Source organism: Schistocerca serialis, chromosome 8 (assembly GCF_023864345.2).
Source record: "Schistocerca serialis cubense isolate TAMUIC-IGC-003099 chromosome 8, iqSchSeri2.2, whole genome shotgun sequence".
NCBI classification, from domain to species: Eukaryota; Metazoa; Arthropoda; class Insecta; order Orthoptera; family Acrididae; genus Schistocerca; species Schistocerca serialis.
This window is the reverse complement of record NC_064645.1, coordinates 473,660,821-473,804,999: the sequence shown is the minus strand read 5'-3', so window position 1 is coordinate 473,804,999 and position 144,179 is coordinate 473,660,821. Positions and strand designations below refer to the sequence as shown.

The window sequence follows — 144,179 nt, the reverse complement described above, 5'->3', positions numbered from 1 at the left end:
TCCTCAGTTCTGGGATAATGTTTTGGCGGGGTAAGTGCTGGAAACATACAAACTATTTTCAAGATACAGAAAAGAGCTGTTCGAACTGTAAAAAACAGCAGTAACAGGGCACACTGTAAAGAGTTGTTCAAAAAGTTAGAAATTCTGACAGTTCCGTGTGAATATATTTATCAAAACATAATGCATATAAAGAAAAACATTCATCTGTATACCAAACAGCGCAATTCACGACCATGGAACCAAATCCAGACATTGTTTATGTCTAAACAGAAGAAACAACTCAAAAACTCAAAATAGTGTATTATATATCATGGTATTAAATTGTACAACAGATTACGACTAGAAATAAAAGATGTAAATGATCCCCACACCTTTATTCAAAGGCTAAAAAATATTTACTAGACAACAGCTATTACACTGCAGATGAATATTTAAAATAACTATATACTAATGTTCCTGAAAATTGTACTGCATAACCAATTTAACCTGTCATGATTAGAAAAGTAGAACAAAGCATAGGAGCTGTATATACTGTAAAGAGATATGTTTATTTTATAAGAAATATTGTACCAACATTTGATGACATCCGTGAAATGTATATTGTCCTACAGATGAATAAATCAGTCGATCAATCATTCAATCTAACTTTCTACAGCTTGTACATATATAAAATTCTGCTTCTTGCTTGGGATCATAAAGATAAATTCAACAAAAATGAAGATGTACATCACCACCACACCAGAAACACCAAGAAATTAAGAATACCACAGCAAAACACACTCAATATGAGAGAAGCAGTGGTTACATGGCTGTAAAGTTGTACAATTCTTTACCAAATCGAAGGATAAGTTTAAACCGTCAATCAAACAACTGCTACTACAAACCTCTATATATCCAATCAGAGAATTTCTTTCAAATGAAAATAGCTGAAGCAAACAGGCATAGTCCACTACCACTGGCACAGAGAAAAAGAAAAATGTGTTAACGTCTTAGCAGCATTGTTTTATCTAAAAAAAAATTTTTACAGTATTACTGCTGTTAAATTTTTTTTTATAAATGTAAACAAAACGGGATCTAGAATATGTATGTGCTACATAACTGTAATATACCATATACATAAAATGATGGAGCCATAGTATAGAATTATTCCAATTAAATGTTCTGTAAATCTGGTACATAGATTATGTATGCCTCATAAAATCTGTTCAGTTTACAGTATCTAAAATTTTGTAACTATGACGTTAATTTCCAGAAATGTTGTGGCTAAAATTGATTAGTTATCTTAGCAAAACTATAGTTAGAATCAGTAAAAGTAATGTATTTTATTTGAAAACTGACAAAGCAAATATGTACTTGGACTTACTCCATAGATGTACATCATAACCTCCAAAATAAATAAATAAATAGGAAAATCCAAAGTAACAAAACAATCTTATCATAAAAAGGAAGGAAAAGTTTGAAGGCCCTCTATATGTTGCTAATATGTTCAATGACTACTACATTAACACTGTTCTAAATCTTATCAAGAACTTGGAGAACTCAAAAGTTGGTAAGTCAAAAGTTCTTACAAATGATGTTTTTGTACCCAGTTGTGCACTCAGAAGTAAGAACTGCAATTAATCAGCTGAAAAATAAAATGTCTTGTGGATGTGATGGTATTCCAGATAAGATCGTAAAACATAATGTAAACAAAATAATAACTGAATTAGATGATATTAATACATCATTTAACACTGGTGAATTCCCTTCTGCACTTAAAAATCAATAACAAAGCCACTTTATAAAAAAGACTGACTGCATACCACATAAAGTTATAAACCATTGTCAGATTTTGCTTAAGTTATTGAGAGGATTATGTAGGAGAGACTTGAGTTTCCTAAACAAATGCAAAATTCTAAGCTCAGCACAGAATGGGTTCAGAAAAAAAGAGGCCTACAGAAACAGCTGTATATCACTTCTTGGAACAGATTTTAACTGCAATGAATAATGAGGACTTAATCAGTGGAATAATTTTAGTTCTATCCAAGGCATTTGACCTCATCAAACTTGATATTTTGCCAGAGAAACTGTATTGCTATGGAGTCCATGGAAAATCATACAGCTGGTTAAAATCATATCTGTGTAACAGATATCAAAGTGTTGAAATAAGAAAATGGCCCAGATCTGAAGCGTGTGTGTGTGTGTGTGTGTGTGTGTGTGTGTGTGTTTTATGCAACAATGCGTGTATAGTGTGTTGCAGTGACTTATAGTGAGATATGAGTGAACAGTGTGTCATTACGTTATTAAATAAGCTATGAGTAAAAAAAGTATTGTATACCAGGAGTAAATCTAATGAATGTCTCTAACTAGAAGTCTGTAAATGTATGTGTATACAATTTAACTTATTTTAAATTGGTCTAAACTTGTAAATATTTTGACATGTCCAATATCCTTGTAAAAAGAGGTCTACAGACACATAAAACTACTACTACTACTACTACATAATGGCACAAAATATTACTTAACATACCAGGAAGTCAACTGAGGTGTACCCCACAGATCTACTCTACGCCCTTTGCTCTTCTTAGTTTTTATTAATGATTTTCCTAACCATCTAACAAGAGCAGAATCAGTACTTTTTGCAGACGATATGAGCCTTTTTATCAAGGGGGTTAGTGAAGCTGACCTACAAGAAAAACTAACTGCAACAACAAATGAATCAGCTGAATGGTTCAACGACAATTACTTAATTATAAATGACAACAAACCACTTGGATGAATTTTAGGCACATAAGGAACAAAGTAAAAAATAACATAAGAGTAGAGATTTGGAAATGCCTAATAGAACAAACTTCTTTTACAAAATTTGTAGGTGTTTGGCTGGACAGTAACTTAAGATAGGAAACTAAAGTCTAAAAAACTTAGTAAATACTGTTATATATTAAGAAAGCTTAAAGAAAACTGGAATTTTGAAACAGTACTAAGTGCCCACTACTCTTACATACGTAGTCATCTAACATATGGTATTATATTTTGGGGGAATACAGGTATCACAAAAAGTTGCTTTAAGATCCAAAAGAGAACTATTCATATTCTGAAGGGTGTTGCCTACAGATATCCATGCATAGGACTCTTTAATGAGTTGAAAATTTTGACTCTCCCTAGTTTATTCATCTATGAATTAGTATGCTTCCTCAAGTCAAACCAAGAATTTTCTTTTCTAAGCAGAGCAGTACACAACTATCAAACCAGAAACAGGCTTGATTTTCATAGAAACATACATTCAAAAGCCCAGCAACAAAACAGTGTGACGTAACTACCCAAAATACTCTTCAACGCCTTACTAAAAGAAATAAGAAACATACAAAACTTATATATAATTAAAAAAGAAAGAGGGTACTATTAGGTCAAAGTTTCTATAATGTTGATGAATTTATTTGCTATCTAAACAGGTACAAAGTAGTTGCTCATCTTTTGATTTTTTTTGTATAAACCTTTGTCTTTTTCATCTTGCATATAAAAAGAAGACAAAATATGTAAAGTGTAATTAAGAAAATGTTACAATTTGAATTGAATTGAACTATGATCAGCAATACAATAGGCAGTTAATCCAAAGCTGACAAAATAAGATATCAGATGTTCAAGAATCAGAGTTTACTTCTGAATAGTTTCTTCAAAATCGTTTGAGAAAGAGCACAGATAAGCCAGCTTGCTGTTCATGCTGGCAAGCAGGCATGAGAAATTCTGCTCCGAGTAGGGCTAGCATTATCGTCATTTGCTGACATGCTGAGCACACACTTGCAACTGCATTTGACTCAACTCACCCTGTACTCAACTGTCAAAAGTCAAAACTAACTTTAAACACAACAGAGCCAGCAAGCTTATATGTGGAAATATGACCTCTCATGGACACCTCAAATTCTACAAGAGTTGATCTACCTTAACACTCTAAGATCTGATAAAAATAGTCACACTTGTCTACTCTTAAGAATCTCAATATGATATGATTCTTCAAATTCTCTAGGCATATTTTATGATGAAGTAAATCTCGGGTGAACAGCCTAGTATGAGTGTGGATAGGACACAATATTTCGGCAATCGACCACGTTGCCATCATCAGGTGCGCTGATGTACTGACCAGCGGTGGGCCGGCGCCATGTATATATAGGACAATCCCCCTCCCACTCCTGCCTCAGGCGCTTCCTATGAGTCGGTCGGTCCGTGCACCATGCGCAGTCCAGGTGCAGCATCCGTTCTCCCGCCATCTGGGCGCTGCGTCCTTGGTATTGTCGTTCAGTAGGGTCTGCCTTCACCGCTCTCGTTATTCTTCCCTCCTCTCCCGAAGTCGGTACACTCCGGGAGACATCCTTTTTCTTCTTAATCCGCGTGATCGCGGGATCCCACACCTTGCTAAGGATGTAATCGCTGTCACGATTTAGTTGTGGCTCCATTACTCTGATCTCTATGGCTTCTTTGATGACACAGTCCCAGTATTTGGAAGTCTGTATCAGGACTTTGGTTTGGTCATAATCCATGCTGTGGAGTTCCGACAGGCAATGCTCAGTGATTGCCGACTTGCTGGGCTGTTGCAGTCTAGTGTCCCGTTGTTCTCGGCATCGGTCCTCAATGGTACGAATGGTGTGCCCCATGTATACACTACCACACCGGCAAGGTATCTGATAAACCCCTGTTTTACGTAGACCAAGGTTGTCCTTGACACTACCAAGAAGGCTCTCGGTTTTGCTTGGAGGATGGAAGATGGTTTTCACTTGGTGTTTACGTAAAATGCGTCCAATTTTTCCGTATAAGGCCCCACAAAACGGAATAATAGCCAGGCCGCCTCCTCCTGAGGTTCATCCTCAGTTTCCGCCGGTGCTGCAGGTGTGGGACGTAGAGCCTTCCGAATTTGTCCTTCCTTGTAACTGTTCCTCCGAAACACGGTCTTCAGATAGTCCAGTTCTTGTTGGAGACAGTCCCTGTCGGAGATGGTGTGAGCTCTATGTACAAGACTTTTGGCCCAAAGTGCCATCAGCTCGTCTTCTAATCAAAACATCTAGTAAAGGGAGCATCCCATCCGTTTCGATCTCCATGGTGAACATAATACTCTCTGCTGCACCTGGACTGCGGGTGGGGCGCGGACCGCACCTACTCATAGGAAGCGCCTGAGGGAGGAGCAGGAGGGGGATTGTCCAATATATACATGGCGCCAGCCCACAGCCGGTCAATACATCACCGCGCCTGATGATGGCAACGTGGTTGATTGCTGAAATATTGTGTCCTATGCACACTCATACTAGGCTGCTCACCCGAAATTTGTTTCGTTATCTTAATACGAACCCAGCGAAGAAAGAGTAGGTGGATTTATTGTGCTTCACTTCCTGAAGCTGAATTCTTGATGATAATCTCTCACTTTGTTTCTTCTTGTGCAAGCTTGTAAAAATAGGTTCTGGTAGCAGATTTATATTTGATGTTGTCTTTAAATAAACAGTCTTGGCCATGATGTCATTTTAACAAGTGATTTAATCTCTGATTTTGATATACTTTCGCATTCATAGTCTACAGAGATGTTCATATATAATTATGATGTAATATTTATAATTATGATGTAATATATATAATTATGATGTAAAAGTCCATAGAGTGAGCTTGAAATACATCTGCTTTTAAATATAAATGTCTACATGATGACGAAGTGCCTTGTCAGCTTTGTTTAGGCAAAAACCTTGCAAAATCCCCAGGTTCAGGCTGTAGTTAGTCATCTAGCTTTTGGGGTCAACAGAAACATCCGATCTCACGCGTCGGCTTTGACCCGTGACGTAAGGGTGTTGTGGTGTGTGACGTCATTACAGTGCGGAGTTTGGTTTGTGAGTGTGGCGTGTTTGTACACTCCTGGAAATTGAAATAAGAACACCGTGAATTCATTGTCCCAGGAAGGGGAAACTTTATTGACACATTCCTGGGGTCAGATACATCACATGATCACACTGACAGAACCACAGGCACATAGACACAGGCAACAGAGCATGCACAATGTCGGCACTAGTACAGTGTATATCCACCTTTCGCAGCAATGCAGGCTGCTATTCTCCCATGGAGACGATCGTAGAGATGCTGGATGTAGTCCTGTGGAATGGCTTGCCATGCCATTTCCACCTGGCGCCTCAGTTGGACCAGCGTTCGTGCTGGACGTGCAGACCGCGTGAGACGACGCTTCATCCAGTCCCAAACATGCTCAATGGGGGACAGATCCAGAGATCTTGCTGGCCAGGGTAGTTGACTTACACCTTCTAGAGCACGTTGGGTGGCACGGGATACATGCGGACGTGCATTGTCCTGTTGGAACAGCAAGTTCCCTTGCCGGTCTAGGAATGGTAGAACGATGGGTTCGATGACGGTTTGGATGTACCGTGCACTATTCAATGTCCCCTCGACGATCACCAGTGGTGTACAGCCAGTGTAGGAGATCGCTCCCCACACCATGATGCCGGGTGTTGGCCCTGTGTGCCTCGGTCGTATGCAGTCCTGATTGTGGCGCTCACCTGCACGGCGCCACACACGCATACGACCATCATTGGCACCAAGGCAGAAGCGACTCTCATCACTGAAGACAACACGTCTCCATTCGTCCCTCCATTCACGCCTGTCGCGACACCACTGGAGGCGGGCTGCACGATGTTGGGGCGTGAGCGGAAGACGGCCTAACGGTGTGTGGGACCGTAGCCCAGCTTCATGGAGGCGGTTGCGAATGGTCCTCGCCGATACCCCAGAAGCAACAGTGTCCCTAATTTGCTGGGAAGTGGCGGTGCGGTCCCCTACGGCACTGCGTAGGATCCTACGGTCTTGGCGTGCATCCGTGCGTCGCTGCGGTCCGGTCCCAGGTCGACGGGCACGTGCACTTTCCCCCGACCACTGGCGACAACATCGATGTACTGTGGAGACCTCACGCCCCACGTGTTGAGCAATTCGGCGGTACGTCCACCCGGCCTCCCGCATGCCCACTATACGCCCTCGCTCAAAGTCCGTCAACTGCACATACGGTTCACGTCCACGCTGTCGCGGCATGCTACCAGTGTTAAAGACTGCGATGGAGCTCCGTATGCCACGGCAAACTGGCTGACACTGACGGCGGCGGTGCACAAATGCTGCGCAGCTAGCGCCATTCGACGGCCAACACCGCGGTTCCTGGTGTGTCCGCTGTGCCGTGCATGTGATCATTGCTTGTACAGCGCTCTCGCAGTGTCCGGAGCAAGTATGGTGGGTCTGACACACCGGTGTCAATGTGTTCTTTTTTCCATTTCCAGGAGTGTAGATGTTGCCTCGTTGACGTTACCTTAGTAGGAGTTTTAGGGCCTGTAATATATAGTTTACCTTTTTACTGTACTTTTTGTTTTAACGTCGTCTATGAGGCTTTTATCAGTTTGCCATTAGATTGTTCAATCTTTATGGTCTATATGTTTTGTCGCTACTCGTTATGTCTAATGAATCAATATTGTTTCTTTCTTTTTTTTTTATTTGTTTCTTTTTTTTATCTTTTGATTGACCTACACATTGATCTGCAGCGTAGCCCTGAATACGAGGTTAGGTTGGGAGTTTTTTTTTGGTGGGGGGGGGGGATCAGGGGGGGCGCAGCCCCCCCCCCCCTGCCTGGCCTTGAGTACCACTTGTTTATTATTATCTTTGTTTGCTATCAATGTTAGCAGATTGTTCTTGTGAAACCTTTGTGTGTGTTGTTTTTCTATGTGTTTTCGTCTTTGTGATACGTATGCAACGTTTCTATATCCGCCATATTGGAATTGTCGTTTCTGCTATATTTGTGACGTCATGGGTCAAAGCTGACGGGTTAGATCGGACGCTTCCGTATTTCCAGCCTTTGTTTACATGCTTTTGTATTAAGTTAATAACATAATTAAAGGTATAAAGTACATTAAAGGTATACTGTATAGGTAGTGAATGAAGCTTACAGTCATTATTGGTACTCATTTATGAGAATGTGAATATCTATGTTGTGTTGACAATATTAAGCTTAATTTTGGCTACAGCTTATTTTTCAATCTCTTGCAACCCATTGTTTAGAAGTTTTGTAATTTTATTGAATAAGTTACATAAGTTTTGTGTCCAGTTTCAGAAATATGGATCTGTAAAAGGAATTTTGGTGTGAATAGTTTCGTGAAATAGATGTTTCTGAAACCAAAATTACAATGCAATTTCCACATTTGAAATTTGAATATTTTCTGTTTGGGATAGATTTGATGAAAACTAGAAAGTGGGTCAGCACATCTGTCTGCTACGTTTTTTGATATGATATAAAGTCCAAATGGTGGTAATTTAATTTATAATTTAATATAATTGGGTAGAAATTTTATATATCAGTAACACACTATCATGCACTGTAGCACAACAAACCGAGAAAAAAAGCCCATCACTAGGTTGGATCTATAATGCACTGTAGCATTGAAACTACATATTTGTACAATAAGTAAGTATAAATACGAAATCCACCAAATACTGCACAATAGCTTTGGAAACTGTGAAATCGAGATTGCACTGTATGATGAGCTTAACATTTACACAGCTAATCCACAAAATGTTTTGCCCTTCTGCCATATTGTGAGATGGCACCACTGATGTCCTACCACATTCTCTCCACGTTCTGTGTGAAAGGAAAGCTTTTGTGTACCTACAAAGTTCAAACAACTAGCTCCCAATAGCATACCTTTTTATTTTATTTTTTCTCGTTATTAATTTATATGAATGTTATCTTTTCCTCATTAGTAATAAGAAATTTGTACATTCCCATAGGAGATGGCAAAAATAGGTTTTTAAAATTATCTTTGTAACAGAAGAGCAATGTCAGGAGAATATTCAATTTCTTTAACAACTTTTGTTTCAGTCTCACTTGAGAGTACTTACTTATTAGATCTCACACAAAAAGGGCGAGTAATTTTTACTTATGCGTCAACAATGTGTGTAGTAAATGTTTTGTTTGTATAAAAATGCAATGACATATACATACTAAAAGTTATCATAGCCACAATAATATTTTTATTTATTATGCCAATATTTGTTCACAACCATGACTTTTGCCTGCAGTCATAAGAAGAGGCAGTAATTTCTTCCATCCTGCAAGACATTAAGCACCAAGTTCGCCGCTAAATCACACACTCTAAAAGTCTATTCACCGAGAGCTGGGACGAAACATAAACAGTGTCATGTGAGCGACTACGCTCGTTGCCAGAGAAACCATTCGGTGTTCACGTGATACGTAAGGGTGTCGAAAATCCTTGGCGCACGCTTTGCAGCTGGCGGCGTTCGGCTGGCTGCCGAGCTGTCACAGCGGACCGTGAGAAACCTGAGCAACAATGTACGAAAAAAATTTAACAATCATGTTACAATAATGTTAAACTTAGTTCATTCTGTCGAAGCATATTTATTTTCATTCAGATTGCTAACAAAACGCTCCATTCAAACATAATTATTTGTTAATATTAAGAACAATACCAGTAATAATAATGATAAAGGACGATATAAGGTTCACTCAGTTGAACTAGAACTGCTTTCATTGAGGTTTATAAGAAACTGCTCCTCTCTCTCCTCTATAATGCAGTCTAATTTTCACATTTGAGTTTCCACTTTTTCTACGACATGGGGGATGCACTTGTTCCAATCCTCTGCAGTCACTGTTCTTCCTGCTTCTTCTAGCAGTACTTTAACTTCTGGCATTTTGTATGTTTTGTTTTTCGCTGCAACATAGCCTTTGATTCTCGCCCATACTAACTCGATGGCGTTTAATTGACGGTGGTATGGAGGAATTCTGAGAACAGCTTTCCCTGCATTCTTCGCCATTTCATCAATTGCGTATTCGTTGTGTGCTGTTCTGTGGTTTTTAACTATATCGAAAAGTTCTTTCTTCAAAATACCGTCTTCGAAATCGATGTTTTTAGATTTTAGCCACTCTGATATTTCGTGCTTATTGGAATTCGCATTGGGAACTTTGCCGGTCGTGGTGGCCGAGCGGTTCTAGGCGTTTCAGTCCGGAACTGCACGACTACTACGGTCACAGGTTCGAATCCTGCCTCGGGCATGAATGTGTGTGATGTCCTTAGGTTAGTTAGGATTAAGTACTTCTAAGTTCTAGGGGACTGATGACCACAGATGTTAAGTCCCATAGTGCTCAGAGCCATTTGAACCATTTTTGAACCATTGGGAACGTTTTCTCCGAGAATGGTACGGCGCGTTATCAAGAACAATAACTGCATTTTCATGAAACCACTTCTCGAAGGTTTCGGCGCATATCTCCTCATGATAATCTTCACTTTTCTTGGATTCGAAAGTCCACAAACTTCCTTCAACGAACCCTGCTTTGCTGCCAATGTGTGCGATAATCAGACGTTTCCCTTTACCTGATGGGCCCTTGCTTCCGGTGGATAATCAGGACAGAAACGCTTCTTTTGAGGAATTTATAGTGTCATCTACCCAGACGTAACTTCGAGTATGTCCTGCGTTCACCCACGTCCCGTCCAAATAGTAAATGGGTCTGCCTTCATCTCACAACCATTTAATGGTTCGAAGATAACGCTGCCTCCATAAAATGATGTCATCCCTGTCTATTAGCATGCTATCGCGTCCTCGCCGGACATATTTGAAATTCATTTCTCTCAATAACTTATAAAATGGAGTTCTCCGAAAATTGCCCAGATCTGCATCTTCGTTCACGACTGTAAGCACTTTGTCAATTGTTGGCAATTCGTTACGAAAAAAATTCTTGTACTTTCCTTCGTATCGCATTTCTATCGAAGTCATCAACACTTCCAGAAAGTTTCTGTCGTAATTTTCCTTTCTTGGGAGACTTCAAAGATACACTGGAGAACGTCCAACACCTGTAGCTGCAGCTGTTTTCGAAACAATGTCACTCATCGACTGCTCTGGATGTAACAGTTCCGTTTTATACACGTTAAGCACCATACCTTAATGATTTCTTCTTTGCTCGCTTCTTTGGTGGACTCAAAACTGACACGTCGACCTCGCTTGCTGAATCCGTGGATGACATAATGAGGACAGCCGTATGTGATGTTATTGCAATAAGTGAATATGTAAAATAAGAAACCATGCGATGCTATTGGATGCGCACATAAACAGTGAATGCTCAATGTGACTACAAACACATATACTTACTCTAAAAATCAACAACTAGTCTTTCAAGCGTCTTTACAGATGAACTTAAGATATCCTGAAATCGCTGCTGTACAACACCCATTAATGCTCGGTTTACAATAGCAAGTTATTGCAGCAATTTACTTGCGCAGAGGAACTTGTCGCGCGATTTGCGAGACAAAATATATCGCCAAGTCGACTTGCAACTGTAGCAATTTATTGCGGAAGTGACTAGCTGCACGTTTTCCGCTTCCAGTGTGAACACCACGCAAGAAGTATCTGCAAGTAACTTGCAGCTTTTAGGATTTATTTCTATTTACTGCAAGTAGGAAGTGCAAGTTATAGTAAGTATGTCGTATGCATAACACTCATATTTAACATTTTTAATGTGGTGACTTAATTTTATGCAACCATCTTACGTATTATATGCAAACAAATTTCAGAAATGGAGGAGAAACGGGAATGGATAAAGCAGGGTACAGAACATTTTATTGAAGCCGTAGAGAGCTACCCCGAAATACGGAACGTCCATAACAAGACTTTAAGGATAGAGTGAAGAAGATGAGCGCATTAAATGAAATCTTGTTGCTATTTGACACATCTATAAAAGAAGTACATAGGAAGTAGCATAACTTGAAGACACAACCCCTTTGCCACCTGCATCCACTCGCTTGTTGTTTTAGAAGTTTAGAAAAAGACGATGTGTAATTATTACAAGTTCTATTTACGAAACTTGTCACTTTCCATTTTATGAGCATTAGAAAAAAACATTTTTATAAGCATATCATTCTGTAAAATGCAGTTTATTTCAATAAAAGTTTAATTTCATTGTTGTGTTTTCACATACCTTCAAATAACTTTCCATTTTCAAGACGTTAAAAAAGGCTCTACATACATCGGGTACGATCAGAGAAACCGTGGTGACGGGAATATGAAACAAGTACATTAGGGACTTGTATGAGTCTCCTACAAAGAAAATATTCAAAAGTCAAACTTTTTTTGGTTGTATGTTTCACATAAATAAATGAAATGCCTATTTTATTCGTAGCTCACCGGTAGCTATAAATCATAGAGTGACTAGCAAACGTTCCTTTGCTAAAATAGTAGTACCGAAGTTTATATCTCGTTTTGATATGACGGGCGCTATTAACATCAACAAATACTCAGTATCATTTGAGGACATTCTGCAAAAGTTTTCAAAAGTATCCATGCTCTCGATACTAAGTTCTTGCAAAAGGTTATTACAGGCACCATTTTGCGATCTTCTCATTATCTACTCTCTAACACGAATACTTCTCTTTTTCTTTTTCACGTTTTGCATTACAATTACAAGAGCTGCAGCATATCTCACCCGCCTACTTGTCATTTTACACTTCGGCTGACACTCGTGGTACTGAAAGCATATGTAAACAGTATCAGCAAGTTGTTGACGAAAGTTTCTTGCCAAAGAACTTGCGGAAGACTCTTCTTAATTCTTGTGCTGCTGTGTAAATACAGCTGCAAGCGGCCAGCAATAACTTGCAGCAATAACTTCTGCAAGCGACTTGCTAGTGTAAACCCAGCTTAACGAGCTCACACCTGCAACTGACACGGCCACACTGACTGAGCGCCGCGCCTGCGAACCGCACAATGCATCGCTCATAAAGGACAAACGGTTGCACCCATCGCATTCGAACAAACTACAAAATCAAATTCAAACCTTTCTGAAACTTTTCTCGCTTATGCCCCCACAAAAAAATTAATGCGGGAAAAGTTTGTCGCTTACTATATTTCGGATGATGATTTGGTAAAAGTTCAGCATCAGACGTGTGATTTTAATTTATTACTTCACTATTGATGGCTCTATTCGGCAGAAAATTTGCAGACGTCATCACCATATAGTACTGAAGGCAATTATAAAATTATTTTGCTGTGCGACACACAGTTTAGGAGATATGGCGGGATAAATATAGAGTAACGCGAAAAAGCAACTTTTCCTGACAGCTTAAATATTTCTCTTTTTCAGTGAGAATAAATTTTAATGTAATATAAAAAAAGGTGTCGGAAGGTAGTTCTCGGATCACTTTATCATGTTCAGGTGCCAAATTATAAAAAACACTACTTTCATCTTTTAATTTCTGACGCCCCTGCCTTGTACACCCCTCGACGGCAGCGCTGTGGTTACACGCCTTGCTGTGTTTAAAGTTTGTCTCTTGTTTCGATGAATGGAGTATAAAAATCTATGTCAATAAAATAAGAGAAATTATCCTAGACACAATATTAATTTTTGCACCTTCAGTATTTGTACATTGCATTGTATTTTTCTTACGCTGTGAGGAAGACTGTTCAGTGCACAAATTTAGTTTCAACAAGATTTCACACTCTAATTCCAGTATTGCAAGTAGTAATTATCTCTCATTACGTAAATTTCATGCTGATTCATACTCTTTGTGTTAGCTGTTAGGCTGACTCCCAGTGTGGTTATTCCAAAATCGACCAACAGACGAGCACACATTCCAACCTAAGCTCTGGCTATGCTAAAGATCAATCTGTCACCTCAAGCAGATATCTCGCTTTCAAATTAGTTGGCTATGCCAGTTCACAACCAAGCTGTTTGATTCCAAACTAACCTAGACCTCTGGCTACGCTATAGATAAGTCTGTCACCACAACCAGGCTTTTTTGCTTTAACATTTATTGGCTTCATCAAATCACTATCAAACTGTTGCATTTCAACCTAACTTGGATCTCTGGCTACACTATAGATCAGTCTGTCTTCGCAACCAGGTTTACTGCTTTCACATTCATTGGCTTCGCTAATTCACAACCAATCTTTTGCATTCCAACATAACCTAGACTCCTGGCTATGCTAGAGATCAGTCTGTCACCACAACCAGGTTTTTGGCTTCATATTCATTGGGTTTGCCAACTCACAACCAAACTGTTGTGTTCCAATCTGACCTAGACCTCTGGCTATGCTTCACGTCAGTTTGTCATCTCAAGCAGTTTTTTTTCTGCTAATTCAAGCTGTGGTCTAATGTCAGAACCGAACAGCAGTATAAAAATTGTGAGAAATACAGCCAAAACAGCCTAACTACACTACTGAAAATCGTGATGTATCCATAGAATAGCAGCCAGGCATTTGTAACAACAAAAAATGTAAAATCCACTGCTTCACTCCCAGCAGTTTAACCCTACATCACTGATCTCACCTAGAATTAACAATTGCAGCTGGAACCATTTTGTGGTTCCTGCCAACATTTTGAGCAGTACAGTTGTCAGTATAGGGTGCAAACCCAGGACACTTTGTTTTTTATGTGACATACTAGTTTAGACTTTGTAAATGTAATTAACTAGTGCATAAACTATAAATTGTGACTTCCTTGGAATTAAAGTTCTACGATTAAATTCTGTTATGTATAAGCCATCCCATATCTTCGGAAATCACTATATGGAAACCACGACATATTCGGAAAAAAGGGACTATATATTAATGGCAAACAAGAGTAGCAATGTAATTTTTGCATTTGAATCAAGTTAAAATGTCCTCTTACATCTCAGCTAACCAAATCTCTGATGAAAAAAACGAGAACCAAAATTATATATTAATTCACAATTCCGCTTATTTCTATACTGCAAAATTCCTACATAGTCCATACTGTCTGTATATTAATTTGTGTGTGTGAGTGCTCGACGAAATAGTCGCTTTGCCATTGGCTGACCAGATCATGTCTGCTATGTTTGCTGTAATTGGGTAACTAGATCACGTGTCCTGTGCTCACCTTGTGTAACAAAAGCACATCATACAGCACAATTTCGATTTCTCACTTTCTGAAGTTACCATTTGGTGGACTTCATATTTATACTTTCTTATCGCACAAGTAATCAGTTTCAGTGTAATATGTCCTTGTTTGTTTCATAATTCAGGTTTTCTGAATAGCTGCATATTTTAAAATATGGTTTTAAGCTCACATTGTTGACAATATCCGATGTGGCAAGATTTATATTCACTCGAGACCTAAGGTTCGACCATAAATTTTCCATGAATCTGTCGGTACCATGTCTATAATGTTATAACATGCCTTGACGTTAGCTCGTCCAGTCAAGACAGCTCACTTGTCAATTACATCTAAAATGAGCGAGACCATGATCAGAGCAGTTCTTCAACAGATGCTAGCAGATGAATGATGACCATTACGATTCTTCTTTCAGAAGCTAACAATCTACTACGTGATCAGCTTATGGTAGTCAGCTGCTTGCGCTGCACAAATTGGTGCAGCATTCCACTGATGATACTGAGAGCAAACCAGCTACAATTTACTCTGATCACTGACCACTGGTGGATTCCGTAGATAATCCATGAAAAAGCTGCTCCCCACGCCGTTTCTGAATTGTTGAATACATTACACAGTTTACGACTATGTGCTCAGCACCTCAAGGGCCATGCATACAGTCACAGCTGACTATCTCAAGTACAAGCAGTTTTAGATGACATTAATTATGACGAGGTAGCGAAGACACAACAATACGATACACAAATATGCAACTTCCTGCAAAATACCATGTCTTGTTTGAAGCTCGACAGTGGTCCTCCGCATAAGTCTTGTGCGATGAGTTGCAAAATTGACAGTATGCATACCTATTTTTTACGTCTTGCACAGACTGTCACTCCCAGGAATTCCCCCCCTCCTCCCCCCCCCCAAACTGGTCACTGTCTGGCTTGTCTGGCTGAATGTGAAACAAGACTGTAAATAGTGGACTCAAGCTTGCACTGCTTGTCAACACTGCAATGTCAGATGGCTGATGGGAAACACCTAAAGGATCGTCACAACATGTACATCTTGATCTGCTCAGCCCTCTCCCAGAGTCTGAAGGCTTCTGATACACTCTTTCCATAACTGATCATGTCACCTGCTGTGTTGAAGCCAAACCTTTGGCAGATATAATGGCGCAAATGACAGTGACAGCATTTGTTCACTTTGGATATCATCTTTTGGCTGTTCCAACTCCATTGTGTCTCTTCAGAAGAAATTCCGTATGGCGAACTACTCACTCTGCCAGTAGATTTCACTTCTTCACTGCAACCTCCAGCAACTTAGAGCTACCTGCTCTTGTCAAGACAGTGAAACAACACATTGTATGGCTCAGACTATCCCCATCACAGCCACACAGTTTGAGAAAAATGTTTATACACCAAAGCCATAGCAGACTGTGAATATGATATGTTACGAGTTTATACCTGTTCTGTATCAATCACACTTAAGTCCTCACACAGTACTAATGCAACAAACTACAGTTTTATTTCCTGACAGTTCAATTGCAGCTACAATCTTCCCACTGACGTCATACTGGACCTTGATTGGCTCAACATTATTTATTGTCAAGTTCCTATCTATCAGTTTTCCAAAGCCACAATACTTACCTTCAACCATTCAAGTGGAGACAAGTGTCACCGCATCTACTCCCCCATCACCTTCTCAACCCAGCACTACCACACTGCAAGTCTATGAGCTCCATGCAGACCAACATTGCCGCTACAGCTGCCCTTGCTGCTCTACACCCTATCTCAGCCAATCTCACTTGTATTGAGACAGGTTGAGGATTACAACTTCACGTTCTTTTTCTTCTTTTTCACCAAGAAATGGCCCAGCCAGGCCCTGTGTAGCAGCCTGCCACAGCATGGTTGGTCATGTGCACACTTAAGAAGATTGCGTTGACAGCTACAACCTACCGATGACGCCTGCCCCAGTACTCCACACTCCCGGAAGGCGGTGGGACAGAGGCAAGGGGGTCTGTGGAGAATACAGTATTGATAATGCAAGTGCAACTGAATAAGACACATTGCACAGTGGGTTCTGCTCCCACACAGTATAACTGACGCTTTCAGTTTGCTGTGAACAACTGTGTAGCACACACACACATTCAAGTTATATCTCTTTGTGGTTAAGAAAGTGTATCATAGCAGCATCAGTCTGTTCTTTCATTTTACTATGTGCACAAGCAAACTCCACAACTGAGATTATGCGGTAGCCAAAAGATGCGAAGCTATTTATGGTGGGCAGGAGGAAGATTTCATTATGATGAGAAGTACATTGATTCTGTATTATATCAGTTGTGATATGCTACAAATAATACTTTTACATTTTTTGTAAATTCTCTGAAATTCCGTAGATTCTAATAAATCATGAGTGTGGCCAATCAGCGATTGTTCAGATTGTTTCAGAGTGTCTCAGGATTTTTAATTCCCTGTCAGAAGTAAGTATATCATTCACGTGTTATAGAGTTTTTACTCTGGCACTGCTACTCTAACTTCATCTCATGTGTAATGAGGGGAAAAGCCTAGTTACTAATAAATGAGAGTATTATGGCTGTGTACTTCTATAAATCACATGTTTAATCATACTATACTTTTACATCCATGTAAAATGTGTACATCCCATACTCATAATGTGAAAGTGAAAGAAAATGTGTGTACTTCCATAATTAATATGCAGATACTTATTCATATATGATTGTGTAGATACATAATGAGATATATCAGAGTCCTAACCGTGTAATGAGACTCTGTTGGGAACATCCATATTTTATTCTTTGATGTGTTATATGTATGGTAGTTTATGTGTTCTCCTTGATCTTCATTATGTACATCGTTGAATAAATAGTCTCTAAAAATGTGTGTTCCTGGCAATATGGTGTATTGCGTATTTGATTAAAAGGTCAACTTTATAATCTCACAGAGGACTAATTAGAGTCAATATCTAATAGGTTACGGGCCCAGGAGAAATTAGTGAACTTCCCATACCAAAGAAATAAACTGATAAATCGAGGTTACATTGACAATCACTGTTTAATTTTGAAAAGTTGACCGGTATGACAAACTACAACGAGTGGAAATTCACGATGGAAATGTACCTGAAACATGAGGGACTATGGGACACAATTGCTGGCACTGACGAAGATGAGAAGAATGTACAGAAAGCAAGATCGAAATTATGTTTATCTGTAAATTCATCTGTGTACCCAAAACTTCGTGGAGCAACGACTGCTAAAGACGCATAGCAAAATTTACAATCTGCATTTGAAGATAAGAGTTTATCTAGTTATATTGGGCTGTTAGAATGCTTACTGAACGTACGATTGGCTTCTGAGAAAAATATGGAGACGTATTTGCCGAAAATTATGTCACTTGCTCCACAAATTCGAAGCATTGGTAAGAAAATGTACAATGATTTCGTAGCTTCAATTATGCTAAGTGGACTCCCACCAGATTTCCAACCCTTGATTATGGCAATTGAGAATTCGGGTGTCAAGATTACTAGTGATTTAGTTAGTCAGCGAATAAATCAAGAATCGACGAAAAGTTAGTTTGCATCCACAAATGAGACCACACATGCGCCGCTGGTAGCTAGTAAGCAAGACAGTAAACACGAATAGACAAATATCCAACGTGATGTTCGAAATATCAAGCCTTTTAAGTGTTATAAATCTCAGAAACCTGGTCACAAGGCGAATGAGTGTAGAAAGAAGAGGAAACCAAATAAATTTTCAAATTCTGCGAATGCAGTGAGTACTGGAAACGAAACTGTGTTAATGGCTCTAACTGCATCTTCGCATCATAGTGATGGCTGGTATGTGGATTCCGGGTGTTCACGACACATGACGAATCAAAGAGACTCGTTCAACACTTTCCAATCGACCACAGCTGCTAAAATGACAGTAGCAGATAATACCGATCTTCAGGCTATTGGAGAAAGCGATGTTCATCTTCGAGTTACTTGTGACGAGAAGAATAAACAGGTAACTGCTAATGATGTTGCGTATGTTCCAAGCCTTGCTTGCAACCTATTGTCGGTTAGTCAGATGACAATACGTGGATTGTGTGTATTGTTTGACAAATGCAGTGCGGTGAATACAATAAATGTGATGTAATTGTTTCTGGAATACCAGTAGCAACTGCAACTCAAATAAATGGTATGTATCGATTAGATGAAGTGCATCATTACGCAAATGTTGTAGAAATTGACAATTATGAATTGTGGCATCGAAGATTGGGACATTTGAATCGTGTAAGCATGCATTTATTAAAAGAAAAAATGGCTGATGGACTGAATTGGATGAACGTCAATTTAGATCCGTGTATTCCCTGCATAAAAGGTAAACAATCTCCATAACCTTTTCCTAAAAAATCAGGTAGATGAGCAAAAGATCTACTTGACATCGTGCATTCTGATGTTTATGGACCAATGAGCATGGCTTCATGGGGAGGATCACGATATCCTCTCACTTTTACAGATGATCTGTCAAGAAAATCTTTTTGTTATAAGTTAAAATCAACAACAGAAATCTGTGACACTTTTATCGAATTCAAAGCACGAGTAGAAAATGAAACTGGCCGAAAAATCAAAATACTTCGAACAGACAATGGAAAAGAGTTCGTCAATCGGCGCATGAAGTTATTTTTAAAGACAAATGGAATTAAACATGGAACAACAACTCCTTACACGCCAGAACAGAATGGTGTTGCAGAACGCTTAAATCGGGCAATCATTGAAAAAGCAAGATCAATGTTTACAGATGCGGGTCTAAGTAGACAATTTTGGGCTGAAGCTGTAAACACAGCAATTTATTTGAAGAATCTATCTCCAACAAAATCTGTTAAGAATGTCACTCCAGAGGAATTATGGAGTGGTCGTCGGATAAATTTGAGTCATTTACGAATCTTTGGATGTCGAGCATTTGTACATATACCAAAAGAAAAAAGGACGAAATTAGAAGACAAATCTAAGGAACTTATCTTTGTTGGATATTGCGAAGATTCTAAAGCATATCGTCTGATTGATCCAAATTCACCAAAGACAATTGTGAAAGCCCGTGATGTGCAATTCATCGAAAACTCAAAGTGCACTTGTGGAAACAGCATTCCAAACAGTAACGCAATTGACGATAATCGTATAGACAGTCGTCAACTAGCGCCAGCACCTAACATCATTGAAGAGGCAACTGAACTGACACAACCTGCTGAAGCTGACAGAAATGCAGTTTATCTTGCATTAGCACAAAGTGACACTGAGAAAACAGTAAATAGCATCGTACATAGTCACACGGAAGTTGCGCAGCCAGAAATGCAACCAGAAATTAGAAAATCATCAAGTGAAAGAAAACCAAATACCAAATATTTTAATGATGATTTTGCTTGTCTTGCTTGTATTTCTGAACCAAATTCGTATGAAGAAGCAATGAATTGTGATGACTGTGAAAAATGGAAGTAAGCCTTAGATAATGAATATAAATCTTTACTTGAAAATGACTTATTTACCACCAGGAAGGAAGGTAATTATTTCGAAATGGGTGTTCAAGGTGAAAGAAACGTCAAGTGGTGAAGTTGAACGTTATAAGACTCGTTTTGTAGGGAAAGGTTATTCCCAAATACCAGGAATAGACTTTGATGAAACGTTCTCGCCCGTTGTTCGTCATTATTCACTTCGCATCCTGTTAGCTTTATCAGCTGAATTTGACCTTGACATTGAACATAATGGATGTTCAAACTACGTTCCTATATGGTGATCTCGATCAAGAGGTTTACATTCGTCAACCTGAAGGCTACGTAAAGAAGGGGGAGGAGATGAAGGTTTGCAAGCTGAAGAAAGCAATTTATGGTCTAAAACAGGCATCACGCGTTTGGAACATGAAAATAGATGTGACATTACAAAAAATGAACCTAAAGAAGTCAGAATATGATTCTTGCATTTACTTCAGATGTGAGAAACAAAACATACTCATTATAGCCGTTTATGTAGACGACTTGATCATTTTCTCTAATAGAAATAATAAGTGGAAGAAAGAATTGAAGAAAGGATTAATGAATCAGTTTAAGATGAGAGATCTTGGTGAACTTAGTTTGTGTCTTGGCATGAGAATAAAACGAAACAGGAAACAAGGGACGATTAGTATTGATCAAAGCAAATATGCAGCAAACATACTCAAGAAATTTGGCATGGAACATTGTAATCCGTGTAAGTAGGCTGTTTATGTTTTCTCTATGTAAGTAGGCTGTTTATGTTTTCTCTATGTAAGTAGGCTGTTTAGGTTTTTTTATGGTAACGCCACCTCAATATGAAAATCACTGGCTGTGCTGTGTGGAGTCTGTGGCTGCTTTGCATTGTTGTAATACTCGCCATTGTAGTGTTAGGCAGCTGGCTGCGAACAGCGCAGCATTGCTAGTTCTAAGGACAATTCCAAACACTTTGTGAGTGCACAAGTGGTGGTTTATGGACTTGCTATATTCTCCGCAAGACTCTTCGATGGTGAATGTGCACCTGCACAATCGCAACAGATGGCTGCTGGCCATCTCTACAAGGACTACAGTGGGGCTGCATCTTTGATGGCCCACCATTACCATTATCTCTACAAGGACTACAGTGGGTCTGCACCTCTGGTGGCCCACCAATACCGTAATCTCTACCAGGACTACAGTGGGTCTGCTCTGTGATGACCTACCTACCAATATTCTTCCAAACTTCGAATGACTCTGCTGTGGGTTTGCTCTGTTGTGGCCCATTACCTGTATGTATGTCAAGAGTTAGCACTGTCTTTCCGTTGGAAGGACAACACTACTTCTTCAAGACTGCATGGAAATCCACTACTTCCGTGTGCATTTTCTTCTACTGCTCAGACTTTGAGAAAAACAATATATTTTACCGTAATGAACGATTAGGACTGTCTTTATGGACTGTGAGACAATTTTAGCTTTTGACCAATGTTGTATCAATAAGTGTGTGCATTTGATATCTTTGTTATTGTAATTATGAAAAATTTTTTCAAATCTGTATTGGGCACTGCCCAAACCAATTTGTAAATTTTTTTGTGGGGAGCGTGGGGGCTATGTAAGTAGGCTGTTTATGTTTTCTCTATGTAAGTAGGCTGTTTATGTTTTCTCTATGTAAGTAGGCTGTTTAGGTTTTTTTATGGTAACGCCACCTCTGTATGAAAATCACTGGCTGTCCTGTGTCTGCAGTCTGTGGCTGCTTTGCATTGTTGTAATACTCGCCATTGTATTGTTAGGCAGCTGGCTGTGAGCAGCGCGTAGCGTTGCGCAGTTGGAGGTGAGCCGCCAGCAGTGGTGGATGTAGGGAGAGAGATGGCGGAGTTTTGTAATTTGTCATGAACTGCTATATTTATATATGATGATATCAAGGTAAATACATTGTTTGTTCTCTATTAATATCTTTCATTTGCTAACTATCCCTATCAGTAGTTAGTGCCTTCCATAGTTTGAATCTTTTATTTAGCTGGCAGTAGTGGCGCTCGCTGTATTGCAGTAGCTTGAGCAGCGAAGATTTTTGTGAGGTAAGTGATTTGTGAAAGGTATAGTTTAATGTTAGTCAGGGCCATTCTTTTGTAGGGAATTTTGAAAGTCAGATTGCGTTGCGCTAACAAAATATTGTGTGTCAGTTTAAGCACAGTTCTGTATAAATGTTCAAAGGGGACGTTTCATCCGGTTGCATATCCATTTGAACTGGTTCAAAGCTGCAAATATGCGAAAATAAATTAACAGATGAGGAAAACCTTGTGTTACATTGCATTCCTTATCAGCAAGCCGTAGGATCACTACTGTATTTAGCTCAAAGCACAACACCAGACATTGCATATGCTGTGGGGGTTCTAAGCAGATTCAATTCAAATTATCGGAAAATCCACTGGGAAGCAGACAAACGAATTATGCGATACATTAAAGGCACAGTCAATGTAGGACTAACTTTCCGAAAAAGTGGAACAAATGAAATTGAAGGTTTCTGTGATGCTGATTATGCTTCAGACCTCCATCAGTGGTTATCAACGACCGGCTATATCTTCAAGTTAGCTGGGACAACAGTTTCCTGGACTTCAAAACGACAACAAACCGTCGCTCTATCAACTACAGAAGCTGAGTATATGGCTCTATCAGCAGCAGCGCAAGAAGCGGTATACCTTCAAGGATTGCTTCGTGAATTGTGTGTTACGCATAGTGAAAAACCAGGAAGTGTATGCTGTGATAATAGAGGTGCCATTGCACTGAGTCACAATGCTGTGCATCACTCTCGAACAAAACACATTGACGCGAGGCACCACTATATTCGTGATTTAATTAAAACAGGAAAATTCAGTGTGAGACCTGTAAGTACCGATAAGCAGCAAGGTGATTTTTTGACAAAGGCAGTGCCTAAAGGTAAACATCAGTGGTGCTGTCAAGCTGTGGGACTTTCAGAGTTCACGAATTGACATCTTGAGGACTTGTGGGGGTGTTGGGTACATTCATATTTTATTCTTTGATGTATGGTAGTTTATGTTTTCTCCTTGATCTTCGTTATGTACATCGTTGAATTAATGGTCTCTAAAAATGCGTGTTCCTGGCAATATGGTGTATTGCGTATTTGATTAAAAGGTCAACTTCATAATCTCACAGAGGACTAATTAGAGTCAATATCTAATAGACTCATCGATCTTAACATGCATTAGAAACTGTAAGTATGCAACTGAAAAGTACATGAACATGTATAGCTTCAACTGACAATGCCAGTCATGGGGTGAGCATGCTAAGAGGCTAAATATTAGTCGTATTCCTGTTGGATCTTAGTATTTCTTTATCATTCAGAGAGCAGAGGAGATAAAAATACCATAAATTTGGTTTGCATATTTCGCTGTCATAGACGCCAGATCGAATAGATTTTGTGGCAACATCACACAATTAACAAACAATCGTGCCATTAAATTCTTTGCAGCAGTCACCAGAGTCACTGTGTTATATATATATATATATATATATATATATATATATATATATATATATATATATATATATATATATATATATATATATATCTGTTATTTTTTATTCTTTGATTATGGTTTTTATATTTTTGTGTCTTTCATGCCCAGGGTTAGTTTGTGCACAGTTATGAGATAACTCTGATGTTTGTTCCCTGCATGCTAACTTATTATCAATTGCAAGCTCGGAATGGTCAAACAAACTGTCAACTGTGGTTGTGATAAATAAGGCTAACAATTGTTCGAGGGAGTTTTTGTGTAGTCTGGTTCCATCGTATTAAGTAAACGCAGGACCTAATGGTCGAATGATACTCTGCACAGCCTGTACCAACAGATTTCATTGCTTTGATTAGACCTTTTGAGTAAACAGCCCACAATGATTTTTCCATTACTGTTCACCTTTTTGCCATAGGGGCAAATGCTCATATTTTCTTTATTGTTGTTGTTGTTGTTCTTGTTGTTGTAGTCTTCAGTCCTGGGACTGGTTTGATGCAGCTCTTCATGCTACTCTATCCTGTCCAAGCTTCTTCATCTCCCAGTACCTACTGCAACCTACATCCTTCTGAATCTGTTTAGTGTATTCATCTCTTGGTCTCCCTCTACGAATTTTACCCTCCACACCGCCCTCCAATACTAAATAGTGATCACTTGATGCCTCAGAATATGCCCTACCAACCGATCCCTTCTTCTAGAAAAGTTGTGCCACAAATTTCTCTTTTCACCAATTCTATTCAGTACCACCTCATCAGTTATGTGATCTACCCATCTAATCTTCAGCATTCTTCTGTAGCATCACATTTCGAAAGCTTCTATTCTCTTCTTGTCCAAACTATTTTTCGTCCAAGTTTCACTTCCATACGTGGCTAGACTCCATACAAATACTTTCAGAAACGGCTTCCTGACACTTAAATCTATACTCGATGTTAACAAATTTCTCTTCTTCAGAAACGCTTTCCTTGCCATTGCCAGTCTACATTTTATGTCCTCTCTACTTCGAGCATCTTCAGTTATTTTGCTCCCCGAATAGCAAAACTCATTTACTACTATAAGCTCTCCTTTCCTAATCTAATTCTCGCCGCATCACCCGATTTAATTCGGCTACATTCCATTATCCTTGTTTTGCTTTTGTTGATGTTCATCTTATATCCTCCTGCCCTCCAATACTTTTTCTTTATTGAGGAATTGTAAACAGCTGCCATCTTACCTTGAGTGCGTATTCCTTGCCTTTATTTTTCTACAAACTCGTGTGACACCTACACACTGATCAGCCAGATCTTTATGACCACCTACATAATAGCCGGTGTGTCCATCTTTGGCGTGAACAACAATTCTGACAGTTCGTGGCAATGGAAGCAATGAGGCCTTGGTAGGTCAATGCAGGGAGTTGGCACCACATCTGGACACACAGGTCTCCCAATTGCTGTACATTCCGGGTAGGAGCATGATGAGCTTTGATGCCACATGCAATCACATCTCCGCTGGTTTGATTGTGTTCAGATCTGGCAAGTTGGAGGCCCACTGTGTTCCTTGAACCACTCCATCACGCTCTTGCCCTTGTGACATGATGCATTATTTGGTTGAAAAATGCCACTGCCATTGGGAAACATGACCATCATGAAGGGGTGTGAAAGGTCTGCAACAAATGTAAGATACTTGTTGGCCATCATGGTGCCTTGCATGAGCTCCATTGGACCCAATGATGCCCACGTGAATGTTCCCCACAGACATAACGGAGCTGTGCAAGCTTGTCTCCATCCTGCAGTGCAAGTGTCAGGGAGCTGTTTCCTGGAAGACGACAGATTCGTGCCCTCCCATCGGCATGATGAATAAGGCATCAGGATTCATCAGAGCATGCAACGCTCTGCCATTGCGCCAACATCCAGTCCTTACCAGGTGTCACTGCTATTGCCTGTACGAGTTTGTATCGATAGTAGGTCGATGGTCACAATGTTCTGGCTGACCAGTGTAATTTCAATAAATTCAACGGCTGACTCTGTACCACTACGGCGGACATGCCGCCACCGTCACCCCCCGTCCACCTTCTCCAGTTTGCCGATGACACCGCCTTCCTTGCCCTTACCTCCACCCTGCAGCGCTCCCAACACCTTCTCCAATCCCATCTTGACCGGTTCACCGCTTGGTGCAACCAGTGGTTGCTCAAGGTCAATCCCTCCAAAACCCAGGCGATCATTGTAGGCAAAACCACCCCTACCTTCCGCCTCCTTGATTTCTATCTCACCATCTATGGCCGTCCTATCGCCCTCACCCCCACCCTTAAGTACCTTGGCGTCACCCTCGACCGTCGACTCTCCTGGACCCCCCATCTCCGGACAATCCAAGCCAAGGCACGCTCCCGACTCCATCTCCTCAAGCTCCTTTCCGGTCGTACGTGGGGTCTGGAGCCCTCCACCATACTCCACACCTACAAATCCCTCATCCGCCCTATCCTTTGTTACGCCCATCCAGCCTGGATCTCTGCGCCCCCTACCTTTTATAATTCCCTTCAAATCCTTGAATGCCATGCTCTCCGCCTTGCATATCGCATCCTTCTCCCTTCTCCCACGCGGATCCTGTATGATCTCATTCCGTTCCCCCACCTCCTCCTTTTCCTTGAAAGGATACAGATCCTGTACACGTCTCGTAAACTCAATCCTCCTCACCCGCTTGTCTCGCCCATCCTCTTCCACCCCCGCCCACTGCCGCACCTGTATTTCCACGCCCCACCCGGTCTCCATCTCTCCACCCTCCTTACCCTCTCCCAAGGTGGCTTCCGCCAGCTCCCTCTCCCTGATGATGCCCTCCTCCCCTCCATCTACCCCTCCTACCAACTTTGATCCTCCCACCCTCTTCCTGTGTTTGCTCCTTTGGGCACCCTCCCTCCCTTCTCTCCTTCTTCCCTCCCTCCTCCATGTCTTCCCACTCCTCCCCCGGGCTTCCCCTCCCCTGTCCCTCTCCTCCTCCCCCCATCTCCTCAGCCATTGGCATCCTTGTTCTCCCCTCGCCCCCACCTCACCCTTATTCCCCTCTTGGCAGGTCCCTGGACTCGCACACGCTAAGTGGACATTCGCCCGCCGGAGATCATCGATCATCGCCATCAGTGTCTCGTGTGTGCCGTCGTGTTTAGTGTTCAGTGTTCACCGTCACACTCCATCGTTCACCAGTGCCATCGACATCTTCAGTGTTTGTGCTTCGTGTCAACAGTTTGTGGTGTGGATTGTCATCGAGTGTGAACGGCTTCATGTTTTTTATGTTCATGTGTCAACTGTTTTTTCCCCGCCGTTTTGTTACAACTCATGTGTCTTCTCTGTTTTTATCATTGTACTATCTTTGGCTGAAGAGCGGCGAATTGTGCTGCTGCCAGCGTACCTGTTCTACGGGTTTTAAAATCACAATAAAGAAAAAAAAAAATCTTTAGCGCTCTGACACGTACCAGCCATTTTAGAGTTCACTGAGCACCTGCAGACGGGAAACACCTGATTGAACAAAAAGCTGAGTCAAACCTGTTTTGCACACCAGATTTGCGACGAGCTGCTGTCCTCATGCTACGATTTGTCTGCGCAGATATTGGTTGCGCACATGTAATATCTGCGCTGCACTCCATAGACCTGCTAAGTGCGTTTAATAACTTTGATATTGGAGACAGAACACAAAAGTAAACAGACTAAGATGAGTTTTGTGACGTATGTGTCAAAGTGTGTGACGGTAGATTCTGACAGCATTGGCGTAAGTGTTTGAATGACACTGTCTCGTAATGGAAATTTGCGTATTGTGCCAGAAATAGGATAAATGTTGTCTATGTTTACGGCGCATTTATGTGTTCTCAATGTTGCCAATGACATATTACGTGCATTAGGACAAATGCAATGTTGTACAGTTTACTAAACATTGGACTTTCAGAATGAAAGAGTAGAGTGAAATATTTGTAAACCGTGTTGGAAGCTTATGCGACGCTGCTCCTCGGTTTCAATCTCTTTAGAGCCGTAAAACGGTTGCAAGCGAAATGGAGCCAAGTGGTGATTTTAGAGAAGTATTTATTGAATTGAGAGAGAAGTATGAAAAAGCTTGTTTGTTAATAGAAGAAGAATCAAAATCTGATCCCGAGAATGCTCCATACCGCTCTAAATATGCTGCCAGTAAAATTTTAACTGAAATGAAATCGAAACTAGTGAACATTCTCGACGATATTAACGCAGAAAACTCGGATTATGTGACAGTGAAAGCAATGCTTGGAATTGTGTGGTTGTTGTTGGGAACGGTATCGTTAGATACAGAGGAGCTATCAACTGGGGAAGAGCAACTAATGAAATGTGTTGAATGTCTTTCTGATGATGCTGTAAGGCCAGAATACATTATTTCTCAGATAACAGCATTAAATCAACTTGGACTATTGTGGTCCCAACGAGACCAACCAAAGAAATCTCAGGAATTTTTAGAACAAGCAGAAACTCTGTATAAGACTTACTCTAAAGAAATTAATCTACCTGCCATTGATGCACCCAGTATATTTAAAGCCACTGTTCCCGAGACCTATAGTTCAGGGCCAGGTACATCATTGGAAAAAACACACACATTGACATTATATTACTTGGCACAAATATACGGCGCATTGAGTGACAATAGGAAGTCTGCTATATATTGCCACACAACGCTTAAAAGACAACTGGAGACAAAAGATTTTGATCCTATTGATTGGGCATTGAATGCAGCCACATTATCACAGTACTTAATGGAAAAAGTTGGTTTTAAAGAAGCAAGGCATCATCTCGCTGCTGCTTCATTCATTCTTGATCAATATGAAGGTGAAATGGGTCATATGAATTGCAATGAGGAGGAGTTAGCTGCACGGTAAGTACTAAAATTCTAAATTTGTTATAACTTGATTACTAGTTTCTGCAAATGGCTAGAGTGATTGGAGAAATCATCATGTAACCAAAGTCATTGCTGCTTTGTGACCACAACTGCTGACGTAGGAAAATATTCTCAGTTGCCATGTCAGACAGTATCAATATTTTGGTTGGACATAAAAATACAGAGCCGTTTTTTCGGGGCAGAGCAATTAAGATTTAGTAAGGTCAACATTAGAATGTTTAGAACTGTTAAAAAATGATGGAAGCATAAAGTGGAAGACTGACAGTTTAGATTAGTCTTTAGTAGTGAGGCAGCATTTTAAACGTACAGTGGACTGCAGCATTTGATGTTATTACTAGCAGCAGCTCCTAAACAGCTGTTATTAACAACTCATATAAACTTGTGACCTTTGTGTGTGTTTATGTAATAGTATGACGATGTTACTAGTTTCACCTTATGATATTTAATTTTTAGTTGATGTTTGGTATGTATTATGAAAGTGCACCATCATAGCTTGTATTCATTATTTAAGTACAAAAGACTATTTGTGATTTGCTATGACACACTAAACAAAATTTTAAAATCTGAATCAGTGGATATATTTAGTGGAACAAGTAATGAGTCATAGCTAAAAGAAATTGCACCAATTCACTCATGAATGAAAGAGACAAGAGAGTTTAGCGGGGACGCCAAAAAATGTGCTATAGAATGTAAGACAAACGTAAGTCTACCAGGAGTGCAAGGGAAGAAGTGTAAGAAGAGAGTAAGTGACATGGAAGTATACAAGGAAAATGTGATCAGATGGCTCCTAATTTTCAGGTTCTGTGGAGTGCTGTTCTGGTCTTGTTAAACATTTTAGTATGGCATATATCACTGAGTGAGCTGGTGCAGTAGTTATGATACTGAGCTTGTGTTTGAAATACAGGTCATCAGTTTATTTGCCCTCACCACTATAAAGTGTTTGTTGCAGAGTGTGTGCAAATCAAATTAACATTGTACGACAGGCACCAACTGAATTAAGCAGGGCAGTTGTTGACACTCTGATCTCATATTTAGAAGGATGGAGTTTTCCCTGTTTGGCCATCCTTATTTAGATTTTCTGTGATTTTCTAAATCATTTCAGGCAAATGCTAGGATGGTTCCTTCAGAAAGTTCATGCCCAGCATACCACATATTGTGTATATTCTGCGAATGTGTATATTTGGATCAATTTATTGTCATTGATTATGATGACAAATTCTATATCATTGTGAGGTGCTCCCAGGGTTGATAAATATGTCAAATTAAAATCCAGAGTTAGGCTTCTGTTTGTTTTCCTGAATCACTAAATGCAAATGATGGCACAATTTCTTTGAGAATGCTGTGGCCATTTCATACTCCATCCTGTGCAGTCCTAGCATGTATTTAATTTCTAATTGCCTCCTTATCAACAAGTCGCTTGACCTTAATTTTCATTCTTTTCCAGTGTGTTATTTGACAAAAATTATACTTGTTTTCAAAAATATCTCAGTATTAGGCCACTCCCTAGCTATTTACAGATAATTAGACATTTATTTCTTGTAGGGGCCTTATTTGTGATACGGAACGGATTGTAAAGATTGAACAACTTCATTCGCCAGTTAGTTGCGGTTTTCTCTGGGTTATAAGTTTACTTATTGTAACATGATATGAAGAGCAAAAACAGAAACATTTGACATTCAAGAGTAACTTTTATTTACTCACTAAATAGCTTCTTGTCTGCCATCAGATGACGACTCAGCTGTCAGGTTGAAAGATTTATTGTGAAAGCTTTCTGTAGGCTATAGCTAAGCCATTCCTCCACATATAATTTTATACAGGACTGTGAGTCCACTATTATAAGCAGGAGTGCTTTTGGGAAGTAAGAGATAAGTGTAGCAGATTTGAAGCTGTGAAGGGAGGTTGGGAGTTGTGCCTGTAATGTCATTTGGTAAGATGCCTGTAAAAATCCAGGTTGCAAATTTGAGCATTGGAGTGGCAGCCTGCCGTATCTGCCAGAACTTAAAAAAACAGTACATACTCCAACGCAGAATGAAAAATTCATTCTGAAAATGGCAACTCATTAAAAGATCACAAGAAGGACAGAAAATTTGTGAATCTTGTGAAAAAAATCTTATAAATTTCTTTTTATGTAAGTGATATGGTATCTCACTATGAATTTTTTGAATTACTTATTTTAACTTTCCGTATGCATTTTTCTAAAATAGAAAGTAAACAAGCCATGCGTAGCCATTAATTCCATAAAAAATCTAACTTCTGAAATAGAATATTTTAATTGCCACTATAATATGCCTTGGATAAGTTGTATAAGGTTGAAACTGACAATATCCCCCCCCCCCCCCCCCCCCACACACACACACACACACACACACACCTACCTCTGTCTACTGTAGTTTGTTGTTCCCATTGCCATCACTTTTGTTTGCCATTCTCATCAATCGTTTGCATTTCATAGCTTCTCTTTAACTTTTCCTTGTGAATTGATCCTTTTTGTTAACTTATGTTCTACTTTTTCCTCTGCAGCCGATTTTTGTCTTACATTTTGGTGTCTCTTTTTTTGTCTCTCTTTTTTTTCAGTGTGACAATCTTTTCTCTGAGTTATGAAGCAAGATACTTAAGCCACTAGTGTTAAGCTTTACACCTGCTTTCTGCATTGCCCACAGGAACTGTAAAGACTATAATCGAGTGTCAGGTGGAGTTTGCATTTACTCAGTCTGTAGTGCAACTGTGCCCCATCAAACCCCTCTTGAAGCTGTGGCTGTCGGAATAAGGAATACACAGGAAATAACTGTCTCCAATGTATATCTTCCTCCAGATGGTGCAGTACCCCTGAATGTATTAGCTGCACTGATTGATCAACTCCCTAAACCTTTCCTACTTTTGGGAGATTTTAACGCCCATAACCCCTTGTGGGGTGGCACTGTGCTTACTGGCCAAGGCAGAGATGTTGAAACTTCACTGCCTCAGTTCGACCTCTGCCTCTTAAATACTGGGACCGCGACAGATTTCAGTGTGGCTCGTGATAGTTACTCGGCCATTGATTTAGCCATTTGCAGCCCAGGACTACTCCTATTTATCCACAGAAGAGCACATGACGACCTGTGTGGTAGTGACCACTTCCCCATCTTCCTGTCACTGCCCCGGCATCAGGCCCACAGGTGCTTGCCCAGATGGGCGCTTTAAACAAGGAAGACTGGGAAACTTTACCTCTGTGGTCACTGTTGACTGTCCTCCACATGGTAACATCGATGTGCTGGTTGAGCAGGTGACTACAACAATCATTAATGCGGTGAAAAACACGATCCCTCATTCTTTAGGGTGCCCCCCAGTGAAAGGCAGTCCCTTGGTGGTTGCCAGAAGTTGCAGAGGCAATTAAGGAGCATCGGCGGGCTCTACAGCGGCATAAGTGGCACCCTTCCCTGTAGCACCTCATAGCCTTTAAGCGGCTCGATGCCCACATTCACCAGCTTATCAAAAGACGGAAGTAGGAATGTTGGGAGATTTATGTCTCGACCATTGGGTGCCATACGTCACCTACCCAAGTCTGGATGAAGATCAGACGTCTTTCTGGGTACCAGACCCGAACATTTGTCCCTGGCATTAACAGCAATGGCATGTTGTCTACTGACACAAATGTGATTGCTGAGCTCTATGCCTGAGCCTCTGTGTCGGAGAACTACCCCCCAGCCTTTCACACCCTCAAACGGCAGATGGAAAGGAAAGTTCACTCGTTCGCTACATGCCACAGTGAACCCTATAACGCCCCATTTACAGAGTGGGAGCTCCTCAGTGCCCTTGCACATTGCCATGACACAGCTCCTGGGCCAGATCGGGTCCATGGTCAGCTGATTGAACATCTCTCATCTGACTTCAAGCAACATCTCCTCGTGATCTTCAACTGGATCTGGTGCGATGGCATCTTTCCATCGCAATTGTGGGAGAGCACCATCATTCCGGTGCTGAAACCCAGTAAAAACCCACTTGATGTGGATAGCTATTGGCCCATCAGCCCCTCCAGTGTTCTTTATAAGCTGCTGGAATGTGTGGTGTGTCGGCGTTTGGGTTGGGTCCTGGAGTCACATGGCCTACTGGATCCAATGCCGGGGCGGCTTCTGCCATGGACGCTCTACCACTGATAATCTTGTGTCTCTCGAGTCTGCCATCCGAACAACCTTTTCCAGACACCAACATCTGGTTGCCATCTTTTTTTGATTTACGAAAGTGTATGACACGACCTGGCGACATCATATCCTTGGCACATTATACGAGTGGGGTCTCTGAGGCCCACACTCGATTTTTATCTAAAATTTCCTGTCACTTTGTACTTTCCATGTCCAAGCTGGTGCCTTGCATAGTTTGCCCCATATCCAGGAGAATGGGCTCCCGCAGGGCTTGGTATTGAGTGTATCTCAATTTTTAGTGGCCATTAATGGTCTAGCAGCAGCTGTAGGGTCGTCTCTCTCACCTTCTCTGTATGCAGATGACTTCTGCATTTCGTACTTGTCCACCAGTACTGATTTTGCTGATGGTGCCTACAGGGAGCCATCTGAAAGGTGCAGTTTCCAGTTTTTGGCCGCAAAGTCATGTGTTATGCACTACTGTTGGCATCGTACCATTCATCCAGAACCAGAACTTTATCTTGATGACAATCCACTCACTGTCGTGGAGACATACCAATCCTTAGGGCTGGTTTTCGATGCCCGATTGACTTGGCTTCCTCACCTTCATCAGCTTAAGCGAAAGTGCTGGCAGCATCTCAAAGCCCTCCACTGCCTGTGCAACATCAACTGGGGTGCAGATCACTCTATGCTGTTGTAGCTGTACAGAGCCCTTGTTCAGTTCCGCCTCGACTATGGGAGTCTGGTTTATGGTTTGGTGGCACTCTCAGCATTGCATTTACTTGACCCAGTGCACCACTGCGGGGTTTGGGTAGTGACAGGAGCTCTTAGGCCAGGCCGGTGACCAGCGTCCTGGTGGAGGCCGGAGTCCCTCCATTGCAGGTTAGTTGTGCACAGTTGCTCTCTAGTTATGTTGTGCACGTTCGTAGTTCTCCTGTGCATCCGAAATACCGTCTCCTTTTCCCGCCCATGGGGTTCTCTCCCTCATCAGCGGCCCAGGTCAGGGTTTATGATTGCAGTTCGTGTGCGATCCCTTCTCTCCGAACTGAAGTCCTTGCCTTTACCACTTATACTTGTGGTTCATTCACGTACACCTCCATGGTGTACACCTAGGCCGCGGCTTTGCTAGACCTTTCGCATGGCTCTAATCACTCAGTTAACCCTGTGACTCCCCGCTGTCACTTCCTCTCGATTCTCGACATGTACTTGGGTCGTGAAGTGGTTTACACTGATGGCTCAATGGCTGATGGTCACATTGGCTTTGCCTATGTTCATGGAGGACATATAGAACAGCACTCCTTGCCAGATGGCTGCAGTGTTTCCACTGCAGAGCTGGCGGCCATATCTCACACTCTTGAGCACATCTGCTCATGCCCAGGCAAGTCATTTCTCCTGTGTACTCTCTCCTTGGGCAGCTTACAAGCTCTCGACCAGTGCTACCCTAGTCATCCTTTGGTAGCGACCATCCAGGAGTCCATCTATGCCCTGGAATGGTCCAGTCATGTAGTGGTATTTGTCTGGGCCCCAGGTCACACCAGAATCCCAGGCAACAAACTTGCCGACAGGCTGGCCAAACAGGCCACGCAGAAACCCCTTATGGAGATCGGCTTCTCTGAAACTGACCTGCGTTCAGTATTACGCTGCAAGGTTTTGCGGCTTTGGGAGACGGAATGGCATAACCTCAGTATGCATAACAAACTGCGTGCCATTAAGGAAACTAAGAATGTGTGGAAGACCTCCGTGCGTGCGTCAGGCAGGGACTCTTTGGTTCTCTGTCGGCTCCGCATTAGCGATACGTGGCTGATGCATAGTTTCCTCCTCCGTCGCGAGGACCCACCTCAGTGTCACTGTGGCTCATGAATGATGGTTGTTCTGTAGCTGGACTGCCCACTTTTATCTTTCCCAGCACCCTACCTTCGGTGTTGGGCGACAATGCCTCAACAGCAGCTTTAGTTTTATGTTGTATTTGTGAGGATGAGTTTTATATTTTGCTCTAAGATATAGCACATGTCCTTTGTCCCTGTGTGTCCTCCACCCTAGTGCTTTCAGGGTGGGGATTTAATGTGTTGCTGAGTGGCTGGCTTTTTCTTTTTATCCTCATGGTCAGACAGCCATGGTAACATGCTTTCTTGTTTTAACCTCTTCTGCCTGTTTCTTGTGTCTTTGTAGTTTTCTTGTCCCCTTTTGTCCATTTAAGTGTTTGTTACCCTTCAGTCGTTGTTGTGGTTTTTCCTTTCATTCTGTTTTTTGTTGTCTTATTGTCACCCTTGTGGCATTGTTTCCTTCAGAACAAGGGACTGATGACATCATAGTTTGGTCCCTTCCCCCCTCTTTTAAACCATCCAAGCAATAACTAATATGTTGTCGAAGTCACAGTTCAGATTTCTAAATGGTTCCGATGTTGAGAATGCTATCTGCACAAACAGTGAAAATGTACTTACTTCATTAGACAAATTACAGGCTTCTAGTACATTTTGTGATTTGTCAAACACGTTTGACTGAGTGAATCACATTAGCCTTTTTTGTAAATTAGAATATTATTGTGTGGCAGGAAATCCTGCAGAATGTCATTAGGAAAGAGATGTGTATTAAGCTACCAGGCATCATCCAGCTGGGAACTAATTACATGTGGTGTCCTTCAAAGTTCCATCTTGTGGCCCTTATACAGCCATTGCAATAAATAGCAAATCAAATATAGTCTTAGAAAAATCAGTTAATAAAGTCTCCATGGACATTAATAAATGGTTCCTAGCCAAACCAGTATGTGTCTAAAATATGACAACAAGCAGATAGAAGAAGTTGACAGTATTAATTTCTTGGAATTACGGCTTGATAATAAATTCAACTGGGAGAAACTTATCACAGAACCGATAAAGTGCCTAAATGGGTCTCTGTTTGCACAGTGATATAAAATAAGGAAGCTGGCATCCTTCACTTGATTTCATTCCATGATGTCATATAGGATTATTTCTTGGGGTAACTCATCAAGCCAAGCTCAAATTTTCTGAGCCAGGGATGGGTGGTAAGAATTATTTGTGATGTGCACTCAAGAACATCCTGCAGAGGTCTGTCTGGAGAACTAGGGACACTGACTACTGCTTCCCAATATATTTATTCTTCATCGAAAACATCTCTTAAAAAAAAAAACAAAAAAAAACAAAAAAAAAGTGGCTCAGTCCATGGAGTCAGTACTAGGAATAAGAATAATCTTCACAAAGATTGAAAGTCACATACTTTGTTACAGAAGGATGTTAATTATTCAGAAACACACATTTTCAGTATATATATTGTCCAATTGCTGACCCATTGATAGATTTCTTAGCAGGTCTGATTGATGTGTATATGTTACTAATAATATCAAATAATGGGAGTATTGTATACAATCAGACTCCTGTACAAATTCATTACATTAATGTAATCATTGTATCACCAGATTAGTGATGCTAAACAGATACAGTATGAACTGAAAGAGCTGAAAATAACATTCTGTGGGAATGGATACAACAACAAAGACATATAACGAGCTATGGGGTATGATGAAGACAAAATGGACAAATTTATAGAAGAAACTCTTCCTGTTGATTGCCTACCTTGTGCTAGAAGCATCAGTGGCCATGTAGGCAAGGCTCTGCATTATGGACGGATCAAACCCATATTACAGAGTGGCTGTAAGCTCGGAGATCTGTTGAGATCCGCTAAGGATGCTGTGGATGTACTCCACACTACAGGCACTTAAGAATTTCAGTGTGAATGCAGTGAAGTGTATTTTGGTGAAACTGGGAGACCCATTAGCACTCACTTGTTGGAGCATGAACATTACTAAAGACTGGTAAAGAACAAGAAGTCAGCTGCAGCTGAACACCACCAGGAATGTGGCATTTCCATCAGTTTTCTAGAACCTCACATCATTTCTCAGCAGTTGCGGATACAGCAGTGAAATATAAGAGAGACTATTGAAATAAACAAGTGCCCTAATAGCACAGACACGGAGGATGGTTAAGAGTTGCCTGCAACCTGGCTGCCAGCGATTCCAGTCTGGCGGATTGCATGTCATCGCCAGCCAGCAACACCACTTGACCCAGGTTTAACAGCATAAACAGTAGACACAAGAGACCTGCTATATGACCTTAACACTTCACTGCTTGTAAACACAACCCCTTCACCAATGAGAGTCGCCAACAGTCACTTACTAGAGTGGCATAAGCATTAACCTGCCGATACTCTCTTTCCTACCAATCATCTACTAGAGTTGCCTTCTAATCAGCCACCAGAATAGCATAGCCTGTCATACAGACATTCCCCTGTATAGCAGCGGCTCTTCTAATTGTCCAGTGACACCCCACGTATGTGAAGTCAGTTGCCACCGATATGCTTCACTCTGAAGAGGACTGCAGCAGGTCGGTCTTATTGTCAGCAGTTTACTTTAGCATTGTAAAATATTTGTATTTCATGATACATGGCTACAGTAGCCTACAAATTATCAAGTGCACCTCAGTGTATTGAATATTTACATATTTTATGATGCACTTGTTACTAACTTTTAAATGAAAATATGTTTAGATTTTTTGACTTATTCGATATCCATGAGGACCAACTCAGGATCTGTGGAAGGTACATTAGTGCAGTATACCTATTTTTCTTTGTAAATATTTGTTGTATATTTCCATATTATGAGAAGGAAATGGCTACTCACCATGTAGCGTAGATGTTGAGTCGCAGATAGGCACAACAAAAAGATTTCCACACCTAAAACTTTTGGCCAGAGGCCTTTGTCAACACCACACACACACACACACACACACATACGCACAGCCCCCCCCCCCCCCCCCCCCCCACACGCACAAACCCAACTCACACACACGACTGCAGTTTCAGGCAACTGAAACCACACTGTACATTTCTGTTTTTTAATATGTTCTACATCCTGGAGAATCTCCTTCTTGTGGATATGTTGTAACAAATAGTACGAGTACATCTAATTTAATCTAATATGGGTGCCCATCATTACAGGGAGTTAACGAGATGTTGTACAGAAACTGTTTCTAGTAGCCGCAATCCTCTAACCATGTATCCAGGCATGGTGCTGCTGGGACAGTGAGACACCGTAATTATATTGAGGAAGTGGGGAATTAAAGTCCCTATCATTTTACTCTATGAATTAAAGTTTCTTTTTTTTATTTTTTTATTTATTTTTTATTTACAAATCATATCTGACATATTATCTAATGATTTCTCCATCTCTGTGAATGTGCAGTAGTGCTATGTCTCAAATGAGCTTAATTTGATTGTGTGTAAAGCTCTCCTTCTGTTGTTTTAAAATACGCATTGCCACTCTGTGTATTCCTGATTGAATGCATTACTGAGGGTATATGAGTATGTAATTGAAAATAACAAACTGTTTGAGGGTGTACACTGTCATGTGTTCCTTAAATATTTTCATGTACTTGTAAAAATACTGCAAGGTAGGAAAGGGTGGAAATATATAACATTCGTGTCACCATCTTCAGCCAGTAATGGAACAAAAAGAACCAATCCAGTTATGCATGCTCTCTGTACAGTGCTTGTGTATCCCCAGTCAAGGGAATTAATGATAGAGCTGAGGAAGAAAGAGAAAAAAGGGCAAAAAGATTTGGTTGCTTTCACACTTTAGTCTAAGAACCAAGACTGTTCATTGCATCGAACGTACCCCTCATTTCTGCAACTCTACTGGTTTCACCGAGTGGGGTGGTGCAGTGGTTAGCACACTGGACACACATTTGGGAGAACAGTGAGTCAGATCTGTGTCTGGCCAGATTTAGGTCTTCCATGATTTCCCTAAATCACTCCAGGCAAATGCTAGGGTGGTTCCTTTGGAATGGCACAGTTGATATCCTTCCCCATTTGTGAAACAATCCGAGCTTGTACTCTGTGTCTAATGACCTCGATGTTGGTGGGACATTAAGCTCTAATCTTCCTTCAACTGATTTCAGTGTGTGGTATATTTTCACTCCTTTCTCACCCCATTCTACCTTTCTGCCACTGGTGCTTTTCTAACTCCTTAATTTCTTAATCAAATTGTACAACTTTGAATCTTCGCCCTCTTCAGATTTCTTAACATTTTTTGTAGCAGTCCCCTATCCTCACCACCCCCCCCCCCCCTCCCCCCACCCCCCAAAATCCCACCCCCAACAATCTCAATCACCTCCTTGCAGCCAGTTCTTCTATGCAATCATATTAATAATAAAATGATTAAATCATGCAGTAGTCATTTGCAGCTTTTGTAATTTGAAATTTTATGGACAGTGATCTATTTCATATAGATTTTTAAATGTATTAATTATTTCATGCACATGTTGAGTGAATCACATTCTGTACAGAATATCACATTTCTGTGAATTTTGTTAATAACCTGCATGATTTCATGTTGCAATATACTTTTATTTTACTGCTATATGCTGGAACTCACTGCATTTGCATTTACTCTTTCCTCAATTTAAGGATCTGTAACTCCACCACTTTTTTAGCAGTTGGATTGCAGAGTAGGAGTTTTGGATTAACTGAAGTATTTGACACTACTTTCTCCTCTCAGACAGAATGCCACCTTTGAATGTAAACCTAGATCTCAGGCTAGGCTACAGATCAGTATGTCACTATAGCTAAGATTTCATACTCACATTTGTTGCCTTCACCACCTCACAACCAAACTGTCACTTTCCAACTTAACGTAGATCTTGGGCTATGCTACAGGTCATTCTGTCACCACGTAATATTATATAGGCACAAAAGAAATATTGTGTCTTCCGTTCTCTTTCTGTTTGCACACATAATAATGTCACATGCCATATCACAACTACATTTTGGTATGAAGCCAACATCCACTATTAGTGGGTTCAGTTAACCTGAATTTTTCAAAAAAATTAACTGCTTTAGTGTAGACTTAATTAGTGAATAAAGTCATGTCAAGCTGAAGTTTGAGCTTTTGCATATGTTTATTTAGTTGCTTATTCTTAAGCTAGATCGTATGGTTTTACTGAATTATAATAACTGTTTTCATTTATTAACTTAGGGGAGAACGTCTTGCCCATAGGAGAGCTGATGTTACAAGATGTTGGGCTAAATATGGTCTTTTGCTTCTGTCAAATTCCAAAGAGAGATTAATGGAACAAGGAGAAACCACAAATCAATCTGAAGAAGTTGAACAAATGAATGAAAATGGTATACTGGAAATATTTATTTATTTCTCTCTCTCTCTCTCTCTCTCTCTCTCTCTCTCTCTCTCTCTCTCTCTCTGAACTTACAGAACATATTATTCAAACATACAACAGTAAAATAGGTTATATGGATGTAGGACAAAACATTTAATTTCTACATTATAATTCATTTTCTATATCTCTTCATGGTACATTAACCGTGGGGAACAGCCAGAAATGAAATGTACCAAAATACAAAAGGAAACTCTTTCCTACATTTAATGTTCAAGTTGTCTTTCAATAGTATTTATAAGTCTGTGAAAATGCCATGAGAGTTAATCTCAAGTGACCTAATGTATCTTTCTAATGTTGCGCATGGATTTACAGACTTCAGTAATATGAGAATGAAGACACTCTGCATCATGTAACAGGTTTCGATACATGAGAGTTTTATATTACCCCACAAATAAACACATAGGTTGTTTCAGGCCCAGAGCATATGGATGTCAGAGAATTGGTACCTCTTCCTCTCCTTCGGTTATGGAATCATTTGTTTAGATTCCAATGGACAACACTGAAATGACAAGCTGCTCCATTATGCATGAAGTGCATATGTTGGCACACTGATAAAGGCACATCTTCTAGTGTGTAAGATAGAATATTCTCTAAGAAATTATTGTGTGTTCGTCTGTTAACTTCTGGTGGAAGAACATGAGCCCCTAACAGTCACCAACTATGCCAACCCAAACATTGATAGCAAATTTTATTTGATGACATGCTTCAACAGTTATGTGAATGCTCTTGCCATCCCAGCTACGCTAACTGTGAAACTACTATGTCATAAAGTTGAAATGATGCTTCATCTGCGAGCAGCACAGTTGCCCTAAAATGTGGTTTTGACACAGTGTTGAATAAACTATTCACAGAAGTGTACCTGTGCAGAAAAATCAGGTGCTCAAACTGTCTGCGTGTGCAGTACATCAGGCTGTTCCAGATCATGTACTCACCTGTGGGCAGCCAGTTGTCCACGGGCTCAGGTGTGTGTGGGTGGGCAAGCAGCCTATGCGACTATACTGCACTGGCCAAGCATCTACAGACAGGAGTGTTTGAGTAACTCACGCTTATGCAGAATACTTGCAGTAGGGCTACCTGATGGGTTTTCTGTACTGAATCTGTCCACTGGTGAGCTGACAAGTGCTTATAGGTGTTCGTGCCTCTTGAGACAACATTAAAAGAGCCTGTTGTACATGGCGTGGATACAGCAGGTTATCATATAACACTCACTATTCAGTCTTGTCATTGACATTACTTCTTCTAACTTCTTGTCTTTTGCTGACACTACTATCATCATGGCATGAAGAATTGCCTCCTTCATTTCCAGTGCTCTTGTCCTCACAGGCCTCCTCCAGTCACAAGTAGCAGGCTTAAGTATCCCATACTGCCTTAAACAGTGAGTGATCACTTGCTTCTAATGTTGTCCTACTATGGCACTCTTCCTTTTTGGAAATCTCTCTTGATACAAACACTTACTTTATTGTGATGTCTAATGGACACCTCTCATCTCAGCATTTGTGTACACTTACATTGCATTCTACTGGAAGCTAAGTGTGTGACAAATGCTAGTAAAAAATTCTCTTCTCACCAAGACTATAATAATCATGTTATTGGTTGGCGATGCATATAAGTAAGGTAGTAAAGTAAGTTAGTGAGTGGGAGAGTGAGTGACAACACAAGCAGTGACATGAATTATATAATAATAATAATAATAATAATAATAAAGATTTTATTGTCTTTAGGCCATTACAGCAGTTGACAACGTTAGATGAAGTTACAATTTATAATACAGTGTGATAAGGTATTGACTACTGAAATATTTTAGCTTATATTACAATAAATGTACAGTGGGTCATCTGTTGGATTACTGCATTTTACAGTTGAAGAATTCATTGATATCATAGAACGGGTGGGCAATAAACCATTCATGCAGTCTTTCTTTGAACGTATGTTCAGGAAGATCCTGCATGGCATGTGGCAGCTTATTAAATAGCTTGTGCCCTGTGACTTCATAGCTATTTATTGATTTTGATAGTCTGTGGTAAGGCGTGTATATGTGTTTGATGCTTCTTGTGTTGTAACAATGTACATTTTCTCTACGTTTCACATCTTGTAGGTTCTTCTTCGTAAAGATTAATACATTGTATATATAGAGGTTTATTACAGTCATAATTTTTTGTTTAGTAAATAAGGGTTTGCAGTGAGCCTTATGTGAAGAATTTGTAATTGTCCTAATGGCTTTCTTCTGCGATAATAGGATGTCATGTATATGACTACAGTTACCCCACAAGATAATGCCATAGGATATTATACTCTGGAAAAATGCAAAATAAGATGATCTGATGTATGTTTCAGGTACACAATTTCTGAGTTGTCTTAATAAATAAATTACTCTAGATAGTTTACTACTAATATAGTTTACATGTTGGCCCCAGGATAACTTTTCGTCTAAATAAACTCCCAGGAATTTAACAGAACTAGGGGTCATCAGATAGTGGCTTGTCTCTTAGAGTGAAGATTATCTGCTGAGTTTTATTTTCATTTAGCAGGAAACTATTTGCTCTGAACCAATATGCTGCATGAGTGAGTGTATTTTCAGCACAGGTTTTAAGATCATTAAGACTGTTACTGCTATGGAGAAAAGTCGTATCATCTGCATACAATACAGTGGTGGATCTAATAAACGAGGGGAGGTCCTTGATCATTATCAGAAACAGGAAGGGCCCCAGTACAGATCCCTGAGGCACACCTACTTTAACATTTTCTATGTTTGACATTTCCTTACCAACACAAACTACCTGTTTGCGGTTGTTGAGATAAGCTTTTAATAGTCTGAGACTGTTTTCTTTGATGCCGTAGAATTCTAGTTTCTCTAGTAGTGGCATGTGCTCAACACAGTCGAAGGCCTCGCTTAGGTCACAGAATGAGACCTGAGCAAAGCCTTTGTTCTCAAAAACTTTGAGGATGTAACTGACTACCGTGTTGATTGCATCAATGGTCGACAGATTCTTCCTAAACCCGTATTGTGTAGCATTAATTATTCCTAGATTCTCAAAGTGAGATGATAATTGTTGGTACATGATGCATTCTATTACCTTGGAGAATGTGGGTACTATTGAAATAGGCCTGTAGCTAGATGGAGAGTCTTTATCTCCCTTTTTGTATACTGGGACGATCCTAGACAGTTTTAACTCATCAGGAAAATATCCCTCAAGTAAGCACTTGTTTATGCAATGGGTTAAGGGGTAGAGAATGCAGTCACACACTTTTTTTAGCAGGTTGGATGATATGCCATATATATCTAAGCTATCAGATGATTCAGTTGTTTTATGATCCCTTGTACATGTCTAGGCGATACTTCGGAGAAGGTTACCATGCTTGTATTTAGTGACTGTCTACCCCAATTTTGGGAGAGTAACTCTGATGGACTAATGTCTGGTTTGATAATTGCGTCTCCTATTCCTTTCACTGAATTAATAAAAAACTCATTGAGTGTTTGTGGTGGGATATTAATTTTGTCTTTTTTAGTATCTCTGGCAGCACCGTTAATTACTTTCCAAGCGGTTTTGCATTTCTTGGTGGAATTATGTATGCTGTTGGCATTGTAGGTTTTTTTGGCTTGCAGGATGGCTTTTTTGTATTCATTCCTGCATTCCACATAGGCTGATTTGGCACAGTCAACATTACCGTATTTACTCAAATCTAAGCCGCACCTGAAAAATGAGACTCGAAATAAAGGAAAAAAAAAATTCCCGAATGTAAGCCGCACCTGAAATTTGAGACTCGAAATTCAAGGAGAGAAAAGTGTTTTAGGCCGCACCTCCAATCGAAATAAAGTTGGTCCATTGTAATATGAGACACAATTTAGGTCGAATGAATGATGATACACCTACAGTAGTTTGGTTCGAGTTGTAAGCTTAGCAGTTATGCTTTGCCAGGTAGCCCTTGCATATGCGTCAGGTGCTCCGTCCATATTTATACGGGTACCCTTCCTTTTTCACGTGCTTCGTCTGGTTTGAATGGATTGCATATTTTTCTTTGATCTGATAAGTGCCGTTTTCTTTGTTATAGGTGTTTACGTCACTCTAAGCTGAAAATGCATTACTGTACTGTGTCATGCATTGTTTGTCGCATTCTGATAGTGTGTGCTTACGGCCTGTCGCCGCTCACGGCATGGCTTGCTTTTGTGCGCACTACCACCACTTACAATTTAAAAAAAAAGAGAGAGGAATCGTCTCATTAGCGAAACAGTGGCAAGAGACTGCTATTTGTTGTTACTTACACTGCTGCTTTCTTTGATAATGATCAACAAGAACCAAATAATAGACTACGTATGATAGAATATGTTCTGAACGAGAGTTAGGCGAAAATTTTTCTCCGTTTGAAAATCTTTGCGGCCGCTTTTTTAGTACATCAAATTCTGCACAGAAATTAGTCATCTTAAGATTTAAAAATCTAGTCAGTTGCCGTGCTTCATTTCTGACTGTATCACTGTGAGGCATAAGAATAATACGAATATAAACATGACACGATACGTATATTCTTCCGCGTTTACTGTTGTCTCACTCTAGTTTCGTAGTTTATTAGGCAGACAGGATTTAAATGAGATAGCAGCAAACATGAAAGAATACATGGCAAAATGTTTATATTCGTATTATTCTTATGGTGAAGAGAATACTGTATGTGATTCACATTTCATCAGGTTCCTATTAGCAACCATCTCTTCTCACAGGTAGGAAAAAATTCAGAACGTAGAGTTGGCCATATTCACAAACATCCCAAACAGTCTTGCCAGTCGGATTTTCGTAGTACATTGAAATTCTGCTACATTAGAAGATGAACAATACGGAATTTGTATTTACTTCGTTGGATAATGTATGAAAATGTAGTGACTGAAACTCGGGGTGGAGAAAAAAAGCTCGTCTTCTACCTTTTTTTAAATTTATTTACTGACGAAGAGGTTTTGGCGCCAGTATTTATCTTTGTGCCTACAAACCATGCCTGTGTAGCGCTACATATATTCGGCGGCAGAAGTTAGTTGTGGCGGCACCTACCAACATTTTTCAGAACTTCCGCTTGCTTTGCACTCGATTCTAAGCCGCAGGCGGTTTTTTGGATTACAAAAACCGGAAAAAAAGTGCGGCTTAGATTCGAGTAAATACGGTACCTTTGGTGAAATGGAGGACAATACTCTAGTAGTGAAACTAAAAATTACAGCTTAACCAGGTACAACCAAGATGGCTTCAGAACATTTTCTATGAGAAAGGGTTTCAGGTAATATGATGGTACCCTCTACTCCTAAACGTTTCCAATAGTTAATTTTGTGGAAATAAGGAGTTTATGAACTCATTCCAAGTCACATATTTCGTTCTCCTGTGTGTATGAGGGGTGTCCTCAATGTTTGGCCATAGCTTTGTGTTGTGGGCTGTATAAATGGCCTGGTAGATAACCATGGAAGCTCTATAAGACTGTTCATGGACAAGTGATGTTGTATAAGGCGCATTTAAAAGGAAATGAGCAAGAGGCTGTAAAATGAAAACAGCTGAATGGATCGTAATGCTGTTGACTACAGAAGAAAGTATGGTTTCTATAAGGCTATGTTCACATGATGGAAAACAACCAATCACGTGAGGGAGTGTTGACACACATTAACACAGCTTTTACAGAAAAAGTTTCTAGATGCGGACAAATGCACATTCATACGCAATTAGAAAAATAGATAGCACCTATGTGCTATTCAGTTGACCATGCGTTTGTCATGTCCAGATGTATTTTCTGCGTGTTTCTGTTGCTTTTGTTTGTTGGATGTTTTGAAAAATGAGTGAAAGCAAAGTCTAGAATATTGCCATTGAGATACTAATTGATGAAACAGACAAAAGGGCTGGCAATTTGGAATAGTGCATCAGAATCATTTTAAAATGAAATTGCTAGACAGCAACCTTCAGAAGAATTGGTTTTGATATTCTGTAAGCGAAATGACTCTGAGGAAAAAAAGAAGAGAATAACTAAGAACAACTTTGTTGTTATGAAGTACACTTTTGTTCATATCGTATGATGTGTGCATGTTTAAGTGTACCTTCATTAACAAAATAGTTGGTAAATTTGGCCTGAATGTTATCAGCTGGTGAAATGGATCACCCACTGTGGGTAGTTTTTAAGCTTCTGAGATTTCCTTCTAAAGTATCATCAAGTTTAAATCCATTTCTCATTCAAACACAGTTGCAAAGTGCAGTAATCACTTTTACAATGTGTTTTGCACAATCCACACTGATATCTAATGGGTGATGTAGTATTCTCCACTTATTACACACTATACCAAAAGTACAATCAAAATATCAACAGGGGTTGAACAAAAGTATGGAAAACACCACAAGAAAGTGTGCTTGAACATAAGTGCAGATTTTAGCCAAGCCTGCAGATGGTGCTGTTGTATTTGAGCACGAACAGCATCTGCAAGTGTTGGCCATGTTGGAGCTAAATGAATATGAACGTGTACAAACTTTAAGTGCTCATTTGGGGGGTACTTCTGTAACCAACATAGTTGAAGTGTATGGTGTTTCAATAGGCACCATATTGAAGATTTATCCACATACAGGGAAAGCAAAAAACTTCATATGCTAATTCACACTGTGGATGAAAATGTGTTTTGAGAAATTGTGGCAGATGGTCATCAAAGAGAATTCCCCCCTGCGGGTTCGGGGGTTAGAATAGGCCCGCGGTATTCCTGCCTGTCGTAAGAGGCGACTAAAAGGAGTCTTCAAACGTTTCGGCCTTATGTGATGGTCCCCTCATCTATCTAAATTATTCCGAAGAGCGAGCCAATTGGGGAAGGGCACCTTACATGGTGCACTGTATCCTTCGTGCAATTAGACCTATAGCCGTCTTTCTCGTCGTTGCAATGGTGTCCCGCTCGTTTTCGATCTCTTGGGCGATTACCACGCTGCACTCTGCAGTGTTTCTTTTAACTGTGACGACGACCTTGGCCATTTTTGCACCTAAGATCCAGCACGGTAGCCAGTCCGTTGTGGTGGGGTCGCCATGTACCCTCTTGGTTGTAGCCCCCTGACAACACAGGGATCGCTCTACTGATGCTTGCGCCGTTCACTTCCCACGTATGCCAAGGAGTAGATGCCCATCTCCCTGGGGCATCGGGACTCCCGGCAACGGCCATCCTGCCAGGTGGCCTTTGCTGTGGCTGGGTGGCGCCCTTGGGGAGGGCCCTTGGTCGGAGTAGGTGGCATCAGGGCGGATGACCCGCAATGAAGCGTGGTACATCATCTATCGCTGGTGGGCCTCCACCAGCAGTCTCTAAGCGATCGAGGTCTAACCTCAACGGGAAGAAATTGGATCAGAGATCGTTTCCCTCCCTAGCTACTCCATGGGAGGAACGTCTTGCTAAAGAAGGCAGTGGCGAATATTCACCCCGGTACCTTGTGTGTACGCGGGTTGATGGAGAATCGTTCGTGTCGACCAAGCCCCAGTTTTTTGTGGAGCATTTAGAGGACAAGTTCGGGGAGGTGGAGGGCTTGTCCAAGATGCGCTCTGGCTCTGTGCTCATCAAAACGGCATCCTCTGCCCAGTCACGGAGGTTGCTCAATTGTGACAAGTTGGGGAATGTTTCAGTTACCATCACGCCGCATAAGAGTCTCAACATGGTCCAGGGTATTATATTCCATAGGGATCTTCTTCTGCAGTCCGATGATGAATTACGCGCCAACCTCGAACGACGAGGTGTTCACTTCGTCCGGCGCGTCCATCGGGGTCCGAGGGATAATCAGGTAGCCACCGGTGCCTTCATCTTGGCCTTTGAGGGTGATGTCTTACCCGAAAAGGTTAAGGTGATGGTTTACCGTTGTGATGTGAAACCATATATCCCTCCTCCGATGCGGTGTTTTAAATGCTGGAAGTTCGGGCACATGTCATCTCGCTGTACTTCCAGCATCACGTGTCGGGATTGCGGACGTCCTTCGCATCCTGATACTCCATGTGCTCCGCCTCCCGTCTGTGTTAACTGTGGAGAACACCATTCCCCCTGCTCACCGGACTGTCGGATCTTCCAGAAGGAAAGGAAGATAATGGAATATAAGACCCTGGACCGCCTGACCTACACAGAGGCACGGCGGAAATATGAGCGGCTACATCCTGTGCCCATGACATCCACCTATGCCGCTGCTGCAACAGCGGTCCGATCCTCTCCCGTGTCGTCACGTACTGTTGCCTCTCAGCTATGTCAAAATGACCCGGCCCCCTTGGTTGTGGGGAGCACTTCGCCCTCTGTTGCTCCATCTACTCCAGGAGCGACACCACCCCAACCATCGGGGACATTCGTCCCCCCTTCCCAGCCGGAGAAGCGTAGGGCTTCTTCGGCTACTCTAGCCAGGAAGGGGTCCCTTGGGGCCCTCCCTTCCCAGGCTTTGCCCAGTGTCAAAGCGGATACCCGCAAAGTTTTGAAGCAACAACCGGTCGCTGGTCATAGGGCTTCACGGTCGTCGTCCGTCCCTGAGACTGACCCAGTGGGGCCCTCCCAGCCAGACCCTCCCAAGGCACAGCGTGCGAAGCCGTTGAAGAAAAAGGCTCCCAAGCATCCTGACATTGCGGTGGCACCTGTCCCACCGCAACCTTCAACCTCTGCGTCTGAGGACGAGGTGGAGATCCTGGCGTCCGCTGAGGACCTCGATCTCGCCAGTCCCTCCGACGCCATGGAAAGCACTGGCACAGGTGCTCACTTGGAGGCAGCAGGTGACCCAGTGGCGTAATCTGCCTTCCCCATCCCGTCACGCCTTTCCCAGCAATGGCCAGTACCATCCTCCAGTGGAACTGCAGCGGTTTCTTCCACCATTTAGCTGAGCTCCGCCAACTTATCAGCCGTCATCCTTTCCTTTGCATTGCTCTGCAGGAAACTTGGTTTCCAGCAATGCGAACCCCCGCCCTCCGTGGCTATCGGGGTTATTTTAAGAACCGGGCAACTTACGAAAGGGTGTCTGGTGGCGTCTGCATATATGTCCTGAACTCTCTTCACAGCGAGTTTGTACCTCTACAAACAGCTTTAGAGGCTGTCGCTGTTCGGGTGTGGACGCCACAGGCTATCACCGTCTGCAGTATTTACCTTCCACCTGATGGTACTGTCGCGCAGCATGTCCTGGCTGCTCTGATAGCACAACTGCCGCCACCTTTCTTGCTGCTGGGCGATTTCAATGCCCACAACCCTCTATGGGGTGGGACTGTCTCCGATGATCGTGGTCGGGCCGTGGAGCATGTGTTGGCTCAGCTCGACCTTAGCCTCTTAATCACCGGTGCTCCCACGCATTTCAGTGTGGCCCATGGCTCATTCCGGCCATCGATCTTTCTATTTGCAGCCCTGGACTTGTCCCATCCCTCCACTGGAGGGTGCATCCTGACCTGTGTGGTAGTGACCATTTTCCCATCTATTTGTCACTGCCACAGTGTCATTCTTCTGGGCGCTTGCCCCGCTGGGCTTTCCACAGGGCTGACTGGCCAGCTTTTACTTCCGCTGTACCCATTGCGTCTCCCCCACAGGGTGACATTGACGAGGTGGTCCGTGTTTTAACCACGTCCATCATTTCAACGGCCGAGGCTACCATCCCCCGTTCCTCTGGCCTCCCTCGGCGGAAGGCTGTGCCCTGGTGGTCGCCGGAGATTGCTGAGGCTATTCGCGACCGTGGGCGGGCTCTCCAGCGTCATAGGCGGCACCCGTCTCTGGAGACCCTCATCGCCTTTAAGAGGCTCCGTGCCTTCGCCCGTCGTCTTATTGCACGGCGTAAGCAGGAGTGCTGGGAGAGGTACGTCTCTTCCCTGGGCTCCCGTGTCTCGTCCTCGCACGTGTGGTCCCGGATCCGGCGGATTTATGGCTCCCAGACCCCTGTGGGTGTCCCTGGGCTCTCCTTGGACGGCGCTGTCTGCACGGACGCTGCCGCCATTGCTGAACGGCTAGCCGCGCACTTTGCTCAGAGCTCTGCGACTGCATCCTATCCCCCCGCCTTTCGCTCTCTAAAGGAGCGAGCCGAGCGGACGCCGTTCTCATTCCACACGCGTCATTATGAAACATACAATGCTCCTTTCAGCGAGAGGGAACTCCTCGCTGCCCTCGCCGATTGCCCTGATACAGCACCAGGACCGGACTGCATCCACGCGCAGATGCTGAAGCATCTCTCCAGGGACTGCCAGAGACACATCCTCACCATCTTTAACCGCATTTGGAGCGAGGGCGTGTTCCCGTCGCAATGGCGAGAGGGTCTTATTGTCCCCATCGTGAAGCCCGGTGCGGACCCACTGGCGGTGGACAGCTATCGTCCCATTACCCTCACCAACGTTTTGTGCAAATTGCTCGAACGTATGGTGGGGCGGCGTTTGTGTTGGGTCCTTGAGTCGCGCGGTCTCCTCGCTCCATCCCAGGGTGGCTTCCGTCGGGGCCGGTCTGCAGTGGACAATTTGGTGCGGCTGGAATCTGCTGTCCGTACGGCTTTTGCCCGACGTCAGCACCTTGTTGCTGTATTTTTCGATCTGCGGAAGGCGTATGACACCACATGGAGGCATCACATCCTCGCCACGTTGCATGGGTGGGGTCTTCGTGGTCGGCTCCCGGCTTTTCTTCAAAGCTTTTTATTGCGCCGCTCTTTCCGGGTGCAAGTCGGTGCCACCTCTAGTTCCTCTTATATACAGGAAAATGGGGTCCCGCAGGGCTCGGTGTTGAGTGTCTCCTTATTTCTAGTGGCCATTAATGGTCTGGCTGCAGCAGTGGGGTCGTCGGTGTCTCCTTCTTTGTATGCCGACGACTTCTGCATCTCATTTAGCTCCACGACTACGGGAGTCGCCGAACGCAGGTTGCAAGTCGCCGTTCGCAAGGCAGCATCATGGGCTCTGGCTCATGGTTTTCAGTTCTCTGCTGCCAAGACTCGGGTTATGCACTTCTGCAGGTGTCGGACGGTCCACCCTCATCCTGACCTTTACCTCGACGGCCACCTGCTTGAAGTGGTGGACACTTGCCGCTTCTTGGGACTCGTGTTTGATGCCCGGCTCACATGGGTTCCTCATGTTACTCGGCTGAAGCAAAAATGCTGGCGGCACCTCAACGCCCTCCGCTGCCTTAGCCACACGTCTTGGGGTGCAGATCGCTGCACGCTACTGCAATTGTATAGAGCCCTTGTGCAGTCCCGGCTTGATTATGGGAGCCTGGCCTATGGGTCTGCGTCACCCTCAGTGTTGAAGTTGTTAGACCCCATACATCACTGTGGGGTTCGGCTTGCAACTGGCGCTTTTCGCACCAGCCCCGTGGATAGTCTACTGGTGGAGGCCGGGGTTCCCCCGCTGCGGATTCGCCGCCATCGTCTGCTCGCCGACTATGCTGTCCACGTACATTGCTCGCCAGGCCATCCCAATCGTCGCCTGCTTTTCCCTGCCTTGGTCCACCACCTGCCCGAACGGCGACCTCGGTCTGGGCTTTCCGTAGCTGTCCGTGTCCAGTCCCTGCTGTCAGAACTGGGGTCATTCCCTCTTCTGCCTCCCTTCCGGGTCCATACACCTACGCCTCCCTGGTGTTTGTCCCGGCCGTCCGTCCATCTGGATTTGGCACAGGGACCTAAGGACTCGGTTCCGCCTGTGGCCCTCCGTCGCCGTTTTCTTGCGCTCCTTGACTCATTTCCGGGCTGTGAGCCTGTCTACACTGATGGTTCCCTGGTTGATGGTCGCACTGCCTACGCTTTTGCTCACGCTGCCCATGTTGAGCAACGCTCCTTGCCGGCTGGCTGCAGTATTTTTACTGCAGAGCTGGTGGCCATCTTGCGAGCTCTTGAGCATATGCGTTCCTGCTCAGATGCGTCCGTCGTCATCTGCAGTGACTCCCTGAGCAGCCTCCAGGCCATCGACCGCTGCTATCCCTCTTCTCCTCTGGTGTCCTCTATTCGGGAGTCTGTTTCCACCATTACCCACTCTGGTCGTTCGGTGGTTTTTGTTTGGACGCCAGGTCACGTTGGCATCCCAGGGAACGAACGTGTTGACAGGCTGGCCAAAGGGGCGATAGACGCCCCAGCTTTGGAGATCGGCCTTACGGCTCGCGACCAGCAGCTGGTGTTGCGCCGTAAGGTACTTGGGATGTGGGCTGCTGAGTTGCATGGCGTGACAGCCCCGAATAAACTACGGGCTGTCAAGGGGACGACCGATGTGTGGCGTTCCTCCCTGCGAGCTTCTCGCAGGGACTCGGTAGTCCTGTGTCGGTTGCGCATCGGCCATACCTACCTGACGCACGGCCATCTGTTACGTCAGGAGGATCCCCCCTTGTGTCAGTGTGGGTCCCGGCTGACGGTCGGCCACATTTTGCTGGAGTGTCCTCGACTGCACACACTCCGGCAATCTTTTAATCTCCCGGGCACTTTGGCTTTGGTTTTATCCGACGATGGCTCCATGGCTGACAATGTTTTACATTTTATCCGTAGTAGTCGTTTTTATGGTTCGATTTAGGGAGGTCCTGCGCCTTTCCCTTTCTGTGTCTTTTGTCCTTGTGTCTGTTGCTGTTCTGGTGTGCCGTGAGATGGTTGACTCTTTCCTTTTTTTTTCTCATGGTCAGTCAACCAGTCTCCGGCCATCCTCCTTTCTTCTGTTTCTTTCTGTCTGGTGTTCCTCTGTCCTGTTTTTGTCTGTAGTGTTTGTTGCTGCATTTGTGTTCTTTTAGCGCCTGGGGGGACGTCTCCTCCCCCTTTGGTTTTTATCTGCTCCGTAGATTTTCGGCTCGCCTGATTTTGGAATGGGGGACTGATGACCTTCGCTGTTTAGTCCCCCTTAAACATACCAACAACCACCACCACCAAAGAGAATTGTGACGAAAAATAAGGGGCTGACAAAACTGGAAAATGTGATGCTGAAGCCATAAAACCTGGACTGTGGAGCGAGAAGAAATTCATTTGGTTGAATGAGTCTTATCTCACACTGTTCCCAATTTCTGGCCAAGTTTATATCTGGCATATGCTGTCCCAAGCGTACAGTGCAGCTTACGTGCTGCCAAGAGTGAATCATGGTCACGATTTGATGATGATATGGGCAGCCATGTTGTGATATTCCATGGGCCCATAGCTACTCCACAAGGTTGTAGTACTGCCAAGGATTATGTGACAATTTTGGTTGATCAAGTCTATTCCATAGTACATATACATTCCCCAGCAGTGATGTGTTCCAGACTACAGGGTTTCTGTTCTCACAGCTCGCATAACCCAGGACTGGTTTTGTGAGCACAAGGGTAAATTGTCAAATCCCCTCTGCTCACCACAATCAACAGATCTTAATATTATTGAGCCTTTGTATTCTATTTTGGAGCAAAGGGTGCATGATTGCTATCCACCTCCATCAACGTTACCTGAACTTGCTACTATTTTGCAGGAATAATGGTATAACATTCCCTTGAAAACCTTACAGGACTTGTACTTATCTGTTCTGAGTCAACTGGAAGTAGTTTTGAATGCTAACAGGTTTTCTACGCCATGTTGCAAATGGTAATGTGTTGTTATTTTTGTTTTTCTGTGATTTTGTCCCCCACCTGTACTTATTAAAGTTAGGCAATAGTTGATTTTTTCTTTTTAAATCAACTGTGTTCTGCATTAGGATCTCAATGGCTTGTGTGTATCTATTTAGATTTTAGTGAGTTTTTGATATAGATTGGAATATCTGAGAATTCCTAAATCACTCTCTCTTCGTAAGTATCAGTGTCAACCCTGATAAAGTAATAGTGTCACATAGCGCCATAAGCACTAGAGAAAAAAGTTTAAAAATTTTAAGATTGAAGTATAAGGAACCTGAATGTTCCGGGTATTGTATTCTTATTTGTTTACCATTGACAACGCTGATGCAGTGAAGAAACTTTGTATACTGTTTAAATTCTTTAGATATTTCAATCCATTTTTCTTCATCCGGTTTTGGCATTGCAGTCTCTTTTAATTTCATGCAGGTAATTTTGTGTACTTGACAAAAAATGATACCATATGTAGTCAATTTTCCAATTTTAAATTACTGGTGTGGCTCCACTTGAAATATTCCTGTAATGATTAATATACATAACTATTACTTTTTACTGGTGCTTTGATACAGGCAAAATGGAAAAACTTAATGGATAATTTCATTTTAGTGATGAAGATCAGGGTCTGATGCTTGCTAGAATGGTTGCTTTCACTTTAAAAGACCCCTGTTCCTAAAGTCTTGCATACCTGCTAGAGAAAGGCATAGTAATTTGAGCATCAACATAGATGAAGCTGAGGCAGGAGGAAGTAATAGTGTGAAGGCTAATAACGATCCACTTAGCACCACCACCTTCCAAACCAGCAAAGAAATTCAAACCCATTGATAGTGATGACAAGCTCACTAAATTTCTAGAAAGGGGTTACAGAACACAGGTATCCTGAGTTCACCAAATTAACAAAGAACAAAGATGATGTGACAGATGAAGACAGATGAAGACAGTTCGTATTGCTTATCTTTAGTGAATGAAATAAAGAAAATCCCTGAACATAGTCGGCTCAGAGCTAACAAGAGAAACTCGTCATCGCATCCCCATCAGATTTAGTGGTAAGAGGACCCAGTGGACAGCTCATTAAAAACTGAACACAGATCAACCACGAAAACAGGAAGGTGGTGTACTGAACTGTAAAAAAAGGTGGGGGGCACAGTAGAAACATAAAGTGCAAGGTAGGGCAAGCTAAAAGAGCAACAGTGTCGTGGATAAGTGGTCACAGTGTTCGACTGCCACACGGCCAAACCGTGTTCAAATCTCTCTTGAGCCAACTTTTTTTTTCCGGCAACTTTTTTTCCCGCTGTTCACTGTATTCAAATTTGTGCTTGTGTCATAGTGTAATGTCCATTTGCAACAGCGAGGTGTAACCTATAATGACAGTTGATTCTGCACAACTACTCTATTAGCAGTGGAAAGGAAGTGACTTTCCAATGGGAATCACAAACGCTTGATGACAAGGTGACAAGTCAGCCGAATCCTCCACTGGAAAACACATCAGGTGTGTCATAAGTGGCATCAGTGACGGTATGTGTGTCATATGACAGGAATCTATTATCGACGCACCTAATTTGTACACCTGGTAATTGAATGAGATATGTCTCTTTGCCCAATTTAGGTGTTCATGTGAATGTGATACTCCCAAGGAAATGATGAAAACATAATAGTTTGTCATGTAAGATGCAATAAGTGAATGCAGTAGTTTCACAACCACACAGTTTCCCTGTGAAAACATATGATTTTAACATTTTTGAAGTTACGTTCTGTTTTGTAAGTTTTTACTCTTGAATTCCTTTGTTGTAACGAAGTTCACATCCATTTATTTGTTGTTTTCATTTCTGTGAGACATCTATGTGGTACCTCACCTGCTGTCACTATTCATCACATTTACTTGTGACTGTAACGTATTCTTCCCACATGACTCATATTCCATAACCAGTATACAGTATGACAACTGCCAAGACTACAGGACTGGATAGACAGTTCATAATGTTGTGAAAAAAAAAAATGGCATGAGGCAGTTTTGAACAAGGATTGTCCTTATCACAGTCAAATATGGTGGCCACTTAACCATGATGTTGTGACTGTTCATCTCCTTTCCATATTGCACTTGTTAGCTTGGACTAATCACACTTTTTGTTTTGCTTCTTTTCATAGTTCAGTACACTTTCTTTCTGTTTTTATGCTTGATCTGTGTTCTGTTTTTGATGGGCTGTCCATTGGGCCATCTTACCATTAAATCTGAAGGGTGTGCAATAGGGAGTTTCCTTTGTAAGATAGATACATACAATATAATGACATAGCACCAAAGCATGCACAATGACATCACCTGTCCATCAACATCAGAGTATTCGCATGAAAACAGTTTGCCTGCACAACAGTTTTTTTTTAAATTGTGCTTATATAACACATGGGAGCATTTAGCACCAAGGACAACTTCATCAGTTGTCTCCATTGATGGTTCACAATGTCATTTGTTTTCTGATTGTTACATTGTTGAATGTTAACACCGATAAAACTAAATGAATACTTACTGTAAAATACTTACAAGTCTTCCTTTTCATGAAATGCGATATCTGATGGACTTCTGGTCTGCTTTAATATCATCTTAGATGAGAGGGAGCAAGTCGTCAAATGATTTTATAAACATTCTGAAGTAATTAAAAATTTAGATTCATTGTCCATCAGTTGTGGGGACAACGTAATACATAACGTCACACAGAGCCTTTCATTTAAAATTTAATATGCCCAGTGTGTGAATTTCCACCTTTTCTTACAATACAACCACACAATTATAGCTTCCTCCAAGTCCATATTCTGGGCTACACCAAAACAGTCTGCAAGAGAATAACTTCAGCAACTAATGTGCTCCATCGCTCTCCATCTGTACTGCCATGAAATTCAATTGCACGTTAGTAGAGTCAACACGCTATACATCTGAACGTAGCCTAAGAGTGATGAGGCTCCAAGCTCACCGTTAGTGGGACAGAAGCACAAACCCCCTTGTGACAGAGCAAGCATGTACATGTGTCAACCATTCACTACATTCATTAGTGCTGAAAACAAAGGAGTGGAGGCTTGCAAAGAAGATCAAAATGGTGTAGTACTGTTTCCTTACAGCAGGAAGAGTTCGGGGAATGGAAAGTGATTGGAGGAATGACACAAGTGTACAGAGAGAGCACTGCATGTGTGTTGCGTTGCTGGTGCTCATACCAACCTGTGAGGCAATGGCTCCCACCATAATTCACCTACCTTCAGTAGTGAGGACATCCACCCACTGGACAATGGTATCGGCAAACATCCATCCATCCTTCCTTGAATTGCTTGTGACACGCCTTGATCTTTGCAATGGACATGCAGTGCTGTTTGTACAGTTGTCCTGTTTTTTGATGAATTTCCATTCCCTATAGTCCTTCCACTGTCAGGTAACATATTACACCATTTTGCTCTTCTTTTCAAGCTTCCGTTTTCAGCATGGCTGAGTCCAGTGGATGGTCAACACGTGCACGTGCTCACTCTATCATCAAGTGTGTATGTGCCCTTGTCCACCGAGCAAGGTGGCGCAGTGGTTAGCACACTGGACTCGTATTCAGGAGGACGACAGTTCAATCCCGTCTCCAGCCATCCTGATTTAGGTTTTCCGTGATTTCCCTAAATCGTTTCAGGCAAATGCCGGGATGGTTCCTTTGAAAGGGCACAGGCGATTTCCTTCCCCATCCTTCCCTAACCCGAGCTTGCGCTCCGTCTCTAATGATCTCGTTGTCGACGGGACGTTAAACACTAACCTCCTCCTCCTCCAGTGCCCTTGTCCCTCTAGTGACAAGTCTGGGGCGTCAGTATTCTTATAGGGACCTCATCTTCTTCCGTAGGCAATCACACTATGATCTGTCATCAGTTTTAATTTTACATCCCCAGACTTGTTTAATTTTGAATGCATCACATACATAAGAAAATTACAATGCCAGAAAAATTCTAGTAAATTTAGGAAGTGTTGCAGAATATCTACTCTAAGTGCAGGAAATGGGTGTTGACTTCAATAAATAAATAACTCTGATTTGCGGTAAATAGTTGAAAAAGCCTAGTTATTATTTAATTATACCGTTGACCGTGAATATCTGGAAACAGTAATTACTGTAAAATATCTGGGAGGAATTCTCCAGAATGACTTAAAATTGAATGGCTATGTAAAACTAGCTGTAGGTAAACCTGGTGCCAGGCTGAAATTCATTGGAAGAATCCTAAGGAAAAACAATACAATCCTGAAAGAATGAAACTATATTGTTCGGAGGCCTTTCCAAGTTTCAATCATTTGTAATGTATTAATAATGTTAGAGAAAGTGTAGATTGCTGCTCGCTGTAAAGATAACCCTTTGAGATGCAGAAAAGGCAACGAAAAGACTGTTACACATTATAATTTTCGCCCAAAGTCTGTGCTAGCAGTCACGTGCACAGGAGGTGTGTGGGGGTTTTCTTCACTGAAAAAGACTATGGCCAAAAGCTATAATGTGTGACAGACTTTTCATTGTGCCTGTCTGTGACTCAACAGTTCACCTTTACAGTTATTAGCAATCTATCCTTTTCCTAACGTTGCTGATATTCCAATGTGAAGTTTACGTCTATGGTGTAGATATGCTGACTGAAATGACGAATGAAAATAGTACAAATTTTCATTTGTCATTCAGTCTGCACATATATATCAACCTTGAAGGAGAGAACTTACAAAACACTCGTTTGACATTTTTTTAGTATTGCTTATCATTGTAGAACACTTCATTAATTGAGGAGGTAAAGAAGATCCAAAGAGGAGTGGCATGTTTCATCAAGAATTTCTTCAATAAACATGAAGAGAATCACAGATTCTCAACGACGTCCAGTGGCAGACGCCACGGAAGTGTTACGTATCACAGGGAAGTTTACTGCTCAAATTCTGAGAGCATTTGTTCTTATAAGTCAGGCAACATATTACTTTCTTCCAAGTACATGGTGCCAAGTGATGGGAAAGTCAAAGGAATTGCATTAGATATGGTGGCTTACCCACATTAATCCTTACCATCCACCCTGCGGGTTCGGGGATAAGATTAGGCCCGCGGTATTTCTGCCTGTCTTAAGAGGCGACTAAAAGGAGTCTCAAACGTTTCGGCCTTATGTGATGGTCCCCTCTCGGGTTTGACCTCCATCTTTCTAAATTCTTCCGAAGAGCAAGCCAATTGGGGAAGGGCACCTTACATGGTGCGTTTTGTCCATCGTGCATTCAGACCTCTAGCCAGCTTTACCGTCGTCGCATTGCCGTCCCGTCCATTCTCCATCTCTTGGGCGAGGATGCATTCCTGGGTGCAATTTCTATTATGCACTGTGCAGTGTTGCTTTTTGCGGAGGCGACGACCATGGACTTTATTGCACTAATATCGAGCACAGTAGCCAGTCCATTGTGGTTGGGCTGCCATGTACCCTGTTGGTTGTAGCCCCCTGACAACACAGGGATCGCTCTGCTGATGCCTGCGCTGTTTACTCCCCATGTATGCCAAGGAGTAGATGCCCATCTCCCTGGGGCATCAGGACTCCCAGTAATAGCCATCCTGCCAGGTGGCCCTTGCTGTGGCTGGGTGGCGCCCATGGGGAGGGCCCTTGGTTGGAGTAGGTGACATCAGGGTGGATGACACGCAATGAAGTGTGGCACATCTTCTATTGCTGGTGGCCAGCCACCAGCAGTCTCTTAAGCGTTAGAGGGCTCATTTTAAAGCTAATGTCTACGACCCCAAATCGTTCCCCTCCCTGGCCACACCATGGGAGGAACGAAAGGCAATGAATGCCACCTACCTCGGGAGCAACATCCCCCAACACATCGAGGACATCTGTCCCCGCTTCTAAGCCGGAGAAGTGTCCAACTTCTTCAGCTTCTCACACTCGCAAGGGCACCCTCGGGTACCTCCCATCCTAGGTTTCCACAAGCGGAAAGGCTGACGACCGACAGTGGTGTAAGTACCCACAATCAGCTGGTCGTAGGGCTTCGCGATCCTCCTCTGTCCCGGAGACTGAATTGGTGAAGCCCTCCCAGCTAGTGAAACCCAAGGAGCAGTGTGAGAAATCCAAGAAGAAGAGCTCTAAGCCTAAGGAACTCGCAGTGGCACCCACCCCACCACAGCCCTCCAGCTCTGCGTCTGAGGACGAGGTGGAGATTCTGGCGTCCGCTGAGGACCTCAATCTCACCGGTCCCTCAGACACCATGGATAGCACTGGCACAGGTGCTCATTCGGAGGCAGCAGGTGACCCAGCAGCATAATCTGCCTTCCCAGTCCCTTCACGCCTTTCTGAGTCATGGACAATATCATCCTCCAGTGGAACTGCAGCAGTTTCTTCCATCATCTAGCTGAGCTCCGACAACTTATCAGCCTTCACCCTTTCTTGTGCATGGCCCTTCAGGAAACTTGGTTTCCAGCGATGCGAACCCCCGCCCTCCATGGCTATCGGGTCGTTATAAGAACCAGGCAGCTTATGAAAGGGTGTCTGGTGGCGTCTGCATCTTGTGTCCTTCACTCTCTTCACAGCGAGTCTGTCCCTCTACAAACACCTTTAGAGGCTGTCGCTGTTCGGGTGTGGATGCCACAGGCTGTTACTGTCTGGAGTCTGTATCTTCCACCGGATGGTGATGTCCCACAGCCTGTCTTGGCTGCGCTGATCGCCCAATTGCCACCACCTTTCTTGTTACTGGGCGACTTCAACGCCCATAACCCTCTGTGGGGTGGGTCAGTGGCAACAGGTCGAGGTGCCATCGTTGAGAATGTATTGGCACAGCTCGACCTCTCTCTTTTAAACGATGGTGCCTTCACACATTTCAGTGTGGCGCATGGCACATACTCCGCCATTGACCTTTCGATCTGCAGCCCTAGTCTCTTACCTTCTGTCCAATGGAGTGTGCATGACGACCTGTGTGGTAGTGACCACTTTCCGATCTTTCTGTCACTGCCACAGCGTCACTCTTCTGGGCACCCTTGCAGATGGGCTATGAATAAGGCTGACTGGGACTTGTTTTCCTCCACTGTCACTATTGACCCTGTTTCTCATGAAGCCAGTGATACGGTGGTTCACTCTGTCACCACCAGCATCGTTACTGCCACAGAATCTGCCATTCCCCGTTCTTCTGGGTCCCCTCGGTGGAGGACTGTGCCTTGGTGGTCGCCTAACATCGCTGAAGTGATTCAAGATCGCCAGCGGGCGCTCCAGCATCACAAGTGACATCCCTCCATAGAACACCTCATCGACTTCAAACGGCTGCGTGCGCGAGCCCGCCGCCTTATCCGCCAATGCAAGCAGGAGTGCTGGGAGTGGTATGTGTCCACCATTGGCCTCCATGTCACTCCATCACAGGTCTGGGCCAAGATTCGACGCCCCTGTCAGCGTCCCTGCACTCTCACTGAATGGAGCAGTTTGTACTGACTACAACGTAATTGCCACCCACTTGGCAGAGCATTTTGCTCTGAGTTCTGCTTCTTCAAATTACCCACCCACCATCCTGAATCCTACAAAGTTCCATTCAGTGAGTGGGAATTTCACAGTGCCCTCACCGCTTGCCCTGATACCGCTCCTGGGCCAGATCGCATCCACTGTTAGATGCTGAAACTCCTTTCAGTGGACTGCCAGCGATGGCTCCTCGACCTTTACAACCATCTGCAATGGCGGGAAAGCATTGTTATCCCCGTTTTGAAACCTGACAAGAACCCTTTGGAGGTGGACAGCTACCGCCCCATTAGCCTCACCAACATTCTTTGCAAGTTGCTCGAACGGATGGTGAGCCGGCGATTGAGTTGGGTACTCGAGTCACGGGGCCTCCTGGCTCCGTCTCAGGGTGGGTTCCGTAAAGGCCTCTCCTCCGCTGACAATCTGGTGAGCCTGGAGTCAGCCATCCGTACGGCCTTTGCTCGCTGTCAGCACCTGGTCGCTGTCTTTTTCGACATGCGGAGGGCGTATGATACTACTTGGCGCCATCACATCCTCTCTACACTTCATGATTGGGGTCTTCGGTGTCCGCTGACGATTTTCGTACGCAATTTTCTGGCACATCATACCTTCTGTGTTCAAGTTGCGGCCTCTCTTAGTTCCTCCCAAGTTCAGGAGAACGGGGTGCTACAGGGATCTGTTTTTAAGTGTCTGCCTGTTTTTAATAGCAATTAACTCGCTGCGACTGTGGGGAATGTCTGTCTCGGCGTCCTTGTATGCTGACGATTTCTGCCTTTACTATAGCTCTACTGGCATTGCAGCTGCGCTATCGGCAAGGCGCAGTCTTGGGCTGTAGTGCATGGCTTTCAGTTTTCGGCAGCCAAGACCTGCGTTCTGCATTTCTGCCAGCGACGCACTGTTCATCTGGAGCCACGGCTTTACCTTGATGGCGAACTTCTTGCTGTGGTGGAGTCACATAGGTTTTTGGGTGTGGTTTTTTATGCCCAGTTGACTTGGCTGCCTCGTATTCTGCAGCTTAAACAGATGTGTTGGCGGCATCTAAATGCTCTGCGATGCTTGAGCCACACCAGCTGGGGCGCCAACCGCTCTACCCTCTTACGGCTCTACCAGGCGTTAATCCAATCCCATCTGGATTATGGGAGCCTGGCTTATGGCTCAGCATTCCTATCTGCATTGCGGGTGCTTGACCCACTCCTACACAGCGGTATACGACTTGCTACTGGTGCCTTCTGGACCAGCCCTGTGGACAGCATACTTGTGTAGGCAGGTCTCCCTCCACTGCGGTTACGGCGCCAACATTTACTGGCCGCGTATGCTGCCCATGTTTGTAGCTTGCCCAGGCATCCAAATTATCGTCTTCTGTTCCTGCTGTCGGTCGTCTGTCTCCCAGATCGTCAGCCCCGGGCGGGTTGTATGATTGCGGTCCGCGTCAGAGAGCTCCTCTCCGGGCTTGGGGTTTTCCCTCATCTGACTCCTTTCCGGGCCCCTCTGCGCACACCCCTGTGGTGTGTGCACTGCCTTTGCCTTCGGCTCGAATTGGCACAGTGCCCGAAGGACTCAGTCCCTCCAGAGGCCTTCTGCCGCTGCTTTTATTCCATCCTAGCCATGTGTCAGGGCTCTGGCGTTGTTTACGCTGACGGTTCAATGGTTGCTGGTCATGTTGGTTATGCTCTAACTTTAGGGGACCACTACGAACAACATTCCTTGCCAGCTAGCTGCAGCATTTGCACTGCTGAGCTGGTCGTTATCTTTCGTGCCCTAGAGTGTATCCGCTCCTGCTCAGGTGGGTCCTTCGTTATCTGTAGAGATTCCCTGAGTGGTTTACGAGCTCTCGACCAGTGTTTCCCTCGTTCTCGTCTGGTGATGGCTATCCAGGAGTCCCTGCATACTCTTGCCCGTTGCGGCCACTCTGTGGTCTTTGTGTGGACCCCCGGCCATGTTGGCATACCCGGCGATGAAAATGTTGACCGCCTAGTGAAAGAGGCCACCAGTAAACCATCTCTGGACGTTGGCCCCCCCGGAGACTGATTTGCGAGCCTTCTTACGCTGCAAAGTTTTTGTGCTATGGGACGCTGACTGGCGCAATCTGACCGCACCCAATAAACTCCATGCTATCAAGGAGACGACGACTGTGTGGCGGTCATCCATGCGAGCCAATCGCAGAGACTCAGTTGTCCTTTGTCGGCTCCGCATTGACCACTCCCGGCTGACGCACAGTTATTTACTGTGTTGGGAGGACCCTCCTCTATGGTGCTGCGGGGCGGCTTTGACAGTGGCCCACATTTTGTTGGCCTGCCCCCGTTTAGCTGTGGTCAGGCAGACATTTGCGCTGCCTGATACGCTCCCTGCCTTTTCAACTGATGACACTGCTATGGCAGGCTTAGTTTTGCATTTTATTCAGGCAGGGGGCTTTTATCATATAATCTGAGTGTTTTTTATGTTCCTTTGTGTTGATTCTGGCCTTTGGCCTACGGTTTCAGACTGAGTTTTTAATATGTTTCTCGGTGGTTGGCTTTTCCTTTTTTTCTGTATGGTCGGCCAACCACCGTCACACTCTGTGTGACTTTGTTTTGTCTGATCTCTGTCTGAGTCTCTCTTGTCCTGTGCCATCTGCCGTCTTTTCTGTTGTTCGTTTTTTATTCTCTGTGGGTGATTTTAGTTTTTTGGAAAAAGGGACCGATGACCATCACAGTCTGGTCCCTTTCACCCCCCACCAACCAACCAACCAATCCTTACCATGCATCTCTTTCCAATTGGAACATTAAAGAAACTAAATCTTATTGCTACCAGACGTACCCTGTGCCACACGTTGAATGTTGGATTGTGTAGGTTGAAGATGGAGTTTATCAAGCAAAGAATTTACATTATCTGGTAGAATATCTTTGAAATGTACAAAATCCATGTATCCGTTACGTAACACCAGTGTGGAATGTGATTGTCACTCACGTTTAGTGAAGACTGCTGCTGTTAATGGTGATGTCTATGAACATAGAGAGCGAATGTCACTCTTGCAAAGGTGCTCCAAGAGCTGAGGAGGAGTGCTGAAAGAAGACACAGACCTCCTAACAACACTCAATTCTGCATTACGGGTTTTCGGTCTAAAGATCTAGTTTGCCACTTGATGCACTGAATTTGCACTGTTTAAGATATTAACCCATAAGATAAGCCCTGTGTGATCACATCCAACACCACAGAGCAATACTAAAGAGGGGGCAGACAAGTGTGGTGTAGATCTGTTCCACATTCTAAGTGTTGTGCCAATAATTCACAATCTTTGGTAATAAACATAATGGATGTTGTCTCTGGAGATGTGTACAATTGCATTTCTTTGGTGTGCTGTCCAACACTCAGATTATGCTTAGTTCAAAAGTACTTCTTTGTTGGATACTACTGGATGATATGTTCTGGTTTCTCATCAAGCTGAAATGTGGAAGGTAAGTGACGTGTAGCAATGAAAATAACTGTCTGCCAGTGATCTGCACTCCAGTGTACAAGTTGTTGGCACTATCATTCAGAATGTTCTGTCCTTAGAGAGTGGTGGAGAGATGAGTTTTGTGTGTGTGGTTGCATTGCATTCATGTCAAGCTTGGTTAAATTGTACAGTCTGTTGCCAAAATAAGAGGACAACTTGCTGCGCGCACACACACACACACACACACACACACACACACACACACACACACTCACACACTCCATGGACAAAATAAAAGTGGTTTGGAATGTCATTAAACAAGTAACAAACAAAAGTAATTGTGGGAATGAAATTGAAGCCCCAGATAGTTGTCATGGCAGAATGATATAATGACACACTGAATCATTGGCCACCAAGTTTGGTAATTATGTCCTCTCACGGAAAGCAGATGTTGCATCTGTTTACTAACAACCAAATGTTCATATATTAGATTTACTCCAGCATACAGAGTTTACATCACCAGCATCCATTAATCTGAAAAGAACTATGCCAGAGGAATTTACATAAATCATCGTAGCACTGAAAAGTAGCAGTTCTGGCTAAGATGGTGTTTTTTGAAGAACTCTACTGTGGAAGCTATACAGTACCTCATGAAGAACATCCTAATAGAGGTAAACAGTAAACCTATCCCACTAGCATATTCTGTGACCTTCACAAGGGCTTTGATTGTATAGTAATTTGAATTTAATTTGTCTGATGAATTCTGCCATTTGACTTGTGGTTGCTTGTGAAAGCTAACCTGGCTTATGTGCCATTTGACTTGTGGTTGCTTGTGAAAGCTAACCTGGCTTATGTGCTGTTTGTCTTACAAAAAAAAAAAAAAAAAAAAATGGTCATCACCTCAACAATAGGACAACAAAGATAATAAATGTATCAGAAAATGAAACCAAAATTGTGGTGTTGTACACATTATTAAGAAAATGCTATACAGTATTCATAAAGATTTTCAGTTTCACAGCTACAGACTGGAGTGCCACCAAAAAAGGCAGAGAAGAGGTGACGAAAATCAGGTTGGTCGTCTTACAAATGCCATTAGATCAAGTTGGCTATTACAGTATCTCCCTTCAGTCACTCTAAAAGCAACAAATGCTTTTCCAGCCTCAAACATTGACTTGGTTATTATGTGCAATGACACAAACAGCCTCAGTGCCTCACTGATGTGTCTGTCATAGTTAGATGAAGTACGACTTTCTCCACACATTTTTTGCCAATTGTTTCAGATTTTATTCACACTATTGCAAATTTTCCCATGCCGTGGAAACCAGTGTGCACAGTAATGTTGAAATTAATGGTATATTTATTAATTTTGTATTAGATAGTAGAGGAGTTCAGGGTGGTGGAAAACATTCTGATAATTTCAGAGCAGTATTGGGGACATCATCAGCTGAAGCAAAATTTTCCAGTATTGTACACGCTTGACATTCTTCAACTATGTGGGCAATATAGATTAATATTAAATTAGAAATAAAACCTTTAAACAGCCATCATTATAGTGCAGCATTTATTTTCATTATTAATTTCAGTAAACTAAGTTGCCATCTTCAGATCTTATGCAGTACACTTCAGTGAATCTCACCCATGTGCAGATTGCACCATGTTGTGTCATAAAATGACATTTCAAGAACATCAAAACCATAGTATATCAGCATGTCAGCTATAAAACAATGATTAAATAAAATGCTGCATATTGCACTGACTGTACGTGCTCATACTCATACAGTTGCATTTATAGTCGGTGCAATATGCGTGGCATTTTATGTAATGATTATTTTATACTTGACATGCCAGTGTACTAATTTTCATGTTCTAGTGATGTCTTTTTATGCTGTGATAAGGTATAATGTGTGCATAGCTGAGTTTCATTGAAGTGTATTGATAACATACAAAGATGTAACAGAGTTTTACTGAAGCCGGTAATCAGAATAAATGCTGCGCTACAATAGTCTTGGCTGTTTAATGTTTTTACTTCTAATTTCAGAATTTTCCCAATAACCACAAATAAGAAATGCACCATTGTGAAGCAGTGACTATAAAACGACAGCCACTCAATAAGTGCACAGAAGTTTATCTGGTTTGGGAGAGTCTAGCCTTGCTGTTTTATCTGACTAAGCTCCTTAGTTCACACACACTACTCTACTGTACTTATTAGGATAAAAGTTCATTCATACTCTCTGTATAAGTTTATAACATGTGGTCTTTTGATTTCATTATTAATAACACTGCAGTTAATGTATTTCCAACACAAACTGCACTTTGCGAACACATCTACATTGTGAAGTTGGTCTGACATTCCATCTGACTATGTATAATGTGTATATTACCTATATGCAAATTGACCATCAAGAAACCAAGCACCATCAGTGCTGTTTTAAATAGCCTGGTGTGAAAACGACGTTTGTAGTTCAAAACTAGTCACCAGCATAATTAAATGTGACTGTGATGGAAATTCAATAAAGAATTTACATTGTGCGTTGGTGTACCATATGTTGACCATCTTACTGCAACATCTTAAAAAGTCAATGGTATTGTAGTACTTTAAGTATGATTGATTTAATAGTCAAGCTTTATTCAGAAAACATCCCAGAAAATTCATGTCAAATGTAATTTGCCACAGATAGGAATTTCAGGTTTGCCAACATTTGACTATTCAACTGAAACCATTATCTTCAGATAATTTAATTAGTAACTGCACTCCTTAGCATAACAGATACTATCTGGCGGAGATTCATTGAAATGCACACCCTTCCACTCACTTGGCTATCATTTTACAGATATAGCTCAGTATTGGTACGTTTCTGACCTGTGATTATCTGGAAAGTTTAGCTCAATTCAATGTTTCTACTGTGCTGTGCTTGTTTTTCTCCACTGTGTCTTTTTTTATGTCCTACTTTTAGAATTCTTTAAATGATTTCCATCTCTTAAGCTACTACATAGCATTTCTTGAAAGACTATTTGTGAAAGGCACATGTGATTTGCAGGGAGTGAATATATCTTTGTTCATATTTACTAATAAAAGACAACCCTGAATTGATTATGATTGTATTTCACATACTCTCTTTTGTATTTTTAATTGATTTTTGTGCTATCATGTTACATTTACTGCAAAAGAAGCCAGCAATAAATATTGTGATTGGTTTTGTAAGTGAGGATTAGCAAATAAATTGTGTTGGTTGCTCCCAATGTTTTGACTATCCTGACACTATTCTGATATTTCAGACAGGATTTTCATTTCTGCTGGAATGCAATAGATCCAAAATACAAATTATTTTAATGTATTTCATTATTTGCACTCCTACATTGTTTTATGGCCTCTTTATCTTAATTATTTGCATAAAACAGTGTGTGTCATATAGTCTATATTGCTATTTGGTAATTTAATATAGTGATGTGGTTGGTTTTTGTAGGTGATGTACTGTTTGCTTTTTCATCACTAGAAGTGAATAGTTACGAAGATCAAATTACTGACAAATACATTCTCACATTTGATGATGCGAGGAAAGTTTTCCTGAAAACACAGGAATGGTTAAATGAAGCTAAACAGTATTACACTCTTGATAGCCACGCCTCTGATTATGTTCAAATTGTACAAGATCACAGCCAGTTATTCAGCCACCTTGCTTTCTTTGAAGATGATGAGGAAAGGTAAGCATGTATTTCAGGGAGAGTCACTTTGATATTGTAAAAATCCTTGTACATATTCTGAAGATGTCCATATCAAGACTAAAAGTAAGATAAAGATACTTAATCAACAATGACCTTTATTCTTCATGTTATGTACAATTTTTCTGTTTGTGCAACTTTCTCTTTCACCTAATAGTCAGATTAAATCATCAATGCAAATATTACAATGTGTAGATTGAAATCCTCACACATTTTTGATGGCCTGAATTTTATGAACAAAATGAGGTTTGAACCCTCTTGCAGTTTACACTACATCCTAAACTGAAACATGTGTGCTTATCCCTAAGCTCTGTAGAGCAGAACCAGATGTGCCCCATTTTAATTCATAGTTTTTCTGTAATTTTCTCCATTTTCTGTAACCTGCCATTTTTCACCTTACATTACTATTTTAGCGCCCTTTAGAGATTGTATGTTTCCTTCTGCTGTGTATTGTAAGATGAAAAATCTCACACATGTTTGTTATATGAATTGAAAGACTGTTATGTCATTACATCTACATCGGTATGTATGTATGTACATACATATATATAAAAAACAAAGATGCTTTAACTTACCAAACGAGAAAGCGCTGGTATGTTGATAGACACAATAAAATAAAAAACACACAAACACACACAGCCTGAATATTTGTGTGTTTTTCATTTTATTGTGTCTACCAACATACCAGCACTTTCTCGTTTGTTAAGTTAAAGCATCTTTGTTTTTTATATATATTTTTCCCACGTGGAATGTTTCCCTCTATTATATGTACATACATACAAATACATACATGCATACTCTGCAAGCCACCGTATGGTGTATGGCAGAGGGTGTCATTTCCTTTCCTGTTCCGCTCACAAATGGAGCAAGGGAAGGAGGACTGTCTGTACGCCTCCATATGAGCCCTAATTCCTCTTGGCTTTGTGGTACTTATGCAAAGTGCACATTGGCAGCAGTAGAATCATCCTACAGTCAGCTATAAATCCTTTTTCTCTTAATTTTCTCAATAATATTTCATGAAAAGAATGTTTTATATTCTCATTTCACTTCACAAAGCATCTCCACAACACTTGCTTGTTGATTGAAACTACTGGTAACAAATCTACCAATGTGTCTCTGAATTACTTTGATGTCTTCCTTTAATCCAACCAAGTGGGGATCCCAAACATTCAGTAATGAGTTGCACGGGAGTTGTGCATGTGGTCTCCTTTGCAGAAGAGCTACACTTTCGTAAAATTCTCCCAGTTAACTGAACCTGACGATTGACCTTCCTATTACTATCCTTATGGGTTCATTTGTGCTCATACCATTTTACATGGGTTTGCTAGGTTATGCATAGCTACTGATCTGAATTAACTTAGATTTTTGTGCATTTAGAGCAAGCTGCCATTCATCACTTGAAATAGAAATTTTGTCTAAGTCATCCAGTATCCTTCTACAGTCATGTAACACTGATACTTTCCTGTATGCTGTCTTGTATCCATCAGCAAACAGTAGAAGATTGCTGCTCACTGTAGCCACACTAAGAAAGTAGAACCCATTTTTAATCACAAATTTATTTTTAACTATTATCCCAAACAACTACACTTCACAAAAATCAAAAAATCATATTTGTGTGAGGTTCTGATTTGCAGCCTTTAAATACCTTTAAAAATCATGTTTTGGCACAGTAGTTGTTGGTCACTTTGTTACTGAAGCACTACCAAATTGTCGAACTAAGAAAAACTTTAATTACACATCATGGCTACTAACATGGTCATTTGAATTAAAATCACTCTTGTTCGTGCTGTATCAAAACTGCAAAATGCACAAAAGTAACAAAGTTACCATGAGGCAATATGTTGTCAGGGCAAAGGATAAGACAAGTCATTTTTATTGTCGAGGATGGCTTGTTTGGCCCAAACTGGTAATGTTTCAGAAAAGAAGTAACACACAGCTATGTTTCCAAATCGTGATTTTTGAAATCTCAAAAGCAGTATATTAGCATTGTCTAACTATACAGGGTGTTACAAAAAGGTATGGCCAAACTTTCAGGAAAAATTCCTCACACACAAAGAAAGAAAATATGTTATGTGGACATGTGTCCGGAAATGCTTACTATCCATGTTAGAGCTCATTTTATTACTTCTCTTCAAATCACATTAATCATGGAATGGAAACACACAGCAACAGAACGTACCAGCGTGACTTCAAACACTTTGTTACAGGAAATGTTCAAAATGTCCTCCATTAGCGAGGATACATGCATCCACCCTCCGTCACATGGAATCCCTGATGCGCTGATGCAGCCCCGGAGAATGGCGTGTTGTATCACAGCCATCCACAATACGAGCACGAAGAGTCTCTACATTTGGCACCGGGGCTGCGTAGACAAGAGCTTTCAAATGCCCCCATAAATGTAAGTCAAGAGGGTTGAGGTCAGGAGAGCGTGGAGGCCATGGAATTGGTCCACCTTTACCAATCCATCGGTCATCGAATCTGTTGTTGGGAAGCGTACGAACACTTCGACTGAAATGTGCAGGAGCTCCATTGTGCATGAACCACATGTTGTCGTACTTGTAAAGGCACATGTTCTAGCAGCACAGGTAGAGTATCCCGTATGAAATCATGATAACGTTCTCCATTGAGCGTAGGTTGAAGATCATGGGGCCCAATCAAGACATCACCAACAATGCCTGCCCAAACGTTCACAGAAAATCTGTGTTGATGACGTGATTGCACAATTGCGTGCGGATTCTCGTCAGCCCACACATGTTGATTGTGAAAATTTATAACTTGATCACGGTGGAATGAAGCCTCATCTGTAAAGAGAACATTTGCACTGAAATGAGGATTGACACATTGTTGGATGAACCATTTGCAGAAGTGTACCCGTGGAGGCCAATCAGCTGCTGATATTGCCTGCACACGCTGTACATAGTACGGAAACAACTGGTTCTCCCGTAGCACTCTCCATACAGTGACGTGGTCAACGTTACCCTGTACAGCAGCAACTTCTCTGACACTGACATTAAGGTTATCGTCAACTGCATGAAGAATTGCCTCATCCATTGCAGGTGTCCTCGTCGTTCTAGGTCTTCCCCAGTCGTGAGTCATAGGCTGGAATGTTCCGTGCTCCCTAAGACGCCGATCAATTGCTTCGAACGTCTTCCTGTCGGGACACTTTCGTTCTGGAAATCTGTCTTGATACAAACATACCGCGCCACGGCTATTGCCCAGTGCTAATCCATACATCAAATGGGCATCTGCCAACTCCACATTTGTAAACATTGTACTGACTGCAAAACCACATTCGTGATGAACACTAACCTGTTGATGCTACGTACTGATGTGCTTGATGCTAGTACTGTAGAGCAATGAGTCGCATGTTAACACAAGCACCGAAGTCAACATTACCTTCCTTCAATTGGGCTAACTGGTGGTGAATTGAAGAAGTACAGTACATACTGACGAAACTAAAATGAGCTCTAACATGGAAATTAAGTGTTTCCGGACACATGTCCACATAACATCTTTTCTTTATTTGTGTGTGAGGAATGTTTCCTGAAAGTTTGGCCATACCTTTTTGTAACACCCTGTATAAATGAACAATGTGACATGCTTGGGGCAGTGTTCATTGATCCAAATAAATTTCTTAATGAAAACTGTTTAGGAAAGGATGGCTTGCATCTAAATAGACTGGGGTCTCAAACACTCAGTAGAATGTTCACAGATGTTTGCAAGGTAATAAGAAGCAAGGGAAACTAAAAAGGCTTGGTAGGAGTGAAAAACTGGACAAAGTAGCTAAAATGTTCAAAAATAAGCATCATCCAAGGAATGTGGAAGGACAGAATACAGACCTAAAAATTGGTTTTCTAAATACTCATGGACTGAACGACAAGGAACTGGCACTAAATGATTTTTCATCAGTGAATAAATTTGACTTGTTGTATTTAAGTGAACATTGGGCCACTGAAGCCGAACTTTCATTCTGTAAATTAGAAAATTATAGTCTATTAAACAGTTATTGCAGAAGAGTCCACAAGAGAGGTGGTGTAGCAATCTATGCTGACTCATCAATGGACTGCTTAATTGATACCTTAGATTTAGATTATCTATGTGAAGAACAGAATTTTGAGTCCACTAGTATAGTTATTAGTAGTATGAAACTAATAGTAGTATCATTGTACAGGTCTCCCAGTGGTATTATTAGTGTTTTCTTAGAAAAATTGGACATCCTCTTATGTACACTTACTGAGAACAAATTTACCAACTATGACATTGTAATAGGTGGTGGTCTTCATTCGGATTTTAACATGTTGACTGATAAAGGTAGTGTTAGTGACCTGAAAAACCTATTGTGGCAGGTCAACCTACAGTATACTAACTATAAACCTACCAGGGAACTAGCATGTTTAGACAATATATTTGTTAACTTTAAATATGCCCAAGATCAATGTGGTGTAACAGTGTTCCCTTTTTCAGACCACAAATCAGTGTACTTAATATATGCAAATAGGATCAGCCCTGTCACTCCTAGTGATGCATCATCCAAATCAAAAATGGTGACCACTAGGCCAATGAGTGAAAGAAAAATTGATAAGTTTAAGAAATCTCTTGCAGATACGGCTTGGTTTTTCCAGAAATATGATAGTAATATTTGTGCACCAAAAAATGCAACAGCTAAGATGTGACTTTTTGTGACCTGAGTAAAGCATTTGACTGTGTAGGACACGATACACTACTAGCAAAACTCCATTTATATGGCATCACGGAAAACAACTTAAAACTACTAACATCGTATCTCCAAGACTGTAGGAAATTTGTGTGTATTGGTTCAGAAAAGTCTACTGAGAAACATACTAAGATGGGAGTTCCACAGGGTTCTGTCTTGGGACCATTTTTGTTTTTGGTTATGATAAATGACTTACTCTCCTTTATAAGTTCCAGTACGGTCCTGTTTGCAGACGACACAACCTTCCTAAACTTCAATTTTGACCTTAATAAGCTAAATGATTCTGTGGACAATACACTTGCCCAAGCAAAATATTGGTTTAAGTCAAATGGTTTTCTCCTGAATGAGAACAAGACACAAAAAATGTTATTTAGCCTAAGGGACTAAAGCCCTGTTAATGATGTACAGTTCTTTGGGATATACTTAGACAATAACTTATCCTGGGAACAACACATAAAATATATTAGTATCAATCTGTCTAGAGTAATTTATTTGTTAAGATGTCTTATAAAATATGTACCAGCAGCCTATGTTAAGATTTCGTATTTTGCATTCTTCCAAAGTATTGTGTCATCTACATCTACATCTATACTCCGCGAGCCACCTTACTTATTGTACCACTATCTGATCCCCCCTTCCCTGTTCCATTCAAGAATTGTGCGTGGGAAGAACGACTGCTTGTAAGTCTCCGTATTTGCTCTAATTTCTCGGATCTTTTCGTTGTGATCATTACGCGAGATATATGTGGGCGGTAGTAATATGTTGCCCATCTCTTCCCGGAATGTGCTCTCTCGTAATTTCGATAATAAACCTCTCCGTATTGCGTAACGCCTTTCTTGAAGTGTCCGCCACTGGAGCTTGTTCAGCATCTCCGTAACGCTCTCGCGCTGACTAAATGTCCCCATGACGAATCGCGCTGCTTTTCGCTGGATCATGTCTATCTCTTCTATTAATCCAACCTGGTAAGGGTCCCATACTGATGAGCAATACTCAAGAATCAGACGAACAAGCGTTTTGTAAGCTACTTCTTTCGTCGATGAGTCACATTTTCTTAGAATTCTTCCTATGAATCTCAACCTGGCGCCTGCTTTTCCCACTATTTGTTTTATGTGATCATTCCACTTCAGATCGCTCCGGATAGTAACTCCTAAGTATTTTACGGTCGTTACCGCTTCCAATGATTTACCACCTATGGCATAATCGTACTGGAATGGATTTCTGCCCCTATGTATGCGCATTATATTACATTTATCTACGTTTAGGGAAAGCTGCCAGCTGTCGCACCATGCATTAATCCTCTGCAGGTCCTCCTGGAGTACGTACGAGTCTTCTGATGTTGCTACTTTCTTGTAGACATCCGTGTCATCTGCAAATAGCCTCACGGAGCTACCGATGTTGTCAACTAAGTCATTTATGTATATTGTAAACAATAAAGGTCCTATCACGCTTCCCTGCGGTACTCCCGAAATTACCTCTACATCTGCAGATTTTGAACCGTTAAGAATGACATGTTGTGTTCTTTCTTCTAGGAAATCCTGAATCCAATCACAAACCTGGTCCGATATTCCGTAAGCTCGTATTTTTTTCACTAAACGTAAGTGCGGAACCGTATCAAATGCCTTCCTGAAGTCCAGGAATACGGCATCAATCTGCTCGCCAGTGTCTACGGCACTGTGAATTTCTTGGGCAAATAGGGCGAGCTGAGTTTCACATGATCTCTGTTTGCGGAATCCATGTTGGTTATGATGAAGGAGATTTGTATTATCTAAGAACGTCATAATACGAGAACACAAAACATGTTCCATTATTCTACAACAGATTGACGTAAGGGAAATAGGCCTATAATTATTCGCATCTGATTTATGACCCTTCTTGAAAATGGGAACGACCTGCGCTTTCTTCCAGTCGCTAGGTACTTTACATTCTTCCAGCGATCTACGATAAATTGCTGATAGAAAGGGGGCAAGTTCTTTAGCATAATCACTGTAGAATCTTAAGGGTATCTCGTCTGGTCCGGATGCTTTCCGCTACTAAGTGATAGCAGTTGTTTTTCAATTCCAATATCGTTTATTTCAATATTTTCCATTTTGGCGTCCGTGCGACGGCTGAAGTCAGGGACCGTGTTACGATTTTCCGCAGTGAAACAGTTTCGGAACACTGAATTCAGTATTTCTGCCTTTCTTCGGTCGTCCTCTGTTTCGGTGCCATCGTGGTCAACGAGTGACTGAATAGGGGATTTAGATCCGCTTACCGATTTTACATATGACCAAAACTTTTTAGGGTTCTTGTTTAGATTGTTTGCCAATGTTTTATGTTCGAATTCGTTGAATGCTTCTCTCATTGCTCTCTTTACGCTCTTTTTCGCTTCGTTCAGCTTTTCCTTATCAGCTATGATTCGACTACTCTTAAACCTATGATGAAGCTTTCTTTGTTTCCGTAGTACCTTTCGTACATGATTGTTATACCACGGTGGATCTTTCCCCTCGCTTTGGACCTTAGTCGGTACGAACTTATCTAAGGCGTACTGGACGATGTTTCTGAATTTTTTCCATTTTTGTTCCACATCCTCTTCCTCAGAAATGAACGTTTGATGGTGGTCACTCAGATATTCTGCGATTTGTGCCCTATCACTCTTGTTAAGCAAATATATTTTCCTTCCTTTCTTGGCATTTCTTATTACACTTGTAGTCATTGATGCAACCACTGACTTATGATCACTGATACCCTCTTCTACATTCACGGAGTCGAAAAGTTCCGGTCTATTTGTTGCTATGAGGTCTAAAACGTTAGCTTCACGAGTTGGTTCTCTAACTATCTGCTCGAAGTAATTCTCGGACAAGGCAGTCAGGATAATGTCACAAGAGTCTCTGTCCCTGGCTCCAGTTCTGATTGTGTGACTATCCCATTCTATACCTGGTAGATTGAAGTCTCCCCCTATTACAATAGTATGATCACGAAACTTCTTCACGACGTTCTGCAGGTTCTCTCTGAGGCGCTCAACTACTACGGTTGCTGATGCAGGTGGTCTATAGGAGCATCCGACTATCATATCTGACCCACCTTTGATACTTAACTTAACCCAGATTATTTCACATTCGCATTCGCTAATAACTTCACTGGATATTATTGAATTCTTTACTGCTATAAATACTCCTCCACCATTGGCGTTTATCCTATCCTTGCGGTATATATTCCATTCTGTGTCTAGGATTTCGTTACTGTTCACTTCCGGTTTTAACCAACTTTCCGTTCCTAATACTATATGCGCACTATTTCCTTCAATAAGAGATACTAATTCAGGAACCTTGCCCTGGATACTCCTGCAGTTTACCAATATTACGTTAACTTTTCCTGTTTTTGGTCTCTGAGGACGGACGTTCTTTATCAACGATGATAATGTCCTCTCTGGTAAGCCGTCAGGTATTTTATCGTTTCGCCCAAGGGGGGGTCCCTCTAACCTAAAAAAACCCCCGTGTGCACGCCACACGTACTCTGCTACCCTAGTAGCTGCTTCCGGTGTGTAGTGCACGCCTGACCTGTCTAGGGGGGCCCTACAGTTCTCCACCCAATAACGGAGGTCGATGAATTTGCAACCATTATAGTCATATGGACTTATTCTCTGGGGAAACTCAAGCCATGTTCAAAATATATTACTTCTGCAGAAGAAAGCAATCAGAGTCATTACATGTTCCCACCACAAAGCACATTGTAAGCCCTTGTTCGCTGAACTCAAAATAATGACTGTTATAAATCTGTACATATACTAAGTGTTAATTTATGCAAAAAATAACCTACATGAAGTAAAACGTAGAAATAATATCCGTGGTCACAACACAAGGAAAAACAAGTCCACATATAGACCATACTCTAGACTAGTAAATACAGTCAATAGCTATGAGCTAGTTGGCTATAAACTATTTAATAAGAGTCTGCAGACAGTTCAAGATCTTCCAGAGTGTGAATTTAGGAAAACATTAAATAAGTGGCTTGTTGCGAACCCCTTTTATGAATTAAAAGAATTCTTTGACCGGGACATCGAATTGTAAGACAATAATGCTTTATTATTCTGTTTATTAATGTAACGATTGTGCTGTACAAAAATTTGTCTATTGTTGTAATGGCCTAACTACAATAAAATTATCTTATCTTATATAACTATTGACTCATATAACAATAAATATTTTTCTCTAGAAGTTAATAATATTTGAGCTTTTGTGCCTCTGCATAAAACAAAATTCTCAGATATTTTATAAATTCAGTTGCAGATATTAATTTTATAGTTGTTTCTGAGTAGTCACTGACGCTGTGTCAACCAACAAATAAATGCAGCAGCGTTACTAATACTTATATAAAACAGTGAAACATCTGGGATATAATAAAGGATAGATTGCTGTCCTTCATCACATGAATGTGCACCCCCCCCCCCCCCCCCCCCCCCCCACACACACACACACATTGCCAATGTCATCTCTGGGTGCTAAAGCTAGATTCTGCCTCTGCATTCTTACAGACTGTGGCTGCATCTGAGGTAAGTAGTGGTCTTTGCTGGAGTGGGTAGGAACCTTAATGGAGGTGAAGAAAATTCTAGTGCTGCCTGTGATGGTGTGAAAGGAAGTAGTGGGTACAGGATAGGGCTGGCAGTGCAGCACTGGGAAGCAGTGCTGTAGATGGTGGGGGAGAGGATGTGGGGAAAGGAGAGAGGAAAGAAGTACAGAAGGGAAATGGACTATGTAGATGCATTGAAGGCCTGAGTAATAATGGGGTGGGAGCAGGGAAGAGGATAGGCAGGTAGAGGACAGAGACTTGGAATGGTTGAGGCCAAGTGGATTACAAGAAGGAAAGATAAGTTTCAGGGAGAGTTCTCACCTGCAGATCATGAAAGCTGGTGTTGGTGGGAATAATGCAGATGGCACAGGCTGTGAAGCAGATGTTAATGTGAAGCACAGTGTGATGGGCACATGCTTAGCAACTGGGTGGTCCAGCTGTCTCTCTGCCACAGTTTGGTGGTGACTATTCGTGCAGAGACAGGGTGATAGTTGTCATGCCCACGTAGAATGCAGCAGAGTGGTTACAGCTATGTTGGTATATCATATGTTTGCCTTTACGGGTGGCCTTGCCTTTGATGGGGTAGGAGATGTCTGTGTCAAGACTGGGGTAGGTGACAGTGGGAGGCTTTATGGGACAGATCTTCATCTAGGTCTACTGCAGGGACACAACCCATGAGGCAAAGTGTTGGGAGCAGGGGTGGAGTAGGGGTGAACAAGGATATTGCGTAAATTGGGTGAGCAGCAGAATACCACTTTGGGAGGTGTGGGGAGGCTATTTCTCATTTCAGGGCACGAGGAGAGGCAGACAACATGGATCAGTTCCACCAGTCCTGGGTGATACTGAGTCAAGAGGGGCTGTTCCTATGTGCCTAGACACTGGGTATGTGGGAAATAATAGATAACTGGGGAGACAAGGCATAGTAATTCTTTTTGTAGACAAGGTGGGGAGAGTAATTTTGGTCTGTGAAGTGCTTAGACCCTTGGCATATTTGGTTAGGAACTGCTCATCACTACGGATGTGATGACCCAGGGCAGCTAGGCTGTATGGAAGGGCTTCTTAGTGTGGAATGGGTGGTAGCTGTTGAAGTGGAGGTATTGTTGGTGGTTCGTAGGTCTGATGTGGCTGGAGGACTGATTTAGCCATCCTTGAAATGGAAGTTGATATTAAGGAAAGTGTCATGCTGGGCTGAAGAGGACCAGTTCAAACAAATGGGGAGGGTGTTGAGGTTCTGGAGGAACGTGAAAACAATATCCTCGCCCTTAGTCCATATCATGAAGATGTCGTCATTGAACTGAACCCAGGTGAGGAGTTTGGGATTCTGGGTGCCAAGGAAGGATTCTTTGTAGATGACCCATGAAGAGATTAGCCTAGGGTAGTGCCACATTGATGACTAATGCTGTACCAGAGATTTCTTTGTAGGCAATGCCTTCAAAGGAAAATGAATTTTGAGTGAAGACATAGAGTTAGTCATGAAGATGAGGAAGGAGGTTGTAGGTTTAGAGTCATTCGAGTTTTGGGGATGTTAGTGATCAGTATCAGCAAGGCCGTGGGTATTTCGGATTTTAGGGTAGAAGAAGGTGGCATCAGCAGTGACAAGCAGGGTGCAGGGTGTTAAAAGAAACAGGAACCGAGGAGAGTTGCTAAAGAAATTGGTTGTTGTTTTTTTGTAGGCTTATATACTTTTGGAAGCATGTAGGATGTAGGAGTGCACCTTTAACACACCCACACCACTCTCAACACTACATTTTCACCACCACCCTACCAGTCAAACTCAATTCAAAACCTGACTCAGTTACTTCTCCATCTAATTGTGATCCATCTCTACTACCACCAAATCATCCCTTGTTAACTTTTCAGAATTTCCTAACCTCGAGCCTTGCCTCACCATCATTCCCAAATTCCATCAGTGTGGAAATCAACCTCACAGTCTCAGAAAGGACCACAATCCTCCACCCGCAAACCGATACCGACCTTATAATTTCAACTGATGTCAAAGGCTCCACCACTGTCATTATGAACTGCGGGGATTATCTCACAGAGAGACTCTACCAGCTGTAGGATACATCTGCGTAAAATCTCTGCCACAGTCACCCCATTTCAGAAATCTAGCAGGATCTCCAGTTCCTCCTCTAATCCTTAGATCCGTCTCAGAATGTCTCCACTGAGTCCATCCCTCTCCTCCGATCTAGATGCAGGTTTGATTTCTGCCGGGTATTAACCAAGTGAAAGCTGCTTATTCTCGGGAATAAGTGAATATTGTTAACAAGAAATGACAGTAAGGAATATGTATATTGAGAGGCGAATGTCAGAATACCAGACTTGTGAACTTACACCACTTATTGCCGGAACTGCTCATTTCTGAGTCAAAAATATCCTTTTAGAATAGAAAGTGTTACCCCAAAATATAATACCATACAACATAAGTGAATGAAAATAAGCAAAGTAGACTAATTTTCGTGTTGAATGATCACTCACTTCAGATACCATTTGAATAGTAAAAATGGCAGCATTAAGTCTTTGTACAAGATCCTGAATGTGGGTTTTCCACGACTATCTGTCTGAACACCTAGAAATTTGAACTGTTCAGTTTCACTAATCATATGCCCATTCTGTGAAATTAAAATGTCAGGTTTTGTTGAATTGTATGTTAGAAACTGTAAAAACTGAGTCTTGCTGTGATTTAGTGTTAGTTCATTTTCTACAAGCCATGAACTTATGTCATGAACTGCACTATTTGAAACCAAGCCAGTGTTGCACACAACATCCTTTACTACCAAGCTAGTGTCACCAGCAAACAGAAATATTTTAGAGTTACCTGTAATACTAGAGGGCTTATCATGTATATAAATAAGGAACAGGAGTGTCCCCCACACTGATCCCTGGGGCACCACCCACTTGACTGTATCCCACTCAGACCCCACATCACAGCCGTTATCAACATTGTGAATAAAGACCTTTTGCTGTCTGTTGCTAAAGTAAGAGGTGAAACAATAAACAATTGTGAGCTACTCCCCGTACTCCATAATGGTCCAACTTCTGGAACTATATTTTGTGATCAACACAATCGAATGCCTTAGTTAAATCAAAAATATGCCTAGCGTTTGAAACTTCGTGTTTAACCCATCCCGTACCTCACAAAATAAGACAATATTGCATTTTCAGTTGTTAAGTGACTTCTGAAGCTGAACTATACATTTGTTATCAAATTGTGTGATATAAAATGATCAATTATCCTTACATACACAGCCTTTTCAGTAACTTTAGCAAACACTGATGGCATAGAAATAGGTGTAAAATTATCTACATTATCCCTTTCTCCCCTTTTATAAAGCAGCTTTACTACTGAGTACTTTAATCGTTCAGGAAACTGACCATTCCTAAAGGAAGAATTACAAATATGGCTAAATACAGGGCTAACATGTGCAGCACAGTACTTTAATATTCTGCTAGGCACTCCATCAAACCATGAGAGTCCTTAGTCTTCAGTGATTTAATTATTGACTCAAGAGGGAGACTGTCTGTATCACAGAGTATTTCAGACATCAGTCTCGGAAAGGCATTTGCCAAGGAAGTTATGATTCCCTGTGGAAACTAAAATTTTTATTTTATTCACCAGCAATGCTCAGAAAATGATTGTTAAATACTGTACATATATCTGATTTATCAGTAACAGAAAGCCGGCCGGAGTGGCCGAGAGGTTCTAGGCGCTACAGTCTGGAACCGCTCTGCTGCGACGGTCGCAGGTTCGAATCCTGCCTCATGTATGGATGTGTGTGATGTCCTTAGGTTAGTTAGGTTTAAGTAGTTCTAATTTCTAGGGGACTGATGACCTCAGAAGTGAAGTCCCATAGTGCTCAGAGCCATTTTAGAGCCTAACAGAAATATTTTTACTGCGAACTGACTTTATGGTGTCGACCCTGTGCTGCTGACCGGACACTTCTTCACAACTGACAATATGGTTTTAATTTTATACTGTGAATTAGCGATTCTATTTGGACGCCACATAACTCTTTGCCTTCCTAATAACATTTTTAAGCGCCTTACAATACTGTTTGTAATGGGCTACTGTAGCTTGATTGTGACTACTTCTAACATTTTGATATAATTCCCGCTTTGTTCTACATGATATCCTTATCCCACTAGTCGGCCGCCCTAATGGAAAGCAACTCTCAAAGAGCATGAGAAATGTGTTAAGGAAAGCATTATATTTATCATCTGTTATCGGCACTATAAACATCCTACTACTCTTGTTCCTCTCTATTTTTGTTGGATTAACTTTCCTACATAGTTTGTAATTAAATGTGACATTTGTTTTGAGTACCAAAACCTTTTTAGTGTTAAAATTTGTGCATAATGGTCTGAAAGGCCATTCACCCTTTTACTTACAGAATGCCCATCTTGTAATGAAGAATGAATAAAAATATTGTCTGTGGCTGTGCAACTGTTCCCCTGCACCCTAGTTGGAAAAAGCACAGTCTGCATCAGATCATATGAATTTATGAGATCTACCAACATCCTTTCTCTTGCACCATCGTATACAAAATTTGTATTGAAGACACCACATATAACTAATTTCTGGTACTTCCTACAAATTGTTTCAAGAACCCTCTCTAGCTTGAACAGAAATGCTCTGAAGTCAGAGTTAGGGGACCTATAAACAACAACAATTAGAAGTTTAGTTTCACTAATTTCAACTGCCCGTGCACAACATTCGAATATCTGTTTAGTGCAGTGTTGTGATACATCTATCGACTCAAATGGAATACTGTTTTTTTTACATACATAACCACTCCACCACCCTGCAAGGAACTCTTTGAAAAACAGCCAACTAATATGTATTCTAGTAAAGGAAGCCTCTGAATTGTCAAATTATTTAAGTGGTGCTCTGATATACCAATAATTTCAGAGTCAACATCTATAAGCAGTTCACTAACTTTATCTTTAATACCTCTTATATTTTGATGAAATAAGCTAATTCCTTCTCTACTTGGAAACATTACATCCTCTGAAGGCGAGCCCTTAGTTAGAGGGACTTCCTTTTAGCAGGTATACCTATCAGCTGATTTCAGTCTAAAAGAGGTGCAGCTCTAACACCAACTACTACAGGAATTTTTCCATGAGTGATACCACCACCACCACCACCCACTACACGTATAAGCTTTGCCAGCCTCTCCTTCCCATACCTATTGAGGTGGAGGTCATGCCTAGTGAATCCCAATTTACTGATAGACCCAACTGACACCACTGAGATGTGACCCACACCCTCTGCCATCAGCACCCTCCCCAGCCCCATGTTAATGCACCTAAGAGCCGCATTAAGATGAGGCCAATCATGACACAGAAACAGTTGCACGAAATGCTATTAGTGCCACCAGTTTGAGTGGCTTTCTTTACCAGGTCACCACCTACATCATATTCCCCGTCCCTATCAAGACTGTTCCCTGCTCCACGCACTATCACTACCTGACCCTCCTTCATAAAATTCCTACATAACGCCCCTATGCTGTCTGTCACTTGAGCGAACCCTGCACTAGGCTTCACAATGCTGGTGAAATGGTACTCGCTCCCCAACACTTCTTGCAGCTGCTGGCCCACACCTCTACTGTGCGAACTACCTAGCAGCAGAACCTTCTTCCTTCTGTTAGACTTTGCAGCTGACCTAGGCCTCCTAACTGCTGAGGACTGCTGCATGTTCCCTGCATCTACAGCTACACGAGGCTCCTCTCCACTCAACTCTGACAGTTGGTCAGATCCATTGCATATACACAAAGTGTAACTGTCTAAATACCTCCTTTTCCTAGCTGCCTTCTTGCCAACTGCCAGTTCCCATTCCCCACCACCCTTCACCCTCCTCAACCTATCTAGTTCCTCCTTTGCGTGATGTAACTGCACCTGAAGAGCACAGATCTTATGCTCCTGCTCCTCTATCAACTTATTTCTACTACAGATTCTGCATTCCCAGGGGAGGATCTTGCTAGAATGCCCAGTGGCTTCCCCACTGCATTCCTCCCAATGAAAATACTTTAACAGATCCCACACTATAACCCACTACTCACAAACCTACAACAGAGCCCACACTTCTCACTCATGGTAAAACTTTACAGTTACTGGGGGGGGGGGGGGGGGGGGGGAAACTGTACTTCTACAAAACCAAAGTTTAGTTACACCAGTAGAACTATTTACAGAACTAACAATAGCGGTCTCAAAATTCTGCGTCAACCAAGAAAGCAACTACTTGTACGATCTGGATCAATGACAAGGACTCTCTATCCACATTCCTCCAGAATCTCAGCACCTTCTCCCCCATTCACTTTGCCCGGTCCCCCTTAGTCTAACAAACCACCTTCCTATATGTCAACCTCCGCAAGCATGGATACATCAGTACCTCTGCTACCAACCACCAACAATACCTCCACTTTGGCAGCTGCCACCATTTCCACTGTAAGAAATCCCTTCCATAGCCAGCCATAGTCGTCACATCTGTAGTGGCAAGCAGTGCCTCTCCAAATAGCCAAGAGTGTCACTGAGACCTTCAGAGATCAAGATATCCTCCCCACCTTATCTGGAAACAGGTCTCCCATGCCTCACCGCCCCAGACATCTACCATACCCACATATCTACTGTTGGACCACAAAGGAGCGTCACTCTCGTGGTCCAGTACCACCCTAGACTGGAGCAAATGAATAAAATTTAATAAAATAAGTTAAGTTGATATTAATGGACTATGTGAACCATACAGGTTAGTTGTGTGTCAGAAAAGGGTATTGTGGAGACTGGGTAGGGCTGCTAGATGCAGCAGCAGGAGGCTGTGCTGAATTGGACTACTGTTATACATCAACACCACAAGAGCCTCCATGAAACCTATCCCACAACCCCTCATCGCCGTCAAAACCTGCATTGGAGATATGAAACCTACCCCGCAACTGCTCATAGCTGTCAGACCCTGCCTTGCAGACATGCTACATTTACCAAACCCTCAGAAACTCCATCCCAACACCCTGCAGATTCCAGTGTCTAAACAGACCTTTAGCATAGTCATGAACCTGTCCTCCAAAAAACTCTGTTCCACAGAAGTTACAGTCCTTTCCAAAGGCCTTATGTTTTGTCCCACTCCCAGATTCAGTCATGCTGGGTTTGTTAAAGGCCTCTCCTCCTGGTCCCTACAGTGGAAACACTTTTTCACCGCTAATCCTAACAATCAGTCCTATTCTAATACCAATATTGAACCCTGCCTAATTCAGTTCACTCCTCCATCCCTGCCACCAAATCATTACCTGGTAACTTTATAGAATTTCCTAACCTCAAACTCTGCCTCACTATCATTCTCCAAGCCCTAGCATGGAAACCAACCTCACATCTTCAGGAAGAATTCCTTACAAACCCTGCCACAGTGACACCATTCCAGAAATCCAGCAGGATTTCCATTCCCTCCTCAAATCTCTAGGCCCATACCAGGACCCCTCCCTCCCCCTCTCGCTCTCCCTCTCCCTTTTCACCTGCACCTTTCTCTGCACTCCTACAGTTTACATGCTTTCTAAAGTATCTAAATCCAACCATTGTGGCTGGTTACTGTCCAACCTCAGAGAGAATCTCTACCCCTGTGGACCAATACTTGCAAACTATCACCCATAGCCTAACCTTGTTTATTCAAGGTGTTACGATGCGGGAGATCCGGTAAAAACCTGGGAATTTTTTCATCCGGGAGAAAACCGGGAAAAACCTGGGATATTTTTAGAATTCCGGGAATTTCTCATTGTTTTAGTTTTCAGTTAATTTTTTGTAATTTTGGCTGGTAAGAACTGATACTCTAACAATGGATGTTACTGTATTCCGCTACTTCAGAATAATACTTCAACAATAAAACATAAACGAGAGAAAAAAAAACGAAAATAACTTAAATTGAAAAGGAAATATGCCATATACAACAACGACACACAGTGCTCATGCAAGCGTCTGTCAATTGAAAATGTATCTAAGGCTTTAGGAAGAGTATGCAGTGCTTCATAACAACAAATTGCCTCCAATGAGCATGAAGTCGCAACTGTTTACATTCGATTTGTTTTAGTAGTTACGCGCAGTCTCATGTGCATGCGCAGTTGAGTCACGTTTGAGTAGTAGATTCTCGTGCTTCTGACTGTTGGCTTTGCAAGCAGTCGCAGCAAGCAGCTAGGTGCTACCGGGAAAAGGGGGCGCCAAATTCATATTCTTGAGGAAAAAAAACTTGTTTCACAAAGCACCGAGCATCCAGCGCACGTTTGCCTATCGATTATTCATATGATTTTGAAACGCTTCCCTGTTGGTTGTTGAACATTTTTGAACGCATTTTGATTTCTGAATGAATCATAAGTTGACTTTTGAATGCATGCACAGTGTACGTGATGTCTCTGTCAGGAGAATCCTCGTTGTATCTAGAAATAAACTTTCCGCAGACAGAAGGGGACGGGGCTATACGAGCTGAGGGAGTAAAGACGAACGGATGAATGACAATCGCTGTCTGATTATGTGGTTGATTTGGATTTGCGAATGATCAGCATTGTTATAACAACTAGTGAAATCCACAGATTCAGACTATCAGAATGGAAATAAACGACTCACAGGAATAACAGGTGAGAAAGATTACGTATTATCTTCTCGGTGTATCCAAGAAAATGAAATTTTGACAGAAAATTTTTGGCCAGATCGCTATACTAGTAAGGACCAGTAGTATAGTCCCCAGCTAACAGCCACGTAAGTTCTATTCTGGAAGTAACGTGGAAAACATGTTCGAACACGTAATAATGCCTAACCGGAAAATAATCGCGGGATAACTAAACCTGTGATTCTGTCAGGGTTAGTGAAGTTAATCGGCGAACAAATTTTGAGAGTGGAAGCAATAGCTACAGAATTGGTGATGACAAGATTGTTTGTTAGGACGAGGAAGGAGAAGAAACGGGGACATCACACAAATTGTGGAAAAATAAGACGATTCCAGATTTATTAAAAATTTCGTAATACTACTTTTCGATATCATGCTTGAGAATCTGGTGCTTATGAATGAAGGGTGAAACTATTTCCTAACATAAAGCTTCTTGCTTGTAGTAGACCTAATAGGCATTTGATATTTGTACTTGTTGGATTATATTCTGTCGTGTTATAAAAATGGCCATTTGTGCAAAAACTGTCTCGTTTATTTGGTGTGTTACAAAATTGCTGCCATATTAGAAAGGCCTATTTTGTTTTATCTAGCAGATAGTGACAAAATAGACGTAATCAGATCGAGAAACCACACCAGTCTTGGGTATTATTTGTATTAACAGCTTTTTCAGTATTAGATAACGACATTTTGATTTTTCATGTAGCAAAACGTTTGACAAACTTTGATGAGGTAATAGATTCTTTCGCAGAAAGGAAAGCATGCCATGTAAAGCTGTAGCCAAATTAGAGAGAGAAATGCTAGGTGCTAGGGTTTGAGGAAATGTGTAATTTCTTGTTTATCTCTTGTCAGTATTGGTTTTATATATCCTATATTTAATTTTATGTTACACAAAACAGCAAGTTATTAACTAAAAGGCAATAAACTCTTCAGATTTTCTGAAGAGTTCTTGTTCTCTTGATTACAAATAATCCCATCCATTATTAATTGCTAGATTTTTTTAAAAAGGGGCAGGCTGTCAAACCGGCCGTCTGGGAGCAGGAGACGCACCACAGGACATTTAGATTTCCACTCTCCTGAATATAGTTTGGACGTGCAGTAGAAAAATGCTTTATGAAGAGGTGTGGCACTGCACTTTGGCATACTTAAGACCAAATAATATCTCTTACATTTCCTCGAATACATATGTTTTATGTTTCAGACTTATCAGAAAGATGTGCGCTAAAAGATGAACATATTTTGAAAATTCAATTTTTTTTTAAGTATTGACCTGGGTCGCAAATGTCGTAGATCCGGGGCTGTTGCGCAGAGTTATTGTGGGTAGTCTCCATGTGACCCGTGTTTACATTTAGTGATTTTGTTTTTTCCCCTTCGTTTACTCTCACGTCAAATGAAAACAAAGCGGATATCTGTGGCCGGGAGCTATCAAGTGAATTAAAACACATTCACATAATTACGGAAGGCTGAAATGTGTCATTAGTTTCAGATTTTATTTTATTTCCACCTTTCTGAAAGTCAAGAATTAATCGCCTTGCGGAACAATGAAGTTATTTTTGTCTGTTTGCTAAAGAAATTTGTCTTATGTTGACCTTTTCCGCAGAGGCAGTCAATGTATTTGAAACGAAATGTTTAATTCCACAGTACTGGCTAGTTTCAACTGTTCGCTGCATTTCAAGTGCACGCTTTCATTTTCTAGCACATATGGCATTATGCCATAATAAAGAACCAAACTGATATAATACAGTACTGGTGCTCCAAGAAAATTTACATCCCGAAAACCACACTGAAAAGCTTAATATCAGGTCGAGGCCTACTTCATTGGGAATCTGGACATACGAATGTGCCCTTCAGTATGCACTTTAAATGTGCACATTTTAATATGGTTCACGAAATTCTGATGCTCTTGCAGTATCCTCTGATGTCTTGTTTCTTTTATGACGTAATGCATGATCTTTCAATGTTTTACATGTGCGTACATAAGGGCTTCCTACATCATGATAGATACCCAAGCGCGGTGCCGCCTGTTATCCACGTGTTCTGGCAACTGCTGAAACGAACCTATTTCGCGGGAAAATATTGCTAATAGTGGTTTGAAAAGCGTTACTTTCAAAGTAAATATCCTTTTACATAAGTTGAACTATGTGCAAGAATGTACCATGAATTTATTAAATCACAGAGCGTTTGACTCTCATTTAAAAATCAACTCTTTGATGATGAGCCATTTAGAAGAATTTCGAACACTGAATATCACACATTTATGTCATTATTAAAAATTTTACTGGCACATTTGTGTGATATATCTTAAAGTGTAACACGCGAAAAGAGGGTCAACAGTATATGCGAAAGCTTAGCTTCTCTTGTAGCTTGAGACCAATATTATATGTGAAACATATGCAACACTATGTATATTAATTTAAACTATTAACTTTCCCTGTTTGTGTGTTCTTGCTACTTAACAGCGATGTTGCTGTTGGCTGACTACATCACGTGCCCTATGCTCTAAATATCCGCTGTCATCGGCTGGCGAAATCACGTGACATGAGCTACGAACGGCATACAAAAGCGCATCGAAATCTCGATTTCAATGATTCAGAAAGTAACATGCAGTGTTTGGTGGAATTCCAATGTATGCTTTCGTAATACAAAAATACGCAGCATACATGTTGCTGCACATCAAAGATATTTCCAAAACGTGTTTTTTTTTTCTCTGAGTTTCGTTTTCTAAAGTGCCGGGAAATTCTACGCCTGTGTGTAAAACCATAACCATTCAAAGGATTGATAAGGGAAAACATACTATCACCCGGGAGAAAGTGTATTTTTAACAGAAAAATCCTGGAACTTTTTTCCTTGTCCACATATACACCTTGTTATTAAAAACATGAACCATTTCCTTCTGTGACTCTCCACAGTTCCTGCTTCTTTACAACTAGGCACCCCACTCATCATTGTCAATGCCACCTCCCTCTACACAAATATCCACGATCCCCATGGCCTACAACCTCCTTCCTGGCCATTGTGAGCAACTATATCACCACCAACAGTTATTTCTCCTTAATAGGTATCACCTATAAACAAATCTGTGGTACAGCAGTGGGCAGCTGCGGTACCATCCTGTGTTAACCTTTTCGTGGGCTGCTTAGAGAATTCCTTTCTGATCATCCAGAATCCCAACCCCTCACCTGGTTCAGATTCATTGATTACATCTTCACGATCTGGACCAAGGGTGAGCATACCATATCTGCATTCTTTGAGAACCTGAAAACCTCCCCCATTCACTTCACCTGGCCCTTTTCAGCTCAACCAGCCATTTTCCTCTATGTCAACCGCCCACTCAAAAATGGCCACATCAGTATCTCTGGCCGCATCAAACCTACCAGCTACATCCCTGCATGATCCTGCAGGCAGAATCAGCAATTTCCGCCAACCCTACCCTGCCATCGCTCCCCAACATCACCCTACCTCTTCCATACCCCCACTATCCAAGCCAGCAGAGGTTTCTGTTTTTTTGCAGACACAGTTGTAGTCAGGCTTTGTCACCTAGAGATGACAGTGGCCATGTGTTTGTGGGTTGTGCTTGTGCGATTTTTTTTTTTTTTTTTTTTTTTTTTTTTTTTTTAACATCCGGTGAAGAACTTTGTCTGTAATCTGAAATATTTCTAGCACGGACCAGATACATGAATGATATCCTTTGTTTAATTTATGCATCTTCAGCAGAAATTGATCTGTTGCATGCAGATATGAACACAATACACAAAAACATAAGATTCACAATTGAAGAAGACCATGACAACCAAACAAACTTCTTAGATATAACTATCAAAAAAGAAAACAGTCAGCATAACTTTGAATATTACCTCAAAAAACCTACTGCAATAGACACTATCATATATCAGACTTCAAATTGCCCATGTTCACAGAAGCAATCAGCACTCAGATACATGCTTCATAGACTCAGCACAGTACCACTCAGCACAGAAAACCACCAGAAAGAACTAGCCATCATCACACAACTAGCAACAAACAATGGGTACAATAGTGGTCTAGTCACAAAGCTAAACAAAAAAATTAAACAACAAATGCAGTCAATAAATGTGATACATATTCAGCCAAAACAGCAGCACAACAAAACACCACACAAACAAGCACACACAGCAACAGAACAACAGTGGCTCAAAGGATATCTGAGGACAAGAAAAAAGGTTCAGGATAATACACTGTGACCTACAAGCACAAACTCACACATAAAATAACAAACATTTTCAAAAGACAAGGCATAAACGTGGCATTCAAAACAGACAGTTCAATCCAAAAGTACATTAAAAAAAAAAAAAACAAAAAAAAAAAAAGAAAAGAAAGACACAGACATCTACCAAAAAGCAGGAATATAACAGTTACAATGCAACTCGTGATAAAAGATAAGGAGGACAAACCAGCAGAACATTCGACACCCGGTGGAAAGAATATATCAGAGCATGGAAATATGGGACAAGTCACTCAACGTTTGCAATACATTTAAGAGTAATTAATCACAAACCTACAACAGCAGAGAAAGACACAAAAATAGTTAGCAGAAATTACGAAAGACACCGTGTAACCTTACAAGAAAGTTCCCTCATGTACTGAACAAAGGCGGAATGCAAAATGACCAAGTGAATACGACTAACTCCTCATTGTTCACATTGATAGATCATATAATAGACAGTAATCCCAATATTTGCTGAAACATTTTTGTATGTTAAACAATGGAAAGTTCAGAATGGAATAACATGAAAAGGATAAATTTCTACTTAGCACACAGAGGATGTTTTGAGCTGCAGACAGTCACAGAGGTGACAAGAGACCTGTACTGTGAGACTCTTTGCCCTGATCACTGGTTCAGTATTTTCTTATTGGTACAGTGGTGTCCAGTACCGGAAGTGTGGCTGTTTAAAATTTCCCACTTACAGCACGTACACATGATGATTGTGTACCACAAATGTAAGACAGGTAGTGGACCCTACCATGGTCAAAATGTTCAAATGTGTGTGAAATCTTATGGGACTTAACTGCTAAGGTCATCAGTCCCTAAGCTTACACACTACTTAACCTAAGGACAAACACACACACCCATGCCTGAGGGACGACTCGAACCTCCGCCGGGCCAGCCGCACAGTCCATGACTCCAGCACCTACCATGGTCAGATAGGCATGGTTTTATTATAGGGTTATAACTGAGTTTTAAATATTAGTGCTGTTCTAATTTCCTACAAGCTGCAACATGGTCACGAATCGAACAGTGACCCAAATATAGACTAAATTTCCTTTACTTCACATCTATGGTCACAAATTTTTTGTCAGCATACTAGACCGAAACCAGTAGTCTGATGACAAAAAATTTGTGACCACAGATGTGAAGTAAAGGAAATTTATCTTATTTTATAGTTCCACATAATTTTTAACCGTCATAAAGAGTTTGTATGTGACAAAAATGTCGTTCAATCAGAATGAATTTTTCTCTCTGCAGCAAAGTAGGCACTGATACGAAACTTCCTGGCAGATTAAAATTGTGCACTGGACAGGGATTCAAACCCAGGACCTTTCACTTCTGCAAGCAAGTGGTGTAGCAATTGAGCTACCCAAACACCACTCACAACCCATCCTCGCAGCTTTACTGCGACTACTACCTATCTGGTACGGGTCCCACACACTTGAGCAGTATTATAGAACCGGTTGTACAAATGATGTGTTAGTAATCTCCTTTGTGGTATTCTACTAATAAACTGAAGTGTACCACCTGCTTTACCCACAGCTGAGCCTATAAGATCATTCCATTTCATGTCTCTACAAAGTGATACACCTAGGTATTTGTATGAGTTTGCAGATTCCAACAGTGACTCATTGATATTATAGTCATAGGATATTACTCCCCCCCCCCCCCTTTTTTTTTGTGCATGGTCGTTAATAATCAATATGAACACCAAGGGCTCAACAAACTTCCTTGGGGCACACCCAAAGCTTCTTCTACACCTGATGATGATTCTCCATTGAAGATAGCATGTTGTGTGCTCTCTACCAAACAGTCCCCAATCCAGTCACAAATTTCACTTGATACCCCATATGGTTATATTTTTGATAATGAGCATAGTTGTGGTACTGAGACAAATGCTCTTTGGAACTCAAAAATACTGCATCTACCTGCTTGCCTTAATCCAAAACTTTTAGTATGTCATGTGAGAAAAGTGTGAATTGGGTTTCACATGATCGATGTTTTCAGAATCCATGCTGGTTGGCACGGAGGAGGTAATTCTGTTCGAAATTCCTCATTATCTTTGAGGACGGACAGAATATGCTCAGAGATTCTACGACAAATAGATGTCAAGGATATTGGACGGCAGTTTTTGTGGATCACTTCTACTATCCTTTTTGTAGGTGGGTGTGACCTGTGCTTTTTTCCAAGAACTGGGTATGATTTTTTGTTCGAGGGATCTACAATAGATTATAGATGTAAGAGGGGCTAACTCAGCCACAAATTCGGTATAGAATCTGATGGGGATTCAATCAGGTCCTGGAGCTTTGTTCAGTTTTAAGGATTTCAGCTGTTTCTCAACACCACTGACTTTAGTTCTTATTTAATTCATCTTTTTGGTGGTACAAGGATTAAATTGGAGCAATTCTTCTGGGTTTTTCTTTGTAAAGGAACATTTGAAAATGGAGTTAAGCGTTTCAACTTTTGCTTTGCAATCGTTAATTTTGGTTCTTATCTCATTTGCCAGGGACTGGACACTAACTTTGATGCCATTAACAACCTCTACATACAATCAGAATTTCTTTTGATTTTGTGAAAGATCAGTTGACAAGATTCTGCTACGGTGGTCATTAAAGGCTTTATGCATTGCTCTCTTGACAGGCAAATGCATTTCATCCAGCATCTACCAAGTGAGGCAGTGCACTGGTTAGCACACTGGACTTCCATTCAGGAGGATGACGGTTCAGACCGCATCCAGCCATCCTTATTTAGATTTTCTGTGATTTCCCTAAATTGCTGAAGGCAAATGCTGGGATAATTCCTTCAACAAAGGGCACGCCCACTTTCCTTCTCATCCTTCTCTAATCTGAGCTTGTGTTCTGTCTGTAATTACCTCGCTGTCAATGGGATGTTAAAAAACTAATCCCCTTGTCCTCCCTCTCTCATTTAGAATCTCTCTATCTGTAGTCCTATGCCTTTTTTTTACAGCTGTCATGCAATAATCTCTGTTTCTTTAAAAGTTTCTTTACAGTGACTGTATGCAACGGAGGCCCCACCCATTATGAACTGTTCTACCGGGTACGTATCAATCCAGTGCATGGTCAACTATTCTTTTAAACATGAGCATTAGTTGCTCTTCATGTTCCTGACCTGTGCTAAAAATTTCAAGTTCCCCATTGTGATATGACACTACTGTTTTTTATCTTTCTGCTTGTCTTAATTGTTCTTTCTAATTTTACAATCACTGTTTTCATAACCGTGCCATGGTCACTGATACCAGTTTCAATGTGGATGTCCTTAAAGAGGTCAGGTCTATTTGTTGCCATTAGATCAATATATTTTCATCGTGAGTGGGGTTCTGAAGTACCTGTTCTGTCATTTTCAGAGAAGGCATTTAGTAGTGTTTCACAGGATGTATTATCATGCTCACCACTAACAAAATTGTAATTTTCCCAATTGATTGATGGATGGTTAAAGTCACCACCAATGATAACAGTATGATTGGAGAATTTACGTGTGTGTGTGTGTGTGTGTGTGTGTGTGTGTGTGTGTGTGTGTGTGTGTGTGTTTGTTTGTTTTGTTACATCAGGAGATGAGTCTCCTGGGCAATAGGATCCAATTATCATTTTACGCCCACACCTGATACTGAGTCTACTGAGTCTTACCCAAACATTCTCACATGCAGCTTCAATTTCTCTCTCAGTGGATTTGAGTTTCTTGTCTACTGCAACAAATATATCACCTCCATTTCCCATTTGCCAATCCTTTCAATATACGCTTAAATTTTCCCCAAAAATATCACTGCTATTAGTTTCAGGTCTCCACCAGCTTTGTGTACCTAATATTATGAGAGTTTCACTGCTTTTCAGGAGCGCTACAAACTCTGACACTTTATTGTGAATGCTTCGGCAGTTTACCTATAGGATTTTAATACTCGCACCTGTGGGAGGCATTTCCTTTGGTCCTACACTGATACTTCTGAGTTTCCTATGGCTATCATTATCTGGATTGGATGGAGAGTCACCTAATGTAAAAAATTCTTGTGTGCACCCCACACACAGTCAGCAACCTGAGTAGCAGCCTCTGATGTGCAGTGCACACCTGACCCATTTAGGGAGACCCTACAGTTCTTTGGTGCAAGTCCAGGAAGTCGCAGCCTATCTTTTCACAGAACCTTCGAAGTCTCTGGTTCAGTCCTTCCACTCAACTCGGAACCAAAGGGCCACGATCAGTTCTGGGGACAATGCTGCAAATTCTGAGTTTCTTTGAAATTCCATCGACAAGGCTGGTCTTGTCAACCTTCTCTGCCAGTCGCTAGAATTATTTTGATTTGATTTGATTTGATTTATTACTCATTTAGAGACCTGTTGCCTTACATTTTATAACAGGTTGTTCATTTTACAGATTTTCAAGTAATTACAAAACATATTCCATATTTCAAACAGTGATTATTGTTTTCAGCAGTTACAATGAAACTAATAATAATTTAAAAATACATTAGAAATTGAAAGAAAAAACACAAAAAAATTGAAATTTCAAGCAGGTATGATGACAGATGAGAGGAAAGACGGATAGAAAGAGGGAGAGCAATGTTACCCTATATGAGCCAGCCTGGTGTGAAAGCCTTGGAACTACTTTGAGCCTTGCAGTCCCGGTTTGCTAAAGTTTAGTTTACGGATTAATATTTCTGAACTCTATTTACAAAAACACTAACTATTATGTACATTGTGGAAAGCACAGTGGTGTGTGAGTGTAAAGTATGTTATTTCTTGGGATTATTAATTACCCTGCAGTTTCCTATATTATGTGTCTTGAATTTTACCTTTTATGTTACTTTTATACTAAGTGTTCAGTTGCAAATGTTACAGCGCAACAGAGGTGTAATGACCTCGGGATGGATATGCCTGCTGTTTATACTTAAGTTAGAACATGTTTACAGGGTTGACTGCATTACACCATTTATTCTGATGCAGTTCAATTATTTTAGATGTTTTCACTAGAATTACCCAAGTATGACCTCAGAGCCCAGGTGACGGGCATCATTTGTTCCAACGTGTGCCACAGTCTGCAGCTGGTTACACTCTGTTTCCTGTGGCTTTTGGACCTGATGTCCTTTCCTGTCCCTTGCTGCCATTTCCCTAAGCGGTACCATCATTTGACATACGTTCAAACTGCTGATGATTAGTGACTAAGTTTCAGCGAAAGACAACACCTCAAACTTGTTGGTTAGGATGACTGGTACAACACCTTGAGCCCTGTACAGGACACCTAGCTCTGCCACTGAAACACCACTCACAGTCAAGTGGATGAACAATAACAGATCCCATGTTTTCTGCAGAGAAGGCAGTATCTGCAGGAGCAGATAGTACTCGAGTTATCTTTGATACTGGTATCGCAGATACACGATTCTCAGGAGCTCTTCCAACATTGTGACTTGCAGCAGCTGCCAATTGTTTGACAATAGGCAGGGCAATTTCCAGCAGCCTGTAAATCTCAACCAAGTCATCTCGTATTTGAGAAAAAGATTCACAGTAGGGTTGCATTTTAGCTGGTGTGATGTATTACAGGCAAATGAACAAATAACTTTAAATTAAGCCTGCTGATTATCTTTTAATTTGTTGACCTAAAAAGTGCTAATTTCCTATAAGAATTGAAGCAAATACACAAAATAAGATGTCTATTAATGCAACAGAAAAACCTGTGGTAAAAATTTCTAGTTACCTAAAACTTTTTGAGGTTAATTATAGCTGTTAACAAACTTGAAAACAGAGTGAATTTATGATGAATGTAGACAATGTATAAGGAAAACTAGATGTAACACAATGTGTTAGTTAGAATACTGCTACAGTAACTAAATCACAAACACCGATTTAATACGAATTATATTGCGTACAGGACAATGGAAGCTTCTGAAAATTCTCGAAAATGCTCATTTATTTGTGCTGGTATACAACTAAATTCATAGGTGGTCTATTCCTTGACAGTAATGATCAACCACAAACACTGATTTGCCATGAAATAAGTTACATATCCAAGACGCTCATACTGTCAACTTACAAAAATATAGTTTTGTAAGTGTCCTAAAATTCTCAAAAACAGAATATTTCTCAAGTAGTTACAAAATGAAATTAGAGAATGATTGTTTTGAAAAAAGCTAGGTGTACTGTTCTCAAAAATTTTAAAAGAGCGCAAGTAAGTTTAAACCTACAGTTGATAATAGTACGATTTTATGACAGCACTCATGAATGTTTTAAATTTCACAAGATACCACGATACAAATGGATATTGATACAATCGGTGAAAGATTATACATAAGCAATGTGAACAGTCAAATATGCAAATCTAGAACTTCAAATTGGTGCACGAACATTGTACATGCGATCTCACACAAAGGAAAATTCTGAACTTTACTTTTATATATAAATAAATATATGAATTGTACGAATTTTGCACTTAGCTGTTTCTGTGGTGACTTCCACACAGGCATGCCGAAGAAGAAACTGTAGCCTTAGTTTATCTCAATCAGTATCACTAAAATGTGCAGCTAACAATATTTCATTGATTAATCACCAGGATAATTTAAAAATGTGGGAAGACACTATTAAATCAGTGCAGGTTTTTAAAACCTTCCAGGAAAGACTGAATTACTGACTTTCAGTGACACAAAATTAAAGTATTGAACTGGTATTTGAAAATTAGGGTATATGTTAACCTTCAGCTTGTGGATGAGCAAGTGATTGCATCTGAACACGAAGAAAACACAAATTACATATGTAGAAAATTAGTGGAGGAATCCAAAGAGAGAGATATGGAGATAAGTGTTGAAAAAAAAGGGTAAAGCTATTCACTCACACAAGAAAGCACACCTCACACTGACAAGACTACCAACTCTGCTCTGGCCAGAGCTGCCCAAGTTGGCAGTCATGTGTGTGTGAGTGGATGGTATGTGTTTGTTTTTCTGGCAAAGACTGTAACAAAAAGCTTGTGTGTAAGTGTCTTTTAATTTAAGGTCTCATCTGTACAGTAAGTAGCAATCTATCTTTTCATATATTGTTGATATTCCTACGTGGAGCTTCCATTGTTCAAAAAAAGGATATATATTGTCATGAGTAAGGAAGGACATGATTCAAAGACATACAAGTGAATTACTAAGAACGGATACACCTTTGGTGTGGCACTTAGGAATGAAACAACTATAATGGTATGGCCATACAAGATGTAGGGGGAATACCTCTGAAAGTAGGAGTATGGTGATCTCTAAGAAGGCAGAAAGAAGGTAGACCTAGTAAAGGCTAGAATGCAGTAATGGTAGAGGCCATGCAAGAAAGACAACTGACAGAAGTTACTTATATAGATCATGATTTGTGGAGACTGGATTATGGTAGATTGCAGAGGACCTTGTGATACAACCACTGCAATATTATGTAATTTATTTAGTGCTTGTGTTTTCAAACTGATGTATATTTCTGCATATGCAGCACTTTATTTTTCAGTATAATTTGTAATTTTTTTTTCTTTTTTAATAACAAGAAGGAGCATTTTAGTTTATAGTGCGGTCCATAATGTGCACTTAGCTATTTATTAGATCATGTTTTCTGCCACTCTCTTCTTTGTCTTGTCCTGCTGTCAGTCTTAACTCAAGGACCAGGAAAACCTTCTTATTTAATAACAATGACTGAACTCTCCATCTGTGTTTGGCAGAACATGATAATATTAAATAGGAAACTCTTATCAATGTTCTGCAAAATAATATTTAGTTGGTCACAAACCAGGTTTCAGCTTCTTGGGCCATAGTGTGGAGATAGCTGAATGTCACGGACAAAGATAAAATGACGTGTGACTTACACAGATATTATTTATACAGAAGACATGAAGTCTTGACATGTAGCGTGTTTACTTAGAAAGTATTAGATATAATTTATTTTTTGTGTCATTCAGAAATAGCTAAGGCCTCCATTAACAATAAAGGAAACATAAAGTTTTTCGTGTGGAGATACATTCTACAACTGATAAATAAATAAAGCTGAATTTACAGGTTTAATCCAATATTTGTATAACTTAAATTTAATTTAAATTCAGAATTATTTTTCATCAGTTATTAAAGGTAGCTCCACATAAAAAACTTTGTTTCCTTTTTTAGTTAATGAGGCTATTTCTGCATGTCTAAATAAATAAATAAATAAATATGTAATTCTTTCTTACGTGAATACTCTACATATCCTCATATTTGTATATTTCATATCTTCTGTATAAATAATATCTATGTAAGTATAGTAAGGAAAGTTCTGCCAGGATGTAAATAATTTAGGGATAAAGGAGACCACTCACAGACTAGCCAAAACATTGAGTCATCAACATGTGCACACACAAAAGAATGCACATAATTTTATCTGTGCACGTAATTTTATCTGTGTTCACAACATTCAGTTGTCACACAACAATGGCATAAGAAGAGGAAAGCTGGTTTGTGACCAAATAAATATCATTTTGAAGTACAGTAAGAAATGTCTCCTATTTAATATTATTATTTTTCTTATTTTTTTATGTATATATATATATATATATATATATATATATATATATATATATATATATATATATATATATATATATATACCAGTTTCTTCCAACTCTGTACTCTATTTTGATAGATAAAGGGACCACTGTCCTTAAATCTCTCCCTCCCTCCCACCTGCCCTCCCTTCCTATATAGATTAAGAAAAGTGTGAAGTAAAGACAACTATAATTGTATGAATAAATTTCATAGTTACAGTTAATATTTTGTTATATTTTCTTAGGAATGAAAGTATCTAAAACATTCATTATTTAACTGGTACCTTATCTTTTTGTTCAGACAGAGTCGTATGCATAAACGACGTGTGGATCTTTTGGAATCAGTCTTACAACAGCTAAATCCACAGTACTATATGCTTGTATGTAGACAGCTGTGGTATGAATTGGCACTTACTTACTCTGATATACTTGACATAAAACTGGAACGATTACAAGCAAGTGATAGTCGACCAACACCACATGCTCTGCGCAAGATCAATCATTTGGCTTCTAGCAGTATTGCCAACTTTACTCATTTCCTGGACTCACTTAAGGATCCTAGGCAAGTATCTTAGAAATTTACATTCTGTCTTCCTATTTATATATTATTTTGTTAAGCAGGAAAAAATGTCAGCCTGTCAGGTTTACATTAGGTAAATATTGTATGTGGTACTTTGTTTTAGACTACAACAGGCTAGATGCCAATAAAAATTAGATGTTTGAGACTGCAACAGGCTAGATGCCAATAAAATTGCATGTGGACTAATGGTAGCAAAGAGAAAAGTTGTGAAAAGGTGGTTTTCAGCAGTGAAAAAGAAAAGTAATCATGGATATAAATAAAAATACATTAAACGAAAAGGAATAATTTCTCATCAATTTTTTGCGTTATTAGTTATGAAAGACATACAAACTTCCAAAAAGAATGGAGAAACCACGCAAATTAAAATTGCTTTTTAAAGCATAGATAATAAAAGAAAAATGTATGTCACCTGGTTGAGGAAGATCAGCTATGGAAAATTTGAAGGTGTTGGGGAGGAAAACAGAGAGAAGTAAAAGGATCTGTAGTGTCTAGACAGTTTGAAGAGTGGTAATAATGATTTTAATAGATGGCATGAGAGAAGGATGATGCAGAAAATTTGGTTCACATACTTACATTTGCAGTATTTATACTGGTTTTAAATAATCCAAATTTACAGAATGTATTAAGCAGGAACTTAACACTACATCCTATGCCCTTTATGGTGTTTTAAATGCCAGGATTTCTCTCTCTCACACTCAAACACTACAGTGCCATGTAAATGTCAGACAACATCCCATTGCATCCTTGGTGATTTTTGTTTATTGGGCACCAGGCCATGGTCCAAGACACCTTTCTGTGCCTAATGTTCCATCTCTTAATGCTATCATTGTCTGGGAAATGTGGAAATGGCAGTAGCAGGTCATGCACTAGGACCACAGTACTTCCAAATCTGTTTCTCCAATACTGTTGTTCTATCAGGGTCATATCATTACAGTGCTAAGATGTACAGAGAAAACATAAGAAATTCAAAACAAAAACCAATTTTAACAAAAGAGGACAAGGATTGATATTAGACAGTTTGTGGACCTTAGTGTTAAGTAAAGCAAATAGTGTCAATCCTTCCTCTCAAGCGTCGGCATGACTGTGATCTTAAGCAGCCATCTAATAACTTCACGATACAACTGTTGTGTGGTTACATATAAACAGTTTGACTTTGTTGGCTTATTTAAGTTTGAACCTGCTGTCTGAGTCTTTATAGCCTTTGATGATGTCTGTAACATTAGTAGATGAAGTGTTAGGGGCAGAAACATGCCCTGGACCACAGTACAATGCCCATAAAACAGAAATCACCTAGGATTCAAATAATGCCTGTAAGCCTACATTGTATGATTATGTAGATGATGCCATTGTGTGTTAATTGTGGTGAGAGCCTTGCTGTCTGTAAGCAAGACCATTTGGTTACATGGAGGAGGAAAGAGGATTCAGGAAATTAATCAGATGTATACCATCTGGTGAAGGGAGTTTGTTGTTTAAGGCACGAGTGCCTGCCTTTTCAACATCACTTACTGTTACAGTGAAGAAATTGGTACACACAATGTGTGTGTAAAAATCTGTACCTAGAAATGTGCATATGAAAGTACACCAACCACAACAGAGGCCAGCTCCAGTGAGCAGCTGGAAAATCCTGTACTTGTCATAGGTGCATAGCAATCTACATATGTCTACACAGCAGTCAGAGAAGCATGAATCTCGTAGTATATCTGCAACAGACTGCATCAAATCTTCAACAGTTGCCACTACAGTTCTCACTTTCTACTGTGTAACAGTTTGCTTCCTCTACCTACTGCCACATGAGGCTTTGATGCTGGTGCTCGTCTTGAGTCACAATTCCCTTGTACAATACTAATTATTTCTGCCATATATTTCACTGTAGATATTGTATTTGATGGTGTTTCATGAATGTTGTTTTCTGATTTTGCTTTAACACTAAATTCTCTCATGATTTTACTCCCTCTGTCAGAAAAATTCCAGGACAGATTTTTTTTTTTTTAATTTCTGAGTTTACACTACTAAGGGGGAACAAATGGTGTTTTTATGTTACCTGATATGTATGCATCCTTGAAATGACCTTCTCCATGTTTCTGTGCAAACTCACTAGGTGGCAGGGCTGTGCTTAGGATCACATTTGTTTGGGTTTTTGACACATTAGTTATCATGACACAGTGGATGCTGATTGTATGCAATGGCAAACATTAAGTAAGTTCTGCATTTAGCTTGGAAAGACATTAAGCAAGTATATGCAAGTGAGGCACTTTCAAGAAGCCGCATTTTCAAGTGGCTCAGAAGGTTTCATGGAGGCAGAGATTCAGGGTAAAACAATCCCGGAGCTGGTCACTCGTCTACAGAACTTACAGATGCAGACGTGGAGTGTGCAAGGCAGTTATTGCAAGAAGACCATCATGCAGCTGTCTGTGCGATACCAGAAGAATGTAATTGATGTGTGTCTTAAGATTTTACGTGAAGATTTAGGTAAACAGAAACTTAATGCAAAACTCATCCCTCAGACACCAACAAATGAACAGAAAGAGGAAAGATGGAGAATTTCTGCTGAACTACTGGATGGAGCCAGGCATGATCCCACATTTCTATCAAAGATTATTGCTGGTATGGAGGTGGTGCTACCAGTAAGACCCTCACACCAAGCATCAGAGTGTTGAATGGCAGAGTCCTGGATCACCAATCTCAAAAAAAGTAAGATGACAGCCTTGGAGAACAAAGACAATGTTGGTCGCAATCTTTGATAGTAAAGGATTAGTTCACCATCTTTCTCCAGTTTAAACAGTGAACGAAACTCTTTACATCAAAGTCTTGAAATGTTTGTGACAAGCAATTTGTTGTTGCTGCCCTGATTTGTGGCATTCTCAGGATAGGTTCTTACTGCAGTACAATGCAAGACCACGTAATGCTTTATCTGTTACTCGGTATCTGGCCAGACATTCTGTCATTGCCATTCCTCATCCACCATATTCACCTGACCTCTCGCCTTGCAATTTTTTCTTGTTTCTGTGAGTGGAAAGGCAACTGAAAGGAAAACTTCATCAAGATATCACATACATCCCACAGGCTGTGACAAATGAGCTTAGAAGCATCGTGTTTAAAAATTTCTGTTCTTGCTTCCAAGACCTCCAGAAACAAAAGCAAGTGTGTGTATCCTATAATCATTGGTTCTGAACATTTCAATAATTGTTCTGTATAGATAGTCTTCATCACTAACTTTTTCGTTGTTGTTGAGTGTGTTGGTGGCTTCATGAATTTCTAGCACTATTGGCAGGAAATGCTCCTCAGAATATTCAGGTGCTGCTAAAAATTGTAATTTAACTGTTGGAACTAGACAGTTCAAGAGCCTGTCAAAACATTTTGCTGATATTTCACAATTTTCCTGGTTATTTAACCAAATTTTGCTATTTTCAACTTTGAAACAAATACTTGGTACTTGACATATTTTAAGCATGTGTTTGAAAGTATGGTAAAAACTTCTGGTATTACTTTTGGTGGAATTTTTCTTGGATTTTTATAAACTGAGATTTTTGAAATTTTGTTTCATTTTTTATTTTTTGGATTACTTTCAATGTTTTTTTATTTGCTGTCTGAAATGTTCAAGGTGTTTTTATCTTTATTTTTTTTAAAAAAAGCCTTCCCTCTTTCCATTTTTGAGCCCGTTTTTATAGAGCTTCTTCACACTCTTCATTTCATTATGTCATTTTGTTCTTAGTCAGTCTTAAGGTATCTCTGCCACTTTGGTAATTTGTACATGGAGTTCATGCCAGTCACCTTTCTTAGCTGACTAAATTTCTTCTTTAAATTTTTCTCCGTTTTCTTTTGCATACTGCTCTACTGGAGTTGTATTTGATAACTTTCTGGGTCTTCTTTTTTATTTCATATGGGAGAAAATGTATTTTAACCATAGCCAGATAAAGACAGGAAATAAATTCTGTTTCTGATTGCTTTAACACTGATAATTTCCTTGAAATTCCTTACGAATATTGATGTGGGGTCCAGCTGAAATTCTCGTAGATTTGTAGTTTCTTGGTAGTTTGCAAAAATTCATGGACATTACTTCTAACTGGAGCATATTACTCATGTTGATCAGTCTTTTACCATTTCTGTTTGTTCTTAAGGGTGCTGTATATTTGCCTACAATATCCTTAAATTTATTTTACTTCCCAACATGTGGACTGCCAAGAAGTATATTATTGTTGTTTTTATATATGGTGGGGACTTCAGATTTTAGAAAATCCCAAAACTAGTTTACTTTCTGCAAATTTCATCTGTTATCTTCATTTGTATGTTCATTCAGTTTATAACGGTATAGCTTTTATTCTTGCCATATGTTGTGATTTTGACTTAATATTTGTTGCTCTGTCTACAGATTTTTTGTTTTGTTTGCAGAAAATGTTGATTCAACCATTTGCATGTTTTCCATTATTTGCACTGCTGGCTTCCTTTTATAAATTCTGTAAAGTTGTGTATCAACTACATTCTTATCTAAGAGTCTAAAATTTGTAAATGATTCTTCTACAGAAATGATTCCATTTCCTATTGTTTTACAGTTTTCAGAAGAGAACTTATACTTAATGTTCCAAACCTATCCCCCCCTGCGGGTTCGGGGGTAGGAATAGGCCCGCGGTATTCCTGCCTGTCGTAAGAGGCGACTAAAAGGAGTCTCAAACGTTTCGGCCTTCTGTGATGGTCCCCTCTTGGGTTTGACCTCCTTTTTTCTTCCAAATTTCCGTCGTCAGTGCGTGCCATTTGGGGAAGGACACCTTACGTGGTGTTTTTGTATTGGTCCATCATGCTCCACCATCTTGCATGTTACCTATTGTCGTGTGGGGGGGACTACGCCCAACATCTTCTGGGTTGTCTCCTTCTCGCCTTGTGCGCACTCTTCTTCTTCGCGCCTACGACAACTGTGGACCCTTTAAACACCTAAAATCCAGCACGGTAGCCAGTCCGTTGTGGTGGGGTCGTCATGTACCCTCTTGGTGGTAGCCCCCTGACCACGCAGGGATCGCACTACAGATGCCAGAGCTGTTTCCTCCCCATGCATGCCAAGGAGTATGTGCCCATCTTGTCTGGGGCACGGGGACTCCGGGCAACGGGATATCGGCCAGGTACCCGTTGCTTTGGCTGGGTGGCGCCCTTGGGGAGAGCCCTCGTTCGGAGTAGGTGGCATCTGGGCGGATGTGGCGCAATGAAGCGCAATAAATCACACCAAGCTGGTGGTCGCACGGCCACCAGCGTCTCTAAGCGAGGTAGAGTCGACTTCGATGCTGTGCAATATGACCCTCAGACGTTCCCCTCGTTGGCTGCGCCATGGGAGGGACGCCGATCTAGTGCCAAGCGGGAGCCTTATGTACCGCAATACCTTGTTTGCAGCAGGACTGATGGTGACTCCTTTCTTCCGACGAAGGCTATGTTTTTTGTGGAACACCTGGAGAATAAGTTTGGGGAAGTGGCAGGGTTGTCAAAAATGAGGAATGGGTCCATCCTCCTCAAGACGTCCTCCCCAGCCCAGTCACGAGCGTTGCTCTTGTGTGATAAGCTGGGTGACGTCCCTGTTACCGTCACTCCCCACAGTAGCTTAAATATGGTCCAGGGGATTATTTACCATCGTGACCTCTTGTTACAATCCGATGACGAGCTGAGAGCCGACTTGGAACGGCGTGGTGTGCATTTTGTCCGTCGTGTCCATCGAGGACCCAAGACAAACAGGGTGGCCACCGGTGCCTTTATCTTGGCCTTCGAGGGTGATGTCTTGCCCGAGAAGGTCAAGGTAATGGTTTACCGTTGCGACGTGAAGCCATACGTCCCTCCCCCGATGCGGTGCTTCCAGTGCTGGAAGTTTGGGCATATGTCCTCCCGTTGCCCATCCAGCGCTACATGTCGAGATTGCGGACGCCCCTCTCATCCCGATTCTCCATGTGCGCCCCCGCCTGTATGTGTCAACTGTGGGGAGCACCACTCTCCATGCTCGCCGGATTGCCCCGTTCTTCATAAGGAGCGGAAGATAATGGAATTTAAGACCCTGGACCGGCTTACTTATCGAGAGGCTAAACAGAAATATGAAAGGTTGTATCCTGCTTCCCTTCGAACATCTTATGCTGCAGCCACGTTATCGTCGCCCACGCGAGCGACGGTTGTCGCTTCATCTGTGCCGCCTTCAGTGGGCCCTCGGGGCCATGTATCTCTGTCTGCCCCCCTCGTGCCTGGGGGCAAGCCTTCCTCTATTGCCCCCTTAGCAGTTGGGGGCAAACCCTCTTCTGTCGCTCCCCCCAAGCTTACTTCGGGAGTGACATCTGCTCCACAACTGGGAGGCTCGATTCCTCCCCCTCCTTCTCCGGCGGCGTTGCCTCCGCCGGTTCCTCTCTCGCGGAAGGGGTCCCTCGGGGCTCTCCCTTCCTCCGTTTCTTCTCCTTCCCCGCCAGATGTCAGCCAGTGGCTGAAGGTTCCGCCACCTGCTGATCGTAGGGCTTCTGCGTCGTCGTCAGCCTCCGACACTCCTTCAGAGAAGCTCTCCTAGCCCTCTCACCCTAAGGGCAGACGCGAGAAGAAGGAACGGAATGTGTCCAAGAAGAAGGATGTTCCGGCGGTTTCAGCACCGCCTGCTGTACATAGTCCTGGCTCCGGGGATGAGGTGGAGATCCTCGGCTCTGCCGCGGATCTCGCCCTCACGGAACCCTTGGGGGCCTCTCCTATGGACTCAGCTGACTCTCCCCCAGTGGTGGCAGTTGGCTCTGAAGCGCTGTCTGCCTCTTAGTCGCATTCACGCCCTCCCAGTCCCTTCCTGCTCCCATTCTCCAATGGAACTGCGGCGGTTATTTCCGCCACCTGCCTGAGCTCCGGATGCTTCTGAGTGATTCCCCTGTTCTCTGCATTGCTCTGCAGGAAACTTGGTTTCCTGCACTACGGACCCCCGCGCTTCGCGGTTATCAGGGATACTATAAGAACCGTGCTGTCTGTCATCGAGCGTCAGGTGGGGTTTGCCTCTTTGTTCACCACTCTGTCTGTAGTTCGCCAGTACCCCTTCAGACGCCTTTAGAGGCAGTTGCTGCCAGGGTTGAGCTCTCGCCGGCTATTACTATTTGCTCTGTTTACATTCCTCCGGATGGGGAGCTCCCCCGACATGTCTTGGCTGCGCTGCTGGCTCAACTCCCGCCACCATTGCTGCTTCTGGGCGATTTCAATGCCCACAACCCTCTATGGGGTGGGACTGTCTCTGATGACCGCGGTCGGGCCGTGGAGCATTTGTTGGCTCAGCTCGACCTTAGCCTCTTGAACACTGGTGCTCCCACGCATTTCAGTGTGACCCATGGCTCGTTCTCGGCCATCGATCTCTCTATTTGCAGCCCTGGACTTGTCCCATCCCTCCACTGGAGGGTGCATCCTGACCTGTGTGGTAGTGACCATTTTCCCATCTATTTGTCGCTGCCACAGTGTCATTCTTCTGGGCGCTTGCCCCGCTGGGCTCTCCACAGGGCTGACTGGCCAGCTTTTACTTCCGCTGTAACCATTGCGTCTCCACCACAGGGTGACATTGACGAGGTGGTCCGTGTTTTCACCACGTCCATCATTTCAGCGGCCGAGGCTGCCATCCCCCGTTCCTCTGGCCTCCCTCGGCGGAAGGCTGTCCCCTGGTGGTCGCCGGAGATTGCTGAGGCTATTCGCGACCGTAGGCGGGCTCTCCAGCGTCATAGGCGGCACCCGTCTCTGGAGACCCTCATCGCCTTTAAGAGGCTCCGTGCCTTCGCCCGTCGTCTTATTGCACGGCGTAAGCAGGAGTGCTGGGAGAGGTACGTCTCCTCCCTGGGCTCCCGTGTCTCGTCCTCGCACGTGTGGTCCCGGATCCGGCGGATTTATGGCTCCCAGACCCCTATGGGTATCCCTGGGCTCTCCTTGGACGGCGCTGTCTGCACGGACGCTGCCGCCATTGCTGAACGGCTAGCCGCGCACTTTGCTCAGAGCTCTGCGACTGCATCCTATCCCCCCGCCTTTCGCTCTCTAAAGGAGCGAGCCGAGCGGACGCCGTTCTCATTCCACACGCGTCATTATGAAACATACAATGCTCCTTTCAGCGAGAGGGAACTCCTCGCTGCCCTCACCGATTGCCCTGATACAGCACCAGGACCGGACTGCATCCACGCGCAGATGCTGAAGCATCTCTCCAGGGACTGCCAGAGACACATCCTCACCATCTTTAACCGCATTTGGAGCGAGGGCGTGTTGCCGTCGCAATGGCGAGAGGGTCTTATTGTCCCCATCGTGAAGCCCGGTGCGGACCCACTGGCGGTGGACAGCTATCGTCCCATTACCCTCACCAACGTTTTGTGCAAATTGCTCGAACGTATGGTGGGGCGGCGTTTGTGTTGGGTCCTTGAGTCGCGCGGTCTCCTCGCTCCATCCCAGGGTGGCTTCCGTCGGGGCCGGTCTGCAGTGGACAATTTGGTGCGGCTGGAATCTGCTGTCCGTATGGCTTTTGCCCAACGTCAGCATCTTGTTGCTGTATTTTTCGATCTGCGGAAGGCGTATGACACCACATGGAGGCATCACATCCTCGCCACGTTGCATGGGTGGGGTCTTCGTGGTCGGCTCCCGGCTTTTCTTCAAAGCTTTTTATTGCGCCGCTCTTTCCGGGTGCAAGTCGGTGCCACCTCTAGTTCCTCTTATATACAGGAAAATGGGGTCCTGCAGGGCTCGGTGTTGAGTGTCTCCTTATTTTTAGTGGCCATTAATGGTTTGGCTGCAGCAGTGGGGTCGTCGGTGTCTCCTTCTTTGTATGCCGACGACTTCTGCATCTCATTTAGCTCCACGACTACGGGAGTTGCCGAACGCAGGCTGCAAGTCGCCGTTCGCAAGGCAGCATCATGGGCTCTGACTAATGGTTTTCAGTTCTCTGCTGCCAAGACTCGGGTTATGCACTTCTGCAGGCGTCGGACGGTCCACCCTCATCCTGAACTTTACCTCGACGGCCACCTGCTTGAAGTGGTGGACACTTGCCGCTTCTTGGGACTCGTGTTTGATGCCCGGCTCACATGGGTTCCTCATATTACTCAGCTGAAGCAAAAATGCTGGCGGCACCTCAACGCCCTCCGCTGCCTTAGCCACACGTCTTGGGGTCGGATCGCTGCACGCTGCTGCGATTGTACAGAGCCCTTGTGCAGTCTCGGCTTGATTACGGGAGCCTGGCCTATGGGTCTGCATCACCCTCAGTGTTGAAGTTGTTAGACCCCATACACCACTGTGGGGTCCGGCTTGCAACTGGCGCTTTTCGTACGAGCCCCGTGGATAGTCTACTGGTGGAGGCCGGGGTTCCCCCGCTGCGGATTCGCCGCCATCGTCTGCTCGCCGACTATGCTGCTCACGTTCATTGCTCGCCAGGCCATCCCAATCGTCGCCTGCTTTTCCCTGCCATGGTCCTCCATCTGCCCGAACGGCGACCTAGGTCTGGGCTTTCCGTAGCTGTCCGTGTCCAGTCCCTGCTGTCAGAACTGGGGTCATTCCCTCTTCTGCCTCCCTTCCGGGTCCGTACACCTACGCCTCCCTGGTGTTTGTACCGGCCATCTGTCCGTCTGGATTTGGCACAGGGCCCTAAGGACTCGGTTCCGCCTGTGGCCCTCCGTCGCCGTTTTCGTGAGCTCCTCGAATCATTTCCGGGCTGTGAGCCTGTCTACACTGATGGTTCCCTGGTTGATGGTCGCACTGCCTACGCCTTTGCTCACTCTGCCCATGTTGAGCAACGCTCCTTGCCGGCTGGCTGCAGTATTTTTACTGCAGAGCTGGTAGCCATCTTGCGCGCTCTTGAGCATATGCGTTTCTGCTCAGGTAGGTCCATCGTGATCTGCAGTGACTCCCTGAGCAGCCTTCAGGCCATCGACCGCTGCTATCCCTCCTCTCCTCTGGTGTCCTCCATTCAGGAGACTGTTTCCGCCATTGCCCGTTCTGGTCGTTCGGTGGTCTTGGTTTGGACGCCTGGTCATGTTGGCATCCCAGGGAACGAACGTGTAGACAGGCTGGCCAAAGGGGCGATCGACGCCCCGGCTTTGGAGGTCGGCCTTACGGCTCGCGACCAGCAGATGGTGTTGCGCCGTAAGCTGATTGGGATGTGGGCTGCTGAGTGGCGTGGCATGACAGCCCCGAATAAACTGCGGGCTGTCAAGGGGACGACCGATGTGTGGCGTTCCTCCCTGCGGGCCTCTCGCAGGGACTCGGTAGTCCTGTGTCGGCTGCGCATCGGCCATACATACCTGACGCACGGCCATCTGTTGCGTCAGGAGGATCCCCCCTTGTGTCAGTGTGGGTCCCGGCTGACGGTGGGCCACATTTTGCTGGAGTGTCCTCGACTGCGCACACTCCGGCAATCTTTTAATCTCCCGGGCACTTTGGCTTTGGTTTTATCCGACGATGCCTCCATGGCTGACAATGTTTTACATTTTATCCGTAGTAGTCGTTTTTATGGTTCGATTTAGGGAGGTCCTGCGCCTTTCCCTTTCTGTGTCTTCTGTCCTTGTGTCTGTTGCTGTTCTGGTGTGCCGTCAGATGGTTGACTCTTTCCCTTTTTTTTTCTCATGGTCAGTCAACCAGTCTCCGGCCATCCTCCTCTCTTCTGTTTCTTTCTGTCTGGTGTTCCTCTGTCCTGTTCTTGTCTGTAGTGTTTGTTGCTGCATTTGTGTTCTTTTAGCGCCTGGGGGGACGTCTCCTCCCCCTTTGGTTTTTATCTGCTCCGTAGATTTTCGGCTCGCCTGATTTTGGAATGGGGGACTGATGACTTTCGCTGTTTAGTCCCCCTTAAACATCCCAACAACCACCACCATCCAAACCTATCTTTGAACTTAAAGGCATTTCAATACACTCCACTTCTTATTTGCTGCGAATGTTGAGGCTGCCCAGAACCCTAGATCCCAATGCATTACAAATGTAGTAGTGGATTCATCATTTGTGGCAGTGCATCCCTGATATAAACTTTACATTTTGTAAATTGTGAATTCCCATAATAAGACCAGGTTGCGAGCCTGGAATTTTATTGATTTAGCCACCATTGACACATGGAATAGTTGCTGTTGAGGTACCACCACTAACGTGTGGCACTGTCATGCCCTCTGTCTAAATAGCCTTGGACAACAGGATACATTTTTCAACAGATTTGCCATTTCAGAGTTCATATTCTCCACCTTTGCTACCATTGAAGTCTTTACTGCAACCATTGGAAGGTGCCGTTACCTGGTACTATAAGCCAGGCCTAATGAATCAGCATTTTTTAAAAGACATGTTACTGTTTTTCTTTTGCCTTCTAACAAGCAACTTTGAAGCCCTTAGGATCTAGGTCTATGGAGACAGTGTTAAATAGAAATATAATTTGGTGCAGAGAATTCAGGTCCTTGGAGAGAGTGTTAAATAGAAATGTTTTTTGGTGCAGAAAAGGTGTGCGACTTTAACTTGGAGGCACAATATACTGGACAGCCCCATCGATGTAGGTTGGTTGGGCCTTCCTATCACAACCCTTTTTTCAACATTGAGTTCATTAAGCTCTGTCATTCGTTCCATAGCCATTGAAGGTGCAGCACTCTCCATAGCAAGAACTCCGATTCAGTGCCATTCATTTTAGGACTTTTCAGACTTTTTTGTTCCTCCTCTAACCACTATCCACTGCAGTGGTATGCACATTAGAAGATGGCTGTGTGATGCTTTTGCAGCATCGCCAGTGTGCTCTCTGTCCAACCTCTCACTCTTGTCCCGTTGTCTACCCTGGTCACTGGCAATGCTGGGGTGAGCGCTACGCTCGGCCACTGTTTCTGCTTTTGACCATCCCTAGTAGAAAACTGCTCCTGTTGCTTCTTAACATAATACTGGTTGTGTTTGCATTATACCATCCATGATGATCATTCAGCTGCATCCACCAGCAGCATGTACTCTGGGATGTGTGTTTAACATTGAGGTTGATTTTCATGTAAGGCTGGGTATGGTGAGCTTATTTTGACACTAAGGAGACAACTTCAGATACTAATTTATCCCAGAGAAAAATGTTCTATAGAAAGTTAATAAGGTCATTGGCATCAACAAAGTATTACTTATGATGTGGACAACAAAATTTACATGAATTACTTAGAGAAATAACAATCTGGCCATCTTCTGTACACTGGGTATATACAGGGTGTTTTTTCCACTGTGTGCAAACTCTAGGGACTGATCAATGAGAGGATACAGAACACAAAAGGTCTAGTGAACTTATGTCCAGAGATCCATGGTTTCCATGCTAGAGACCATTCATTCACTCATACTTCATTACAGAGACTGCGGTCCAATACACACTGTACTATGCAATGACAGTTACAGTATGTATGGTTTCCTCCTAAAGGGTGGCACTGTTCCTCATACGTCGTGCCCGAGTGCCCTCTCCTGTCATAGTAATTGGTAATGTTGTGTCTGATTAAATTCTCTTGCTGACTACCTTGTAGTGGATGTGATACAGTGTTGTACATAATGGTTCCATATTTAAATCGAGAGCTTGCCAACATAGTTTTTACTTACAGAAAGCCAAATGGCAATGGGCAGCGGCCACCAAGGTTATATTAGGAGACCTATCCCCACTAACAACAATCACAGCATTCAATGTTTGCAACAGTCTTTTGCCATTTGTCTGAGATAGGTTCGTTTCAGGAAGCAGGAAATGTTCGGACCCCAGACTCGGAGGAAAATGTTATTAGCTCTGTGGAAGGAGACCTCTGTGTCAGTACTAGGCAGTTGGCCTGCCATTACAGGGTAAGCCAGACGACCGAGTGAGACATTCTCCATGTCAATTGCTACTATCTTTATCACTTAGAGCATGTGCAGGACTTATTAGCAATAGACTTTTCACATCGGGGAGCAGTTTTCTCACTGGTTTCTTCAGGCAACCATGAGTCCAGGATTTGTCCATCCTATGCACAGATGAGGCCACTTTATGCAGAATGGTATCTTCAACTTTCACAAGTCATCTGTGGGATAGTATACAGAACCCCCATGGTATGGTGACAGCGAATCATCAGCGTCGGTGCAGCCATAATGTGTAGGCAGGGATAATTGGTGACCATATTTTGGGACTAGTTTACCTTCATGTCACCTAACGGGCCGCAACTATTGGCGTTTCTTGTGGGTGACTTTTCCTCGCTTGCTGGAAGAAATGCCACTGATAATTCAAAGTGTTATGTGGCTGTTACATAATGGTGCTCCAGCCCACTTAATGTCCAGATGCATCTCTATCATGTCTTCCCTGGTCCACAGACTGGATGAGGGCGTCCAGCTACATGTTCTGTTTGTTCACCAGATCTAATCCCGTGCTATTTCTGGTTTTGGCACCATCTCAAAAGTATCATGTGTGCAAAGCACATTCCAGAAATGGAGAAACTGGAGCAGCATATTCATGCAGCCTTTGACACTCTTCGGATCCAGCCTGCCCATTATGAATGTGAAATAGTACACCCTACGGCATGAACGCACATATGTTGAGGTACATGGAAACCATTTTCAACACATACTGTAACTGTTGCTGCATGGTACAGCATGTATTAAACCACAATCTCTGTAACAAAGTATGACTGACTAAATGGCCTCTAGCATGAAAACCATTCATTTCTGGGCATAAGTTCACTAGTCCTTTTTTGTTTCTTATCCTCTCATCAATCAATTTCTAGAAGTTTGTACACAGTGGAAAAAAATCACCCCATAGAATATTCAGCTGATAAACTAAAGGGAAAAAAAAAAGAAAATAAATAAATTAGTTAAAGGAGCAGAATAAAAAGTGGGATGCTATGTTTAAAGGTCCTTGTGGAATCTAAAGCTATTTGACTGCTCCAGAATTTTCAGCGTTTCAGACTGTGGCTTATCCTACCAATAAACTGATTTTTACAATTCGCATGTGAACTTGCTATCATTTGTGATTTATGCAAAGTGTGACATAGTCACACTTGATGTGGGGCACATACCAACCATAACCCGTTGTTCAACCAGACTGTTGCACTGGTTACTGAGTAGGCCCAGGATTATTTTTTGTTTATTGGGTTATGTCACTATTGTGTACATTTTTGAATAGCTTATTCATAAAATTTTAAATCGCACAAAAGTATGCACAGATTTCCCAAACAGGGGTTCCACTTGGCTGATCTTTGATGTTCCCTGAATGTGTCCTCAAGATCCATTTACCAAGTGAATACACTGCATTTGATGTGGACTTACATGCAAACTTCTGGACAGTGGAGACGAAGAATCTTAATTGTGCTGAGAAATTCTTGTTCCAACTCCCAGAGCAACCTTCTGCCCAGCACTACCCAGGACAGCTTTGTATGCCTAAAATGTCTGGGGAAGGTTGTGGTAGCCTACTGGGTATCAGAAAACATGAACAGTCCGGGAAACAAATTATCAGGTGCAGTAGCCATGAAAAAGTGTACTGAAAATCCCAATGTACTTTGTGCTACTACATCATCCCCTACCACCTAACTGTTGATGTACAGAGTCGTGTGCTGGTAGGAAGAAGAGCAATTGCCACTGACTGAAAATAAACTGTACCTTGTAAAACCACCTATTTTGTTGAACTGTATATCCTTGAAGCCACTTGGACAAAATGAAATCCATCTCTCCTGTCTATAAGTGAGACATTGACCCATTGGGGCTCCAGTGAGAGGACCCTCTAGTGTGTGATACTTCATTGTGAACAGACTTCCACGTGCCTTATTTCGACAAGTAGTATTTTAGGTTCATAGAGAAGGGCAGAGCTACTTTACGTGATGAGCTGCCATCTATTTTAGCAGGTGATGAAACAAATGTTATAGAGAATTTTAAGATTATTTGAAATCTCTGACTTGTTCCCTAAATTATTAGGGATGAAATTTTATTGGGACAGTTCACACACAGAATTCCCCCCACCCCAAAAAAAGAAAACAAAATCTTGAGCTGTTACTTTGCTCTTTTATTGCATCGAAGCTTTAAGAAGGTTTTTGGGCGGTGACTGTGTTTCTAATTGGAAAGGTAGTACAATTGTGTGGGTGACTATAAGTGGATATGGGAAAGAGTGAGCAAGATTTTTCAGTTTCTGTTCTATGATGATTTAACTTTTATGAATGTCAACTGTGTTTGCCTCAGACTACTTTAAATAACATCACCATTCATTGCCCTAAAATCTCTCTCTCTCTCTCCCTCCCTCCCTCCCTCTCTCCCTCTCTCCCTCCCTCCCTCCCCTTCCCTCTCCCCCCCCCCCTCTTTCTCTCCCTCTCCACTGTAGATTATTGCATTAGTTGCATAACTGTAGCAATTATTTGTAGGTGTTCTTTGGGAAACCTTTTGCCCTGTAGGAAATATTTGTAGGTGTTGTTGTGGTCTTCAGTCCTGAGACTTGTTTGATGCAGCTCTCCATGCTACTCTATCCTGTGCAAGCTTCTACATCTCCCAGTACCTACTGCAGCCTACATCCTTCTGAATCTGCTTAATGTATTCATTTCTTGGTCTCCCTCTACGATTTTTACCCTCCATGCTGCCCTCCAGTACTAAATTGGTGATCCCTTGATGCCTCAGAACATGTCCTACCAACTGATATGTTCTGTGCTAAATCAGATGCCCTTTTACAGCTCATTTTTATTATTACTCGTTTTTGCCTGCATGTATTAATTTGTTATTCTCTTATGTCTTTGCTTCCACAACATTTTATGAAAGCATTATGCAGTCAGTCATTTACAAAACCAGGCAGCATACCTAAATTTACATTATGTGTGGAATTAACTGATTAGTATTGATAATTTTTGAGCACGCATTAAACTATATTATTCACACACTTGTTGGAGCAATTTGGCTTGGTGGCTGATGGGGGCTAGCTGAATTGATACAAATCAAAGGTTCGTGACAGCACTGACACTGACAATTTTCCATTGCTTCCAACCTCATTTTACTTTATTAGCAGACAGCGCATAGTCTAGCATGTCTGCTTTTGTTTATGAAAGCAGATGTGACACACACAGTGAATGACACAGGAAACAAAACTGAGCTTGCGGACACAAAATATGATGGGGACAACAATGCCAGTGTCACTGTATTGTATGCTGGCCTAAGATCAGTAGCAACTTGAAGCAACTTAATATTGGTTGAAAGCTGTACACCCTCTTTTTATTGATTCTGCTATACTCATCAGGTACCACACAAAGTGTGCTCACAAAATGTGTGATGAATAGAGGTTTCACCTGTTAAAATTTAAATAATTATGTTTCCTACATATTTTTGACACCATATTTTCCATTTGTTTTATGTATTAGTTTTCTGTCTGCTAAGTGACATGTTTCATTTTTTTTACAGCACCAAAGAATTTCCTGACACAATAAGTGAGGATCTTGAACGTCCTGCATTGAATGCACATTGTCACATTGGTCGTTTGTACAGCAAGTTAGTTACTCCAGACAAGAAAGTAAATCGTGAGAATATTAAAAAGAGCATTGATGCTTACCAGGTAAGTTTCTGTAGCTGCTTGCAATTGTAAACACCAGGTGGTTATAATTAAAGTGCAGCTAGTCACCGAGATCCAATGCGGGCTGCAGTTATTAGACGGCATTGTAATTTGGTACATCTGTTAATGCATTAATGCAGAACTGATGTGTGCTGGAAAAAAGTTAGTTCCAGTTTTGGCCAGCAAGTGCAAATATGGCACTATACAGCATCTCATCGACATCCCAGTGCTCCTATTGGACAAATTGCATAACCAGTGGTTAATAATAAAATCAGTATCGTGCATTTCTTGCTTGTTTGACCTTTTATGCCCACATCCCATTCCTAATCCACTACATATGGAAACATATCTGTATGTCCTTGTTCCCGAGTTGCACCTGGTGGCCAGAATTGCAAGTAATTTTTTTCCAGTGTAAATTAGTTCTGCATTAAAATGTTTACCAACTTTTGCTGCCATACAATAATTACAGGCCGCATTTTACCTCTGTGAGTAGCTGCACTTCAATTATAAATACCCGGTAGTTGCATTTGGTAGTCAATATATGCATCTTACCTTCTACTGAATTACGCAGACCCTCATCTCAGGTAATGAGGCATTTTGAGGACATATAATTTATTAACTGGTGTTAAAAACCATCGCAAGACTAGCAGAAAAAACTAAAGTAAGAAATGCTAATTCAGAAGCAATTTTCACTGTATTATGAGTTGTCAGAAGCATAAAAGAATGTGTTAAAATTCAATCATGGAAATTCAAGAGTGGAAATAATAAATGAAATATAACTATGGCAGTGACTCTCCTACAGATGAGTGATAGGTGATGCAAAAGCATGATTGAAGCAACAGAACACCCCTTGTTATGATGTGGTGCTCATAACATTTATTCTCCCCAGGGGGGTTCACCGCTCTTTGGCAGGTTTGTGCTTGGCTACCACGGGGCCCCAGCCTTTCCAGCATTTTTCTCCTTCAATGCTGCATATCTTTCCTCTTGGTATTCCTTTTTCTCTAAGAACAGTCTCACCATTGTTTTTGTTCCTTTTTTCCTTTCTTCATTCACCTTCTCCTATCCTTTCGAAAGGTGTTCGACTCAGTTCCATACTGTTGCTTGCTCCAAAAAGTGTGTGCTTACGGTCTATCTGATGACATATGCGGTTGGATAGAAAGTTTTCTAACAGACAGGGAGCAGTATGTCATCCTGAACGGGGTGACTTCAGCAGAAACAAGTGTAACTTCAGGTGTGCCCCAGGGCAGCGTAATAGGTCCACTGCTTTTTACGATTTACATAAACGATCTGGTTGATGGTATTAACAGCAGTATTAGACTGTTTGCTGATGATGCTGTTGTCTACAGGAAAGTAGCATCACACTAAAGTTGTGAACAAATCAATGAGGATTTGCAGAAAATAAATGTGTGGTGTAATGACTGGCAGTTATTTCTCAGTATTAGTAAGTGTAACATACTGCATATAACAAGGTGAAAATTCCCATTAATGTAAGAGTACAAAATAAATGCCCAGTCTTTGGAAGCAGTAACATCCATCAAGTATCTGGGTGTGACTGTTCGAAATGATCTCAAATGGAATGATCAGATTACACAAGTAGCAGGCAAGGCGAACTCTAGGTTGCAGTTTATTGGTAGAATCCTGAAGCAGTGCAGTCCTTCAACAAAGGAAATTGCTTTCTATACGTTAGTTCATCCAGTCTTAGAGTATTGTTCGTCTGTATGGGACCCTTACCAGTTGGATCTGATTCAGGAGACTGAGAAGGTCCAAAGAAGAGCAGCAAGATTCGTGACTGGTACATTTAGCCATCGCGAGAGCGTTACAAATCTGATAGAAAGTTTGAAGGGGGATGCATTTGCAGATAGACAGTGCGCTAAACGGAAGGGGCAGCTTGCTAAATTCCGAAATCCGATCTTCACCAAGTATGTAGAGCATATATTATTACCACCAACTTTCAAATCGTGCAATGATCACCATCCAAAGATAAGGAAAATTATAGCTCGTACTGAGGCGTTCAGACAGTCGCTTTTCCCTCGCGCATTCCACAAGTGGAGTAGAGTGGGGAATATGACTTTGGCGCAAATTGTGCCCTCCGGCACACACTGCTTGGTGGCTGGCGGAGTATATATGTAGATATAGATATAGATCCTTCCTCCACTTTGACGTTTCAGGCTCCTCTTTTTCTTCTTCCCCCCTGTGCGCTCCTGAAGGCCAGCCCACACCTCTGACACGTAACAGGTGACTGGGTAATATGTAATCCCAGCCCTGGGTGGACAGGTATGGTTCACATGTACCCCCTCGTACAGGCCAGACCCAGAAAGGGCTGAGTGCCTGAGCTGCTGCCTTCCCAAATTGTTGATTGATCCCTCTGTCAGGTATTCGTGTGGTGTGAACAGTCACCTAAGGTGAGTGAGCCCACCTCTGCCCCCCCACCCGTTGGAACGAGTGTGCCATCGGAGATGCTCACAGTCTCACAATGAGCTAATCATCATCTACACAGTCCACATCTACCAAACATAAATGGAATGAAGCTCCTGATTCAAAAACCCTCCCAGCTGCACTGGTTTCTCGTGGTTTCACGTACTGAAGACAGTCAGTCCTTTGCAACAATAAATCCATTTATTATTCAGAAAGGTGTTGATGCAGTTGCTGGCCGTGTGAAATCCTGCTCTCATTTATGCAATGGCACTTTGCTTTTGAAGACTACTTTTGATTCTCAAGCACAACTGCTTGCCGCTTCACTTCTCCACAGCTATCCTGTTCGTGTCGAGGCCCATAAAACTCTGAATTCTTCCCGTGATGTTATTTACACTAGGCTGCTCGATGGTCTGACTGAGACAGAAATCTGAGTGTACCTCTCTGATCAAGGTGGTGTTGCCATCCATCATGTGATGAAAAAGGTAGATGTATCCTTAGTGTCCACATGCACTCTCTCTCACCTTTGACAGAGTGGTGCTTCTGTCCAAGATCAAAGGAGGCTATTAATTTATTACAGTCCGACCGTACATTCCAAACTGGATGCGCTGCATCCCTTGTCACTGTTTCAACCACACTTGAATATCTTGTCGACACCTGGCCAAATGTGCAACCTGTGGTAGGGATGCACACGAGGATGATTATGCGCCTCTTTCTTCGAGATTGTACCATGTATCTCGATGAGTGGACTGTCCAGGTGATCTGGGTGAAGGAAAAAGTGCCTTACCCAGTCGCTCACAAGTATTGACTAATCGCAAATGGTGCATTCTACCATCTGGCACTTAGTATACTGTTCTTGCTACACCTTGCTCCATGAAGGACATGGACAAGCAGACATGTGACCTCAAATACAGCACTGCACTTTTGAAATCGCCCAGTGTCATGGTAGCATCGCCATCTACTCATCCTGCTGTGCAACAAGCCACCAAAAATTGCCTCCCGGGGCAAAGTCACCAGCTACACAACCGACAGGCCAGAAAGGGCAGAAGGAATACTCCCGCGATGACTTCCAATGTCCCTACAGCCAACAAACATCTTAGTCTTCCTCTGCCAACTGGAAAGGCTCCAAGAAGTCAAACAAAGGCAAATGGTCTTCTCCTCCACAGACTAGGAGATCCCCTTAGACGGTGTCACCACATGATACCCTCACCCGGCCGACCTCCATGTCGTCAGTGCGCACAGTCAACTATTTTTCTGCCCTGGACTCCACACGTCAACAGAGAGAGTGTGGACACCTCTGTAGACCTCATGGAGCATGATCCTCCTGTCTCAGTGCCCTGTAGCAGTGTGTCTTCGAAGGCTGGCACTCGGCACCCACTGAGGTGACACCCCTTCATTTTTTCCTTACTCCTCTTTCCTCATTCTAGCTCTCCTTCAATGGAATGTTTGTGACCTTTGATCAAACCAAGACGATTTGCAGCTGCTCTTAGAATTGCAGCATCTGCTTGTTTTCTACCTCTTGGGAGGGGGGCGGGGGGGGGGGGGGGGGGGGGAATTGTGTCCTCACAACCACTTTGAGCTCTTGTATTTCCTCCCAGTCCGTTTTTATCTCCCCCTACTCCTCCCCTCCCTGAGGACAGCATTTCATCTTATGGGGGAGTCATGTTGCTCACACGGGATGGTGTTTATAGTAAACCCATCTCAATGACTACCTGCCTTCAAGCTGTTGCAGTTCACCTTTTCCTTTCTCACGTGACCTTTTTCCTTTGTACCATTTATATCCCTCCGTCATTCGATGTCACCAGAGCAGACTTCTTCCAGATTATTGGGCAGCTATCTTTCTGCTGTAGTGCACATCATCCCCTTTGTGTTCCTCCCAGAACCTGTCTGAGAAGTGCCCTTTTGCCTGACCTCAATCAACTTAACCTCCTCTGTCTTAACGCAGGAGCACCCATGTTTGTTTCAGACTCCACGCACACCTATTCCCATTTGGACCTATCCTTCTGCACTGCCCAGCTTGCCCTTCATCTTGAATGGTCCATTCTCTCTGGTACATACTTGAGCAACAATTTCCCGTGTGTTATCCATTTGCTGACTCCTACCCCACCTACGTGACCTCCCAGGGGGCTCGCCACTCTGTGGCAGGTTCGTGCCTGTCTGCCATGGAGCCCCAGCCTTTGCAGCATTTTTTCCCTTCCAAGCTGTATGTCCATCCACTTGCTATTCTTTTTCTCCTCCTTTAGGGAATATGTCTGGGGTGTTATAGGAAATATTCTGCATTCTGTCACTGACATACAAACAGTCTCACCTTTGTTTTTCACTTGCTTTTCCTTTGTTTCCCTTTTCCTCTCATTCCTCCACTTCAGTGTTTGAGGATCCTCTTTTTTCTTCTTCCTCCCTGTGTGCTCCTGAAGGCCGGCCCACATGCCTGATGCATAACAGGTGACTGAGTAACGTGTAATTCCCAGCCCTGGGTCGACATGTAGGATTCGCACGTATCTCCAGTACAGGCCAGGCTCAGGGAGGGGTGATTCCCTGACCTTATAACCTTTTCAAATTGCCGATTGGTCCCTCTGTCAGGTGTTCGGGAGGTGTGAACAGTCGCCTAAGACGGGTGCGGCCCCTTGTGAAGGGGGCACACAGTTGGAAGGAGCGTGCCATCGGAGACTCTGGCAATTGTGGGGGATTTGTCTAAAAAATGTAAACGAATGGAGGCTAATGATTCAAATACCCTTCCAGCTGCAACACGGTTCCTCGTGGTCTCATGTACTGAAGACGGTCAGTCCTTCACCACAGTAAATCTGTTTATTATTCAGAAAGGTGTTGATGCAATTGCTGGCCCTATGAAATCCTGCTCTCTTTTATGGAATGGAACTTTGCTTTTGGAGACCAATTCTGATTCTCAATCACAACTACTGCTTGCTGCCTCGCTTCTCCACTGTTATCCTGTTCGTGTCAAGGCCCATAGAACTTTGAATTCTCCCTGTGGTGTTATTTACACTAGGCTGCTCAATGGGACAACCGAGACCAAAATCCAATCTTTCCTCTCTGATCAGGGAGTCATTGCTGTCCATCGGGTGATTCCTCCTTAGTACCCACCTGCACTCTTTTTCTCGCCTTTGATAGAGCGGTGTTCCAAGATCAAAGCAGACTATGAATTTACCACAGTCCGACCGTACATTCTGAACATGATGCACTGCTACCAGTGTCATCATTTCAACTACACTAGAATGTCTTGTCTACACCCAGCCAAATGTGTCACCTGGGTAGGGACGTGCACAAGGGTGATTGTCCATCTCCTTCTCCCCATTGTATCAACTGCAATGGCAGCTATTCTGCTTGAGGCGGGCTGCCAAGAGGGCACCTCTCTGACAGGTCCTGGGAGAACCCCAGAGGGGATGATGCGCATTAAAGTCACCGAGTAGCAAAAATGGGAGAGGTAGCTGCCCGATAAGCTGAAGGAAGTCTGCCCTGGTGACATCGAATGATGGAGTTACATAAATGGCACAGAGGGAAAAAGTCAGGTGGGGAAGGGAAAGGCGAAATGCAACAGCTTGGAGATTAGTAGTCAGGAAGATGGTTTGACTATGAATGTCATTCCGTATGAGCAGCATGACGCTCCCATGAGATGGAATGCCGACCTCAGGGACAAGGTCAAAATGAATCGGTAAGAAATGTGAAAGCTAAAAGTGATTGTAACAGCGCAATTTTGTTTACTGAAGGCAGAGTACAAGGGGACACTGCAGTGCTAAAAGAAGCAGTAAATCCTCTTTGTGGGGCTGAAGGCCGCGAATGTGCCATTGGAGGAGAGTCATGATGAGGAAGAGATGTAGGGGTGTCACCTTGGTGGCTGCTAAGTGACAGCTGGTGAAGAGTCACTACTAGAGAGCACAGAAGCAGCAGGATCCTGGGGTCCACAGAAGTCTCAGCTTGCTTGTGCAGTTGGTCTTTGGAGTCCAACTCTGAAAAATGGTTGTTGGTGCGCACCGGCGACATGGAGGCTGACCGGGCTAAGGCATCACGTGGTGACACCATCGAAGAGGATCTTCGAGTTAGTGTAGGAGAAGACCGTTTGTTTGCCTTTGGTGGACATCTTCGAGCCTTTCTGGTTAGAGGAAGACTCGGGTGTTTGGCTGGAGTGACAGAGGAATTCTTCACAGGAGTACTCCTTCTGCTCTTTCCAGCCAACCGATTGTGTAGCTGGTGGCCCTTGAGGTGAGAGTTTTATGGCTTGTTGCACAGCTGGATGGGGGGGATGGTGATGCTAACTTGACACTGGGCAATTTCACAACCTCAGAGCTGAATTGGAGGTCGCATGTCTGCGTGGCCATGTATTCATGGAGCGAGGGGTAACAAGAATGGAACTATAGATACCAGATGGGAGAATGCAGGGTTTGCGACTAGCCAGTAACTTTCTAGCGACTGGGTAAGGCACTTTTTCCTTTATCAGGATCTCTTGAACAGCCCGCCTCGTCAAGAATAGCTGCCTCATCAAGATACATCGTGTCCCAGACTGTGGCCATGTTTTTCGATTTGGAGAAGGCCTACGACACCTGCTGGAGAACTAGTATCCTCCATACTCTTTACACATGGGGCTTCCGTGGGTGCCTGTTTTCTTCAGGCATTTTTAAAAGACCACATGCTCAAGGTGTGTGTGGGTTCTGCCTTGTCGGACACCCTTTTCCAGGGAAATGGTGCACCTCAGGGTTCCATCCTGAGGGTTGTCCTCTTTGCTATTGCCATTAACACTATAATGACCTGTCTCCTGCCCGGCATCTCCGGCTCTCTTTTTGTTGACAATTTTGCCATCTGTTGCAGTTCTTCACAGACCTGTCTCACTGAGCGGCATCTTCAGCGATGTCTTGATCATCTTTACTCCTGGAGTATTGACAAGGGCTTTTGCTTTTCCACTGACAAAACCGTCTGTATGAATTTCTGGCAGCACAAATGGTTTTTCCACCAGCTTTACATCTTGGTCCTGTTGCCCTTCCGTTTGTTGTAACTACGAGATTCCTGGGGCTCATGCTAGATAGGAAACTCTCTTGGTCCTCCCATGTGTCTTACCTGGCAGCCTGTCCTACGTGTCCTCAATGGCACTTTCTGGAGTGCCAATTGAACCACTCTCCTTCGTTTCTACTGGTCCTTCGCTCATTTGAAACTCGACTACGGGTGCTATGTTTATGACGCTGCACACCCATCCCGTTTATGCTGTCTCAGCACTATCCACCATCGTGGCATCCATTTGGCCATGGGTGCCTTTTACACCATCCCGGTTGAGATTTTGTATGCTCAAGCTGCTGAACTACCACTGTCGTGCCGGCGTGACTTTCTCCGAAGCAGGTATGCATGCTGTTTGTCTGCCATGCATGGCCACCCCTCGTGTGCCACCTTCTTTGATGATTCCTTTGATCGTCAGTATGGGGCTCGTCCCTCTTCTCTTTTACCTCCTGGAGTCCTCTTTCGGCACTTTCTACAGCGGCTAATCTTCATGCTACCTGCATCTTTCCCAGTGGGTGTGAACCCTTCACCACCATGGCTCTGTGAAGCAGCCCATGTTAACCTTGGCCTTCATTCGCTTCCTAAGGACACTACTCCAGCCTCGGTCTATCGCCTTCAGTTTCACGACCTTTGCATAGAACTTCGCAATCTCGGACAGACCGTGGGGTCGGGTGTGCCTTCATCATTGGCACCCGTGTCTTTTGATATCGGCTTCCGGCACACTACTTAGTATTTACAGCCGAGCTCTTCGCCTTGTATTGGGCCATGGAGTGCATCCGGCAATGCAGCCTTTTCAATTGTGTCCTATGCTCAGACTCAGACTTTGAAGGGTGCTATGTGCACTGTACACCGCCCATCCCTTAGTGCAGCGGGTCCAGGAAAACTGTCAATTGCTCACTCTTGGTGGAGCCAGTGTGATGTTTCTGTGGGTTCCTGGTCATGTCGGTCTACCAGGAAACGAGGCTGCTGACACTCCTGCCAAGGCTGCAGTCCTCATACCTCAGCCCACTAGTTCTTACACTCACTCTGATGATCCTTGTGTTGCTGTCTGTCAGCAGGTGGTGTCACTTTGGCATCACCACTGGTCCCCCCTTCATGGGAACAAGCTCTGGCTTATAGAGCCTCTCCCAGCAGCTTGGACGAACTCCTCTTGGCCCTCTTACTGTGAGATCATTTTAGATAGGTTATGTGTCGGGCACTCACCTCTGACAGTCTGCCGTTTCCTGACGGATGCCCTTTTTTTAACCACTTATGTTTTTGTTTGTCATTTGAGTTATTGGCCATTTTAGTGAATAACGTGCAGGCAGTTGACCGTGTTTTACTTTTTATCCATCGTAGCAATATGATGAAGGCCACTTAATTTTTAGTTCAGGACCTCCATTTCTCTATGGCATATTTTATAGACTTTCTCCATGTCCCTGTTTTTAGCTGTCTTCCCTTCCGTCGATTGTGGTTAACATGTGGTTGTTTTTAATTCCTCTCTTTTTCATGTTCTACAGTTTTGACATGAGGGTGTATGACCCTAGTTGTTTTGACGCCCCAAAACAAAATGAAACAACTAAATCACGTTTATTGAACATGACAAGAACAGTTGGCATGAAGTAAAAGTCCAGGAGTAGTCATAAGTAAGCAGCAAGTAAGAATCCAGCCAACACAATAATCTGTAGCAAATCCATGGAATAGATAAGTGCCATGATCAGTGATGTGACTTCAGTAATAACATCTACTGAGCAAACATGTGAATCTGCTTGTGCTTCACTGTGGGGGCAGGGTTGTGTTTCATTTCCTGGAGTGCCACTCTTCCTGAAAGCCAATTGAGCAAAGCACCACCTGTGGTGCTATGTGACAAATCTTGATTTCTTGTCTGTATTTCTATTGCTGATCCCTCCCTCCTCTGAGATGGTATGTTGACTTGGAAAAGGCCCAACTTATGCTGGTTTTGACATGTAAGAAGGGATAGTACCTTGAATGTTGTGGGTTAGAGTTCCTCCATTTCAACATCCCTTGCAAGCAAGGTAGGATGCTAAGGAAAAATTGGCGAATCTGTCTCCCAGTGCAGCAGTGTTGTTGCTGGTAGTGGTGGAGTGTCACCACTGTGGTCGCCATGATTGACTGATGGAGCTGTGGAATCAATGAAGGCTGCTACTGGCCTGCTATGGGGAGCTAGTCCATGGCCAGAGTACTTGCAGTTGTGAAATTTTTGCTGTTGCTGTCGAGGTATAGTCAGCAGTGACAGAAGAATAGATGTTTGCAGTCTGGGTCAGAGATTATGACAACCAGGAGATGCCAACAGGTTCAGTCCATGATGTAGCTAGTTTTGGTAGTGTTGCCATTGAAGACTATGTGTGTCCACATAGTATGAGTAAAGGCAGCATCCCAGGGCACCAATGACTGTTGCGGGCAGCTGCCCAAGATGCTGGCTGAATGTTAGTGCCCGTATGTATGTTTGTGTTTGTTTGTGTATCTATCAACCTGCCAGCACTTTCGATTGGTAAGTCACATCATCTTTGTTTTTAGATATATTTTTCCCACGTGGATTGTTTCCCTCTATTATATCCATATACAGGATGAGTCACCTAACGTTACTGCGGGATATATTTCGTAAACCACATCAAATACTGACGAACCAATTCCACAGACCGAACGTGAGGAGAGGGGCTAGTGTAATTGTGTAATACAAACCATACAAAAATGCACGGAAGTATGTTTTTTAACAGAAACCTACGTTTTTTTAAATGGAACCACATTAGTTTTGTTAGCACATCTGAACATATAAACAAATACGTAATCAGTGCCGTTTGTTGCATTGTAAAATGTTAATTACACTCGGAGATATTGTTACCTAAAGTTGACGCTTGAAACCTCCGACGTTCAGTTGCGTGTTGTAACAAACACGGGCCACGGTCGGTGAGCAGCATCTGCAGGGACATGTTTACGATGACGACCGTGTTTACGAGTGTGGCTGTAGTGCACTGTTGTGGTTTGGTCTAGCTGTCACAGTGTCCGCATGTAGTGCTTGCTGCTATTGTTATTCTGCATTCGTCTCCGCACGCAGACCAACTGTAGTACACCGTGTTACCAGATGTCTGTGATAGTGTAGTGTTGTAGGAACTGTGACCATGGTGTATTCGATCTCTGAAAAGGCGGTGATGATACTCATCTATGGCGAGTGTCGACGAAATGCAGCTGAAGCCTGCAGGGTGTATGCAGAATGGTACCCGGACAGCGAGCATCCAACATGCCACACATTGCAAAACATCTACCGCCAACTGTATCCAACAGGTATGGTCGTAGCACGCAAACGGGTCCGTAACAGGCCCATCACAGGAGAAGCGGGTGCAGTTGGTGTGTTAGCTGCTGTTGCCATGAACCCACACATGAGTACACGGGACATTGCGAGAGCCGGTGGACTGAGAGTGAAAGTAGCGTCACGCGCATACTACATCGTCACCGCTTTCACCCATTTCATGTGTCGCTGCATCAGCAATTACATGGTGATGACTTTAATCATCAAGTGCAATTCTGTCAATGGGCATTAACAGAGAATGCATTGCAGTTCTACCTGTTTACCGATGAAGCGGGTTTCACAAACCACAGGGCAGTGAATCTACGGAACATGCATTACTGGTCCGTGGACAATCCTCGCTGGCTCAGACAGGTAGAGCGACAGTGACCGTGGACTGTAAATGTATGGTGCGGAATCATTGGCGACCACCTCATTGGTCCTCACATCATTGCAGGGGCCCAAACAGCTGCAACATACATCGCGTTTCTACAGAACGATCTGCCAACGTTTCTCGAAAATGTCCCACTGGAAACGCGTCAACGTATGTGGTATCAGCATGATGGTGCACCTGCACATTCCACAATTAACACTAGGCTGACCCTTGACAGGATGTTCGACGGGCATTTCATAGGACGTGGAGGACGCATAAATTGGCCAGCCCGTTCTCCTGATCTTACACCTCTGGACTTCTTTCTGTGGGGTACGTTAAAGGAGAATGTGTACCGTGATGTGCCTACAACCCCAGAGGATATGAAACAACGTATTGTGGCAGCCTGCGGCGACATTACACCAGATGTACTGCGGCGTGTACGACATTCATTACGCCAGAGATTGCAATTGTGTGCAGCAAATGATGGCCACCACATTGAACATCTATTGGCCTGACATGTCGGGACACACTCTATTCCACTCCGTATTTGAAAACGGAAACCACGTGTGTACGTGTACCTCACCCCTCATGTGCGTCAGTGAAAAAGACCAATAAAAAGGTGTTAGCATGTGGACGTAATGTGCTAAGGTCCATCATCGTTCCCTTTGGATCCCTACGTAATTCGGTGCTCTCTGATACACACAATCGAACAGCGGAGGAGTGGTACTCAAGCGTCAAATTTAGGTTACAATATCTCCGGATGTAATTAACATTTTACAATGCAACAAACGGCACTGATTACGTATTTGTGTATATGTTCAGATGTACTAACAAAACTAACAGGGTTCCATTTAAAAAACGTAGGTTTGTGTTAAAAAATACACTTCTGTGCATTTTTTTATGGTTTGTATTAACCAATTACACTAGCCCCCCTCCTCACGTTCGGTCTGTGGAATCGATTCATCAGTATTTGATGTGGTTTACGAAATATATCCAGCGGTAATGTCAGGTGACTCACCCTGTAGAAGTGACATAGAGATGGTCCTCACTCATGCTGCTCCAACTACAATAGGTGGAGAAGTATGACAGTCAGTCATGCAGGAGCTCAGTTGGGCTCTTCCCAATGATCTGTGGTGACCTATAATTGCTTAAAAATACTAGGATGTCCTCTGATGATGTTAGCTGAATCAATGTCTTCATTTTCTCTTTAAAGGTAGAGACCATGTGCTCTGCCTCCCCACTTGATCGTAGTTGTAAGGAATCGGTAAGTTGATGCTTGAGGCCGTATTGTTCACAAAACTTTGCGAAGGATGTGTACTTGAATTGGGAACCATATTCTGTTACTACTACTCTTGGCAGACGAGCAATAGTGAAACTATGAGTCAGTGCAGTAATTGTGGTTTGTGACATTATAGAATGCATCTTCTTCACATATGGGAATTTTGAAACACCACTACAATTCACATCATATTCGCAATGACATCAACAAAATCAATGTGAACCGAGTCCCAAAGATATGATAGTTAAGGCCATTGATAAAAAAAAGGACCATTGGGGAGAAGCTTATCAGGGTGCACAATCCAAACTTGAGTGTACTTATTGCTCAATCTCCTTGTCTATTATTGGCCAATAGGTAGAGCAGTCAGTAAAAATCTTCATGCGGGTGATGCCCTAATGTACCACATGCAGTAAAGGAAGCACCTTAGAGTAGAGGATGTATAGAACTACCACCTGTAAGGACTTAACTTTTGCAATTAATTGACAACTCAGTGAAAAACAGACTTTCAGTGCCATGTTTTCTCCTACTGGTGGGTGATCTGGCCAGCTTAACTTCAGCCATTTGAAGACTTGTCAAGGTGTGGATTCTTACTGTAACTCTACTGCAGTTGTGGAACTGGTGGTCAAAAATTCTTCCAAGTACTGTTCCTCTGTTTTGATCTTAAAACAAAGGACTTATGTTGGTCAGAATTGAGATTTGGATCAGTCAGAAGCCTAAATTGTACAATCGCATTGGCATGACAGCTGTTAGTCTTGTACCCAATGTGACAGTTAAATATGTTGATAAGAACAGAGCCTGCTGCTGGGGGCCACAGATAAGTAATTTTTTACTCTTCTTCTTTTGTCCCAGACTCACACCCAGTTAGTCAGTCCGAGTACTGATTCTTTTGAACGCTATTCGTAGGTACTGTAATTTGTCAGTGCTGCTTTCCTTGTCTGTAAGTGTTTGAGCTCTATGGACCAGAGTCTTTAGCACTCAATTTCTTTGTGAGGGCTAGTGATAGCGTGAGGTGTGGAGGTAGCAGTGTGTTTGGGTTTTCTATATACGAGGTCTGTTCAAAGAATTGTTGAACTTTGTCCACAAAATTTTTCTATGCATATCTTTTACTTATTGTGCATGGTCTCATTCGAAATACTGTCCTACATAATTGATACACCGCTCCCAGTGCCTTTTTCACTTCTGGAAGCAGTCTTGGTCTGCCTCTTGCTGGATCGCACAAAGCGCCATCTGTGAATTTTTTTTTTTTTTTTTTATCTCGTGTATTGTTGCAAATCTTGGTCCTGTCGATAGGGTTGTCAATTTTGGAATTAGAAAAAGTCTGCAGAGGCCAGGTCTTGAGAGTACAGAGGATGAGACAGCACAGTGATTTCATTTTAGTGCAATAGTTTTGCACCAACAGGATGAATGCATGGGTGAATTGTTGTGATGCAAGAGCCGTGAACTGTATCGCCGCATTTCAGGGCATTTCCTTCTCACATTTTCTCGCAGCCATCGCAACACGCCCCAATAGCACCACCAATTAACAGTTTGTCCCTGTGGCATGAGTAATGAACTGATCCTTCAAAGTCAAAGGAAACTGTCTGCATGGCTTTGACATTTGACCTGACTTGACAAGGTTTTTTTTGTCTTGGAGAACCTTTCCCAACCCATTGTGAAGATAGAACCTTGGTCTCAACATCATAAACATAGACCCACATCTCATCACCAGTTATGATTCTCTTAAGGAACATCTCGTTCTTATTTGCACGATCCAAAAGGTTTGTACAGATTGCGAGGTGAAGGTCTTTCTGGTCTTGATTCAGGAGCCGCGGGACGAACTTGGCAGCAACTCAGTGCATTCCAAGATGCTGTGTCAGGATTTCATGACATGATCCAACTGAAATGTTACATTCTTATGCAGTCTCTTGGAGTCAGTCTTTGATTGGCGTACACAGTTGCATTGATGTACCTGATGTGAGTATCATCGGTAGATGTCGAAGGGCATCCTGAACGAGTGTCATCTTTAACTTCCGTCTAACCATTCATAACTTTGAGTACAGCATAAGCACTCATCACTTTAACCTTCCTGCATCATTTGGTGTGTCTCCAAACGTTTTCTGGAGTTTCATGCAAAATTTAACGCAGACGCATTGCTCCTCTAACTCTGCCATCTCGAAATTCGCAAACTGTGCAACACAACATTCTACTCAATACAGTACTGAACAATAACTAATAGTAAACTTTGCACTTCCTACACTCAGCCAAAATCGTGTAACTGTTCATTTTGCACTAGTCTCTACAGTACCAACTTCAAGTGATACTCTCTCTCTTTTAACCCTCCATTGCTCGCGCAGATGACACTCGTTATCCACATGACTTTCCCGCTCAGGTTTGTCTGACAGTACCTTTCTGTTATCTCTCCGGCTGTTAGCTCCAATCATTGTTGTCTTTCAGTTATGAAAGATACATTGTTTATGAAACATTATTATAGTCTGGAGGACACTTGTCATCCACACGAGCTCTGCTGCCACAATCTGAAACAAAGTAAGTCTGTATAACTTTATTGCTTTCCTAGATTCAAACGATCTTTCATGTGTGTAAATTTAGACATATTGAAACTGATTGCAGTTAGCTTCCATGTTACCTAGTATTCTCTTTATTTTTAAATTGTGGAAGAAATGTCAAAGGCAAAACACCTTGGACAGAGTTTAGTAGAGATCCTAATGTATGGTGGAAATGTTCGATGAACTGAGTGATGAAGATGCTCACAGTTATAGCGCTGACTCAGAGACTGAGGATTCTGTTCATGAAAGTGGTCATGATTCAGGAACAGAACAAGAAGTGTCAGAAAATGGTGAATATGAATCACAGGAAGAAGTAACTCAAGAGGATCCATTTTTTTAGGGAAAGATGGAATACCTAAACGGAGAAAATATAAATGCCCTACCAGTGTGAGAAGCAGATCTTGTAATTTTATTACGCATTTGCCTGGACCAAAAAATCAAGCTCGTATAAAAAAAGACAGAAATAGATATTCTGAATTGGTTCTTGGATGAAAACATAATAAGCATTATCGTAACGTGCACTAATATATACATCAATTAAGTTCGTGGTAACTTCTCTAGGGAAAGGAACGCTAAAGAAACAGATGCAATAGAGATCAGAGCTTTCATTGGTTTGTTATATCTATGTGGATCTTTGAGATGTTCTTGAAAGAGTATATCGAAATTGTGGGATAACTCGAAGGGCAACTGACTTGAATCATGTTATTTATGCATAAGTGAAAACCGATTCAGGTTTCTGTTGAGATGTCTGCGGTTTTATAATTTCCATGACAGAGGTGTTCGCAGAGAGATTGACAAGTTGGCTGCTATCATAGAGTACTTGAACTATTCACGAACAATTGTCAAAAATATTTTTCACCTAGTGAATATCTTACTGTTGATGAACAGCTTATGGCATTTAGAGGAAACTGCCCATTTAAGCAATATATTCCTAGCAAACCGCCCCCTGCGGGTTCGGGGGTTAGAATAGGCCCGCGGTATTCCTGCCTGTCGTAAGAGGCGACTAAAAGGAGTCTCACATGTTTCGGCCTTATGTGATGGTCCCCTCTCGGGTTTGACCTCCATCTTTCTAAATTATTCCGAAGAGCGAGCCAATTGGGGAAGGGCGCCTTACATGGTGCACTGTATCCGTCGTGCAATTAGACCTTTAGCCGTCTTTCTCGTCGTTGCAATGGTGTACCGCTCGTTTTCGATCTCTTGGGTGATTACCACGCTGCACTCTGCAGTGTTTCTTTTAACTGCGACGACGACCTTGGCCATTTTGCGCCTAAGATCCAGCACGGTAGCCAGTCCGTTGTGGTGGGGCCGCCATGTACCCTCTTGGTTGTAGCCCCCTGACAACACAGGGATCGCTCTACTGATGCCTGCGCCGTTCACTCCCCACGTATGCCAAGGAGTAGATGCCCATCTCCCTGGGGCATCAGGACTCCCGGCAATGGCCATCCTGCCAGGTGGCTATTGCTGTGGCTGGGTGGCGCCCGTGGGGAGGGCCCTTGGTCGGAGTAGGTGGCATCAGGGCGGATGACCCGCAATGAAGCGTGGTACATCATCTATCGCTGGTGGGCCTCCCCCAGCAGTCTCTAAGCGATCGAGGTCTAACCTCAACGGGAAGAAATTGGATCAGAGATCGTTTCCCTCCCTAGCTACTCCATGGGAGGAACGTCTTGCTAAAGAAGGCAGTGGCGAATATTCACCCCGGTACCTTGTTTGTACGCGGGTTGATGGAGAATCGTTCGTGTCGACCAAGCCCCAGTTTTTTGTGGAGCATTTAGAGGACAAATTCGGGGAGGTGGAGGGCTTGTCCAAGATGCGCTCTGGTTCTGTGCTCATCAAAACGGCATCCTCTGCCCAGTCACGGAGGTTGCTCAATTGTGACAAGTTGGGGGATGTTTCAGTTACCATCATGCCGCATAAGAGTCTCAACATGGTCCAGGGTATTATATTCCACAGGGATCTTCTTCTGCAGTCCGACGATGAATTACGCGCCAACCTCGAACGACGAGGTGTTCACTTCGTCCGGCGCGTCCATCCGGGTCCGAGGGATAATCAGGTGGCCACCGGTGCCTTCATCTTGGCCTTTGAGGGTGATGTTTTACCCGAAAAGGTTAAGGTGATGGTTTACCGTTGTGATGTGAAACCATATATCCCTCCTCCGATGCGGTGTTTTAAATGCTGGAAGTTCGGGCACATGTCATCTCGCTGTACTTCCAGCATCACGTGTCGGGATTGTGGACGTCCTTCGCATCCTGATACTCCATGTGCCCCGCCTCCTATCTGTGTTAACTGCGGAGAACACCATTCCCCCTGCTCGCCGGACTGTAGGATCTTCCAGAAAGAAAGGAAGATAATGGAATATAAGACTCTGGACCGCCTGACCTACACCGAGGCAAGGCGGAAATATGAGCGGCTCCATCCCGTGCCCATGACATCCACCTATGCCGCAGCTGCACAAGCGGTCCGACCATCTCCCGTGTCGTCACGTACTGTTGCCTCTCAGCTATGTCACAATGAACCGGCCCCCTTGGTTGTGGGGGGCACTTCGCCCTCTGTTGCTCCATCTACTCCAGGAGCAACACCACCCCAACCATCGGGGACATTCGTCCCCCCTTCCCAGCCGGAGAAACGTAGGGCTTCTTCGGCTACTCTAGCCAGGAAGGGGTCCCTTGGGGCCCTTCCTTCCCAGGCTTTGCCCTGTGTCAAAGCGGACACCCGCCAAGTTATGAAACAACAACCGGTCGCTGGTCATAGGGCTTCACGGTCGTCGTCCGTCCCTGAGACTGACCCAGTGGGGCCCTCCCAGCCAGACCCTCCCAAGGCACAGCGTGCGAAGCAGTTGAAGAAAAAGGCTCCCAAGCATCCTGACATTGCGGTGGCACCTGTCCCACCGCAGCCTTCAAACTCTGCGTCTGAGGACGAGGTGGAGATCCTGGCGTCTGCTGAGGACCTCGATCTCGCCAGTCCCTCCGACGCCATGGAAAGCACTGGCACAGGTGCTCACTTGGAGGCAGCAGGTGACCCAGCGGCGTAATCTGCCTTCCCCGACCCGTCACGCCTTTCCTAGCCATGGACAACACCATCCTCCTGTGGAACTGCAGCGGTTTCTTCCACCATCTAGCTGAGCTCCGTCAACTTATCAGCCTTCACCCTTTCTTCTGCATTGCTCTCCAGGAAACTTGGTTTCCAGCGTTGCGAACCCCTGCCCTCCGTGGCTATCGGGGTTATTATAAGAACCGAGCGGCTTATGAAAGGGTGTCTGGTGGCGTCTGCATATATGTCTTTCACACTCTGCACAGCGAGTCTGTCCCTCTCCAGACGCCTTTAGAGGCTGTCGCTGTACGCGTGTGGACGCCACAGGCTGTTACCGTCTGCAGTCTTTACATTCCACCGGATGGTGCTGTCTCGCAGCATGTCCTGGCTGCACTGGTCGCCCAATTGCCGCCACCTTTCTTGCTATTGGGCGACTTCAACGCCCATAACCCTCTGTGGGGTGGGTCAGTGGCAACAGGTCGAGGCGCCATCGTTGAGCATTTATTGTCGCAGCTCGATCTCTCGCTGTTAAATGATGGTGCCTTCACACACTTCAGTGTGGCGCATGGCACCTACTCCGCCATTGACCTTTCAATCTGTAGCCATAGCCTCTTACCGTCTGTCCAATGGAGTGTGCATGACGACCTGTGTGGTAGTGACCACTTTCCGATCTTTTTGTCACTACCACAGCGCCACTCTTCTGGGCGCCCTAGCAGATGGGCTCTGAATAAGGCTGACTGGGACTTGTTCTCCTCCACTGCCGCTTTTGAGCCTCTCTCTACCGATGACATTGATGCGGTGGTTCACTCGGTCACCACCGGCATCGTTAGTGCCGCCGAATCTGCCATTCCCCATTCCTGTGGGTCCCCTCGGCGGAAGGCTGTGCCTTGGTGGTCGCCTGAGATCGCTGAAGCGATTAAAGATCGCCGGCGAGCGCTCCAGCGTCACAAGCGACATCCCTCCGTCGACCACCTTATCGCCTTCAAACGGCTGCGTGCGCGGGCCCGCCTCCTTATCCGCCAAGGCAAGAAGGAGTGCTGGGAGCGGTATGTGTCCACAATTGGCCTCCATGTCACTCCATCGCAGGTCTGGGCCAAGATTCGACGCGTCTACGGCTATCGGCCACCTGTCAGCGTCCCTGCGCTCTCACTGAATGGAGCAGTTTGTACTGACTCCGACGTCATTGCAAATCGCTTAGCAGAGCATTTTGCTAGGAGTTCTGCTTCTGCGAATTACCCCCAGGCCTTCCGCTCCATTAAAGAGCGGATGGAACGTCGGAGCCTTTCGTTTCGCACCAACCACCCAGAATCTTACAATGCTCCATTTAGTGAGTGGGAATTTCGCAGTGCCCTAGCTGCTTGCCCTGATACCGCTCCTGGGCCTGATGGCATCCACTGTCAGATGCTGAAACACCTTTCAGTGGACTGCCAGCGGCGCCTTCTCGATCTTTACAACCGTCTTTGGGTCGAGGGGGAGTTTCCGTCGCAATGGCGGGAAGGCATTGTCATCCCCGTTTTGAAACCTGGAAAGAACCCTCTGGAGGTGGACAGCTACCGTCCCATTAGCCTCACCAACGTTCTTTGTAAGTTGCTTGAACGGATGGTGAGCCGGCACTTGCATTGGGTACTGGAGTCTCGGGGCCTTCTGGCTCCGTCTCAGGGTGGGTTCCGTAAAGGCCGCTCCGCCACCGACAATCTGGTGAGTCTGGAGTCGGCCATCCGTACTGCTTTTGCCCGCCGTCAGCACCTGGTCGCTGTCTTTTTCGACATGCGGAAGGCGTACGATACGACGTGGCGTCATCACATTCTTTCTACGCTTCATGGATGGGGTCTTCGGGGTCCTCTGCCGATTTTTATCCGCAATTTTCTGTCGTGTCGTACCTTCCGCGTGCAAGTCGCGGCCTCGTATAGTTCCTCCCACGTCCAGGAGAACGGGGTGCCACAGGGTTCCGTTTTAAGTGTCTGTCTGTTTTTAATAGCCATTAACGGTCTTGCTGCAGCCGTGGGAAACTCTGTCTCCGCTTCCCTGTATGCGGACGACTTCTGCCTTTATTACAGCTCTACTGGCATTGCAGCTGTTGAACGTCAGCTACAGGGCGCTATCCGTAAGGCGCAGTCTTGGGCTGTAGCCCATGGGTTTCAGTTTTCGGCAGCCAAGACCCGCGTTATGCATTTCTGCCGGCGCCGAACAGTCCATCCTGAGCCGCGGCTTTATCTTGCTGACGAACTCCTTGCTGTAGTGGAGACCCACAGGTTTTTGGGGGTGGTTTTCGATGCCCGGTTGACTTGGCTGCCTCATATCCGGCAGCTTAAACAGACGTGTTGGCGCCATCTCAACGCTCTGAAATGCTTGAGCCACACCCGCTGGGGCGCCGACCGCTTTACCCTGTTGCGGCTCTACCAGGCGTTAATCCAGTCCCGTCTGGATTATGGGAGCCTGGCTTATGGGTCAGCATCCCCATCTGCGTTACAGGTGCTGGACCCAATTCTCCACAGCGGGATACGCCTTGCCACTGGTGCTTTCCGCACCAGCCCCGTGGACAGCGTACTAGTGGAGGCAGGTGTACCTCCACTGCGGTTCCGACGCCAACGCTTGCTGGCCGCTTATGCTGCCCATGTTCTAAGCTCGCCCGGGCATCCAAATTATCGTCTCCTGTTCCCGCGATCGGTCGTCCATCTGCCAGATCGTCGGCCCTGGTCTGGTTGTACAATAGCGGTCCGCGTCAAAGAGCTTCTCTCTGGGCTTCAGGTTTTCACTGTCCCACCTACTTTCCGGGCTACTTTGCATACACCCCCATGGTGTGTTCGTTGCCCTTGCCTTCGGCTGGACCTGGCACAGGGCCCGAAGGACTCAGTCCCTTCAGAGGCCTTCCGCCGCCGCTTTTATTCCATCCTGGCCACGTATCAGGGCTCTGGTATTGTCTACACTGACGGTTCGATGGTTGCTGGTCGTGTCGGGTATGCGCTCACTCTAGGGGACCGTTCCGAACAACGTTCCTTGCAGGATGGCTGCAGCGTTTACACTGCTGAATTGGTCGCCATCTTTCGTGCCCTAGAGTATATCCGCTCCTGCTCAGGTGAGTCCTTCGTTATCTGTAGCGATTCCCTGAGCGGTTTACGAGCTCTCGACCAGTGTTTCCCTCGTTCTCGTCTGGTGATGGCTATCCACGAGTCTCTGCATACTCTTGCCTGTTGCGGCCGCTCTGTGGTCTTTGTGTTGACCCCCGGTCATGTCGGTATCCCGGGTAACGAACATGTTGACCGCCTGGCGAAAGAGGCCACCAGCAAGCCATCTCTGGACCTTGGCCTCCCAGAGACTGATTTGCGGGCAGTCTTCCGCCGCAAAATCTTGGCGCTATGGGACAATGAATGGCGCGAACTGACAATGTCCAATAAACTCCGTGCTGTCAAGGAGACGACGGCTGTGTGGCGGTCATCCCTGCGAGCCACTCGCAGGGACTCAGTAGTTCTTTGCCGACTCCGCATTGGCCACTCCCGGCTGACACACAGTTATTTACTGCGCCGGGAGGACCCTCCTGTATGTCGCTGCGGGGCGGCTTTGACAGTGGCCCACATTCTGTTGGCCTGCCCCCTTTTAGCTGTGGTCAGGCAGACATTTGCGCTGCCTGATACGCTCCCTGCCCTTTTAACAGACGACTCCACTATGGCTGACTTAGTTTTATGTTTTATTCGGGCAGGGGGATTTTATCATTTAATCTGAGTGTTTCTGTTTTATTTTATTGTTTTGTGTCGACTCTGGCCTTTGGCCTATGATTTTACACTGATTTTTTAATGTGTTTCTAAGTGGTTGGCTATTCCTTTTTTATTTCTATGGTCAGCCAACCACCGTCCATCTCTATGTGGTTTTCGTTCGTTTTGTCTTGTCTTTGTCTCAGTCTCTCCTGTTCTGTATCGTCTGTGATCTCTTCTGTTCCTCGTTTTTATTCTCTGTGGGTGTTCTTTGTCTTTGGAAAAAGGGACCGATGACCATGGCAGTCTGGTCCCTTTAATCCCCCAAACCAACCAACCAACCAACCTAGCAAACCAGCAAAGTATGGGTTAAAAGTGTTTGGTTTGGTTGATGTAAAACAGCTTACACTTTGAATTTAGAACAGTACGTTGGTAAGCAACAAGAGGGACCATGTAATGCCAGTAATTCAGCTGAAGATATTGTTCTTCGAATTGTCAAACAGTTTCAAACATTAGAATATATTATACTGTGTACAAATATTAAATGTATTATATTTAGATTTAATAAAAAGTCATAAAGACCATTCAAAGTGTACAAATAGACCACTTGCTTTGTGGATGACACCAGTCATCCGCGCGAGTGACGACGTCGCGAATTTTTGTGCGAGTAATGGGGGGTTAAGAGGATTTTTATGGAAAGCAGTAATTCAGGAATGAAAAATTAAATAGATTTTTTATTCATTCACTTATTTATACAGTGCTAAAAGTGTAGACAGATAGTAAAGTATAACAGGGCATTAGGACTTAAAATAATTTTGTTTGTTCAGTTATTGTATCATTTAAAATTTAGGCAGCTTTCCTAATGTGACACAGAAAACTTCAATTTGAATCACACTATTTTTTTTAAATTATCTCATTATTTGGTTAATGACCATAAAAGTATTGTAAGAACTGACTCTTTCTCATAATTATCTGATCCTTGAATTTTTAGTAGTATTAATGATGCTATCTTACACAGAATTTTGACTGGTTTCCTCAGCTGTATTTTTCAGGTGTGCTGAGGACTGATATCAGTTTCTTACTATTTGGACTCCAGCCAAATTGTGAAACATACAAACCATAAGTTGCCTTTTTATAAGTGACTGTTTTCTGACACTGGTAATTGTATTCTATCACATTCCCTGTTTAAAATTATGATCTCTTTTGAGACCTAGCCAAATTGAGTAGACATATTGAGTGCCAGGTTCAACACTTAAGTTTATAGCAGTAGCTCTAATCCTCTTTTATCACACTCTCCCAGAAGTTTGGTGCCTGCACCACATTGCTTTTATTTCCGTATTTCATTTCACACTTACAGATAAGGTACTGCCTGACACTAGCTGATTTTTGTTGGTTGGTTCAATCAGATATAACAGTAATGTTTCTTACATCTTTGCCCTGCAGTTCTTGTACTGTATCACACACATCGTGCTACATGACACATTATGTGATGTACATGTGGTAATATTTTAACACAAAATGAGAGGCCTTTTTTTTATTGCCTTGTGTTAAAAATGATCATCTGTGGATTTGTTATGTGCTGAGGGGTTAGTAGTCTGTGGACCAATTACTAGATGAGTGTTGTTGGCATGCTTACTGTGTTTACAGTCCATACTTTATACACAGGAAGAATGGATTCAGTTTTTCGGTTTAGTAAAAAAATTAAAGTAGTGCGCTGCATGAGACTACAATTTGTCTTTCAAATTTCAGCTTAAGTCTGTAGTACAAGACTGATGCATTATTACAACATAAGAGTGAGCCACCCATAAAAAAGTCATGGCAGTGTCAATGTATTAGATATTATCAGACATATAAAACTTTGGTCATAAGAGAAGGAATATTTTGAGAGTGAGTATATATGTTAAAGTGAAGTTTTGGGCACTTGGATAAGTAAAGTTACAGTGAATAAATAATCTTTACATATTCAGCTTAGATTTTCTCACTGATAACCCATGCTATTTAAAAACTTACTTTCAAATCTTAATCACTACCACAGACTTGTTGAATATTATGAGAAATCTTTCTTGCTTGAATATTACTTCAATCATGTTAACATAAGTTTCCCTATGCAACTAACTTTTCTTTTAGTTCATTGTGGATTACTGCGAGAAGCACGAGTCTGGACGCCAGAAGATGTCCGTAGAACTTGGAGTTTGCCAAGAGATGGTGCAGCTGCTCCCTCTGAAACTTGAAAAACTCACTCAGGACGTTAAATGAGTGCTTTTCATTTGCAACAAAATGACAGTGAGATATGCTGAAGCTAATGCAAATAAAATAATATTTAGAGTTAATGTGACAATCTGTAAGCTTCTTACTATGCACTGTGATTGTAATTTTATCATATATCAGCAGTTTCTCATAATCCTTTATTTATATAGTTGTCTGCTGAGAATAAATTGATTTTGTATGCTTTGGAAATTCACTTTTAAATATTTTGATGTGTATTCCTGGCATTCCGGTCAGAGTTGTTGGATATGGCAGTCGTGTATATGAGGTGTGATTGTGTGTGTGTGTGTGTGTGTGTGTGTGTGTGTAGATTTTCAGATAAGGCCTTGCTAGCTGAAAGCTCACTTTCCAACAGTCTTTTTGTTGTGCCTCTTTCCAACAGTCTTTTTGTTGTGCCTATCTGTGACATGGCATCTCTGCTGTATGGCGAGTAGCAACCGTCCTTTTTGTAATATTGTTACAACTGACGCCAAGATATTCACATTCAGCAAATTCATTTTGAATCTAAAAAGTAAGATTGACAGAAAGTGTAAAATGGTGAAACAGAAATGGCTAGAGCAAAAAGGCAAAGCTATAGATGCGTGAATGATTGTGTGAAAGACAGATGCTGTGTATAAGAAAATTAGGGAAACCTTTCAGAAAAATGAGAAACAGCTATCTGAATATCAAAAGCTCAGTAAGGCTGGTATTGAACTATCATATTTCTTTGACAAAGATTTGAAAGATATGATCAAATATTCATCAAATTTGTTTGACAAAGATATTTAACATCGCGCTAAAAAGGGGTATTACACTGTCATCATATTTTTCATCAAATTTCAAGATGACAGACAACAACCTCTTATTATGCACTGCATTTGTGAGTACCACAATTGCACTGTGTGTGTATTTGGAAGAAAAGTGGCAGAAAAAAAGGAAACATACCTGAATGAAGCCATTGGTATTACGTCGAGATAGTAAAAGCATTCAGCAAAATGTCTCAAGAGAGCTGCTAATGGAGGACGTAAATTACTTACGAATGGGTGAGAGTGTATTTCAGTATTTGCTCAGCAAAGTGGCTTCTCATATTACAAAAGAGAATACTCTTTTCAGAAATACTTTACGTGCAGAAGACAGGCAAACTGTGACCGAAATCTTTTTTGTCATCTTACTTTCTCTTTTTGTTTGTGCAAGTAGTTTCACTTTGTATTCACCTTTCCTTTTTACCATAATCTACCATACAACTTTATCCTGTCTATATATACTCAATAATACGTAACTTACTTCCAAACCATAACAAAAAAAATTTTTACCGCCTTCAACACTACCGCTGCTATAAAATCCAGCGTTCCCAGTTTACAAACATTTCTCGTGTAACCTCATGAATACTGTTTCACAGCTTCAGTTCCTTTCACCTATTAAACAACCATTTCGGCAAGTTCTAACAACTTTCGCTTTATTTCCATTCCCGTTTTTCCCACAACACCAATCATTTTTAGCAGCTTCCCACAGGTTTTAACGTTATTATTTCTTCGTCAGACAATTGTTAGCCTCATTTTCATAATCTGCCACCACATAACCAGTCCTTTTAATACATTTACACGCAGTTTTTTCAAAATTCTCCACCCTTTAGTGTGTTTTGGAGGTTAATACAACTACCTAACCTTTGTGCACATCATTGTTTACCAACCTAAGTTCACCACAGGATCAACATAGCTCTGCTTTAAGTAACACTTTTTCAACTTTTTTCACACCAGAACTCCAGTTGCTTTCTAGTTCACCTTTATTTCTTCCCATATATTTTTATTTTCATTTTAGCCTCATGTTACACTTTCCACTTTCTAAATACCATGTCACCCTCACAACATCCCGACAACGACCCAATCAAGTTTTATTTACATTCCCCCTGCAAACGTGCTTTCGCCCTAGCCAGATTACGCTCCCATATTTTATTTACTCAGGCTTGTCTGACATTTGGCATTACCCCCAAAGGCCTCACACTTAAAGTTCCCATCTCTGGTGTAACCCTTCTTTCCATCAGTCCCTATACCAGTTTCAAACTGAACAATCCATAGCCCTCACCTGCCTAATCCTTCACCTACACATCAACTCAGCCAGTGAACAAACCCGTCAACTCCAATCCCTAATCAAAGTCCTCAATCTTTCCTCTCCTACATCCACACCGGCTGTTCAGAGCATCCTACTACAGGCCAACCACAAATTAGAACAGCATGCCACCCTCCACCTAAAAAAACTATCCAATCTCGTGGTTTCCCACCTCCGGAAAGGCAACTCACTCACCCTCCACAACCTTTCCAACAAAACCTCAACCTCCTCTCATTGCACACAGACCCAGTCTCTCCCATCTACTCAATCTCCCACTTCCAGCTCCACTACCCCCAAAATCTCAAAATTCTAATCAACACAATCTGGAACCACAACATCCTAATTCAGTAGTTAACCTTTCGTCCAAACCTCTCTCCCAATCCGAAACCTCTGTCCTATCCAAAGGCTCACCTTCAGCCCTACTCCCAGATTCAACCAAACAGCCCTCGTCAAAGATTTACTGTCCTGCACTCGTAGTCTCTGCTGGACATATCACTTTGCCATGAAGAAAAATAATCCTAATCCTACTCCTAATGATCCAGCTTCCAAAGACACTATACAAATTGAACCCTGCCTGGAACAGTTCTGTCCTCCGTCGCAGCGGGACCCACCTCCTCTTCCTCAAAATCTCCCTCTCCAAACCTTTCAGGAATTTCTTGCTTCCAGCCTTGCCTCTCAGTCTTTCTTGAAAAACCTTAATCCTACTCCCAACATCACCACAGCTGAAGCCCTGGCTATCCGTGATCTGAAGGCTGACCGATCCATTGTCATTGTTCCAGGTGATAAGGGTTCCATGATCGTGGTACTTTATCATCGGGAGCATGTGATTGAGGGACTGTGTCAGCTTTCAGACAACACTACATGCAAAGTTTGCCAAGGTAATCCCATTCCTGATGTCCAGGCGAGGCTTCAAGGAATCCTCAGAACCTTAGGCCCCCTACAAAACCTTTCACCTGACTCCATCAACCTCCTGACCCCACCGGCATCCCGCACCCCTACCTTTTACCTACTTCCTAAAATTCACAAACCCAAACATCCCGGCCGCCCCATTGTAGCTGGTTACCAAGCCCCCACAGATCGTATCTCTGCCTATGTAGATCAACACCTTCATCCCATTATATGCAGTCTCCCATCCTTCATCAAAGACACAAACCACTTTCTCGAATGCCTGGAATCCTTACTCAATCTGTTACACCCAGAAACCATCCTTGTAACCATTGATGCCACTTCCTTATACACAAATATCTCGCACGTCCAGGGCCTCGCTACGATGGAGCACTTCCTTTCATGCCGATCACCTGCTACCCTACCTAAAACCTCTTTCCTCATTACTTTAGCCAGCTTCATCCTAACCCACAACTTCTTCACTTTCGAAGGCCAGACATACCAACAATTAAAGGGAACAGCCATGGGTACCAGGATGGCCCCCTCGTACGCCAACCTATTTATGGGTCACTTAGAGGAAGCCTTCTTGGTTACCCAAGCCTGCCAACCCAAAGTTTGGTACAGATTTATTGATGACATCTTCATGATCTGGATTCACAGTGAAGAACTCCAGAATTTCCTCTCCAACCTCAACTCCTTTGGTTCCATCAGATTCACTTGGTCCTACTCCAAATCCCATGCCACTTTCCTCGACGTTGACCTCCATCTGTCCAATGGCCAGCTTCACACATCCGTCCACATCAAACCCACTAACAAGCAACAGTACCTCCATTATGACAGCTGCCACCCATTCCATATCAAACGGTCCCTTCCCTACAGCTTAGGTCTTCGTGGCAAATGAATTTGCTCCAGTCCTGAATCCCTGAACCATTACACCAATAACCTGAAAGCAGCTTTTGCATCCCACAACTACCCTCCCGACCTGGTACAGAAGCAAATTGCTAGAGCCACTTCCTCATCCCCTCAAACCCAGAACCTCTCACAGAACAACCCCAAAAGTGCCCCACTTGTGACAGGATACTTTCTGGGACTGGATCAGACTCTGAATGTGGCTCTCCAGCAGGGATATGACTTCCTCAAATCCTGCCCTGAAATGAGATCCATCCTTCATGAAATCCTCCCCACTCCACTAAGAGTCTCTTTCCGCCATCCACTTAACCTTCATAACCTCTTGGTTCATCCCTATGAAATCCCCAAACCACATTCCCTACCCTCTGCCTCCTACCCTTGTAACCGCCCCCGGTGTAAAACCTGTCCCATGCACCCTCCCACCACCACCTACTCCAGTCCTGTAACCCGGAGGGTGTACACGATCAAAGGCAGAGCCACATGTGAAAGCACCACATGATTTTCCAACTG

General features: G+C 42.9%; 1 protein-coding gene across 1 annotated transcript; it reads left to right on the top strand.

Annotated features, from left to right (window-relative positions):
* Positions 1-27,457: 27,457 nt before the first annotated feature.
* On the top strand, positions 27,458-139,982 carry LOC126416423 (KIF-binding protein). Its single transcript, XM_050084143.1, has 6 exons — positions 27,458-28,757; positions 39,942-40,090; positions 67,958-68,195; positions 99,187-99,447; positions 115,774-115,924; positions 139,653-139,982. Exons 1-6 carry the CDS (start codon positions 27,913-27,915, stop codon positions 139,779-139,781), a joined length of 1,773 nt encoding a protein of 590 aa, XP_049940100.1. The 5' UTR covers positions 27,458-27,912; the 3' UTR covers positions 139,782-139,982.
* Positions 139,983-144,179: the final 4,197 nt, after the last annotated feature.

What these genes read in the sequence shown, in the direction of transcription:
- LOC126416423 (XM_050084143.1), top strand. Translation starts at nt 27,913, where the DNA reads ATGGAGCCAAGTGGTGATTTTAGAGAAGTATTTATTGAATTGAGAGAG. An exon ending in TGAACAAATGAATGAAAATG is followed by an intron (nt 40,091 to 67,957) that starts GTATACTGGAAA and finishes TGGTTTTTGTAG; the next exon opens with GTGATGTACTGTTTGCTTTT. An exon ending in AGAGCATTGATGCTTACCAG is followed by an intron (nt 115,925 to 139,652) that starts GTAAGTTTCTGT and finishes CTTTTCTTTTAG; the next exon opens with TTCATTGTGGATTACTGCGA.